This window comes from Artemia sp. Qi Xiang Cuo, chromosome 15, assembly GCF_049724085.1.
Source record: "Artemia sp. Qi Xiang Cuo chromosome 15, ASM4972408v1, whole genome shotgun sequence".
NCBI lineage: Eukaryota > Metazoa > Arthropoda > Branchiopoda > Anostraca > Artemiidae > Artemia > Artemia sp. Qi Xiang Cuo.
The window spans coordinates 4,407,605-4,551,783 of record NC_142808.1 but is presented as its reverse complement, the minus strand read 5'-3'; the positions used below and the strand labels follow the sequence as shown (position 1 = coordinate 4,551,783).

At 35.9% G+C, this 144,179-nt stretch overlaps 1 protein-coding gene across 5 annotated transcripts; it reads left to right on the top strand.

Annotated features, from left to right (window-relative positions):
• Window positions 1-47,935: 47,935 nt before the first annotated feature.
• Window positions 47,936-118,477, top strand: LOC148943250 (histone-lysine N-methyltransferase SUV39H2-like). 5 transcript variants are annotated; one of them, XM_089101037.1, is made up of 8 exons: window positions 47,936-47,960; window positions 51,460-51,572; window positions 70,018-70,121; window positions 73,550-73,889; window positions 77,246-77,470; window positions 92,555-92,693; window positions 106,671-106,780; window positions 116,793-118,477. In XM_089101037.1, exons 2-8 carry the CDS (start codon window positions 51,486-51,488, stop codon window positions 117,099-117,101), a joined length of 1,314 nt encoding a protein of 437 aa, XP_088957163.1. In that variant the 5' UTR covers window positions 47,936-47,960; window positions 51,460-51,485; the 3' UTR covers window positions 117,102-118,477. The 5 variants fall into 5 exon arrangements, with proteins under 5 accessions (XP_088957163.1, XP_088957160.1, XP_088957159.1 ...); XM_089101034.1 differs by lacking the exon at window positions 47,936-47,960 and adding an exon at window positions 48,681-48,738; XM_089101033.1 differs by lacking the exon at window positions 47,936-47,960 and adding an exon at window positions 48,682-48,766.
• The last annotated feature ends 25,702 nt before the right edge of the window (window positions 118,478-144,179 follow it).

The window sequence follows — 144,179 nt, the reverse complement described above, 5'->3', positions numbered from 1 at the left end:
ATGAAGGGGAGGGAGTACCTTTACAAACTTTTAAAAAAAATTTAAGCTTTCTTACCTTTTGAAGCATGTAAATTCACCCTTCTGTTCCAAACGACATACTGCCCAAAGTCCTAAACCTTTCCATAAGTTCTGGATTTGACCAGTGATCTCAAGAAAAAGAATAAATCATTATAAATTGAGCTAAAAAATGCTTCGAAAGCTAAAATTGAAATTGGATTTTAATTAAATTGGGTATTATTGAAAGAAACTTGGTCGAATTTTGAAGAATAGCTGTCTTGTTATTGAAATTTGTGTAGCCTAAACTTATTTTCAAGTTAATAAGAGATCTAAAGCCGGACTGGCCAGCCATGAGTTACTTTAGTGGTTTCATGAAAGTAGCTGCCAACTGTGTATGTAAGTAAATGTATTTTATTTATTAGTCTATTTTAGTTTTAAACATATTTTAAGTTATATTTTCTAGTTTTAGTTTCTAGTTTTTGTGTTTTTTGTCTATCTTTGTTCTCATTTATTGGCCACAGATCCGTATGTCGTCTATATATTCATTTCTTTTCTTCTTCTTTTTCAAGTTTAAAAGTACAATGAGTAATCCTTCTTCTTAAAGTTCATAGGCGTTCAAGAACCTGTGGTAAGTTCAACTGCTGGTATATGCTATTCGGGCTCATTCGAAAGCGTGCTATGTGCTTTATCACAACTGTAAACATAGTGCTCCCGATCTGTTTCAACTAAAATTCTAAATAGGACCCTCGTCATAAAAGTTTCGTAAATCAAATTACGGTAAATGCAAACCTCTCTTATGGTTTGGCCACGTTCTCAGAGGCCTTGACAACACGATATCAATGCATTGCATTCAACTTCACTCGCCACTGTTCTTGGGAAAGCAAACCAGCATTCAAAGAAAAGCCCGGTTATCTATCAACAAGTCTGACATGGAACCGTTTGGCGAATTCAGTACGTAATGCAGACGCTAAGATTGAAACTGATTGTCGATCGTCAAGTTATCAACAGTGGGAAGATCCTCTTGGAGTCAAACAAAATGCCAGATCTCGAACACCATGTTGGACCAATGGCGTATCGCGAAACAAGTATAATGAAGAAGAAAGAATATTACACTATTTAATGAAAACTGTTAATTCGTCAGTAGTAAAGCATCTAGTACCACTGAATACACATGCACTTTCACAAGCCTGAGGCATGGATATGTGAGTAGTTTAACCGGTATATTGACATACCAGGGTCTTTCACCTATTATTAGGAACGGTACGTTGGCTTAGCAGATGGGTTTTTTATGAGGTAACACGCATTTTTTTGGGGGTCAGACTGTAAGAGAGAGTGGAGGTCACACTAACTTGATTAGTAGAATATATCTAAAAAAAATCTAAATTTGTAACAATGAGTATTTTATTTTGATAATAAAGGTAAATATAAATATTTATTTGATTGAATAAATAAAAAAATTCTCCAGCTCCCCTTCTTTCCCCTATTTAACACCTGTTTTTTAATGTAGAAATAGTCGCATATTGCACCCTGTTTAAATCAGAAAAATCCGTGGATTTTTAATCTTTATGACCTAAGGACCAAAATGGACCCATTGTCCCTCCCCCTCCCAGCTTTTTAGCAGAAAGATAAGCATGTTGCAACTTTTTCGAAGCAGAATAAGGCAATCTTCAGTCTATATGATTGCAAGATCAACGTGGGTCAGCCATTGTGTCTTTCTGAACTTTCTGAGGGAGGAGGGACATAAGACAAAATTTTGGGGGACATAAGACACATATCTAATGTTAATATCATTTGATATGTGTCTTATGTCCCCCAAAATTTTTAAGATAGTACATTTTTATAAATAAAAAAAAGTTTAGTAAAATTCTACGGTACTGTTCTATTAGCTGTAAACCATTCAAGAAGTAAAGTTCTGTTAATGCAAATAAAATAAAACAAAATGGTATAAAAATATAATAGTTTAGAAACAAAATTCAGATTTTGCAAAAAAAAAAATATTCACTTGTATTTTTCAGTAAAGTGCAAATTTTGTTATTTTTGTCTGCTTTTCAAAATTTTCGTATTTAGAAGTCTGTCAGTTAACACTGAGCTGTAAATCGGGTAACTCTATCACAGTAACAATAGTCTTAGCAGTGATTAAATCTCATTGTCGACGATAATTCAATCAGATCAGAGTTGTGCAAAATGGAATACCTTTTTGCAAATTGAGTTAGCTTCTATTTCATAGACAAAATATTTGAATTCCTTTTATTCAAATCACCTATCAAGTTATCAAAAAAAATATATGAAGTAGAAATCTGGTCTGTAAATGAACATTATAGCCATATCTGTAGTGAAGCGTTTTTCTATTCATAAACAAATTTTTAAAACTAAAAAGTTACCCCCTCCTCGCTCAGAAAGTCCACAAAAACACAATAGTCTTATCTGTAGTGAAGCGTTTTTCTATTCATAAACAAATTTTTTAAACTAAAAAGTTAACCCCTCCTCCCTCAGAAAGTTCAGAAAGACACAATGGCAGACCCACGTTGATCTTGAAATCATATAGACTGAAGATTGCCTTATTCTGCTTAGAAAAAGTTGCAACATGCTAATATTTCTGCTAAAAAGCTGGCAGGGGGGAGGGACAATGGGTCCGTTTTGGTCCTTGGATCAAAAAGATTAAAAATGCACGGATTATTCTGATTTAAACAGGTTGAAATATGCGCCTCTTTTTGCATTAAAAAACTGGTGTTAAATAGGGGAAAGTAGGGGGAGCTGGAGAATTTTTTTATTTATTCAATCAAATAAATATTTATATTTTCCTTTATTATCAAAATAAAATACTCACTGTTACAAATTTAGATTTTTTTTAGATAGATTTTCAGCTCTTAAACTAAGGTAAGCTTTATCACAAACAATTTTCACTTAGCTACATGATGTAGAAATTTAATTCAAGAAATTATTAAAAAATTCTCATTAAGTAACAATTTCTTGTAAGTAACTTTTTTTTGTCTTTATCACAAACAATTTTCACTTAGCTACACTATGCAGAAATTTTATTTAAGAAATTATTTAAAAATTCCCATTAAGTAACAATTTTTTTCTTGTGGTAAACCCTTGAATACACAATACGGAAATTTCATTCAAGAAATTATGGAAAAATTTGAACTAAGTAGCAAATTCTTTCTTGAATTTACCTGTTGGATAAACAAAAAGACATTTCGTTCAAGAAATTATGACGAAATTCTAAGTAAGTTACAAACTCTTTATTGTTTTCACGAGTTAGGTCTACGGTCTAGAAATTAAACTCAAGAAATTAGGAATACTATACTCGGTAAGTGGCAATTTCCTTCTTGAAGTCAACTCTTGAATAAACAATTGGTATCTAAACAGTTCATGATAAAAAAGATAGTTTCATTTTTTTTTAAGGTTAATTTGATATCCTTAAAGAGGACCTTGCTATTTGCGTACGGGCATAGGACCAAGTTATTCTGAGACCGCCATAGAATATGACAAGATTTGAAAAAAGGTTAAACATCAAATTAAAGTATATGAAAATTAAAATAATACAAACAAATTTATTGTATGATTATAATATAAACCTCATTATACATATTATTAATTAGATTTAACGTTAAATCATATATGAGAACTCTTCCACCATGGTTTCCGTTGTTTAAAATCCTTTTCGTAGAATGACCTCTTATGTTGTCTCTTAAAGGGCCACTTTTTCTCTTCTCTTAGAACATAATCATCATAATAATCCGAGTTATATCTTGCTTTATATACATTTTTCATTGGGTTTTCACTGCTGTATTTCACACTATAGAGAAAGCCCTCTTTTTCCATTCTCTTCTTTCGATCTTTCTTTTCCATCATATCAATCTTTCTATTATATGAGCGTACTTGCAACAGATATAAATTTCTCTCTATGTCAAATATGATTCTTCTTCTCGTTTCCTCCAGATTCTTCTCATCTGTCTCTGCCTCCATGCTGTCTAAACATGCAGTAGGCTCATGAGAATGTTCAAAATCATGAAAATGTCCTTTACAAATAGAACAGTTGCAATAAAAGGATATTTCTAACTCAACTTGTTCACTCATGTTATTACACTGCTAACTAAAAACTTAGTGAATTCTATTCACAGACTAATAAAAATATAGCAAAAATCCATTCCTCGTATTCCCTCCACTGCTAATATGTAAACAAGCCCTCTGATTGGCTGAGAAGGAAACATGTGATCTAACTGTTTCCTATTTCTGGATCATAACACGAGTTCCATAGACAATAATTGCTTGCCTTTCCTTGGCACCTTTCCAAACGAGCGGGGATTCCCCACTGGTTCCTACACATTGAAAAAAGTGAGCAGTACGAAAACTCCATGTTTTCAACCAGACTGGTTTTTTAGGGACCAATCAGGAGAGACATGCAAAGTCGACATAGCTTTATTTCATTTTTTTAAGGTTAATTTAGACGAGGTTACGTGCGCGCACTTAACCTCGTCTAAATAATTTAAGTCCAGTTTCAGAATTCCTATCAAGTCGAACTGTTAAGTAGAAAAAAGAATACCAGTGGGAAAGCCACATTGTGTCTCTGACCAATCACAGAGTACAATTGTTAGATCCGTAAGCATATTTTGTCATTTTAAGATACGTACAAAAAAAAATAAAGTTGAAAAGGCTTAAATTATTAACAGATACACGTTAGCACTCTAAAGAGAAATTTGAGTCACATAAGCTTGGGTTATTAAGCGTTTGAATCTGATAAAAAGAAGTTTAGTTTCTTTTAATCCCCAAGATGTAGATTCCTCTCCCGTATGATTTTCGTAGTAATTAACCATTATCGCATATGCTTAGGGATATTAATCGTTTGAATCTGATAAGAATGGTATTTAATTTCTTTAAACAAAATTTTAGTAACACATTCCACACTGTGATCAGTGTAAAAACAAATCCTCATGATATTATTTGAAGAAATCATTACATAAAAATTCTTGTTTTAGATGTTAATATATTCAGTTTCTTTAGTATATGATGTAGTTTCAATTTGGAGCTTTAAACAGTTTTTTTTTTAACTTAGCTACGTATGATGTACTCGAGCAAAAACCCTATAAGATGTTCACACACTACATTCCATTCTTCATTATGTTTTAAGACATTGATTATAGTACATTACATTTTATTAACTTTGAAAACAATGGATTCGCCAATTTTCAATGTGAGCACAATTTCACTCTATATCTTATATTTTGGTTAGGTTATGTATTTAATATAGTGCGCTCATGGCGGCCAATTTAAGAATTCTGAATTTAAGAAAATAAGAATTTAAGAATTCTTATACTGTATTTAGATTTTCGTGGGTCCGTATTATTACTCAAGGTGGAGGGAAAAAACCCCATAGCCCCCTCCCCCATCAACTGTGGTTAAAATAATTTTGGAATAAATAATTTTGAAAATTAGAATTTTGACTTTTTCTGCTCTATTTACGAGATTTCAGACATTTCAATTCTTCTTCCAGCAGCATTGGATATCACAGAATTGTCAATACTTAGCAACATCACCCTCTTTGAGGTAAAATCGTGGTTTGGTACGACAAAATAGCCGCAAACGTGAATCTTTTTGAATGGTTAAAAAAGGGTGCTAAGACTTTTTGTTTCTTTTCGAATAATTCCTTTCTTAATTTTCTAGCATTATTGGTCCGATACGATCACCCATAAAAAAAAAAAAAAAAAAAAAAAACAAAAGAACAACAAACAGATAAACACACATCCGTGATTTTTTCTTGAGGAAAAAAAATGCAAAATTCTATATTTTTGTGGCTTAAAAATTCTTTGGGGAAAAATCGTAGTTTGGTAACCTACCACAAAATGGCAGAAACAACCACTTTGCAACTGGTTAATCTTTTTGACTACTTAAGACAGGCACTAGAACTAAGGGTACTTATGCACTTAGAAGCCTATTGTTTAGGAGCTGAAACCTCTACATAGTTCTCTTATAGGCTGAAATTTACGGTGCAATTTTTATCAAGTTCAGTGGCCTTTTTAGGGATGTTTTTGAAAATCAGGAAAATTTTTAAAAAGTGCTTCGCTTTCGATCGGTAATTTGGGATTAAAATAAAATGTTTATTCTTTTAATGTATTAATTGTTAAAAAAGCTTTTTTTGTAGAGTTTTGTTTAATATGTGCCTAATTTCCTCCAAACGTATAGTTCATCAGCGCTTATTGATATAAAATGTGTTTCAGTGATATTTTATATCTCAGTAGCCTAATGGCGCTTTTTGTATTTAGAAGAAGAACTAAAACAATTTAGAATCTCTTGTGCTTACCTTAGTTTAAGAGCTGAAAATATATCTAAAAAAAATCTAAATTGGTAACTATGAGTATTTTATTTTGATAATAAAGGAAAAATAAATATTTATTTGATTGAATAAATAAAAAAATTCTCCAGCTCCCCCTTCTTTCCCCTATTTAACACCAGTTTTTTAATGCAAAAATAGGCACATATTGCACCCTGTTGAAATCAGAATAATCCGTGGACTTTTAATCTTTATGACCCAAGGACCAAAATGGACCCATTGTCCCTCCCCCCTCCCAGCTTTTTAGCAGAAAGAGAAGAATGTTGCAACTTTTTCGAAGCAGAATAAGGCAATCTTCAGTCTATGTGATTGCAAGATCAACGTGGGTCAGCCATTGTGTCTTTCTGAACTTTCTGAGGGAGGAGGGGGTAACTTTTTAGTTAAAAAATTTTTTTATGAATAGAAAAACGCGTCCCTATATATAAGACTAGTGTGCGTTTGTGAACTCTCTGAGGAATGTGGGTTTAACTTTATATTTTTAAAAATTTGTTTATGAAGAGAAAAACGCTTCACTATAGATATTGCTGTAATGTTCATTTCCAGACCAGATCTCTACTTCATACATTTTTTTTATAAATTGATAGGTAATTTGAATAAAAGTAATTCAAAGATTTCGTCTATGAAATAAAACCTAACTCAATTTGTAAAAAGGTATTCCATTTTGCACAACTCTGATCTGATTGAATTGTCGCCGACAATGAGATTTAATCATTGCTAAGCCTATTGTTACTGTGAGAGGGTAACCCGATTTACAGCTTAGTGTTAACCGACATACCTCTAAATACGAAAATTTTGAAAATCAGACAAAAAATAACAAAATTTGAACTAAACTTAAAAATACAATCTAATATTTTTTTTTTTTGCAAAAAATGGATTTTTTTTCTATACTATTACATTTTTATCATATTTTGTTTTATCTAATTGTCATTAAATGAACTTTAATTCTGGAATTGTTTAAAGCTAATTGAACAGTACCGTAGAATTTTACTAAATTTTTTTTTATTTATAAAAATGTACTATCTTAAAAATTTTGGGGGACATAAGACACATATCAAATGATATTAACATTTTAGATAAAAAAAAGTTTAGTAAAATTCTACGTTACTGTTCTATTAGCTGTAAACCATACAAGAAGTAAAGTTCGGTTAATGCAAATGAAATAAAACAAAATGGGATAAAAATGTAATAGTTTAGAAACAAAATTCAGTTTTTGCAAAAAAAAAAAATATTCACTTGTATTTTTCAGTTAAGTGCAAATTTTGTTATTTTGTGGATGCTTTTCAAAATGTTCGTATTTGGAAGTCTGTCAGTTAACACTAAGCTGTAAATCGGGTAACTCTCTCACAGTAACAATAGGCTTAGCAGTGATTAGATCTCATTGTCAGCGACAATTCAATCAGATCAGAGTTGTGCAAAATGGCATACCTTTTTGCAAATTGAGTTAGCTTCTATTTCATAGACAAAATATTTGAATTCCTATTATTCAAATCACGTATCAAGTTATCAAAAAAATATATGAAGTAGAAATCTGGTCTGTAAATGAACATTATAGCCATATCTGTAGTGAAGCGTTTTTCTATTCATAAACAAATTTTTAAAACTAAAAAGTTTCCCCCTCCTTCCTCAGAGAGTTCAAAAAAACACACTAGCCTTATATATAGTGAAGCGTTTTTCTATTCATAAACAAATTTTTTAAACTAAAAAGTTACACCCTCCTCCCTCATAAAGTTCAGAAAAACACAATGGCAGACCCACGTTGATCTTGCAATCATATAGACTGAAGATTGCCTTATTCTGCTTCTAAAAAGTTGCAACATGCTAATCTTTCTGCTAAAAAGCTGGGACGGGGGAGGGACAATGGGTCCATTTTGGTCCTTGGGTCAAAAAGATTAAGAATCCACGGATTATTCTGATTTAAACAGGGTGCAATATGCGCCTATTTTTGCATTAACAAACTGGTGTTAAATAGGGGAAAGAAGGGGGAGCTGGAGAATTTTTTTATTTATTCAATCAAATAAATATTTATATTTTCCTTTATTATCAAAATAAAATACTCATTGTTACAAATTTAGATTTTTTTTAGATATATTCTACTAATCAAGTTAGTGTGACCGCCGCTCTCTCTTACCGTCTGACCCCAAATAAATGCGTGTTATCTCATAAAAAAACCCGTCTGCTAAGCCAATGTACCGTTCCTAGTAATAGATGAATGATCCTGGTAAGCCAATGTACCGGTTAAACTACACACATATCCATGCCTCAGGCTTGTGAAAGTGCATGTGTATTCAGTGGTACTAGATGCCTTACTACTTTCGTCCTAAAATAGAAACTTTCTCGACTTTGAATATTTGCTTAAAATATAATATAGTCGGCAGGTTTTTGATCGTATTACCACATTTTTGAAATAATCTATGAAGAGTGGTAGTGGATAATCAGTGGCGTAGCACCAGCATTTTTAGTGAGGAGGAGGGAGCAACAGGGTTCTATACGGATAGTCAAGGGGCATGGGCTATATAATAACTTTTCTTCCAATTATTGGGGGGAAACTACCCCTTCTTGCCCCTTCCAACGAAACGACGTCCCTTTGGATACCTATAGCCATAAGAGCTTAAGATAAGACTGTAATTTTATTTTATAGACAAGCCACTTATCCCTCCTCCTTCTCATAATCCTGGATCTATAACTGTATCTAAGTAATAAATATCTCTGGACCTAGGTTGTAAAACTTTGCATATTTTTTGTCAATAGGTAGGAAAAAATTGAAAATTGGTAAACCCCCCTTCCTTCACCCCCGAGTTTTCCAAAATATAAGCCACTGATTCAATCCATAAAAACATAAAACTAAAACCAAATGAATTTAGAATAGAAAAAATATACGAATGAAAAATTTAAGGGGTACGCTACCAACCAAGCCAAGCCATTTTTTCACATACTGTCACTTCAAATATATAACATAAAAAATGTTGAAACAAAAGTTCATTTTAAAAGTAAAAATTTCACTACAAAATCTTGACATTATGTTACAGTAAATGAAAAAGACCACTCAAGAAAATTCAGGCCTAGGACAATAGAGCTAAATTACAAGTCAGGCATGATGACTATTAAAATTGCAGACTTACAAGATCCTAATAAAATATCATAATTACAAAGACGTACATATAGTAAACTGAATAAATTATCCACTTTTAAATATAAAGCACTTTTTCAGAAATTTTAAAGGTTTAAGCAGGTTATACACAAGAGAAACATGAACAATCAGTTTGGAAGGTTTGACTGCCAGTGCTACAGAAAAAAACTTCAAAAATATATTTTCCCGCAAGAAAAAAAGGAGGGAAGGAAGGGGTTGAATCGAAAAGTACAATAGGGGCGTATTACTAGCTACCAAACTTCGATTATCGGACTTTCCAAAATAAACTGTTCCTTGGAGAAAAGGGTAGGGGAATCTCTCAATACTTGAAGTTTTATTCAGAAGAAACTTACAGTAGGCGGTTTTTTTTTTCTACCAAACTCTTATTATCAAATTTAAAACATCCAGAGTGTATTTTTCCTTGCAGGGGGAGAGCAAATACAACTTACAACAGGCCTGTTTTTTTCATTAGAATAGGTTTACTATAGAACTATTCAAAGTAAACCTTTTTGTGTACAACTTAGAGAAGACACGTTATTTGGTTACAAGATCGTTACAAAAGAAAATATACGAGACATAAATCTTCGTGAAGGCAGAGGAGGGGGAATCAAAACACACAATGGGTCTATTTTCGGTAACCAGACTACCAAGGTCTTAATTCGCTGAAAAGTACCCAAGCCTTTTGATTTTCGCTCTTAGACTTAAGTTTTTTTTGCATGTCTATCGATTGATTTAGAACAGAAATCAGTTCTGTCAATCTTCCCCCCAAAACTAAAAATATTGAAATTCGTTTCAGTTAAATTCCAGGAGTACTCCTGGAATATTTTTGGCAAAAATTTTTAGGAAAATTGACTGTTTCGAGCTAAATTGAAATACACTATGCGCATTCTATACCATATAATACACTATGCGCATTAAAACCAACTATGAGTATGTAAATTGTCAAAAGGGAAACACAATAATATCTCTAGAACAGCTTACATTTTTAAATTAGACATTACAGAATAAATTGTGGCAGAGTTTGATTTGACCAGCAGGTGCTATATATATATATATATATATATATATATATATATATATATATATATATATATATATATATATATATATATATATATATATATATATATATATATATATATATATATATATATATATATATATATATGACTTGACTTACTTGACTTGACTTAAGTCCCATCCGTCCTTGAAGGTCGTCTTGGGGCCTCTTTCCTCGTAACGGCGTGGATGTGCCTTCTGTATGCTTCACGGTCTTTTGCTAGGCGAAGAAGGTCCGAGAGGCGGTGAGGTGCAAAGTTTTCCTTCCTTTTTGGGGGACGACTTTTTGGGGGACGACCACGAGGACGAGAACCGTGAATTTGGCCTTCGAAGGTGATTTTTGGGAGGCGGAACCAACTCATTGGTTGTACGTGACCAAGCCATCGAAGTTGCTGGAGCTGGATTCTCGTGACAATTATTTGTTGTGCTCCAGAAGTTCAAAATTTGAGATTCTATCAAGGTAAGTGATCTCGGCGATGCGGCGGAGGCACTTAGTTTCAAATGCTGCGAATCGAAGGTTGTCATTTACCTTCAGTGTCCATGTTTCACATGAGTAGATTGCGATGGGGATGATCAGGGTATCAAAAAGTCGTGTCTTAAGCCGCAGAGACAAATCCTTGCTTCGCCATATGGGCATAAGGGCCTTGAAACTGGAACTCGCGAGGGCGAGACGTCTTTTGATGGACTGTTGTCGCTGGTGATCAGACTACCGAGGTAAGGGAACTCCTCAACCCACTGGATACTCTCTCCATTAATTTTCAGGTCTGGCTTAACTGTATCCTGTGGCTTTCGTGAGCAGCTCATAGCCTTTGTTTTTGATACATTTATGATCATTCCAAAAGAACTAGTGGCTTCGAAGACGTCGTTAAGAACGGCTTGTAGATCCTCGGGTGTTTCAGCCATTTCGTTGATATCGTCGGCGTAGGCTAGCGTATCTATCTGAACACCCCCTATATGTGCGCCACAAGTTGTCTCCACCAGGGATAAGACTGCTGTGAGGAAAAGATTGAACAGCTCTGGAGACAAAAGGCATCCTTGAAGGACACCTGCGGAAGTCTGGAAACTGTCAGTGAGACCTTCACTAGTCATGACGCGACTCCCAAATTTTGAGTACATATCCTTGATAAGATCTACTAGGTTTCGTGGGATTCCGTAATGGAGAAGGATATGCCATAGGCCATTTCTCCAAATAAGGTCAACTGCTTGCCTAAAGTCGATGAAGAGCTGATACAGGCCGCGACCGAATTCCAGATATTCCTCTAAAATTTCGCGAACAGTGAAAATTTGATCAACGGTCGATCTCCCAGGGCGAAAACCGGCTTGGTATTCTTGGATGACTAAGGATGACGCGGCTCTGATCCGTTGGAGTATAATTCGGGTGAAGATCTTGGCAGTTTGACTTGTTAGGCTAATAGGACGGTAATTATCACATATTGCCTTTGACCCCTTCTTGTGTAGTGGAACAATTGTGGCTTCGCACCAAGAAGTTGGGAAATGACTCTTTTGCCAGGCACTGGATACAATCTTGTGGAAAAGATCTATAAGTGGTTCACACCGGACTTTCAGCAGTTCTGCCTGTATCCCGTCCGGGCCAGGGGCCTTGTTAGTCTTCAGCGCTTGGATGGCATCTTCGACCTCAGAACGGAGAGGAGGTGGGCTGGGATCTGAGACAGTAACGGGCAAGAGGTCCAGGACAGCAGAGTTTGGAAAGATATCAGGATTAAGCTTTACTTTGAAATGCTCCATCCATCTCGATCGGATACCTTCTGTGCTTTGTATCTGAGAGCCATTTTTATCTAGCAGTGTACAAGAACTGAGGTTTTTCTTGCTTGTTAGCTCACGAACTCTCTTATACATGAAGTATGAATCGCCTCTCTTAAAATCAGCCTCACACTGTTCACATTTGTCTTTAATGTAGGTGCGATGGGCTCTACGGGTGGCTTTTTCTACAGCATGCTTCAAGTGCTTATATCTGTCCCTGCCCTCTCTGTCTGACCTGTTATTGTGTTTTCGTTTCTCAGTACATTATAAAATAATTTCATTTGTTATCCAAGGCTTTTTATCACCCTTTTTGGTTCCTAGGGCGGACATCGCTACTTTGCTGATGATCTTAGAGGAGTCTGTGACCAGTTTATCGACATCCTCTTTAGATAGAGTTATAGGAATATTAGAAAGAAGGTCCAATATTTGAGTAGACAGTTCATCGATGTAGGGTTGGCGAGTTTGAGGGTCTTTGAGAAGAGGTGTGTTGAAACGAGCGGGTCTATTATTCAGCTTTGCGGAAGATTTCAGGCGTATCTTTAGTGCAGACATGACCAGGGAATGGTCGCTGTCGAAATCGCCACCTGCGAGGGTGACAGTATCTAGCACAGATGATTTCCACCGCCTAGAGACGAGCACGTAATCAATAAGATTACGGATTTTTCCATCCGGCGAAGTCCATGTCGCCTTACGACGTTTTCTATGTTTGAAGAGAGTATTGGTAATGGCTAGATCACTGTCTCTGCAACATTCAATGAGGCGTTCGCCCCTCTTGTTAAGTCGTCCAAGGCCAAATTTACCCATAACATCTTCATTTCTAGCAGAATCGTTACCAACAATAGCATTGAAGTCGCCAATGACAACAATAAGGTCTTTTTTAGGAACTGCGTCAATTAAGCTTTGCAGTTGAAGGTAGAAATTGTCAGACTCTTCATCTGGTTTGCTGCAGTCAGGAGCGTAGACTTGTATGATCGTGATGTTGATCGGTGATCCTTTCATTCGTATCAGAATCAACCGTTCTGAGACAGGCGTTACGGAAATCAGGGATCTTCGTGCCTTAGTCGACATCAAAAAGCCAACACCTTGGCGATGGACGCCATCGGTTCTCCCAGACACTATCAGACTAGTGTTGCAGATCCTTTCTTCGCCAGTGCTAGGGAGGTGTGTTTCTGAAAGTCCCACAATATCCCATTTATATCGGTTTAGTTCATTAAGGACAAGATCTATTTTGCCTTGTTTAGCAAGCGTCCTAACGTTCAGGGTTCCAATAGATAAAATAAATTTAGGAGAAAGCATAGCCTCCGGGTTTGGAGTTGTCAACACCGTTAAAGGGAGAGTCTGGGTCGTCAGTTCGTCGGTTATCCCGGACGCGGTAACTTCGTCGGTTGCCCCGGACGCGGTAACTTCGTCGGTTGCCCCGGACGCGGTAACTTCGTCGGTTGCCCCGGACGCGGTAGTATTGGTTCTCGTTCTTGATCGTTTGTACTTCATATTTTATAGGATATTTTATAAATATTTTATATATATATATATATATATATATATATATATATATATATATATATATATATATATATATATATATATATATATATATATACAATTAATACTACTTCGATGGTTACTGTAACTAATATGCAAGGGTGCTAAGGAGAAGCTTTTAAGAAACGTGTAAGGAAGACTATATACATACAGGTTTTCCAAGGGGTAAATTAGCAGTATCAAAGGAAGCGCCCCTCTACGATGGATAGCAATATCACTGAAACTTTAAAAGGAGCTTATTTGATTGGAAATTAAAAATTCTATTGCACTTTTTAGGAGTAAAAAGTGAGTGGAGGGAAAGCAACCTCCTTCACAAGAATATGCAGTCAAAATTTTGAGATAGCAATTTTGTCAAGCTTAGTTGAAAGGTCTGCGAACTATGTCTCTAGGAATTTTGGGTATTTCAAAGTTTTGTAATTTCACCGGTGCTTAAAAAAAATGTTGATCACCTTCAGACTTTACCTTCAGACCATCATGGGACTGATAATTATGCATTATAGTATTTAGAAGTTTTTTTTGTAATTTACCTACGTCCCGTCAGGCGTAGCTGATTCGTTTACTTCGCTTTTTGACGAAGTTATTTCTTCTCCTACATGTGAGGCTAAGTCTGTATTTATGGACGAACCATCAGATCATTTTATATTTATGTCGGATTATAAGATCCAAAAGACTCTGTCTAGAGAAGTCCTTACAAGAAAAAGAAATTTTATTCTTGAGAATATAAATAATTTAAAAGTAGCACTTCGTAACTTAAATTGGGTTGAAGTCTTAGAAGAAAGGGATCCTAATAGATCACTGGAAATTTTTTACGAAATTTTAAATGAATAGACTCCAGGTTGAGAATTTGAGAAAAACTTTCCAGGAACAGTTGAATACTAAACTTGATTGTTTAAAATTTGATAATGTGGAAGATGATTGAAATAATTTTAGAAAAATAATTTGTGAACTTGCTAAAGGTGCATTAGGGAGGAAAGCTAGAACTGCAGCTAAGAATATTAGTTAAAAATCTTTGTTTTTAATAGAAAGGAGAAAGGACTTGTACAATAATTATCCGAGTGATAGATTGTATGAAAACAAAAGAAATGTAAAGAAAATGGAGAAAGCATTAAAATATGAACTAGGGAGGTGTGAAGTGGAGGCCATGGATAAAATTGCCGAGGATCTGGAAGATGCAGCTAGACGGCATAATAGTAAAATTGTGTACTGGCACGTTAACAAATTGAGAGGGAGTAGTCAATCCGGACTTGTCCCACTTAAAGATAGGAATGGGGTCGCAATTAGCGATAAGGAAAAAACTAAAGAGAGATAAGCGGAACATTTTGAGAACTTACTTAACCGAGATAGAGTTACAGGAAAAAATATAGAGGAAAAAGAAAAAGTTTGTGATACCTTGGATGTGAAGGAAGATTTGTTTTGTGAGGAGGAATTAGCAACAGTGCTAAAAGGATTAAAAAATAATAAGGCTCCAGGTGCTGATAGGGTAGTAAATGAATTTCTTTAATATGGTGGCTCTGATGTTAGAAATAAGTTATTGAAGATTATTAATATGATTTTTGAAAAAGGGGAAGTACCTAACTATTTTAGGAAAACCTTAATTAAGCCACTTTATAAGAAAGGTGATAAAAGTGAGTGCGGTAATTATCGAGGCATTAGTCTGATCTCTGTAAGTAGCAAATTACTTAGTAATATGATACTTTTTAGACTGAGAGATGCCGTAGACAAAGTTTTAAGAGAAGAACAGTGCGGTTTTAGAAAAGGTAAAGGATATGTCGAACAAATCTTCACTCCTAGGACAACAATTAAGAAGTGTCTGAATTGTAAAACGCATTTGGTCTACAGTTTTGTAAATTATGACCAAGTCTTAAATTCTGTTGGTAGAAGGGCTTCATCAAAGGTCTTATTATTGTATGGCAATCGAGACAAACAGGTTGAAAAGATGATGTAAGTATATGAGAATAACACTACTTTGGCTAAGGTGGGAAAGGAGACTAGTATATGGTTTTATATTAAATAAGGGGTTAATTAGGGTGTTTCTCTATCCCCCTTTATATGGATTATTTTGATGAACTTTGTTTTAAGGAGGACAGGAAAGGGAATGGGAGACCACGGAATCAAATTGGGAGGAAAAAGTCTCCTGGACTTGGATTATGCTGATGATTTAAGCATCCTAGATGAAACTCTGAGCAAAATAAATGAAGTTTTAGAGGTTTTGCGAGTTCAGGGTGCTAGACTTGGTTTAAAAATTAATGTTAGGAAGACTAAGCCACTAAGACTAGGAATAAGTGAAGATGAAAAGTTGATGTTGGGTAATGAAAAGATTGATCAGGTGGACAGCTTCACTTACCTAGGTAGTATTATTAGTAAAGATGGTGGGAGCAGTGAAGATGTTAAAAATAGAATAGCCAAGGCTCAGAGTGTTTTTTCACAGTTAAAAAAAGTCTGGAAGAATAGGAAGATAAGTCTGCAAACCAAGATTAGAATATTAGAAGCTCCAGTGATGACAGTGATCAAATATGGCTCCGAAGCATGGACGCTCCGAAAAGCGGATGAAGATTTGCTAGATGTTTTCCAGAGAAATTGCTTAAGGATTGTTCTGGGTACCCGACTGACTGACCGTGTTTCAAACAATAGAATATACGAAACAATTGGTTCAATACCGCTATCTAGGGCAATAATGAAAGAAAGGTTGAGGTGGTTAGGGCACGTTGTGCGGATGAAGGATGGCAAATTGCCGAAGATTGTTCTTTTCGGCCAGCCATCTAGGGCTAAACGGAAAGCAGGTTGTCCCCGTCTGGAGTGGGAGGACGTCATAAAGAAATATTTAAAGGAAATGGGAACTTCGTGGGCGGGTGTAAAAAGGGAGGCTTTGAATATATTGGGGTGGAGGAGGAGCGAGCGTAGCTGTGTTGGCCTCAGGTGGCTTGGTGCTATGGTCAGTTGATAGTAGTAGTAGTAGTAGTATTTTCCTTATTATTATTATTATTTATTTATTACCCGTCAAAAAAAAGGTACAAAAGACGGAGTATCACTAAAAAAGGAAAAACACAAAAAAACACATCGAAAAAATTACAAAGACGAGAAATAAAAATTCAATTATACACTGCACTGCAGGTACGCAACATGTTTTATTTTTTAAACTCCCAAGTACTGAACAAACATAAGCAATATGAGCATCGTTGCATAAGCGGCAATTGGTAAAAAATTAAACCAAATAATCGTCAGTGAACTAAAAATATACTGTAGATCATATCAACTAGTCTAAATACGACAAGAGACGGTAAAACAGTTAAACGCCACTTTCGTCTGCTGGTCTTGAATTCTGATCACACTCAACAAATGGTTCATTTACTCCGATATGCTTAAATATCAAAAACAAGGAAATTATTCAATCACGGATTTTTTTTTTACTTCATTACATAAAACAAAACGCATAAAATAATGAATAATTAATAAACAGTTAAATTATCAGTAATATACGCAATATATTATCAGAGAAAATTTGACACCAAGATTGAAAATAAACAGCGTTACATAAATTGGACTCTCACGAAAAGAGACTAAATCATCATTCAATTTAAAATTACAACAATTACACTGTTAACGTTATTTCAGCTGACTTAAATAAATAAGCAACCGACGATAAAATCATGAACTCCCACGTCCTTGATATGAGGCACGAAAGGCTTTTCCCATTTTTAATAAAGTCTTTATTTATTTGTAACCCATCTACAAAAAAATGAAAACACAGACGGAGTATAAAAGAAAGAAAAAGAAAGGACGATGCACTAGGGCGAACAAAATTAAATGGACAGCGATTCACTGCCGTAGCAAACGGTACCAAGGGCGGGAAGAAACTCTCCCGTTGCACGCTTTAATTCGTTCAATTATAGCTGCCGTCAGGTCCACAATTTTAAAATTTTTAACAAGGTGCGAATTTTCTGTCCACGGCGGGAGCCGCAACAAGAACTTCGCATACTTCAAAAACGCGGATCTGATTTTTTTTTTCTCTGGCTCGGGAAAAATTCACCAAAACGGGCTTAGATACAGGAAAAGGGGAAGGGATACTACGTTATAAAGTAGAGCAAGAATTAAACGGTTGAAATGGATTTTAGATGAAACTACTCTACTGTAAGCAAAAGCCATGCGTTTACGGAGATGATCAATAAGAAGGGAGCGAGTAGTTTTGAGATCCTTTCCAATTGGTAAACCAAGGTAAATAGTTTTCAGAACAGGTGCTACAGACAGTTCTCAAAGGCTCACAGACTAGACCTTTTCTTGGCGCCAGTTGAACAGAAGAATCTCCTACTTCTGCGGGTTAAATTCAAAGTCAATACGACTGTAATTTGATTGTAGTGTGGAGAAGGTGGTCTCTGTACCTGCGACTGTGTGGCTGGGGTTCAGAATGCCATCGGTGTAGGCTATCATTGTAACGTCTATGCCACGAGCTATGCATGTTGTCTTGATAGTAGACTGTGGCTCAATAATAAAGTTACTAAAGGTACAAGGAGATGTGACTGATCCTTGTCGAGCACCCTTTTTTACTGGGACTACAGGATTCTCTCGGTAGGACAGCATCACGTCTGGTGTATATTCAGTAAGGGCTTGATCACGGCCAGGAAATAGGAGTTTAACCTGTAGATGGTTGTCCATGTCTTTAATGGGTAGTAGGATGTCCTTCTGTACACCTCTCTTTCCCAGATCGAGAATGAGCTGGTCATGGATAAGTGAGTCGTAGGCACGGCAGACGTCATGTAGACCTATAACAATGGACTCCTTCAATTCATCAGCGTCTATCAAGATTGAATCCAAAGCAGAAATGACGTGGCCGCAACCAAGACCCGTCTGGAACCAAAACTGGGACGGGGGAGTCCAGCATTTTCGCGTGGATTTCATCAATGACCAAAAGTTCAAAGGCTTTGCAAAGCGTTGATGCCACTGTGATCGGTCTGAACGAAGCACATCCCAAAGTACTTTTTCGTTTTTTCGGGACTGGCATAAGCGACCCAGTACTGAATGCCAATGGTACGAGTCCAGTGGTGAAGATAGCTTGAAAGAGAAGAGTTAGGTGTCCCATGAAAGTCGGGCTGCAATGGTTAAGGTGAAGGATACACGGTCAATACCAGCCGACTTTTTCTTTTTCAACCGTCGGATCACGGACGCCACCTGTGATTGGGTAACTAGGAAATCTGTATCTGGAATTGATGAGAGGAGGGATGAAACCTTTTCTTAAACAGAAATTTTAAGATCCTGTTTTGGGGCTGAAAACTCACCAAGGTAAATAGTTTATCCATGCTAAAGATGGGATATCTGACTCACTACCCGCTGACTCCTTCTTATCAAACATTTTTCATTACATATTAGGATTTTTAATTACTTTTTCAGAAAGCTCATATTTCAACTGCGCGCGGTGACGAGCAAGTTCCTTCCCAAACCTACGCTTGGATGCAAATCTGATCTCTTTGACTACTCCTGAGCGTGGTCTATCAAATTCTTTCCATATCCCGTGCCAGAAGGTAGCCTGGTCGCATGCTAATTGTAACACAGGGTTAGAAAACTATTCCTTTTCTTGAGTTCCTTGTTTGACAAGAGACTTGGTCACTACCTGAGATTCGGCAAACAGAAGAGCATGGGTCAGTTCGGCGTAATAAATATTAAGACGTAGCCGCCCATCTCTTTCATCAGAATGAGAGAATTTCATAAGCAGGTCAAACCGTACGTGAATTTTCGACAGAGTTATATTTAAATGGATCAATGAGTCACTCCTGATATCAGTTAAGGAAAAGAATCGTCTGTATAAGATAAGAATGAAATATCCATCACCTGATAATATTATACGATTTAAATATACTTGTAATACGATTTGTTCATATTCCAAATTTGTATTCATCTTCTAGGGTATTTCCTACTAAATGAAAAAATACCCAAGCTATCCCACTGTATGAAAAAGTAAAAAAACCAATGTTAATAATTACCAACCTATTGCAATACTTTCTCCTTTGTTAAAAATTTTAGAAAAGTTATTTCAAAAAAGAATTTTAACTTATTTGGATAAAAAAAATTGTTTTGTGTTTCTGTTTATGAATAATGCTTCAACCAAACTCAAATGCAAAATAGTTTCTTATCTGATATTGAATTTTTATTAGTTTTTATTTCTACAATATATAACTTCTATTGAGGTGCTTAATTGACTAGAAAATTCTTTAAATTTTAATTTTGTTTTTCATTAAAACATCAGTGAAAACACCCCGCACTTCGTACGAAGTGCAGAGAATTTTCAGGACCAACCTGGCAATTCACGGGCATATTGCTGTTCTAAGCTGGTAACGCTCCTGGCACTGTTCTGTCAGTTTTTTCTGTGACCCATAGTTATAGGTTTATAGTTATTAGTAGTCATTTAGGTTGTGAGTGTGATACGTCAAGTATATCATGCAGTTTCATTCAATTCTTTTTCATAAGTGCAATAGTATAGTATGCTATTTATCAATGAAGCTTATATTAAGCACCTACCACATTTTAAATCTTTATATTATACCAAAGATATTTAAGCAATTTCAATTTTGAAGTTTTTTTTTAATCGAAACCAGAAGACCATCAACAGCAGTAGTTTTGACAAAACCTAGTAAATGCCAGATGACTGAATTGTGATGATGCTGAAGTAGTCTCTACAATCTCAATCTTTTCTCAAAAAATGAATCTTTTTTACGCTGATATGAACCAGATAGTCAGATATAAGTTACAAATCTAACAATAATTTGGTCAGTATCTGACAGGCCTACCCAGCCTTGTAATGTTGCCTTTAAAAAGACATTGCTTGACACTTTTCCTAGATCATTTAGTATGATTTGGTATCACAAATTTAATTGTATTGAATACCACAAAAAAATGACTCAGTGTTGTCGTACTTTTGTCGTCCATAAGTGTTGCAACCTTGCCGTACTTTTTGCCGTTCGTCATGCTGAAGTCTTGCTGTCCTTTTTTTAGTCCATCTGGAGATGGCAAACCTACGTTTATCAAAACACGCTATAGCAATAGGAAAAATGTCGTTGAAAATGTAAAAAACACAAACTTTCTTAAGCTTGTAATGATCAGATTATAATATATAATAGTTAAAACTCAAGGAGTGGTTTCAGCCAAGGTAGGCCAGCAAGCTGATGAAAATTTTTGACAATTACAGAAAGCAGTAAGCACTGTCAGTAAAGTAGCACGCTTTTGTTCACATCAGGAAATCAGCTTTCAAGGGCACAGAGAAAATGGAAATGATCACTTTTAAAGCAAAAATATAGCAAGTTTTATAGAACTTGTGGAGTTACTGAAAGGGGAGTTTAACTACGTCAAGCTAGTTTTTGACACTCTTTCAAAAAATCTCACTTCAAACGGTTTCAAAATAAATTTTGCTCATTTCTGCAGGAATAGCTCTGAAAAAAGTTTTAATGAGGTCAATAATGATAATTAGGGGCTTTTCACTTTAGGTTTTGATGAAGTGAGAGACATTAGTACAATGGAACAAACGTCTACTTGCATCAGATAAACAAACAAAACAAAAGCGTTTTAACGGTTTTTGGGATTTATTAAGGATTCTGAGTTAACTGGAAAAGCTCTCTGTTCAAGAATTTTAAGCTTTTTGGAAGAGAATGGTGGGAATATAAAGTAATGTATTGACCATGATGGCATCTGCAGTGAGAGGACACTTGAATGGAGTAAATTTTCTGATTTGAGAAGTGGCAGAAAATCCATGTGTTTATGTACTATGTTACGCACATCGCCTGAATTTTTGATTTTAGCAGTTACAGCTTAAAAATATAAAAAAAAACTGAAGACACTTTGTGATTGCTTGATGTTATTTATTCTTTCCAGTCGGGAACTATTCTCATGTATCAAAAATTTAAAGATGATCAAAAAAGGTCACCAAAATGATTAAATGAAATGCCATCGCAGAGTGATACTCGGTGGGTCCGAAAATACAAAAGTATCATGTATTTCAAATCTAACGTTCTGTTTGCGCTTTCGGTGTAAGAGGCACTCAGGAATTCTGCAAATAAAACGGAAGCTCCTACTGCTAAAGAATTTCTGCTACAGCTCAAGCAGCTCGATGTTATACTCACCCTTCAGTTTTAGGAGAGTTTTTATAATAGTTACCCACAACCTTAATAACTTTGCAAAAGGCAGACATATTTAGAGGTTCAGCAATCAAAGTAATCGAAGGTTTTGAAACAAGGCAACAAAATAAAAGATCAGAGCTTTTCTTCAGTGAATGCTGGACAATAGCTTGTTGTTTGACTTACAAAATTGAAAAACCACTATCATGTAATAACGAAGCTTCCGTCGTCAATTTTAAGTGTATGGAACAAATATCCTCCAAGTAATGTGAATCAGTTCTTACGTCGACAACAAGCAAATGTCCCACGGAATCCTTTACAACAAATTTTGTTTGAAGTTATATTGCTGATCACTACAACATGTTTATAGACTAAACCCATTTAAAGGACGAAGTAGAAACTAGCAAAAGAATTTCTTACAAATTTCAAGAAAATATAGTATTTTATTTTGCTTCGCTTGAACACACACTTTTATATATAGATAGATAGATAAATAGATACATTTATTCACACGAAAGCCCTATTGGGCTATGGTGACATACACAAAACAAGCGCAAAAATACAGCAACAAAATTTAGACTGAAAAGACACTAAAACTGATTACTTAAGAAAATTATCACGATACCTCATACCTACCCTGACGAGCTTTCCAATATTATTGATATTTAAGTAACACCTACTTCTCATGGAAATTTCCCGAATCCAATCCCTCCCACCGACCTTCCTACCAAATATTTCCAAGCGCAGTTTCCTCAACTCCCTACATTCCCCTCAAAAATGATACAAAGACTCATCCAACTCTCCATACAGAGGGAAACTGTAAGGACCATCCCTCCATCTATCGTTCCTTAAATATTTCCTACGTTCTCCAAGAGGCATAAAATTCCTCTTACATACATTACCCATTTTAAATCTTCCGGAGCCAATCCCACTCTTAGGTAAATTTATTCGCCCCAATTCTAAAAATATTTGGACAAATTATATCCTAATCTTTCAAAGATTGCACAAATTCCGTACACTCTCTCTGTACCTAGCGTTGTGGCTGAAAGAAGCTTTAGACTATGAAGAGAGTGAAAACTTACCTTAAATACAACGCTTAACAAATCTTTTGATTTTTCCAATAGAAACAGGAGAAAGTGAAAAGTTCTTAAAGAAGACTAAAAGAAATCAAAGAAATATTTAGCAACTTCGAATAGAGAAGGATATTCGTATAAATATGAAACATGCAACAACAATGTTAACCTTAACTAATTAGTTAATCATGTAAATGTACTTAATTACACATGTTTCCTTATGAGAGTTGATATGCGTTATCGTTTCCTTATCACAAAAAAACTGATGTAAAAAAGTAATTCTATGTTAATATTTCATGTTGATTTTACAACAACAAGCCTGTATTTAAATATTGCTTCAAACAACTTTTCAAAACCTTGATTTGTACAATCATATTTTAAAATACTTGGGAATCCAGACCCTAAAGTAAGTCTTGCCCCCCCCCCACCAGATTATGTGGCCGAAAACAGCCACTGATCAAGACCCCTGACTTGTCTGAGGCTATGTATCCTTTAAAAAAAGCCTCCATCTAGATTCAATTGATAGCAGATGTGGTATGGAAGTCGCTATCAATGATTACTACCGTTATGACACCAGAGAGCTCCTTATCTCACCCAGATGATTATTGTTGCCAATTGAGCTATACTGGCACCACGCCGGGTCTTATCAAAAACATTTACAAACTTGACAAGGTCTCCAAATAAAGATATAAGCCGAGAGAAGGACCTGTACAGGAACTTATTTGGCATGCAGCCCACCATACATTAACCCCCCTCCCCCAAAGTGCAAATATAAAGCCTAAATTATATATTTCCAGTGAACTCCGACAAACGTTACTTATTTTTTGGGTTTTTGTTTCTTCAGAGTTGATTCAATTTACAGGTACACGGGTTGAAACAAGAGTTACGCATTGGGAGAATAGATGGTAAATATATAAATCTGGATATATATTGGCACATTAGGGGAGTTTGGGGTAGAGTATAGTGGGGCTGCATGCAGTATATGTTAGATACAATTATTCTGCACTTTATGAAGTATGAATCGTTTTCTTAACATGTTTACTTCTCTACAAGTCCTTTTCTAGGCTTACACCTAAATGTCAGTTGCTTTGATAAACTTCCAATGATATTTTTATTTTCTACTCCTCAGTTAACACACTGTTCTGTGCAAATAATCGAAAAACATTTTTATAAAGCTTTCTGTGTTATCATTTTTTAATGAATAATTTAAAAAACTTCTTCCACAAAACAAGTTTTTCAAAGAAAAGTTAAGAGCTCCACTAAGCAAAAAAAAAAAGAAAATACATTCAAATAGCCTTCCAAGCCTAAAACTACCGCAAATCACCATCAATAAACAAATGAAAATCAAAAGGAAAATAAATTACAATAAATAACCGATTAAAAGTCAAAACGAGCAAAAACTAACATGAGTAGGGCTGACAACCCCTATGGCTTTTTAAGACCAGAAAAAAAAATTTCATTTTACTGAAAAAAAATTACCGTGGATTTTCAGCTTAATATACTTATTCTAATATTTATTAATTAAGGTTTTAATAATTTTTCATTTATGAAAGAAAAAAAGTAAAATCATTTTAAATGTATTTTGTTTTAGTAAAGTGCAAATTATGTTCTGGTCTTAAGAAGACATGGGGGTTTTCAGCCCTGCTCATGTTAATTTTTACTCGTTTTGAGTCTGACTAGGTTATTTACTGTAGTTTCTGTGCGTTTTCAGTTTCATTTATTCTTGGTGGTGATCTGTGGTAGACCTACGCTTGAAAGGCCATTTGACGGTTCTGAGGGGTTATTTCAACCCCGAAAGCCTTTTTATGTGATATTTATATTATTTTGAACGAAATGGCTATCTCAAAATATTACCGGATGCATTTGGGGAAAAGAACGCGTGGGGTGGGGCTAGTTGCCATCCTATCTTCTTTTGACTCATAAAAACGACGCTTGGACTTTTGATTTCCAATTTAATGAGCCACATATGAAGTTTATGCATCCACTTTTTCAATAAAAAAAACCTTAAATGTTAACAATGGACAACTAATATAACTTACAGCCCTTGCCCTGAGGGCCATGGGGGGGGGATTTTTCATCACCTAAGAGATAATTACTGGACCTTCCTAATATGTTACATAAAATGGCTGTCTCAAAATTTTGATTGGATGTGTTTGAGGAAATTTTGGGCTAGGAGGGAGGGGGGCTGGTTGCTCACCAGTCACTTTCGACTATTAAAACAAGCAATAGATCTTGTAATTCCTGATTGAATTAGCCCCTTCCGAAGTCTTTATGACAACTCCTTCTATACGAAGTGCCCTAGTCTTAAAAAAAAAAAAAAAAATCACACACACAAAAAAAAAAATAATTCATTGTGCCCACATCACTCTTTACTTAGGAAGTGCATTTGCGTTGCCTATGATCTTTGAACTATTTTTTTAACAAATGGATATCTCACAATTTCTATCCCACGGTTTTCTAAATACGACGTGTGGGGGGATAGCTGCCCTTCGATCACTTCGACATTTAAAAGGGGCACTAGAACTTCTGATTTCCGATCAAATAAGCCCTCTTCAAAGTTTATGCAACCACCCTTTCCATAAAAACTTTATATGGCCTTAGGTGCAACTTGCATTCCTTGTTCTGACAGCTCGAGGGGGGGGGAGGTCATAATCAAAGACATAACATACGGAACTTTCAACTACCCTGAGCAAGATGACTATCTCAAAATTTTGATTGGATGTGTTTGGGTAAATGATGGGCACAAAGGGGGGCTTGCTGCCCTCCAATCACTTTTAAATATTAGAAAGGGCAGTAGCCCTTTCAGTTCGAATCCAATGAGCCCCTTTCGAAGTTTCTAAGACAACTTTTTCTATACGAAGTGCCCTGCTCTAAAAAAAATTATAAATAAATAAACATTACATTGTATCCACATCGCTCTTAACTTTGGCCGCACTATTGCGCTGCCTATAATAAATAAAAAAAAACAATTTTTTTCAACTGAAAGTAAAGAGCAACATTAAAACTCAAAACGAACAGAAAGTATTTCATAGGTGAAGGGGCTGTCAGTAGTTATCTAAGTACCATTTTGCGTAGATTATGTTCCCTGGCACCTTTCCATGGCAGATTACCAGACTGATTATTGCTATTGTTGTCAATTGAATATGGAATTATACAAAACCTACCAGACAAGTTTCCGGGCCAACCAGACATGTTTCTGGGCCAAGCAGACAAGTTTCTGGGTCAACTATAAGTTTCTTGGCCTTTACATTCCATGGCACCTTTCCAGAGCATGTACCTATGGATTTGGGGCCTTTACGTTCCTTCCTGCTATAGCAAGGCTGGTTTGGTGGGTATAATCTGGTTTGGTGGGTATAGTCTGGTTTGGTGGGTATAGTCTGATTTAGTTTTTCAAAGAGAGTGAGTATTTGACATTTTTGCAAAAAGGGATAAGGAATTCGCCAATTGGACACTATGAACGATATTAATTAATGTTTTGAATAATAGGAGTGTGAATGATTCTAATTAGTGATTGTATGAAGGTGGGGAAAAAAAAGGATTAAACTGATTAAGAGTTAAGGTAACCCCGAAGGGGTTGTTAACTCAGGTAATTTGTTATAAATTTGAAACAACATCAGTCTATTAAAATGACTAACGACGATAGAATGACATTGTGAGTTGACCTAGCGTTACCTCTCCGATGTGTAAATTTTGGAGGGAAAATCAAAAATACTCAGAATCAAAAATAAATGGGATCTGCCTCAAGGGGAAGGCCCAGAGGCCCTTCATTCCCCCATTTCTGAGGGCAGGGGAGGGGGGAGGGGGAGGGTCAATTTTGGAGGGAAAACCAAAAATACTCAGAATTGAAAATAAACGGGATCCGCCTCAAGGGCAAGGATCAGAGGCCCTTCCTTCCCCCATTTCTGAGGGCAGGGGAGGGAGGGGGGAGGGTCAATTTTGGAGGGAAAACCAAAAATGCTCACAATAGAAAATAAATGGGATCTGCCTCAAGGCCAAGGCTCAGAGGCCCTTCGTTCCCCAATTTCTGAGGGCAGGGGAGGGGGGAGGGTCAATTATGGAGAGAAAACCAAAAATGCTCAGAATCGAAAATAAAGGGGATCTACCTCAAGGGAAAGGATCAGAGACCCTTCTTCCTCCATTTCTGAGGGCAGGGGGAGGGGGAGTCAATTTTAGAGGGAAAACCAAAAATACTCAGAATCGAAAATAAACGGGATCTGCCTCGAGGGGAAGGCTCAGTGGCCCTTCCTTCACCCATTTCTGAGGGCAGGGGAGGGGGAGGGTCAATTTTGGAAGGGAAAACCAAAAATACTCAGAAAGTTCATTTTGAATTTCCTTCATTGAAATGCAAGAGTTGGAATATTTCAGTAGTGTTTTGTTGGGCTTTACCTTGTCATAGTTACATTCTCTTAATTTTTCAAAGTTTATTTTGAATTTCTTTCGTTGAAATGCAAGAGTTGGAATATTTCAGTAGTGACTTGTTGTGCTTTACCTTGTCACAGTTACATTCTCTTGATTTTTCAAAGTTCATTTTGAATTTCTGTCGTAAAATGCAAGAGTTGGAATATTTCAGTAGTGACTTGTTGTGCTTTACCTTGTCACATTTACATTCTCTTGATTTTTCGAAGTTCATTTTGAATTTCTCTCGTAATATGCAAGAGTTGGAATATTTCAGTAGTGTTTTGTTGTGCTTTACCTTGTCACAGTTACATTCTGTCGATTTTCATAGTTCATTTTGAATTTTTTTCATTGAAATGCAAGAGTTGGGATATTTCAGTAGTGTTTTGTTGTGCTTTACCTTGTCACAGTTACATTCTCTTAATTTTTCAAAGTTCATTTTGAATTTCTTTCGCGAAGTGCAAGAGTTGGAATATTTCAGTAGTGTCTTGTCGTGGTTTACCTTGTCACAGCTACATTCTCATGATTTTTAAAGTTCATTTTGAATTTCTGTCGTGAAATGCAAGACTTGGAATATTTCAGTAGTGACTTGTTGTGCTTTACCTTGTCACAGGTACATTGTCTTGATTTTTCGAAGTTCATTTTGAATTTCTGTCGTGAAATGCAAGAGTTGGAATATTTCAGTAGTGTTTTGTATTGGTTTACCTTGTCACAGTTACATTCTATTGATTTTCATAGTTCATTTTGAGTTTCTTTCATTGAAATGCATGAGTTCGAATATTTCACTAGTGTTTTGTTGTGCTTTACCTTGTAACAGTTACATTATCTTAATTTTTCAAAGTTCATTTTGAATTTCTTTTGTGAAATGCAAGAATGGGAATATTTCAGTAGTGTCTTGTCGTGGTTTACCTTGTCACAGCTACATTCTCATGATTTTTCAAAGTTCATTTTGAATTTCTGTCGTGAAATGCAAGAGTTGGAATATTTCAGTAGTGACTGGTTGTGCTTTACCTTGTCACAGTTACATTCTCTTGATTTTTCAAAGTTCATTTTGAATTTCTGTCGTAAAGTGCAAGAGTTGGAATATTTCAGTAGTGACTTGTTGTGCTTTACCTTGTCACAGTTACATTCTCTTGATTTTTCGAAGTTCATTTTGAATTTCTGTCGTGAAATGCAAGAGTTGGAATATTTCAGTAGTGTTTTGTTGTGCTTTACCTTGTCACAGTTACATTCTGTTGATTTTCATAGTTCATTTTGAATTTCTTTCATTGAAATGCAAGAGTTGGAATATTTCACTAGTGTTTTGTTGTGCTTTACCTTGTCACAGTTACATTCTCTTAATTTTTCAAAGTTCATTTTGAATTTTTTTCGCGAAGTGCAAGAATTGGAATATTTCAGTAGTGTCTTGTCGTGGTTTACCTTGTCACAGCTACATTCTCATGATTTTTCAAAGTTCATATCGGATTTCTTTCATTGAAATGCAAGAGTTGGAATATTTCAGTAGTGACTTGTATAGTTCATTTTTGATTTCTTTCATTTAAATGCAAGAGTTGTAATATTTCAGTAGTGACTTGTTGTGCTTTACCTTGTCACAATTACATTCTCATGAATTTTTTAAGTTCATTTTGAATTTCTGTCGTGAAATGCAAGAGTTGGAATATTTCAGTTGTGTTTTGTTGTGCTTTACCTTGTCACAGTTACATTCTGTTGATTTTCATAGTTCATTTTGGATTTCTTTCATTGAAATGCAAGAGTTGGAATATTTCAGTAGTGACTTGTTGTGCTTTACCTTGTCACAATTACATTCTCATGATTTTTCAAAGTTCATTTTGAATTTCTGTCGTGAAATGCAAGAGTTGGAATATTTCAGTAGTGTTTTGTTGTGCTTTACCTTGTCACAGTTACATTCTGTTGATTTTCATAGTTCATTTTGAATTTCTTTCATTGAAATGCAAGAGTTGGAATAATTCAGTAGTGTTTTGTTGTGCTTTACCTTATCACAGTTACATTCTCTTAATTTTTCAATTTTCATTTTGATTTTCTGTCGTGAAATGCAAGAGTTGGAATATTTCAGTAGTGACTTGTTGTGCTTTACCTTGTCACAATTACATTCTCATGATTTTTCAAAGTTCATTTTGAATTTCTGTCATGAAATGCAAGAGTCTGATTCTGGTTCAAATCTGAAACTTTAGTCGTTTTTGGATCGAAAAATAAAACTATTTCTATAAAATCTGAGATAAAAAAGGGTTTTTGACCGTAAACTCTAGTTTTTTTTTGTAAAAAAATTATGGAAAATACAATTCGTTGGCTCAGAGGTGAAAATTAAGTCCAGTTATGGATCGAAAAATAAACAATCTCTATAAAATCTGAGCTAATAGGGTTTTTTGCAGTAAACTCTAGTTTATTGTTCGAAAATTATGGAAAATATAATTCTCTGGTGCAAATCTGAAACTTTAGTCTATTTTTGGATCGAAAAATAAACTATTTCTGTAAAATCTGAGCTAATAGGGGTTTTTGACCGTAAACTCTAGTTTTTTTTGTAAGAAAATTATGGAAAATACAATTTCGTTGGCTCATAGGTGAAAATTAAATCCAGTTATGGATCGAAAAATAAACTATTTCTGTAAAATCTGAGCTAATAAGGGTTTTTGCCCGTAAACTATAGTTTTTTGTGAGTAAATTATGGAAAATACAATTCTCTGGCTCAAATCTGAAACTTAATTCTATTTTTGGATCGAAAAATAAACTGTTTCTGTAAAATCTGAGCTAATAATGGTTTTTGACCGTAAACTCTAGTTTCTTGTAAGAAAATTATGGAAAATACAATTGTCTGGTTGAAATCTGAAACTCTGGTCTATTTTTGGATCGAAAAATAAAACTATTTCTATAAAATCCGAGCTAAAAAGGGTTTTTTGACCGTAAACTCTAGTTTTTTGTAAGAAAATTATGGAAAATACAATTCTCTGGTTCAAATCTGAAACTTAAGTCTATTTTTGGATCGAAAAATAAAACCATTTCTATAAAATCTGAGTTAAAAGGGTTTTAGACCGTAAACTCTAATTTTTTGTAAGAAAATTATGGAAAATACAATTCATTGGCTCATAGTCGAAAATCAAGTCCAGTTATGGATCGAAAAACAAAGTATTTCTGTAAAATCTAAGCTAATAAGGGTTTTTGGCCGTAAACTCTAGTTTTTTATAAGAAAATTATGGAAAATACAATTCCCTGGTTCAAATATGAAACTTAAGTCTATTTTTGGATCGAAAAATAAAACTATTATTGTAAAATCTGAGCTAATAAGGGTTTTTGACCGTAAAATCTAGTTTCTTGTAAGAAAAGTATGGAAAATACAATTCTCTAGTTCAAATGTGAAACTTATGTCCAGTTTTGGATACTCATAATAATGAGGACTGATGATTCTAATTCAAAATTTTTTCTCATAAAAACAGACTTTTTTTTTTTAAACTTCGAAATTATTCAACTTTTTTTATTTTTTATCTTTTTTTTGTATGTATCTTAAAATGACAAAATATGCCTACGGCTCTAACAATTGTACTCTATTATTGGTCAGAGATACGATGTGGCGTTTCCATTGGTATTCTATGATCCGGTTATCGATACTTGCTAGTCTATTGCATGCATTAAATCAGTATTTTTTACGCAGTAGAAGGTTAAAAACAAAATGCGTATCAATAAAAAAAAAAGTGAACATGGAGCAATATAGCAAATTGTGTTCAAATGGATGTAAGATTTTCGTAGTGAATACCGAAAAGGAAAGATTTTTAAACTACTAAAGATGAAAAAGTATTACTACTCTTGAACAGATTTACATGCCGTGTAATGACAGTAAGGAATTAAATTTCTTTGGAATATCGAAAAAAATTCAACTCTTATGTTGGTGGATATGCGAGATTGAGATCTCCAGAGATGATTGCACTCAAAGAGAATGCCAACATAAAAATAATCGTTGATGATAGAGGACAACTCCTTGCTACTGTTGCAGGTAACACATTACCTACTGATACATCCAATCGTCAGCTTTCGAGTATTAGCATTCAACGGAAGGTCAAAAAAAGAAAGGCCTACTCTTCTACTAATATCGTAAACCTTATCTTTTCTACGTTCCGAAACTGTTACCTATGTAAAAATAATGTGATAATAGACAGTGAAATTGCCAGAAAAATAAAAAGGGCATTGTCAGAAAATATCATTTTGGAATATAAAGATGAATCGATCAAAAACAAAGCACCAGCAAACGTTACTGCCATTGATCAAACAGTCAATGAACCAAATAATACCAAAGACGAAAAGTATATTGAGCCTGTTGATGAGACACCAGTAAAAATTGTGTATGACTCTAAATGGAATAGTGATTATTCTACTGATTACGAACTAAGAGAAGACAATAGCTACAACATCAAGAGAGAACATGGTGAACTATTTTATGGAACGGATTCAAAATGTTCAAAGTTAATCATTGATATTAATAATGTATCATAATATATTTTTGTATTAATATTCTACATAGCATTATCTCATTAAAAATATTTTATGCATTACCTTGTAATGTGTTCATTATTTTTAGAGTATGCTAGCATATCAAACGTTTAGGATGTCTATTAAAACATCGGAGATGTAAGAAAAGCAATTTGCATACATCTATTGTCAGACTCATGGGATAACATTGACAAAATCTGGCTATCAGAATGAATAAATTCTTTATCAACATCCGTTGTTGGATATGTTATTATGTCATTATGAAAAAATTTTAAGTAAGTAGGTAAGTAAGTAATTAAGTAGGTAAGTAAGTAACAAAGTCTTTCTTGAATTCACCTCTTGGATACACAACACAGAAATTTAATTCAGGAAATTATGAAAAAAAATGAACAAATTCTTTATTAACATTCTTTATCCATTGAAGTCGCTTCTTAGACATTCAATACAGCAATTTCACAAAATCTAAGTATCAGATTGATTAAGTTCTATATCAACATCCATTTGTTGGATACATGGGGAATGAATTTGACAAAATCTAAGTGTTGGAGTAAATAAATTTTATTTATCAACATCTTTTGTCAGACACATCTAATAAAATTGACAGAATCTAAGTGTCAGAGTGAATAATTTATTTTTTATCAACATCTTTTATCAGTTACAACAATTATAAATAACAAAATCTAAATATCAGAGTGAATAAATGCTTTTTTAGCATCCTTTGCTGGATTTGTTGAATAAAATATGCAAAGTCGACATAGCTTTATTTCATTTTTTAAGGTTAATTTAGGCGAGCTTACGTGCGCGCATGTAAGCTCGCCTAAATTAACCTTAAAAAATGAAATAAAGCTAATAATAAATGAAATAAAATAGGCAAAGTCGACATAGCTTTATTTCATTTTTTAAGTTTAATTTAGGCAAGCTTACGTGCGCGCACGTAAGCTTGCCAAAATTAACCTTAAAAATGAAATAAAGCTATGTCGACTTTGCATATTTTATTCAACATATCCAACAAAGGATACTGAAAAATCATTTATTCACTCTGATATTTAGATTTTGTTATTTATAATTGTTGTAACTGATTAAAGATGTTGATAAAAAATGAATTATTCACTCTGACACTTAGATTATGTCAATTTTATTCGATGTATCAGACAAAAGATGTTGATAAATAAAATCTATTCACTCTAACACTTAGATTTTGTCAATTTCATTCCCAATGTATCCAAGAAATGGATGTTGATATAGAATTTAATGAATCTGATGCTTAGATTTTGTAAAATTGCTGTATTGAATGTCTAAGAAGCGACTTCCATAGATAAATAATGTTAATAAATATTTTTTTCAATTTTTTTTCATAATTTACTGAATCAAATTTCTGTATTGTGCATCCAAAAGGTAAAATCAATAAAGAGTTTGTTAATTACTTACCTACTTAATTAATTACTTACCTACTTACTTACAAAATTTTCATAATGACATAATAACATATCCAACAACGGATGTTGATAAAGAATTTATTCATTCTGATAGCTAGATTTTGTCAATGTTATTCCATGTGTCTGACAATAGATGTATGCAAATTCCTTTTCTTACATCTCCGATGTTTGAATAGACATTCTAAACGTTTGATATGCTAGTTTACTCTAAAAATAATGAACACATAACAAGGTAATGCATAATATATTTTTAATCAGATAATGCTATGTAGAATATTAATACAAAAATATATTATGATACATTATTAATATCAATGATTAACTTTGGACATTTTGAATCTGTTCCATAAAATAGTTCACCATGTTCTCTTTTGATATTGTAGCTATTGTCTTTTCTTAGTTCGTAATCAGTAGAATAATCACTATTCCATTTAGAGTCATACACAATTTTTACTGGTGTCTCATCAACAGGCTCAATATGATTTTCGTCTTTGGTATTATTTGGTTCATTGACTGTTTGATCAATGGCAGTAAAGTTTGCTGGTGCTTTGTTTTTCATCGAGTCATCTTTATATTCCATAGTGATATTTTCTGACAATGCCCTTTTTATTTTTCTGGCAATTTCACAGTCTATTATCACATTATTTTTACATAGGTAACAGTTTAGGCACGTAGACAAAATATGGTTTACGATATTACTAGAAGAGTAGGCCTTTCTTTTATTGACCTTCCGTTGAATGCTAATACTTGAAAGCTGACGATTGGTTGTATCAGTAGGTAATGTGTTACCTGCAACAGTAGCAAGGAGTTGTCCTCTATCGTCAACGATTATTTTTATGTTGGCATTCTCTTCGAGTGGAATCATTTCTGTAGATCTCAATCTCGCGTAACCACCAGTATGAGAGTTGAATTTTTTCGGTATTCCAATGAAATTTAATTCCTTATTGTTATGAAAATGCATGCATACACTTCCAATAGTGCTACCACTTGTACTTGTTTCATAGTTTAAATACTTCTCCTTGTCGGCATTCAATGCTACCATAACCTTATTATGTGAACACACTTTAATAAAATGCTCCATCTTCACTTTTTTTAAAGGTATGACTTATGTGTTTATCATTCCACTGCGTAAAAAATACTGATTTAATACATGCAATAGACTAGGTAGTGTCAATAACCGGATCATAGAATACCAATGGGAAAGCCACATCGTATCTCTGACCAATAATAGAGTACAATTGCTAGAGCCGTAGGCATATTTTATCATTTTAAGATACGTACAAAAAAAAGATAAAAAATACATAAAGTTGAATAATTTCGAAGTTTAAAAAAAAATAGTCTGTTTTTATGGAAAAAAATTGAATTAGAATCATCAGTCCTCATCATTATGAGTATCCAAAACTGGACTTAAGTTTCTCATTTGAACTAGAGAATTGTATTTTCCATAATTTTCTTACAAGAAACTAGAGTTTACGGTCAAAAACCCTTATTAGCTCAGATTTTACAGAAATAGTTTTATTTTTCCATCCAAAAATAGACTTAAGTTTCATATTTGAACCAGGGAATTGTATTTTCCATAATTTTCTTATAAAAAACTAGAGTTTACGGCCAAAAACCCTTATTAGCTCAGATTTTACAGAAATAGTTTATTTTTCGATCCATAACTGGACTTGATTTTCACCTTAGAGCCAATGAATTGTATTTTCCATAATTTTCTTACAAGAAACTATAGTTTACGGTCTAAAACCCTTTTAGCTCAGATTTTATAGAAATGGTTTTATTTTTCGATCCAAAAATAGACTTAAGTTTCAGATTTGAACCAGAAAATTGTATTTTCCACAATTTTCTTACCAAAAACTAGAGTTTAATTAAAAATAGACTTAAGTTTCAGATTTGAACCAGAGATTTGTATTTTCCATAATTTTCTTACAAAAAACTAGAGTTTACGGTCAAAAAACCCTTTTTAGCTCGGATTTTATAGAAATAGTTTTATTTTTCGATCCAAAAATAGACTAGAGTTTCAGATTTCAACCAGACAATTGTATTTTCCATAATTTTCTTACAAAAAACTAGAGTTTACGGTCAAAAGCCATTATTAGCTCAGATTTTACAGAAATAGTTTATTTTTCGATCCAAAAATAGAATTAAGTTTCAGATTTGAGCCAGAGAATTGTATTTTCCATAATTTGCTCACAAAAAACTAGAGTTTACGGGCAAAAACCCTTATTAGCTCAGATTTTACAGAAATAGTTTATTTTTCGATCCATAACTGGACTTAATTTTCACCTATGAGCCAACGAATTGTATTTTCCATAATTTTCTTAAACAAACTAGAGTTTACGGTCAAAAACCCCTATTAGCTCAGATTTTACAGAAATAGTTTATTTTTCGATCCAAAAATAGACTAAAGTTTCATATTTGCACCAGAGAACTGTATTTTCCATAATTTTCGTACAAAAACTAGAGTTTACTGCAAAAAACCCCTATTAGCTCAGATTTTAAAGAGATTGTTTATTTTTCGATCCATAACTGGACTTAATTTTCACCTATGAGCCAACGAATTGTATTTTCCATAATTTTCTTACCAAAAAAACTAGAGTTTACGGTCAAAAACCCTTTTTAGCTCAGATTTTATAGAAATAGTTTTATTTTTCGATCCAAAAAACAACTAAAGTTTCAGATTTGAACCAGAATCCAACTCTTGCATTTCATGACAGAAATTCAAAATGAACTTCGAAAAATCATGAGAATGTAACTGTGACAAGGTAAAGCACAACAGGTCACTACTGAAATATTCCAACTCTTGCATTTCAAAACACTCTTGCACAACAAAACACTACTGAAATATTCCAACTTTTGCATTTCACGACAGAAATTCAAAATGAACTTCGAAAAATCATGAGAATGTAACTGTGACAAGGTAAAGCACAACTGGTCACTACTGAAATATTCCAACTCTTGCATTTCAATGAAAGAAATCCAAAATGAACTATGAAAATCAACAGAATGTAACTGTGACACGGTAAAGCACAACATAACAATACTGAAATATCCCAACTCTTGCATGTCACGACAGAAATTCAAAATGAACTTCGAAAAATCAACAGAATGTAACTGTGACAAGGTAAAGCGCAACAAGTCACTACTGAAACATTCCAACTCTTGCATTTCAACGAAAGAAATCCAAAATGAACTTTGAAAAATCATGAGAATGTAGCTGTGACAAGGAAAACCACGACAAGACACTACTGAAATATTCCAATTCTTGCACTTAGCGAAAGAAATTCAAAATGAACTTTGAAAAATTAAGAGAATTTAACTGTGACAAGGTAAAGCACAACAAAACACTACTGAAATATTCCAACTCTTGCATTTCAATGAAATAAATTCAAAATGAACTCCGAAAATCAACAGAATGTAACTGTGACACGGTAAAGCACAACAAAACACTACTGAAATATTCCAACTCTTGCATTTTACGAGAGAAATTCAAAATGAACTTCGAAAAATCAAGAGAATGTAACTGTGACAAGGTAAAGCACAACAAGTCACAACTGAAATATTCCAACTCTTGCATTTTACGACAGAAATTTAAAATGAACTTCGAAAAATCAAGATAATGTAACTGTAACAAGGTAAAGCACAACAAGTCACTACTGAAATATTCCAACTCTTGCATTTCACGACAAAAATTCAAAATGAACTTTTGAAAAATCATGAGAATGTAGCTGTGACAAGGTAAACCACGACAAGACACTACTGAAATATTCCAATTCTTGCATTTCACGAAAGAAATTCAAAATGAACTTTGAAAAATTAAGACAATGTAACTGTGACAAGGTAAAGCACAACAAAACACTAGTGAAATATTCCAACTCTTGCATTTCAATGAAAGAAATTCAAAATGAACTATGAAAATCAATAGAAAGTAACTGTGACAAGGTAAAGCACAACAAAACACTACTGAAATATTCCAACTCTTGCATTTCACGACAGAAATTGAAAATGAACTCCGAAAAATCAAGAGAATGTAACTGTGACAAGGTAAAGCACAACAAGTCACTACTGAAACATTCCAACTCTTGCATTTCACGACAGAAATTCAAAATGAACTTTGAAAAATCATGAGAACGTAGCTGTGACAAGGTAAACCACGACAAGACACTACTGAAATATTCCAACTCTTGCATTTCTCGACAGAAATTCAAAATTAACTTAGAAAAACAAAGAGAATGTAATTGTGACAAGGTAAAGCAAAACCCTTCACTACTGAAATATTCCAACTCTTGCATTTTACGACAGAAATTCAAAATGAACATCGAAAAATCAAGAGAATGTAACTGTGACAAGGTAAAGCACAACAAGTCACTACTGAAATATTCCAACTCTTGCATATCACGACAGAAATTCAAAATGAACTTCGAAAAATCATGAGAATGTAGCTGTGACAAGGTAAAGCGCAACAAGTCACTACTGAAATATTCCAACTCTTGCATTTCAACGAAAGAAATTCAAAATGAACTTTGAAAAGTTAAGAGAATATAACTATGACAAGGTAAAGCACAACAAAACACTACTGAAATATTCCAACTCTTGCATGACAATGAAGGAAATTCAAAATGAACTTTCTGAGTCTTTTTGGTTTTCCCTTCAAAAATTGACCCTCCTCCCCTCCCCTGCCCTCAGAAATGGGTGAACGAAGGGCCTCTGAGCCTTCGCCTTGAGGCAGATCCCATTTATTTTCGATTCTGAGCATTTTTGGTTTTCCCTTCCAAAATTGACTCCCCCTCTCCCCTGCCCTCAGAAATGGAGGAGGGAGGGGCCTCTGAGCCTTGCCCTTGAGGCAGATCCCCTTTATTTTTGATTCTGAGCATTTTTGGTTTTCCTTCCAAAATTGACCCTCCCCCCTCCCCTGCCCTCAGAAATGGGGGAACGAAGGGCCTCTGAGCCTTGGCCTTGAGGCAGATCCCATTTTTTCCGATTCTGAGCATTTTTGGTTTTCCCTCCAAAATTGACCCTCCCCTGCCCTCAGAAATGGGGGAAGGAAGGGCCTGTGAGCCTTGCCCTTGAGGCAGATCCTGTTTATTTTCGATTCTGAGTATTTTTGATTTTCCCTCCAAAATTGACATATCGGAGAGGTAAAGCTAGGTCAACTCACAATGTCATTCTATCGTCGTTAGCCATTTTCATAGACTGATGTTGTTTCAAATTTATAACAAATTAACTGAGTTAACAACCCCTTCGGGGTTACCTTAGCTGTTAATCAGTTTAATCCCCTTTTTCCCCACCTTCATACAATCACTAATTAGAATCATTCACAATCCTATTATTCAAAACATTAATTAATATCGTTCATAATGTCCAATTTGCGAATTCCTTATCCCTTTTTGCAAAAATGTCAAATACTCACTTTCTTTGAAAAACTAAACCAGACTATACCCACCAAACCAGACTATACCCACCAAACCAGATTATACCCACCAGACCAGCCTTGCTATAGCAGGAAGGAACGTAAAGGCCCCAAATCCATAGGTACATGCTCTGGAAAGGTGCCATGGAACGTAAAGGCCCTGAAACTTATAGTTGACCCAGAAACTTGTCTGCTTGATCCAGAAACATGTCTGGTTGGCCCGGAAACTTGTCTGGTAGGTTTTGTATAATTCCATATTCAATTGACAACAATAGCAATAGTCAGTCTGGTAATCTGCCATGGAAAGGTGCCAGGGAACATAAGCCAAGCAAAATGGTACTTAGATAACTACTTCTGTCTCCCTCCTCAATACCTTACTCTTCACTCTAAAGTATTTATCACTTTTAAAAAAGCTACCTACTCTAATTAAACCACCCTTTGCGTTTCAGCAGTTGTTCTTAAAAGAAATAGGACAAAAAAAAAACACACCCTTAAAATTCCTTCCGGACAATTCCTTCCTCGCTGGAAGCTCCCCCTCTTAACTCCATAAATTTCTTGCAAACGATTCAGCCTGAAATATTATCCTTAGCATACTTTCATTTGAAAAAAGACTTTGAGCTTTAATTGTTTTCCGATCTCTCTGGAAATCCCTCCTTGCGTAGAAATTTTTTCCCGGAAATCAAAACACGCAAAAAATTTTCCCTGGACAATCCCCATGAGCATCTCCAGATGCAAAGTATAGTTGGAAAAGAGAAACTAAGACAAATAAAAAGAATTTTGTATAGGAATTCTGTCATATATCCCCAGTGTAAGATTCCCGTCGAAATTTCACCCCCCTGGAAATTTCCCTCCCTACGGAAAACTATCTCCATGGATATCCAACCCACGCACAAAATCCCCCCTCTCCAGCTCAAAAAATGTCTGTATACTTTTCAATAACAAATACTAAATGTAAACAATTGGCAGATTTTACAACTTCAAGACCTATCTCAAGAGGCTGTGATGGGTCATGTTATCTTAAAAGGCATACTTTTGGGACCTTTCAACTATGAACAAAATGGCAATCTCAAAATTTGATCCAACGATTTTGGGGTAAAAAGAGATGTGGGAAGAGGACTAGTTGCCCTCCAATCTTTTTGGTCACTTAAAAAGGGACTAGAACTTTTGATTTCCATTCAAATAAGCTGTCTCCAGATGTTTTAGGACCATTGTTTTTATACGATCACCCCTGAATAAAAAAACACATGTGTGATCTATCTTCTGGCAAAATAAAAAATATGGATTTCCATATTTTTGCAGATAGGAGCTTGAGACCTCTACAGTAAGGTTTTCTGATGCGTTAAATCTGATGGTGTGATTTTCAGAAAAATTCTTTGACTTTAAGGGGGTGTTTTCCCCTTTTCTAAAATCAGACAAAATTTCTCAGGCTCTTAGCCTTTTATGGGTAACGCAAAGCTTATTGAATCTTATATATTGGGAATCAGCATAATAAGCCGATCCCTTTCATAAATCTATTGATGTCAAAATTCCATTTTTTTTTTTTTAGAGTTTCGTTTGCTACTGAGCCGTGTCGTTACCACGAATTGTTTGATCATTGTCAGTGGCCTTTCACACGGGGCTTAGTTGTAGTCTTAGTCGCAACTACGACTACGACTGAACAAAAACTCTCCGTTCACACGGGTGTCAGAGTCTCAGTCCTAGGGGTAATAATAGTTCGATTCAGATCAACTCACCAGCAACTAAGCCTAGGTTTCAACCTATCACACCAAAGATTAATGGTAAAAAATTTGACAGGAATGAAGGGTTAGCAAGTGTTACAGACATAGAATGGCACATAAGTTTGTTTTCTTAAAGAACTTATTGCACATGTTGAGAAAAGAAGGTTTCTGTATGATAATACAGAGAAAAATTACAAGAATACTTCGATGAAGCAAAATGCATGAGAGGTGACTGGGAGGTCACTTGCCTAAAGGTAATATCCATGCCTTTATTAGATACAAACACAGCTTGGGATGCTTGCTTAGTAAAGACAGGACAGATAGTCTCAGTGAAAGGCAAAACTGGCATAACTCTTTTTCAGAATTAATTAAAAAAGCTTTTTCCACAAAATAAGTTTTTCAAAGAAAAGTAAAGAACTCCATTAAACAAAAAATTAGCAAAACTAAAATCAAATAATCTACCAAGCGTGAAACTACCACAAATCAGCATTGATATATAAATGAAACCCAAAACGAACAGAAATTACAATAATTAAGCGTGTCAAACTCAAAACGAGCAGAAATTAACATAAGTTGGGCGCAAAACCCCTATGCCTTCCCAAGGCTAGAACAAAATTTGCAATTTACTGAAAAAATACAAATGAATGTGCATTGTCAGTTTAATATACATATACTGATATTTAGTAATCAAAATGTTAATATAATTTGATTTATTAAAGTTATAAAAGTAAAAACATTTATATTTTTTCAGTAAAGTGCAAATTTTGTTTTGGCCTTGGGAAGGCATAAGGGTTTTGCGCCCAACTTGTGTTAATTTCTGCTCGTTTTGAGTTTTACTTTCCTTTGAAAAACCCATTTTGTAGAAAATTTTTTTTAAATTGATTTTTTTCGTTTTATATTGACATAGTCTTTTCAGGTAAAAATAAAATAATTCTTTAAATCTTTATGTTTTTTATGACTTTATAGTTTGGCCTGCTATTTGTATGCTGAAGAAATATTTTTTGCAATTTTTAACAGCAAACACCCTTTCAAAAATCTGGACACAAATAGTACTGTTTAATTTAGTTTCATAGCTCCTCTAGTTGACCTGTAATGGAAAACTTGATACCATTCGCAAAAAGTCTATTTACTTTCTTTCATAGCTTGGATACACTTACGCTATTTGGATTTGGTTAAATTTTAAGAGCAGAAGTAACCCTAAACGTTTGAACATAATACCCTCAGTCGTTCTTGGGATACTGCTGAGATGCCTTATTGGGAATTAGTATTATCACAGTGTATTTAGATTTAATCTTAAGTCAATATTTACTTTTCAAACATAAAAAAATTGGATTTAAGGAAGACTAAAATCTATTCTATAAATCATATACAACAACTTTCTATATAAACCTTATATGCCTCCAGGACATAACTTACAACCCGTGCACTGAGGGCTCTGAGGGGGTTATCATCCCAAAAGACCTAATTTCCAAAATTTCCAACTACGTTGAACAAATTAGATATCTCAAAATTTTGATTGGATGTGTTTCTGAAAATGGTGAGCGTGAGAGGGGTGTTAGTCGCTATCCAATCACTTTCAACTATTAAAAGAGGCACTATCCCTTTCAATTTCCAATTGAATGAGCCCTTTTGAAGTTTCTACGACAACGATTTCAATAAAACTTTATATGACCCCAGGACATAACTTACAACCCCTGCCCTGAGGACTGTGGGGGGAGGGGTTGTCATCCTTAAAGACCTAATTTCCAACACTTTTAACGACGTTGAATAAAATGGCTATCTAAAAATTTTGATTGGATGTGTTTTGGGAAAAGGTGGGCAAGAGAGGGGGGTTAGTTGCCCTCACATCACTTTTCTTTCTTGAAGTTTCTGCGACAACGCCTTCTTTAAAAACCTTATATACCCCCAGGGCATAACTTAAAACCCTTGCCCCGAGAGTTGTAGGGAAGTGTCCTCCTCAAAAACATATTTTCTATCTGGAAATCAACTACGCTGGATAAAATGGCCATGTCAAAATTTTGATTGGATGTGTTTGGGGGAATGATGGGCAAGGGGGGGCTAGTTGCCCTCCAATCACTTTTGACTATTAAAACGGACACTAGGCCTTTGAATTTCCAATCGAATGAGCATTTTTTCAAGTTTCTATGACTACGCCTTCTATAAAAACCTTAGATGCTCCCAGGGTACAACTTACAGCCCTTTCCCCGAGGGTTATGGAGGAATGTCCTCCTCAAAAATATATTTTCTATCTGGAAATCAACTACGCTGAACAAAATGGCTATATCAAAATTTTGATTGGATGTATTTGGGGGAATGATGGGCGTGGGGGGGGGGGGCTAGTTGCCCTCCAATCACTTTCGACTATTGAAAAGTGCACTAGCCCTTTTAATTTCCAATCGAATGAGCCTTTTTTGAAGCTTCTACGACAACACCTTTTATAAAAACCTTATATGCCCCCAGGGCTTAACTTAAAACCCTTGCCCCGAGGGTTGTGGGGGAGTGTCCTCCTCAGAAAGATATTTTCTATCTGGAAATCAACTACGCTGAACAAAGTAGCTATCTCAAAATTTTGATTGGATGTATTTGGGGGAATGATGGGCGGGGGGTGGGGGCTAGTTGCCCTCCAATCACTTTTGACTATTAAAAAGGACACTAGGCCTTTGAATTTCGAATCGAATGAGTATTTTTTGAAGTTTTTATGTCAACGTCTTCTATAAAAACCTTATATGCCCCCAGGGCATAACTTGCAACCCTTGCCCCAAGGGTTGTGGGGGAGTATCCTCCTCAAAAATATATTTTCTATCTGAAAATCAACTACGCTGAACAAAATGGCTATTTCAAAATTTTGATTGGATATGTTCACAGTTTATATAATTCTCCAGTAAGTTTATCGCAGATCATTTCTGGTCTTCATTCTCGGTACGAACAAAAATCTCCTCCCACTTCTTTCTGCATTAGCGGGTTAGTCTGTTTCAGATTGTTTCCAACAAAGTGCATTATTCGTAATAGCGTGTTTCCACTTGTTTCCGATTAGATCACAGTCTGACTTGTCTACCCGTGAAAAGATCTGATTCCGTTTATGTTTCTATCTGCAAACTCTGGAGCACTCGCACCTTGGTCCGGGTTTTTATAATGGGTGAGATAGGGAAAGATCATACTGGATAATTATATAAACTGTGGATGTTTTTGGGGAATGATGGGGGTGGGGGGGGGCTAATTGCCCTCCAATCACTTTTGACTATTAAAAAGTGCACTAGCCCTTTGAATTTCCAATCGAATGAGCCATTTTTGAAGTTTCTACGACAACGCCTTCTATAAAAAGCTTATATGCCCTCAGGGCATAACTTAAAACCCTTGCCCCGTGGGTTGTGGGGGAGTGTCCTCCTCAAAAAGATATTTTCTATCTGGAAATCAACTACGCTGAACAAAATAACTGTCTCAAAATTTCGATTGGACGTGTTTGGGGGAATGATGGGTGTGGGAGGAGGGCTAGTTGCCCTCCATTTACTTTTGACTATTAAAAAGGGCACTAGCCACTCCAATTTCCAATCGAATGAGCCTTTTCGAAGTTTCTACGACAATTCCTTCGATACGAAGTACCCAGGTGGAGAAAAAACACATTGTGCCCAAATCGTTCTTTACTTAGGCAGCGCTAGGGCGCTGCCTATGATTGTTTAAATAATGTCATTTCACTTGTTGATAGATTCCAGTAGAATTTCTTCCCACTAATCTTCGATGTAATTGGTTAAAACCAGGTCTTAGTTCCTGGTGATTTGATCCAAATTGAACTGTTATCACACCAGGGACTAAGCCTCTGAGACCCATGTGAATGGGAAGTTTTTGCCAAGTCGTAGTCGCAATCACAACTACGAAAACAAATGAGCCCAGTGTGAATGGCCACTTATTACGTCTAGGACTGAGACTCTGAGGCCCGTGTGAACGGAAGTTTCTGCCAAGTTGTAATCGTAGTCGCGAGTACGACTGCAACTAAGCCCCGTGTGAATGGCCACTCAGAAAAACTTAGTAATTATCAACAAGGTGGCAATCTTATCACCAAGCAGACACCGTTAGCTTCGTAGAAGCTTATCAAAATATTCATTGTTAATATTAAAAAAAGGGTAATATTCTGCTTCTACTACGAGCCTTATGCAAACACCAGCAAATACCTAATATCCATTTTATTCTCCAGCAGATTTTCTAAGAAATCAGATTGAGTTTGTTTTGCCCTAGGAATAAGCATTGTGAAGAGGCTTAAGAAGCTCTATTATATCAAATAAAGAAACCTCATTTTCATGTTTGAAAGAGGGAATTAGCAAAAAATTAGTCTGAACAGAGCTTGATTAATTCAAAAAAGGGTACTAAAAAAATCTGTTATTAAAGAAAATCTTGGGCGAAGCAGCGGGTACCGTATTTCTCTCCTGCGAATGCTTCCTTTGTTTCTATCCTTAAACGCCTGGTTATTTTCTTTTATTCTGTCTTGTTCATCACTACTGATAAAAATATTGCCCCCATTGAGATATTTTTCGCTTCATCTTCAGGATTGACAAATACTCACAGTTATCACTCAGCTCTCTAAAAAGGCTCTGTAAAAAAGAAATTACAAAGATTAGCATATAAAATTCTAAATAATATTGGATTTGTATTAAACTGCATGCTAGCAAAAGAAAGTTAGGAAACTTATAAATGATATAAGGCATATTATTAAACTATATACGGCTTAATAGTATTCTCACGTTTTTAAACACAATCAGTTACAATAATTTTTTGAAACATAAACTTCAAAGACCTCTTCTTCTTCAGCGATAAGTCCATGAACACCAAAAGCTTGTTGTTTCACGTCTTTATTGCACTGGCTACAGCACTGAGACGTAGTTATGACCAATTAAACTTGGCAAATCAGCTGCAATACTTTTGAAGCCGAAATGGAATCACTATTATATTTGTCTCTTCTTTAATGTCTTAGTGGATGACATAAATATCATTTTGTCTTGAAGAAAAGAGAGATTAGAATTCAGGATGGCATTGTCAGTGCCTGGTAATTTATCCAAGGATAAGAAAGCCTTGAGGGCAACTGTTACCATAAAATGGGACTGATAATCGAACAAAATATCTCACAATGTTTCATCTGCTGAGTAGGAAGTGCAACATAGTGGAGATTGACGTAATCCTGATTTAAATAGAACACTATTGAGAAAGGAGAGTACCAGATTTCAGTCTAAAATTTATGCCCTTTATCTCCTTTTATCTGAAAATTCAGTACCTTCCTTCTAATGTTATATTGTTCCTTATTATCAGCAATCCTAAAGATATTTCGGATCAAGCGTAATTCAGATTGGGAGTCTGTTAGATATATGATATTTTCAGTCTCTATGCAATAATTTTTAAGCGTATCTGAAGCCAGGTGAATGGCGTACAATTTAGCAGATAAAAAAAAGTATCCAAATGGGAGGGGAGAACACACAATAAGGCTCAGACAGTGGTTTGCATGCAGCTGGTTTTGCCTTCTCAGCATTTAAGAATGTATCTGTCTAGACATTTCTACGATAATGCTAACGCTAAATGACATGTGCAGCAAATTTATTCTGCACCAATTGATTTGATACCAAATTTTTGTTTTGTAGGAAAAATGTCAGCTTGAAAATGTAGCGGGTAAATTCGCCAAGGAGGGTTTATGGTAAAGGGATATACAAAAGCAGTTTAACGTAAACAATTTGGGGTCTACAGTATAAATAGATTCCAAAATAATGCTGGTGTAGGGGCAAAATGACTTGAATTCAAAAGCGTATTCATATGCAACTTGTGTTCTTGCTGCCAATACGCCTATATTTTTGAGAAATATTTGTTCCCTTTATAGGAGGCTCTTCCTCTTAAGAAAGACAATCAAGAGATTACCATCAAATTTAACAATATGTCATATAAAAATAAACCAAGATAAAAATTCAGTTTGACGGAAGAAGATGGAAGAAAATTGACTTTGACGGAAGAAGAGACCCTTTTTCAAATGAAGTTTTTTTTCGCTAAAAGCATGATAGTGGACGGCTCCCACGATTTCAATAAAGGTCATAAAGCTGCCAAAAGTTAATAAATCGTTTTCTTGTCATGGACTTCTTGACTTTATTGCAGTCGGAAAAAAGTTGAACTTTCTTAAACTTTTTCAAGAAAATTAGCTTTTTTATAGTTTCATTTCTTATAGTTTTGAAACTAGTTTCGGATTCTTAATTGCTTCACATTAAATTGTATGCCATGGGACCAAGATTCACTCGGTTATTATTGTTGGTTTAATAAGGTTAATTCTAATAAGAAATTTTTTGTTTTCTGGCATGAAAACACGATCTAGACAGGTCAAGGACTTTAAGAAAATTTGCTTAAGGTCTTCATTAATTTTGGAAAAGCACTTTCAACATGAAACACGTCCAAAATACCTAGTTATCCAATATTTTAATGGTTTTATATTCTAAAGAAGATAAAACAAAATAAAATTCCAGCTGTTTTAGGAAAGGATAAAAAAAAATTTCTTTCATTTCGTCGAACGAAGCTCGGTTCCTGGTGCTATGTAACAAAATAGTAATTTATACACAAATAATATTTTCAGATTTTTAAAATATTTTGCTTGGTAACAAATGAAAGTTAAAACAAAAACTTTTGATAAAGTTTAACTTATCAAAAGAAAAGAATGCCCAGTGGGATGAATGTTTCTGCTTCGCGTCTGTTATCTTCTATAAAGATTTCCTATATAGTCAAACAGATTATATTCTTCTCTGAACTGGAGAAAGCTTGTTGGTAGGATACTCTAATGAAACCTTAGCTTTATCTTGGTTGCAGTGGTAGCTGCAAACCATCAAAGGACAATCCTCGGTCAATAGTGACCCAAAATTATTTATTCTGAAACTAAATTGGATCAAAATAAAAAACAAATCATCGGATTCGCCAATGCTGAAAACCCTTCAGTTGTTGATAACCCTCCAATACTGAAAATCCTTCAGTGATAACCTTTCCCCTGGCTTGAACAAAAAGGAAAATAACTTTTTGTGTAAGGGAAGCACTTACACTTCCCATGCAAGAAATGGGAAGCACTTTTTATTTCAAACTCATGGTATTACAGCCAAAGTCTGACGCCAAAAAATTAAATCATTGTATTGCTATAAACCAAATTCAAGTGGTTGACCCTTTTCACTTACATGGGCTCATATGTATCCTTGGATGGATGCATCGATCACAAAGTTGTTGCCCACTTGACCAAGGCATCTGCTATTTTCAGTTGGATAAGGTGTGTTTGGAAGGAGCCAATGATCGAACCAGCTACGAAAACTGACATCCTTGAATGCTCAGTTTCTTCGACCCTATTTTAAAGAGCTGAGACTTGGCCTACGTGTGCAGCTTTTCGGCACCGTCTCGACAGTCTTCCTTGCCAAGCTGTAATTCCACTGTCAGATGCAGAAGCCCTTGCTGTTGACCACCCTACGAGGAAGAGGCTAACGAAGCTCTTAAAAGCCACCCGGCATGTGGATTAAGTAAGTAAGTTAGCACTTGTGTGTTTTGTTGTTTCCTTTTTTTATTTTAATGACGCCGTGTCGTGAGAGCCCAAATAATCCCCGTTTTTTTTTTTGTTTAAGGGGGTTATGAATAAATAAGCATGAGAAAAATTTCAATTAGAGCACAGGGGGAAAGGAAAGTTATAACTGAAGAACTTAAAATAGTTCTCCTAAAAATACACTCGATGAATCTTATAATATCTAATTTGGCATGTATCCTTAGAAAAATCCTTTTTTCTATGAGCCGTATCACAAATCATAAGGGTCGCTATTTGTTTACTTTTTAAAAATTGCTTTTAAATTTTTCCATGACAATTTTGTTAACCTACAGGGCTCAAAATAAGTTTCATCTTCACCCACTTACTCTTTGGGTAAATTTTTGCTGAAGGTCAGGAATTCGACGGGAAGACGGGTTGTTGACGGCTCAGCGGGTTCGAACACGAGTTGTGGTCGTCTAGTGCATCAAGCGTTGTGGATCTAGTGCATCAAACACTAAATTGAAACTTCGAACCCGCTGAAACTAGACGAAAAACTAGAAACTTGATACTAGACGAGAACAACCCGTGTTCGAACCCGCTGAGCCGGAAAACGCGCCTTTGTAGTTCTCCCATTTTGATTATCTCAGTTGATAACTCCTGACATCTACAATTAATTGAAATTTCTTCTTTGAATAATTTGATTTTTTAGCGGGAAAATTTTTGTGCCGGAAGCTTAAAGTTGTAAAATCTTTAACAATTAGGTATTGACTGAACCCCAAGCTGGTAAAAGAATATTCCAATCGCGTTTTATGTAATTTTTCTCCATTCTGTTTTTTTTTACATGAGTTAATGCAAATGGATAACATATAGGCTAGGTTAAGAAGGCTTAAAGGGCTGCAATCGGATAGGCTAGCCTAGGCTCCAAGAAAAAGAAATAATTGTCTATCCAGTGCTCTTTAAAAATAGTAATCATTACTGCTACAATTATAGTCCACCCCTTTCCATGGTTAAATTATACTGCATGATCACCTTCAAAGCAAGATTTACCTAGATAACCCATAAATTGGTTTGTTTCACCCTTTGGTAAGTCAAAATCTTTCTAACAAGTATGTGACTAGCTTGAATATTTTAACCATAGGCTACACAACACTCAATTTCAAATAGGCCTATGCTAAAAGACAGCAGTGGAGCTTTATCTTGGTCAACATTTAAAGCTTGAGTCCAATCTTAGAAAATGCTGCATAGGCTACTGTTTGACACAGTATCCATGGATGTAGGGAGGGGGGCAGCTGCCGTCCCCTAGACCTTCAAATTTACATTAGATATGGCTGAAAAACCAGATGGTTTGGAAAAAGCAGTTGATAAAACTCCATCACACTATCAACTGCCCCCCCCCCCCTAGACAATATGCTGCCTACGCCCATGACAGGATCTTAAAGTTTGAACAACATATCCTAATGACACACACACTGTTAATCTTGGATAGACCTAATCTGAGACTAGTGCTGTGAAACAGTAAAATCATAATTATATAAACTGGAACATAGGCTAGAGCTAACTTTTCTTGAAATTCCAACTTTGAAAGACCAGATGTCAGCCAATTACAATTGGTCTAGTCCTCATCATTAGCCAATCACAACTACCTAACCCTATACACATAATGCCCAAGATTAGGAGCCTAACTATATTTAAATAGGCTAGGGTGTAGAGGCAACTTTTATATAGCCTAAATTCAAATATTTTAAAACCAGGTTTTCCAAGATTGTATTCTATCAATCCCAACTGGTCTGTTTCTAACCATCAGCTAGTCATAACTATGTAGCACTATATGCATAGGGTCCAAGATTAGAAGCATGTTGTGTATTTATAAGAAAGATACTGTTTAATCATAATATCTGGTTAAGATTAGGCACTGGCTGCATACGAGTACTAGGGGGGCTTACCCTTATGGATACAGTCAATCTAAGAGAAGTGTTGTGCTGCAGAATAATTGCATTTAATTAGGCAAGGGTGTAAGGATAATTTTCATTTAAGTTTAAATATAGAAAAGAATTTTTCCCAATTGTTGTCAGGCACTTGTCCAGTCCCAACAATTAGTATCTCACCTGTCTTAAAACATGTAGTTCATATCCAAGATTAAAACCTACAGCCCATTTTGACAAAAAAGTCATTTTAATCAAAATGTTCATCTAAGAGCACTGTCTGAGTTCTAGGGTCCTTCACCTCATCTTAACCCCTTAACACACAAGCTCAAGTCACATTCAGGCACTGAAAACTGACAACTTTGTGCAATCTAAAGTTTGACATGGGCAGCCAAAAAACAATACTATGAAATTATTCATGGCCTTGTCTGGCTCTGGATAACTTAGTAAGTACAAAACAACTTGTGGTGACATAGCAACTAATATGTTTAACTTCTTGACATATGATTTTGACAAGTTGTTGTTTTCAAACTCCTATTTTATATAAAAAGCTTAGCTTTGATGGCCAATATGGATTCTGAAAGGATACATGCCTATTACTTTCCTGAACAAACTGCATGAACAAAGCTCCTTCTGCTTCTGGGTGTTCAGCTTTCTTATGTGTCTGTCCCTTGCTAAGCCAACAGTCAGTAGTTGACACAAAGTTCTTAATCTTCTTGTTTTTTTTTGTGTTTTTTTTTATCTATGATTTGGCCTTAGGCTATATTTGAAAGAGTACAGTTCTTATGAAATAAATAATATCATGTATTTTTCAAAAGTAGTAGAAGTAAACTGAGTTGATGAAACTAGCACTTATGTAATGAATGAATATCATTATTTTACCAGGAAATATATTCAACTTTCACTCTAAAAAAACTTGTAATATTTACAAAATTGATGGTGTCATAGGGAGTGTGCATTTGACCCTTTCTCTTCCCCAAGAAAAAATCTAGATCCACCATTAGTAACAACCTACCTAATTTGACAAGAAAAAAGATTGTGTAACATATTATCAAGTATTCTGAAGTTGTATATTAATTTGTCTTGCTATATATCCCCCTTTAGAGAAAGACAGGGAAATAATACTCTAATTATAAGGTCTCACTCAACATAAAAGAACAAGCCATATATTGATTAATATATATCCTATTATTCTTGCCCTTTTCTTTGACTAATTAGTGTGATGATGATTGGCCAAAATAACATACTTTGCTTTGAATGGCTTGAAGATTCATTCAGGATTTTGTTCTGGGGGGGGGGGTACAATTTTTTTTAATGAATAAAAAATTTGTGAAATGCATTTTTATTATGTTTTAAAACTTAGAAGAACAATTTTCTTGAGGGGGGGGGGAGGTAATACCTTACACCCTTCTGGATATGGCCTTGCTGACAACATAGAAGGTAGTCCTCCTATTACATTTTTTTTAAGGGCAAATAAATGTATCAGCATATTGATTTGGGTAAGCTATGTTCTAACCCTTTCAGTATAGCTACAGTACTTCTTCTAATTCCATTTATAACCAATACATATCCTTTTTTGTAGCTCATCCACTCAAGCCTTTAATAAAGATGGCCCCTCCCTTAAAAAGAAGGAAGACTGAGACAAAAGAGTATGAAGTGGAGCTAATTTGTGCAGACAGATTTAGTGAAGAACTGGTAAATTATTTTTTTTTCTATATTTATTGTACATTATTATAACCTATATTTATTTTCTGATCCACTCTTTGATAGCAGGTTAGGAAATGTATTGTGTAGACAAAATATGTCCCAAATACTAGAAAATTAGGATAAATGCTATATTTATTTGTCTATTTTGAATTCTATAAATGTAGAAAAATCACCAGTTTTCTGCTTAAAACTGCATGTTTGAGTAATTAGTGGGACTTGAAGACTATATTTTCTCTTGGCAGATCTGGGACAATCAGTAAGCCTCTCTTCTTAGGAAATAGTAAAGTCCAAGATCTTGTTTTTAATTTCATTTGTACATCATTTGCCCAGTTTGCATTACATTCTAGCTTTACTCCACCCTTGTATTGCTGGTTATTGCTAAGTTAACAAAGAGATGCAGAGATATACCGAACAGCTAGAGACAACTAGTCCATGCAATCAAAGTGCACCTCTGTTCAGCTTCAATTTGGGTATTAGATTAGATTAGATGTTATGCTTCAAATTGGTTAATCTATGGGACAATGCAATATTAGGCCTACTTTACAGAATAGATATAAACTGTTTTTGAAGCTGAGGGAATGGGCCAAAAATTTTGTTCAATCTTTTTGTCCACATTGTTTTGAAAACAATGCTTGTTCCTATCAAAAATTTGAACTTCAAATTTACAATTATCATTGAACTCATAATTAGCTGGTTTTAACAAGTAAAAATTGAAATGCAACTTTTCTGAATATATATCCATAAAGCTGTCATTACATGAAGAATAAAACCCATGCAGATAAAAAAAAATGGACTGTTGAGTGCATCAATTCAAGCTAGAGAAAAAATCTAGCAATGAAGAAAATGCAGCGTCTTTTTTGTGCATGATTCATAGAGAATACAGCAAAGAGAGCTAGAGAGAATTTGAAAGGGAAGAAGAGGGATTTAGAACTTCTAGTGAAAGGAGGGGCTTTTTCTACCAACCAATGTCCATTTTCTTCTTGTTCCTTCAAATATCTTAGCTTGAAACCAAATCATCTTAACTAGGATTATGAGTATTATGCTGTAAAGTCACAAAACTTTTATAATTTGGTATTAAGAATTGTCACTTTTCAACTTACTACATAAAAAAAACAAGTTTTTTTTAACTGAAAGTAAGGAGCAACATTAAAACTTTAAACAAACAGAAATTATTCTGTATATGAAAGGGACTGTCCCCTCCTCAATGCATCACTCTTTATGTTAAAGTTTGACTCTTGGTCACAGCTCTACTTTTTAAAACAAGGAAAATTTATTTTTGCTTTAAGTTTTTATGTTGCTCCTTATTTCAGTTAAAAAAACTTGTTTCTCTTTATTTAATTTCTGAACGTTTTTCAACTAAATGAGATTTCAAGGTTTGAATTTGGCTCATTGTACATGAAAAATTAAAACAAAGTTTGCATATTAATGTTGGCAGATTTATTCTGTATTTGAAGGGTTCCCCTCCTCACTACCTTACTCTTTACGCGAAAGCTGTTAGTACTTTAAAAAAAAGCTTCCTGTTCTAATTAAATGGCCCCCTGTGTTTCAGTAGATGCTCTTAAAAAAATTGGGACAAACAGTCAAACTTAACATAAAGAGCAAGGTATTGAGGAGGGGGCAACACTTCATATACAGAATAATTTCTGTTCGTTTTTCAAATGATGTTGGTAAATCTGGCTCACAACCCAATATTAAATATACCCCTCCCCCTCACCGAAAACTCCTGTGGAAATTCCATCCAACATAAAGTACACCACCCTTTCCCCCTGTCAAATTCACATCAGACAGTTCCATCCTCGCTGAGAATCCCCCTCCCTGTAAAATTGCTTACAGACAATTCAGCCTGAAAAATTCTCCTTAGCATTCTTTCATTTGAATAAGACTTTAATCTCTAATTGGTTTCTTGATCACTCCAGAAATGCCCTCTTTTGTGGAAATTGTTTTATGGAAATCAAAACACGCGGGAAAAAGTCTCTTTGCCAAATAAAAATTTGGCAAAGAGAATGTAAGATAATTAAAAAGAGTTTTGTATAGTAATTCTGTCGAATCCTCCCAGTGTAACATTTCCACTGAAATATTCACCCCCACCCCATAAATTTCCCTCCCCAAGGAAGATTCTCCCTATAGAAGTCCACTCCAAACACCACCCCCCCCCCCCCCCAAAAAAAAATGTATGTATACAAGGCGTGTTCTTTTAGTTAAGGTCCGTTTGAATATAAGTACACAGCAAAAGATTATTTCAAAAACAGCAAATTTATTTTCAGAAAGTGCATACTTTACTCTTTTTTTTGACATAGATACAAAGTGTTTTGAAACTCTTATCCTATATCTCAACTAATTTTAAAGTAAAGTCTTTATAAGAACTTGCCACCAGCTCCAATAACCAAGATTTCACTGCTGTTTTTGCGTTGTTGTCATCTTTTTCATGGCTACCAGTGAGGTGGCAACTGTTTGAACCGGAGACAAAACATGGGTTTTTGCATATCACGCCCAAATCAAGGCAACAGAACACGGAATAGAAACACACACACCCCTGAAAATTTGAAGGCCAAACATCCTCTCTCCCAGCACAAAATCATGGCGTTGGTGTTTGGGAATAGGCATGGTGTTTTTTTTATTGACCTCATGCAACAGAGGAACCACTATCAATGCAAAAGTATACTGCCAAATCCTCAGAAAGCTCAAGCAATACCTCAGTGGCAAACGTTACAATGATGATGACGACGTAAAAACGGAAGTGAATTCCTGGTTAGCAGAACAGGTGGCAAGTTTTTATACAGAGGTTACTTTAAACTTTCAAATGGGGATACATATTTGACCATCTGACCTTCTTCAGTAGACATACTAAATAATCAAATTGAAACTAAATAATACTAAAATAATTAAAGTTGAACAACCCAGTAAACAACTATAACCTCAACTTTTGGTTTTGCAATTAGAAGACATGGAATGTTTTGCCACCTTCATTGGAAATTTGTTTTACATTTGGGAAAGATTAAAGAAGAAAATTTACATCAAGAACTTTGAATGAAATTTGACAATGAACTCTCACTGAAAATAATTTTGTGAATAATCTAGAAGTTAATTATTTAGTGAATGACCCATAAAATTATTTATTTTGTTGTATATAAATATGCTAGCTTCAGTTTTATTATTTTTACTGAAGATGATTGCTGTATATGTGATCAAAATATCTGGACTTTTGTACCTGTTTTTTCGCTGTCTAAATAAATAGATTTATCCCCATTTGAAAGTTTATTTGATCGTCATAGAACAGCAGTGTTGTCTAAGAAAACAACACCTAATTAAAGGTGTTATGTCGAAAAACAGAGGCTATTTTAAAATTGCTTGAGAGGTATGATCAGTATTACAACAAACTTGGCAACTATGCTTTTAAATAGAGTAAAGTAAATACTCTGTAAATAAATTACTTTTTTTTAAATAATCATTTGTTGTGTACTTATGATCAAACAGACCTTAATTAAAAAACACGCCTCATACTTCCCAATAACAAATTCTATACATGAACAATGGGCTAATTTCATAACTTACAAGCCCCTCCCCACGAACTGTGGGGGGCCATTCTACACGGGAAGACATAACTTTTGATGTTTCAACTATACTGAACAAAATGGCTGTCTAAACATTTTGATCAGATAATTTTGGAAAAAATGGACGTGGGAGGGGGCTGTTACACTCTAATCTTTTTTTGTCATTTAAAAAAGCGCACTAGAACTTTAATTCCTGTTCGAATGCACCCTCTGCCTATCTTCTAGGACTATTATTTGATACAGTCACCCCTAAAAAAAAAAACAAAAAAAACATGCATCCATGATCTGTCTTCTGGCATAAATACCAAAATTTCACATTTTTGCAGATAGGAGCTTGAAGCTTCTACAGTCGGGTTCTCTAATACGCTGAATTTGATGGTATGATTAAGATTCCTTTAATTTTAGGGGGTGTTTCCCTCCTATTTCAAAAATCAGGGAAATTTTCTCAGGGTTGTATTTTTTCATGGGTAACACTAAACTTGATGAATTTTATATATTTGGAATCAGCGTAATAAGCTGATTCTTTTGATGTATCTTTTGATATTAAAAAACTTTTAATATTACAACTTTTTGATATTAACACCGTTTAAAATACTGTTTTTTGAGTTTTGGGTACTATTGACCCAAGTTGCTCCTTACTTAAAGTTCATTGCCATGAACTGTTTGATAAGTGACTAAGACTGGTAATCCATGTGCCTTGAAGTGGCAAATTTTCAAATTTATCATGAAACGTTTTTTTCCTTGCATGAACCTTTCTCTCATGCTCTGGTTTGATGATTAAGATGGCTTCCAATCAGCATAGAGAAGGTATTCAGCTTTAAATTACCCTCTTACAACCTTGTAATCCAAAAAGTTTTGACATTTTTAGTTGTAAAAATATTGACACTAGTTAAAGTAGTAGATTACTGGATGTTTAAGCCTCTCTAAGAGAACACTTGCCCTCCATGAATACACCATTGCTGTACATTCAATGCAAAATATTTACTTTTTATTTCATGGGGGCATATTATTTACTTTTTATTTGATGGGTGATATTAACGAATGAAAATAAATATGATTTAAAAGTGACTTACGAGCACTAACTGTCCCATGAAAAAACTGTTTTCAGTTTTTTCAGAAAATTTCTCATTTTGGGGATAGTGTTAGGACTCTCATAACTATTGAATTTCATTGCATATTTTCCATCAGTATTGCACTGTAAGGGATATAAGGTGAATGTGAATGGTAGTATCACAACTTCCAAGTTTAGCCTGAGACCTGACTACACACTACTTTAGCCTCAAAGGAAAGATTTGAGATAAGTGGGAAGGATTAATATGTAGACAAAATCTCGATGCATCCTAACCTCGTAGTAAAATATACAAGATTACACAGATATAGAAAACCAAGAATTTATTGGAAAAGATAGAATTTTACTTGTTCAATTTCATTTATTTAATTAGAATTAAATGTTCAATCTCTTTGTAGCATATTAAATGCTGAACACATATTAAATACATTCAATACCTAGTAGCAATTAAATATTTCTCCTTTAGCATAAGATATTACATTCAGATGCCTACTGGTACAGAAATAGAAAAGGTTAGGCAGGCCATCATGAGCCTCGCCAGGAAATTTCTTAAGAGGGGGAAGGCTGCTAGGAATTTCGTTTGGGAATTTTAAATGATAATAATTCTCTTTCCATTTAAATAACACCCATGCTCTGAAATATGGGCGCTCAGAAAAGCGGATGAAGATTTGCTAGATGTTTTCCAGAGAAATCGCTTAAGGGTTGTTCTGGGTACCCGGCTGACTGGCCTTATTTCAAACAATACGTTATATGAAAAACATGGTTCTATACTGCTCTCTAGGGCTTTAATGAAAGAAAGGTTGAGGTGGCTAGGGCACGTTGTGTGGATGACAGATTTCCGAAGATTGTTCTTTTTGGCCAACCGTCTAGGGCTAAACGCAAAGCAGGTTGTACTCATCTGGGGCGGGAGGACGTCATAAAGAAAGATTTAAAGGAAATGGGAACTTCGTGGGTGGGTGTAAAAAGGGAGGCTTTGAGTAGATTGGGATGGAAGAGGAGCGTTCTTAGCTGTATTGGCCTCAGGCGGCTTGGTGCTGAGGTGAGTTGTTAGTAGTAGTAGAAGTTTCTATTTAAATAGGCTTCAGTATTCCAATGTATTTAAACAAATGTATATAATGTATTTAAACATCAGAGAACAATAACATAGTGGTCATGGTCCTGGGCTTAGGAAGCATCTTGTCTAGGGGGGCGGGAGGCGGCCGACTCTATGATGGAGGGTTGGAGGTTTATAAATGCTTCCCAATGTCCTTTGAATGTAGGTCTTTAGAAACTCGTCATTTTATATTTCGCTGAAACTCGGCCTTTAGCATTTTCTTTGTCTATTTTTCCAGCAATACTGTAATCTAATATACCCACTATCTTGCTTCCAATTTCCAGAAACTATAAGCACCATGAAGCGATTTTACACAAATAGCTTATGGTTTTCCAGAAACCATAAGCACCATAAAGTGATTTGACACTAATTACATTACGGTTAGATAAAAGCTTTTTGTTCGAAGAATTCAATTCAGGAGTTTAAAGTTGGGTAATATTAAATATCAAAATTGGTATAGGGGAGACCAGCCCACGATCACATGATAAATACATACAGAGGAACAAGAAAAAGGACTAAAAATTTGCTTGAAAACAATAGCTGATATGCAGTTCGACTGTACTTCCCTAGAAGCACATAAACTTGCAATCAATTATGCCATTGGAGTTAAATATATAATCTGATATAAGTACGTGAAATTTTAGCTACTAGCGTACCTAAGTCACTGCAGATGTGAGCGTACAATCTCAACATGAATAATCGAACAGGTTTCCTTTTGACAGACCATCAGAGTCCTAGCCTGTTGATAAAATGGGTTTTGACTTTGACTGATCTGTTTAATGTATTAGCAACTCTCGACTTAGTCATTGGGAAAATACAGTGTTATGATCCTTCCTAGATATCCAAAGCTCTTACACCCTAGAAAAATTTTCCGATTTTTCTCATCATGTGAAAAAAAAGTCACCATGTTTCCCACTTTTAAGACCAATGAATTCGAAGTAAATGTTGTACTGTTTTTCATCAAGTAAATACGGCTTTTATTATTCTAACTTATTTCCACCACTTATGTATTTTTAAGCTCTATTATCTTTAAGGTACTGCATATAGTCAGAGAAAGTCCTATGTTAGGTCTTCAAAATCTATAAAAATTAGGAAGAGGTTTGAATTTTTAAAAGCTAAAATTATTAAAATTGTTGTATTAGTCTTCTATATTTTCACTCTCTGTTTTTTATGAATATTCTCTTCTCTTTGTCTTCTCAAAAAATTGCTCTACACAGGCTTGCATAAATTGTTATGCTCATCACAAAATGCTTGAAAAAACTGACATGTTGATATGATTTGAAATAAGAGCCTTTGGTTATAGTTAGAAGTTTCTGACTTTAGACCTAAACAGCCAATAGGAATGAAGCTTTTTTATAATTTTGGTATTGGTTTTCCTGTCAGAACTAATAAATGGATAATCTTAATTAAATTTGAAAATAGACTATTCTCCACATCAAAGAAATGCATAGAAATATACAACAAGAACTGGGGACCCTGACTGTGCATTATTATAAAATTACTTTAAAAACTATTTCCACAAATTCAATTTTTCAAAGAGAAGTAAAGAGCTCCATTAAACTATAAATTAGCAGAAATAAAGCTAAATAATATTTCAAGTGTAAAACTATCACAAATAAATGAAACTCAAAACGTGCAGAAATTAACATGGGTAGGGCTGACAACCCTCATACCTTCTTAAGACCAGAACATAATTTGCACTTTACTGAAAACAAAATGCATATTAAATACAAAATTATTGAAACTTGAAGGAATAAATATCAGTTTATTTATATTAAACTGACAATCTACAGTCTTTTTTTCAGTAAAGTGCAGATTATGTTCTGGTCTTGAGAAGGTATGGCGTATGAAGGAATGAGAAGATGTGAAGTTGAAACTTTAAACAAAATTTATGTTTTGCAGTTTATGCAAACATATTTTTGAAAAACTGTTTCAATTAAACTGGTTTGTAATATTTCCCTATATTTGTAGAATTCTAGAAAAAACTAGCCCCTTACTGATCTAAGCTTTCTTGACTTTTTTAGAGATTTTTGAAATTGTATTGTAAACTTTGATGATTTTATGACTGATAGAAGACTATTGAGAAATTAACATTATTTTATTTTCTGCAAGCAATTGAAGGACTTTTGCTTCCAATCCTATTTGGTTGCATTGGTTTTGTGTATTTTCAGTGATATGCTAGTTTTTCAGAATCCTAAAAAAGTAGGGAAATAATACAAGCCAATTTATTTGAAACAGTTTTTCTAGTATCTGTTGTGTAAGCCATTAGGCAGTAATATTTATCTGTTATAACTTTGCTCTTTACTTTTATCTGAAAAACTTCATTGTTTTTAAACTACTTTTTGTGCACTTTTTTTTAGGTTTTTCAAACATAGAACATAAACCTTCCAAAAGATCTTTTTCGAACTTAAGCAAAGAAACTAATGAAGTCAAATGGGTTCATGTTTAAATAGGGCATTAAATTTATGTTTAAGAAAGCACCTCTCCCAAACTTTGCCTTAAAAATATCTGAAATTTGTCACATAAAGAGTCTATGGGGCATCTTGAGGAGCTTTAAATAAAAAATTCAGTTATCTATAATATATTATCTTATATTAAATACATTAACATTTTTGAGATTTTAAGGACATTAAAAGAATTTAAGTTGTGTAGGTAATATGTTTTAAGGAAATTCCTGTTAATATTGATGCAATTTTTCTGCTGCAAACCGCAGAGTTTAATCTACTCATCAGAAAGTATACTTTCATTATTCTTGCTTCTTTGACTTCAACATTTTAAGAGAACAGGTCATTAGAAATGGTTTTTACGCTTGAAAAAGAATACATATTTAAAACATTTTGTTATTCAATTTTTAAACCTAAGTTATCATGGCCAAAAGGTAGAGCTGTTACTACTAGAGTATAAAGACCTATTAAAGTACCAAGGACACCAAAATGAAAACACATTTAGCCCTCTTAATCTATTTTAGGTATATTCATACCTGAAAATCCGGGTTTCCTACGAGTTTTTGTTTAGCTGCTATTATCATTTTTAGTTTGAATAAATTCGCAAAACAGTGTTGTCAATAATAAAACAACGATAAACTTCGGAGCTGAATAATATTAGCGAAAACTATTTCCTACGAATCCGATACTGTTTTTCATTTGTGAAAATTCAAATTTACAAAATCTGTTGAGTGTTATATATATATTAGTGAAAATACATTTTGTGAAAAAATATGACCTCAAGTTCAGAAAGTGACTATTCTGATGTGTCAGAAAAATATCAAGCGCTAGATGGTATGCAAGATACCATTTCAGGATACTTGTTCCAGCTAGACCCCGACGCCGTGCCGGCGGATCGACCAAACGCCACCGACGAGAGGCTTGGCGCCACCGAAGTGTCGTAATGCCAACGGCGCGCTGCAGGCACCCCGCCGCCGACAGAGGCGGCGGCGTTCGGTCGATTTCAAATTAATTTTGCGGCAATTCTTTATTGCGTCAACCGCAAATTCGGAGCTTGTCCTTCTTGTATGATTTAGTATTTCGATTTTCCTGATTAGAAATCAAGCAGGGCTTGAAGTATCCCCGAATTTTCGGGTATTTCCCCGAAAATCTATGGCTCACCCCAAAAAAAAAGTTTGGTTCCCCGAATCCGCGAAAACCACCCAATCACGGTGCCACCCCTAGCGATTTATCACCAGTGACTGTCCCTGTCAAATATTACTTGGCATACCATAATTCTTCACTACTCTCTTGTTCATTAATTTTCGTCTCTTTTGTTGCTTTGCATAAAAAGAGACAGATGCAATTGCCAATATTGCAATATACACAGATCTTTGTGTGTTGACAAAAAACAGGATCGTCTTTATGAAATGAGTTAAGATCATTTCGAATGCAGTTTCCCAATCGTTATTTCTTACATCGTTTGTAGTCAAGAATTTTATTTTCAAGTTTGATCCCAAAAAAAACCTTCTATTGTGACAAATTTAGCTATAGACTAAGCTATGTAGGCTACAAGGTTTGGGAATTAAAGATTGAACTGGAAGTTACCTAAAACATATGATTCAAAAATAAATTTTAAATTATTGAATATAGGAGGGGGGATAGGGGGCTATCATTTTTAAATGATAATGCCTCATTTTTTATTGAAAGTGGGGATGCCAAAAGGTTAATTATTTTTTTCATTTAAAATGGAGACAGAAGAAAATGATATTAAATTCCCTAGGAAACCATTGAAATATTTTGATAGACTCAAGGCCCTCCATTAGGACTTGTTCATTGTCTTGGGTATTTTGCGACTTCTCATAGGCTACTGGCCTAAATCGGCTTTAGTGTGTGCCCCCTTTTAATTGTATTCTTTGGATCTTATTGAATGCCACAGCAAATCTATGACTCAGTTTGCCAATAATTTGGGTTATATCTGAGTAATTTTGATATTTTTGTTGTTGTCTTTGTACCCCCTTACTCATACCCTCAATTTTTTCAAGGAACACAAAGCTTTTTAACGTTATTTTGCATGTTTGTTTGAACCATATAGTGACCTAGTTAATTATTAAGTAACTTATTTTTCTAATGAAAGCTGAGACAGAATCCTATGAATGTGGTATCCAGAGGGGGAGGGAAGTAGGGAAGTATTACATTTAAATGATAATATCTCGAAATTTTTTTATTGAAAGCAGGGATCCCCAATTTTTTTTTTCTAATTTAAAGCAGAGATGTTATTTTAGCACGGGTGTATCCAGAGAGGGGGGGAGAGTAGTAAGAGACAATATTTAAATAATAAAAACTCGATTTTTGTAAAATAAGGGGTGCCAATAATTTAAATATTTTTTTTATTTCAAGCAAACACACTAACATATCAAGATAGTATAGAAGAGGGGGGGGGGGCATAGGGAGCTATTATATTTAAGTGATAGTACCTTGATAGTACCTTTTTTTAATACAAGATATCTTTTTAAGAATCCAAAAGAGCACAAAAAAAACAATCAATATCAAAGTCACCCATTTGAACTATTTTAAATGTGATAGGCAAAGGGCATTATAAAAAAAAAATAAGCTTCTAAGTTAAAAGCTATAATCAAATTTGTCTGATTAGCCTAATTTAATATTAAGATGGCCTGGCCTAAAAAATAAGACACAAGTAAAGTCATAACTCAATTTAAAATCCATATATCGCTCAATTTACAAGGACTCCCCCCTTCCCTCCCTCCATAATGGCGAAAAATATACCCTGAGTTATAAAGCAACACCGTATTTTTGGTATATAGCCTAGACTGCAGTTTTCAACAAAATTTAGCGTTTCATCACAATTCAAAATAATGAGTATTTTTCATGCTCTTTAATAATTAAATAATCACTTTACAGGGACAATTAATTTTGAGCCATGAAGGGGCTAGAAGACTCAGAACAGCCCATAGAAACCTAGTAACCCTATGCTCAAAAATTTGCTTCTTTAAATAACTGGCTAAGGAGAAAAATAGGTCATATGTAGCTGACTAATGTTTGAAGCTGACTTAGGCTATATATTTCCATATTAGGGGGGAGTAAAGCAGAGGCTCGTGGTATCAACTTCAAAGTCTAATAACCATAATAATTTATTTATTATGAAGTAACTAAGCAAGAGTCTTTTATTCAGGCTCATCACTAAACAAAATATAACCCAGTTGTGCAGATTATCTGTATCTAGTAATTATGTCAGTGATTCCAATCCTCAAAATGTAAATGGGGCAAAAATAACCAGTTAGCCATGATAAAATAAAAAGTAGCAAAATGGAAATAAGAAGGTATTTTTCAAAGTCTAACTGGGGCAACTACTCCTCCTCATATAAATGGCACCCCAAAATTATGTGGCCTAATGCTGAATTAGAATAAACAGTGTACAATGGCAAGTACAAACAATACAATAATATATTGTATATGATTCATACTACAATAATATATATTACATAATAACAATGACAGATAATGATCTAATAGTATTGATTTATTTAATCAACATTTGTCATTCAGAGAAGCCATGACTCTCTAATTTTGTTCTTAATATAATTCCCGTTTTGTTTCACAAAATTTTTTTTTGTACTGTTCTAATATATGGGCAACATGCAAGAATGCAGCTTGAGAAAAGCCAAGAACATATAACATTACCCAGTAATTTCCTATCTTATGCTTTATAAACAAGGGGTTTCTCACTCCAGGAACTATATTCAAGCTTTACTTTTTGGGGTTTAGGAGGAAAAAAGGTACCTAGGTTAGTTTAAGTTATGTATTTATTATATGCTATGCTTTACCCCCACCCTCCTAATGCGCAAATATACAGCCAAAATTTGTGTCTAAACTATTATACTTTTATCCTATTTTGTTTTATTTCACTAGCATTAACCAAACTTCACTTGTCGCATGTTCCCCAGGTATTAGAACAGTACCTTTTTTTCTTGCATTGCTTTAGTATAACACTGTGGCATCCTTTTCACTAATAAATACCCATAATTTTTGGAACGCCTATAGGATATATGTTCTGAAAATTCAATCAATTATTATTATTGTTGCTGGTCTGCCTGTGAGTATTTGATGTTCATATGTTAGTCCTAAAACTCAGCTGTCCTTGCCTGAGACTATAGGCAGGCAGACCTTATGTCACTTGTTCACATGCAAATCCAGGCAACTTGTTGGGTCAACTAATTTTGAATGAATTTTGTGTTAGTGTAACTGTCTGAGCTTATAAACTGGGTTGCCTGTCTAAGACTTTAGGCAGGTAGACCCTATGCCACTTGTTTGCACACAAGGCCAGTCAACTTTTCAGTAAACCAATTTTCAATTAACTCTGTTTTAGTGTAACTGTCTTGGCTTACAGATCGGGTTTTCTGACTGAGGACTGCAAGTCCATGTGAGTTAGTGGTCATATTAATCCTAGAACTTGGTCAAATTGCCTTAGACTCTAGGCGGTCATGCCTACTTGGAAAGTCTACTTGAATTAAAATAAAGATGACTAAGATTTTTGGGCTGACTCACAACAGACAATATCTATGGAACTTTCTAATGAAGAAGCATCCTAAGCCTAATGTTCCTGGCCACATAAATTCTCAAGGTTGGCTAAGTTTTAGGATTGATATGTGACCACCAAGGTGCCTGAACTGCAATTGGAACTATGAAAAGCCATCTGTATGACTTAGTTGTTTTCTCTATGTATCAGTGGGATAATATTATTTATTTTGTGTGACATTTTAGTGGATCATATATTAAATGAGAAAACTAAAAAGCTTTTAGTATAACTTTATTATTGTTTCTCTATAACAATTTGATGTTTAAAAAGTCATAGAGAAGACTTTATATCATTCCCCATGTTTAAAGGAAACACAATAGGCTTTTGCCTAGTGTTTTTATTTTATAGTGCTTTGTATATAATAGTAATTGACAATGTTTGTTGCTTAGAGCATAAAGAACATATGACTTTAATAGGCCTAGTCAAACAGTGCTTATCCAAGTAGGCTGATTTGTATTTCTAATATAAAAAAAGAATAAAAGGTATAGGCCTATGCTACTAGCCTATTATATAGTAACTATGAGTTAGATTTATATAAAAATTTTCAAGCAAATCACACAGCCTACTAGGTGTCTTACCTTAGCCTACATAAGGTAAACTATCGGTGGAAGTTATTAGGTCTGTAAAACCACCAGAAGGGTAGCCTATATATTGATGCTTTCTTTTAGAATCATTAATATTTACCTTTAAAATTCTTCATGGTTAAAAGATCCTGGAATGCCAAAAATCCTAGTAACATCAAGATAGGCCTAGTCTAGCCAATCTCTTTTCTAAAGGCATTCCTTTCAAGTATTTTTCAAAGAAAAGAGCTTTGCTGAACTAGGTTCCGATTTCTGTTTTACCAGAACATACAAGAAAACAACACTTTCTAAGGCTATATGCTTATTTTTTTTTTTTTTTGGTCATTTTATGCTGTTTAACAGCACACGTTCTTTATTTTTGAAATTGGCCACGAAATAGCGTATTGGAATACATTATGTGAACAGGCGATCTTTCTCCTTAAAAAATAAATTATCGGTTTTTCACACTAATTTAAGACGTATATGGCTGTGTAAGTTTGCAATTGATTAATTTAATGAATTAGTTTTCATTTTAGGTGTCCTTGGTACTTTAAAGAAAGTTTTGTTTAAAATTTTTGCTGCTCTAGATCACCCGCTTATTGCATGATAGAAATTTTTTGACAGTGAGATAACCTAAGTCTCCAATGTTTGTCACCACTCGATGTGACTTTTAAACGACCCTTTTTTTTTACTTTTTTCATCCTTTCAACTATTCAAACGATCGTTTTATGGACAGTAAGATATTATTTGATCTAAAACTTATCAAGCTCCTTCCATATGACATAATAAGGTTATGATGCCAAATGCCATCCTGGACCCAATCAGTAATTTTTCAACTATTACTTGCGAGTAGTAATCAAATTCCAATCTTTTGTGTTTCTTGGGAAACCACATTATGTGAAACTTATTTTCTTTGCAAATCTTCTGGGAGATAAACATAGGGGATTTGCTGCAAAGTGCGCTTTGAATATGGAAAACTCACAATGAAAACATGTGATGCAATTGTTTCACAAATTGTGGAGCCCTTGGTATATTACCCCTTTAGCACTCCTCTCATGCTTAGATTTGCTGTACCTCTTTTCACTCTTGTTTGTTCCAGGGGTGCAGCTCGGGTTACATTAATTGGGTGGTGATTGCAACCTTGGTAAGTATTTTCTGGGCTTCTGTGACGGGCACAACCAGGAATCCGATGTCGTCTGCGTAATCTAGATCGCCCAGGTTAAAATCAGGCTAACTGGCGTGCCATCAAAGCCCGACATTGCCCTGGATATTACCCAGTCAATTACGAAGTTCAAAGCACGGGTGAGAAAACGCATCCCTCTCTTACACTGTGCTGTATGAGGAACATTGTGGAGAGGTCTCCATTGGCCTGGACTTGGGCACGTGTGTTATCGTAATACCGCTTTCACCTGTCTCACCAGCTTGTCCGGAACTTCGTCTTCAGTTATAGCCACCCACATGCCGCCTCTTAGGATTGAGTCAAATGCTGATATGAAGTCTATCGATACCCCAATCGTGAACTGCTGGTGTTATGCTCTATGTTCAAGGATTTGCCTGAGCGTAAATATCTGGTCAACGCATCTCATTCCTGATCGAAAACCAGATTGGTTGGTCCCGGTTCTTGTGTTGCGGTTGGGACTAAACCGGCATAGTGAAAATTTTTTGCTGCAATGTATATCAGTGAAATTCCTCTATAACTTTTGTATTGGGTAGCATCTCCCTCCTTGAAGATAGAAGAATTATTGAGTCACGCCACTCTTGGGGGAATCGTTCTTCTTTCCAAATTTCAACGATTTTGCTGTGTAGCTTCTCTGCAAGTACAGAGCTTCAATAAAGAGCTCTGCAGGTATCGCATCAAGTCCCGGTGTTTTATGACTTTTGAACTCCGATATCCATCTCTTACGATATCCCCTCTGTAGACTTGGCAATTTGAGATGGTGGATCTCCAACGTTCGGTTATGAGGATATAGTCAAGTTGGGCGCTTGCTCTTCCGTCTCTGGACCTCCAAATAATCAGACGCGAAGGTTTGTGCCTAAACCGAGTGTTCGCTTTCGTTAGGTTGTTAAGCATTGCGAATTTTAGCAACCGGATACCTCGATGGCATCTTGCTCCGAAGTCAAAGGGGCCAATTGCAGTCTCTTCAGAGGTCATTCTCGGCCCTATTCTCGCGTTGAAACCCCCAGCGATGAGCAGGAGACCTCTCTTTGGAACTTTCCCTAGAGTTGCGTTAAGGGGGTTGTAGACGATATTATCGTGAGATTCAGGGGCATCGGGGGTTGGGGCATATACGACAATGACAGATTTATTAAAGAAGCGGCTTTTGAAACGGGTTCTATTCATCCTAGGGGAAACGGGTTCCCATTCGGGCAAGGCAGACGCTGCTTCTTGGCTGTTGAGGAGACCCACTCCGCTGAGTGAAGAGCCATTCGTAGAGCACTTCATTGAGTATACATTCCAGCACCCCTCTCAGAGGGATTGTCCTTTCTTCAGGACGGGGTCGGCTCACTTACCTTTTGAAGAGTAAGTGATCGTCGAGGTGGTGATCGTCAATATCGTCGAGGGGGTGTCGGCTTGATTATTTTTCGAATGAAGTGCCATATCCTCCGTCGCATCGCCTGCCGGTAGTGCCGTAGTTTGGATTGGTTTCTTCTTCTTGGACTTCTTCTTTGGATGTTGGGAATACATTCGATCCACAGTTTACCAGGCCATGTGTACTCTGCAAGGCTGTTTGCAGATGCGGATCTTGTTAGGCGATCACGCGAGAGGTCCACCCCTGCGCCACTTTGAGACCGCGCATGCAGGATTTTCTCTTGGAGGATACGGGTGGAGGTAAGGTCCTGTGGAGGTGCAGGGATCCATAACTATCCCAGGTCACTAGAAAGACCCCAGTCATTTATACCCAACCTAACATCCTAGGGGCAATCATAGGGTATCAACTGGTATCAAGAGATCTATTTACGTCAACTGGTTTCAAGTGATCTATTTACCCTTGCATGCGCAGTTTCCAGTATGTGGTAAATTTCACCCATCAAGACCTGTCAAACAAGTTGGGAACCGGGCCGCATTAATTTGGTGGTTGTCAACTCGCATAGATTAATTTGAAGAAAGAATGAGATTGGGAAAGCTGAAAATCACTCACGCTTATATTAAAATAACAGGTTGTCGACAGGAAGCTGACGTCTTGTCGTCTTTGGGTCAACGAGGCGTCAATTGATCCCTGTAGGAACCAACAAAAATATGTTCCTGTAGGTAAGTCAATAAACTAACAGTACTTCGAAGTATTTGATTTTAAGAATTTTAATAGAAAATATATTAGTTCACAGCTTAGATTTTTAGCTTTCCGGTAATATATAATTTTTTTTCCAATTCCGATTTGTTAACAAGATGCTAAGTTTATATTCTTGCTTTGATGAAAGGGAATGTAGATCATTGTAATTTAAGGGAACAAGTTATTTTTTTTTGTATTGCTCCTAAATCTTTTTTTATCAATCAGTCATTTTTTACCACTTGATTTTGATTACTCAATCACTATTTTTACTACGTTCTATGACAGTGACCAAGGCTGAAGGTACGCTGGCTTTTCTGAAGTCCATTGCTAGCCTGATTCCGATTCTAGACGGAGGCAAGCAAAAGATATAAATCATTCCTGAAATTTTCTTAGAATGTAAATCTGCATCAGTTCTCATGCCGTCATCATATGAATTCTATGAGCATCGCTATTCCTTCAACATACAGCATTGCAAACAAAGTAGCAGTTGTGACTCAATACGGTGCGAATATTCTTTATCCTAAACATTTGGGAAGGAATTTGACCCATGATTAAATCATTGAAGCAATGAAACCTCTTGACCAGCTTTCAGGGTATGTTTTGTCGTGTTGGGGAGACACTCAACATGCTGGTATATTTAATGTCCAGTTGGCGAAAGCCAGACTTCCTTGTAAGGCCTTATCTCTGAAAAATAGTGAAAACGAAGACAAGCAGGCCTATAATTGGGGGTTAGGTTTGTATACTACCCTGCAACTTGGCAGAAAGCATTGTAAGTTCTTGCGCTTCCAAGGACATCATCAACCGCCACTGAGAGAAATTTTAACTCCAATCCCAATATTCACTGAGTTGAATACAACATATTTGAAATAAGGAGTGCTGGAAAGCAAGTTTATTTTTTCCATTACTTCGAGCTGCTTGAACCAAAATAAAAGGATTAATTTATTTTAATTTTAGAAGCCAAACTTAGTTTAGAAACGATTACTTCTGGCGTAATCATAAATATCTATGTCTCTATAATTATTTTATCTATCCATAATTATGTATTTAAATACAGATCAAAAGGAGAAGAGCAACAAAAATTGATGAATGTGCTCCTAAAAACTTAGGAATGACTCAATATTCTGCTGATTTTGTTCATTGCTTGCTTCATCAAGACGTTACATTACCCTGTTTCTTATAGCCTACGTAAATAATAACAAAATCTTAAGATCATTTTCACATTTGAATTTGGCACCAATTTAAGTCGATTAATACAGTTTACACAAAAGTACTTGTGACTGAATATTTAATTCAGTTATTGCTAGTCTTTTTAGCACAGAAGGAAAGCCAAATGATACATATCCTATGTTTTTATATGTATTTAATGATATATTATATATATATATATATATATATATATATATATATATATATATATATATATATATATATATATATATATATATATATATATATATATATATATATATATATATATATATATATTTATATATTATATATATATATATATATATATATATATATATATATATATATATATATATATATATATATATATATATATATATATATATATATATATATATATATATATATATATATATATATATATATATATATATAGTGTGTGTGTGTGTGTATATATATTAAATACACATATACAAAGTCTATTAAATACTATATAAAAAATATTATTTAATATATAACAATATAACATGTTTCCTATATTTCCATCAAAAAGACTAATTTATTCAACTTTACTTGTCAACTGTTTATTTTAGGGTAGTTTTACGAAATTAAATATTGGTAATGTTTATTTTATGGTAGTTTTACGAAATTAAATATTGGTAATGTTTTCTATTTTCTTTTAGAACACTAAAGAATACCTTGTCAAATGGGTGGGCTACTCACGCAAGACTTGGGAGCCGAAGACAAACCTTGGCAACTGTGAATCGTTGCTTAAAGATTACATAGAGTAAGTTCCAGTTTAGTTTAGTAGTGTTATTGTTTACATAGTTTTTTTTTATTACTATGAATAGGGTTACTGGACAAAGGTTTGGGTGAAATGTTAAGTGACTGGGAGAGAGTATCCCCTAAGGACTCCAGATCAGAGAGGCAAAACCTCAGTAAAGGGATCACAACTGGTCCTCCAGTTGTGCATTGAAGAAAAGGGCTATCTTTCGCGACTTCCCGCAGGGGATCTTTCCCAAGGGATTCCTCCCCCTCATAAAGGATCGACATATCTTTTGAGTTGATCGTACTAATCTCAGATCCCTTCCCAAGTTTTTCCAATCCGACTCGACCTTCAATATCTCCCAACTTTCCCTCAACCCATTGTAGATCGTTCATATCTGTTTTGCAACTATTTTGTTTTATTCCCCATGGGTCTTGGGCCTCTTTATCCCCCCTATTATTTATGTTATCAAGGCACAGCCCATCCAACATTTTTTTATTTTTCGCCACTGCAGGCTGAATCTCAAAGTTTTGTCTCTCTTTTACACTTCTCTTTTCATCTCTACTCTTCTCAATTTTGTCATTCGCGCAAAATAATAAATCATCGTTAAATCTAATTTGGACTCCAGTGTCCACTATCTTTGACTGCATTTCTTTTTTGTAGCTCCGCCTTGCATCTTTTTTCTCTCTTAGTCATCATTTTTCTTGCTTTCTGACGCTCGTGCAAATTGGACACAGGTATTTCGATTACAGTGTGTTTACAATGCAAGAAAATAACGACAATATAAAGAAAAACATCAAAGTGAATAAATATTAATGGAACACCAAGTAAAAGACCCACAAGAACATAATCAACTGAATTAAAGTTCACCTTTGTTTTAGTTTAGTGTTACATTTTACATTTTTTTTTTTTAGTATGCTCTGATCTTCGTGTGAAATGAGACAAATGGTTTTTGGTTAACAGTGTGTTAGTTAGCCTATTTTAGATACCACCAGCAAAAAACGTAATGACGGTATAAAGAAAGGCATATCAAAGTGACAATCCACTTTCAACTAACACAATCCACTGTATCAAAAATTGTGAAGGAATTTGGTGTTGTATAACATAAGGCAAAGTGATTAAAATCAAAAAGTAGCTTTCAGTTGTAATTAAGTTTACAAATTGACAAACCTGTAAATCTCAACTTACTTACTGGCTTGCTAACTCCTTCACGAAAATTCTGACTAACTATTACACCCGACAAATGGCTCATTTGCTAGGTACATCTTAGTTTACCAACTAGCTTGAGCTTGTATTTTTATTTCTGTAAAATATTAATAACCGTCTTGTTGCCCTGAATAATTTGTTGTATTATTTTTATTAACAGATGCATAAAAAAAACAAAACATTTAATTCTTAATATAATACTTAAAAAACAAAATTAAAACATTTCCACTTTACATTCACAGTAAGTCCCGCCGCAAATAAGCGCCTTTGGGACGACCCAAAAAACACAAAACGACTAGTATTACACTTCCTCAGAAAAAAATCTTACTCCTCCCTCCCCCACCTCTACTAAACAATTAATCAACAATTCTATAATTACTATTATTACTAGAACTCGAGTGAGTCCCAAACTCATAATATACAACTCATCACAATTCCTGATACCGACTCTCACCCAATCTCAAAACATAAAATTTCTTCACAACTCAAGAACATAAGCTCACTCCAAAATCAATTCGTCTCTAAAATATTAATCGCTTCGCTAAAATATTAAGTTTTAGGAAAGTATGTTAAATATTTTCCAAAGAAATTATTCGAGGGTAGTTTTAGGTTTGTGTTAGCATTACCATGTATCAAACATCAAGTTGTACGTAAAATATGCATCGATCCCCTAGGGCTAGGGCTAAGATTGATAAGGTACGTTTTACTCATACACAATGATAGATTGCCAAAGTTTGTGGCGTTTTGGCTTCTTTCTTGGGCCAAAAGAAATGCTGGTCGCAAGGCCGTATCCAGGGGGGGTTTGGGGGGTTTGACCCCCCCCTCCCCCGAAATGTTTGTCTGACTCGTATAAACATAACAAAAATGGTCAGGCGTTTTTTTAGTTTTTTTTTGTATTCCCCCCCCCCTCCCCCCCCCCCAATAAAATGAGTAAAACTCCCTCCGAAAAAAAAATCTTGGGTACGGCCTTGGCTGGTCGATTCCAAATGGAGTAGGGAGATAACACAAGAAATAATTCGAAGAGGTTTGAACTCTTTGGGAGGGGGTAAATAGAGCTTCGAATAGGTCAGGATGGGAGAGAAGCCTCCCAGGCTAAGTTGATTTTAGACTGCTTGTTGCTGCAGTGAATTGCTAGTAGTAGCAGTGTTTTTTTGCTTTCTGGAAATGTGTAGCTAATAGCAACAACGTAACAACCATCTATTTTATTAAAAAGTTCAACTTAAACTTTTTTTTCATTCACATTAGTATTTAAACTTAAGAAATGATCAGTCAGTCCCCTACAATAAAGAAAATCACTGATCATAAACATAAAGTGAGGGAAAAATAAAAAAGAGTCAAAGGAAGAAGAAAAAAACGATTTACTACAAGAAAAAGTCTTATGCTGCAAAAATACAACTAAAAATTTCAATTTATCTTAGAGCTAAAATCGTGTCACAAACGAGGAAATATGTGTGGAATTACAAGGATGTTGAATTTTGACCAACGTTCCTGGATTAGAATACACTAAGTACAGGTATTTTGTCATGATGAAGGAACCAATTTATTCTTTCCCTAGAATAGGTCTTTTCCGTTGAATTTTTTTCCGCAAAAGCGCCGAAGGACACTAACCGTCTGCCCCCAAGTGGCAGACAGTTACAATGCACGGCACGCACGGCATTGCACGTATGACGTGCAATGCCTATAAAATTGGAAAAAAATCATCAATATTGTCTTTACAATTGACGGACTTGATCACGGTTTCTTCAGTTGTTGTAAATCTGGTCTCTTCCAGTGAGAAGATTTGGCCTAGGTTTATGGGCCATACCCAAACAATACTTGTTAATAATCTATTTAGGGATTTTGAGTCCATTGAAGTTCGACCGAATAATTCTTGGGATACTTCATGTCAAAGATCTTTCTTCTCATATATGATGAGATACTGTGCATCATATAAGATGCACAGTATATGAACTGCGTTGATTATTTAATACCGTTTTGGACTCCTCAGCGGGGGGGGGGGTATTGAAGCTAATATCTGAGTGAGGTGGCCAGAAGTCAGACTACGATGTTGTGACGGTTACTGTCAAGGGAATTTTTTGGGAAGGGGCAGCTGCTAGCCAGAATCCTGGGTTTTTGGCCCCTGGGGACGATTGCAATCAGTTAAAGGTATTTTTAAACTAATTTTTCGATTATTATCTCCCCTCCCCTCCTTCCCCCTCAAAAACACCTTTTGTACAAGTACGGTAATGAGCTTTTTTTTTCAGGTCAAAAAAGCTTATCGAAAATTTAAGTAGTTTTGATTCCGATAATCCAACGTATGCAAAGAAGTTTATCAACAATGGTTGCATTGAAGAATCAAACGAGGAGATTGCTAGAAATGCGTTGAGACTACTAAAATCTAAACAGTTGGTGGAACAGCTCCAAAAGAAAATACAGTTGAATATACTTTTTAAAAAATTCAAAAAGGAACGTAGTGAGCAGTTTGAAAAATTCGAAGAACTTTCGTCTATGCTTCGTGGGCTATATCCAACACAATTTGCTATCGAAAATTGTATTGATACTACAGTGCCGGACCCACAATTTGAATTTATAAAAGAAAATCGGGTAATTTTTTTTCTATTAAGTGCTTTGCTTTTTGTTTTATGTTTGTGTTCCTTTATTTTCTTTCCTTTGTTTTCCTTATTTTTGTTTGTCCTCCTTATGTTGTCTATTTCTTTATTTTTGTTTTCTTCCTTTTTTTCTTTTTATTTTATTTTTTCTTTTTATTTTGTTTTTTCTTTTCATTTTATTTTTTTCTTTATTTTGTTTCCTTTATTTTCCTTTATGTTTCTTTGTCTTACTTTATGTTTGTTTTTCTTTCTTTCTTTCTTTTTAGTTTCTTTCTTTATTTTGTTTCCTTTATTGTTCTTTATGTTTGTTTGTCTTCCTTATGTTTGTCTTTCTTCATTTTTGTTTTGCTTTCTTTCTTTCTGTTTATTTTCTTTCTTCCTTTATCTTTGTTTGTCTTCCTTATGTTTGTCCTTCTTTTTTAATTTTTGTTTTTCTTTCGTTCTTAATTTTGTTTTCTTTATTTTCTTTTATGTTTGTTGTCCTTTTTGCTAGTTTTTATGTATCTGATTTTTAATTGCTGCAAAAAATTGTCTTGGAAGTGATCGAGATTTTTTTTTTTTTTCTGCATCTCTTAAACTTTTCATTCTTTTGTTTTAATCCCTAGTTGAAAAGTTTACAAGTAATTTCTAAGACCAATCTGATATAATAAGGGGGAACATAAAGAGGTAATAAGGGGAAAATTTGCAATATTTTTCTCTTTTCTTATCTTTGTCACTGGTATTGGACTCGTTTCCATGAAAATGAATTAAAAGATAAAAGATACGAAGCCTAACCATAACAAAAACAAAATAAATCTTTCCTGAAATGTGTCTGAGATCAGCAAGTTAAGATCTAAAATGGAACAAATCAATTTTAAATTTGCTCCCAGCAAATTCAGGTAGTACCAAAACAAAATCGACCCTTTGTTTTATACTAAACTACATTTTTTCGAACCTGGACTTAGTAGGAGCTAAAATATGGTTTATTTTGTTAATATTTCTTATTTTTTCGTTTTCAAAATTACTCTAGTTTTACTTTCTCTTCTTGCTCTAATCCTTATATTCCACTTTGTTGGTTTCGTATTCTTTCTTTAGGTTTCTGTCTGCATCAACGATGCATTGTTACATACAGGGGGAACATTTGCAATAATTTTCTCTTTTCTTTTCTTTGTCACTGGCATTGGACTTGTTTCCATGAAACTAATTTCTAATCCAAATCGTGTTTATTATAGACTGTGAAACAAAAAACCGAGTCATCCGCCTTAAAATACCAAGGAAATCAAAATGAAACTTTTTGCCAGCTCGAGTCATCTGATATTGCGAATATCTATTGTGAAAACCTGTTGACTTTTATAAACGAAGTGTCTTTGGCCACATAACTTTAAAAGTGCTACACAAATATTTAAAAGAAACTTTATCAACCTTCCTGTTGATATTTTCCAATCCTACCCTGAACAAATTTTTCTTTCACTTTTATCGTTTTTGAGGTTAATGTTGTTGTAGGAAAGCAATTTTTAATTTAATGCATTTACAATGTGACTCTTTTCATAGACAATAGGTATATTTTTAGTCTGTATATTATATCCCTTTCGTATATAACATATGTAGGGTATAGAATAGAATGTATAAGCATAAATGTATAAGAATATACATTTATGGTATACTAGCTCTTTCAAATATATGTATATAGGTATACAGCTCCTTCAAAAATGAGACTGACAGCCATAAAACTGGAAGGAATGACGTAGCAACCTATTCTTTATTGGTTTTAGATAACTGGATTGAAAGTTTAAATTATAACGGTATATAGGTACTTACGTATTATAGCGACCACACATACAAGTAAAGTTAGGTTAATCCTAATGAAATATACCAAAATATGGTGAAAATGTAATACTTTTCAATATTAACAAAATAATGGAAACTGTAACAGAGAATTATGGAAAGCAGGCCGCCCAGAACACATTCTATTAAATACCTAACCAAAGCTATATATTGAATATTTAATTAAAATATACGTGTATAGTAATTTATCTCGCTAAGACTAAGCTAATTATCTCCACTTACAGACAGAGAAACTGGTTTTACTCAGATCAAGAACAAAAAAATGTGTTTGCTATATTACGTAAGTACCGTACAGGCTAGATTTTTGTTAACTTTGTAATTGGATTTCACAAATGACCCTGAGATACGCTATATATTTAGAATATAATATAATTAGGAAGATACAAGTATAAAGTAGAATGTTTTAAAATAAAATAGAATAAAATAGGAAAATAAGATTGAATAAAATAGGAAAATAAAATATAATAAAATAGGAAAATAAAATCGAATAAAATAGGAAAATAAAATAGAATAAACCCGTATGATTAACTGCAGAAATTGCGTTTTAATACTCTGACTCTATAAAGAAGTTGATTGGAACCAAAAAAGTGTAATTTTTTTCTATTCTTTTTCAGCTGTCTCAGTATTTTTTAACCCTAAAGATTGTGATGCAGAGACGATTTCTAGCCCCATATACAGTTAAAACGCTGTGCAATGTGAAGTGATCACTAAAACAGTTGTATTCTTCTAAGATAAATTCATTTTGTTGAGGGTCACATCACCTCATAAGACTTAAAATACCTTATACGAGGGTATTTTTAAGTTTTATTGCCTTTTCAAAATACTGACTGCTTTTGCTAAAGAACAGCTATTGTATTATTATTCTATAATAACACTTGATTATGGTATAGCGCCTAAACTAATTGTATTAACGATTATTAGATTAAGTTATTGGATTTAAATTTCTAGTTGTAATTATTCATTGGCGATTTTAGAACTGCTTTGGCCGCATCATCCGTAAGTATTTACATATTTATTTATTTGTGGTATTTATATATGGAAATATTTGTTGCTAATTTAAAGGACTTTATTTAAAGAAATATCTAAGTGTTAAAATTTATTCAATTATTTTACTAGTAAATAAAAGAATCATTCCATGAAATTCTTGTCTTCTTTTTGCTTTACAAGTTTGGAATGTTTTTTTTTTTTGCTGAGTTCTAGAAAAAATACGGCTCATTCCTAAATTAAAACAAACAAAAATCATTGAAACTAAAACTGAAAACTTTCTAAAAAAAAATATCTTAGACAAATATTTAATACAGAATATCAATAGTATATTCTTTTGATATATTGGTGTGTTGCAGCTCGATATCCCATCACCTTATAAGGAAAGTATGTTCATCAATGTTTTTTTTTTTTTTTGTAACTGCGTTTGAAAATCCGGTTTTCCTGTGTTTTTCCTTCTTTAAATTATTGCTGTTCGCCGGCAACAAGAACCCGAATTACGCATCCAAATAGGTATATATACAGCAATTCATTTCTTTTTAGGTTAGTGAAGAAGTGAAAAACAGAATTCGAAACCCTTTTTTGCCTGGGTGCGAGTGTACAGACTGTAGCACATCAAAAAATTGTTGCCCTCATCTTGCCAAAGCAGCTCCAGCTTACAAAAAAAATGGAAGATGTCGGAAAGGAGGCGAAGCCATTTATGAATGCAATTCAAACTGCTTGTGCCCTCCTACTTGTGTAAACCGGGTCGTACAGCGGGGACCAAAGGTATTTATAAGACAATTCTGGATTAAAATTGAAATAAAAGCACTATATCTTCTAATGTAATTTGCGAGTGCGTCATTCGCCTAGTTGATTATCTCCATGAAACAGTAAGTAAAAAAATTACTAACAATTTTGATTTAAAATTTGATTAAAAGTTTGGTTTAAAATCAGTGATAACTTTGATTTAAGCCAATTTTTATTTAACTTGAGTTAACTAATCTTATATTTTATTTGACTTTATTTTAAAATACCCTAATACCTAAGTGGACTTGGGAATAATGCCTTGCCTGGGCATTTAATGCTTGCTCATAGGGATATTCTTTGAACATGACCTATAGAAACTCAAATAATATTTCAAAATTTTATTGGCAATGTAATCAGTTTTTGGCTGACAATTCTAATATTGTGTTTCCCGCTTCAAACAAGCTTTAAGTTAACACGACCAGGGACCAGTTGAAATATTTTTTGAGTTTTGAAGAACACCCAATAATTTTATATGGTCAGGTTGGCCACAGAAATAATTGGACAGGCAGCCCTCCACTCCTTTTCTTTTGACTTTTGGCCTCCGTTCCTTTTGGCCCTTCTCTACTTAAATAAAAGCAATTTAAATCCTTCCCTTTGGACCTCTCCCCAGATGTCCGGGCATGTAGGTACAGATGGTAGTGAGAATAAAAAGGCAAATAAGCTTCTAGTTTTCTGAAGGGTCTTGATGATTCAAAGTTCGTCAATCGATTTATCGTATCAAAATGTAGGACAAATTTGTTTTGGTCTACTGATTCGACGGGAAAATTATTGCAGACAGCTTCATAAATAATTGTCATATTCCTGCAAATTTTTGGAAATATCGGATAACCCCTTTTGTGTTGGGTGCGATGCAAATCTATAGAAAAAGTTGGAGTGCGTGAGATCTTGAAAATAAATATAGAGTTAAACCATTCGGCTTCTAATTGTATTGAGAAGTCTAACCGTTAGCTTAAAATAATATTAAGACCGTACTGAAAACTTGAAAACTTAAGTGGGTTTGGATCTTTCCTAACCTGACTCCCTACAGGAATTCCGTTATGACTGCTACAGGGTTCGGACTCGCCTATAAATTCCTATATTTTAATGCACTCCTATAAAATGCCTATATTTTGGCTAAAATCCTATTATTCCTATATTTTCGGCTGAAGAGCACCAAGAACATTGTTCTTGATTTGCAATTTTCACTGCTCGTTAAGTAAGCCAAGATGTGTTTTCTTTGCTTTTGACTCTGCTTGTAGACTGTGCTGTCTTTCGGTGTGGATCGATAATTATTACAACTATTGAGCTGTTAGTACCTAACTAATGCTTTGTGTTGGGATTAGTAAGCTGCTTCTGCCTGGGCTATGTTGTTGTGTTGACTTAGTAGCCTATATTTTGTTTTTTGTCATGTTGGGCCTGTCCAAAATGAGCAAATATCAGTATATAGTCTAGAAGTCTCTTCTTAATGAGATTGTGAGTTCTTGCGACTTCTACGTTTCCTGGCTGAATGCCATAAACGACTGATGTGAATATGGCCCAGTTTCGGATATATCCACATTTTTCTTTTTATGGCCTTTTAATCGCGGGATGCTCTTTTGAAGGTGATGCTTGGTAATTAAGTATGGGGCCTACCAAGTTCAATAGTTCATGGCTTGCTAAGACGGTTTGAAGCGGTAAAAAGGTTGGCGAATGGTGTAAGACTGGGAATGACCAGTACTCGTTCTTTTGAAAACTCTGCTTGAAAAATCTTGGTTGCACAGCTGGGGTTGCTCAGCTAAACCAACATGTGCGATCTGCAGAACACAAAGCCGCAGTTACTGCTCAACTACATCCACTACAGCTTCACCTGACTGGACAATCTCAAGTTGATGAAACAACCAAGGATAAACCCTTAGTTGGTACAAACATGTTTTGTGAGCGTGATGCCGCTTATAAAGCTGAGTTAATATGGGCACTTCAGACGGTACAGAGTTCCATGTCTGCTAACTCTTCAGACCGTATTGTCGCAACCTTCCATGTGATGTTCCCCGGTAAGATCCCCGACGGAATGTCCCTATGTGCGAAGAAACACACGTATCTGATCACCGATGCGCTGCATCCTTACTGTAAGCAAATGCTTGTGAAGGACATTCTTTCATATTTTGTACTAGAATATGACGAGACAACCAACAACGCTGGTATGAAAGAGTTACAGACACGTGTTTGATATTGGTCCTCTTACGGAAGCGAAATATAGAGTAGACATTTATGCACAAGTTTTATGGACCACGCGACAAGTGATAACCTGTATAGGAAGATCATGTCAGCCATTGGGTAGAAACAGTTGCCACTTGAAAAATTGATCACGCTTGGAGGTGACAGACCAAACGTCATCAAAAGCGTTTGGAACAAGTTCAATGCTAAAAAAAAGAAAGTGACAGGAAAGGGAATGTTGAACATAGGTACTTGCAACATCCGTATAATTCATAACGCTTTCTTGAAAGGTCTTCCGGTGTTCAGAGAAGAAAGTTCCGACTTTGTTATTCTTGTGCATTCATTTTTTGACGGCTGGCCTGCACGTTGTGAAGACTATCAAAAGTGCCAAAGGAAGAAGTATGTCCCAAGCCGCTGGCTGACGATCGGACGTGCCCTCGCTAGAATCATGCAGCAATGGCCGGCAATCTTCTTGAACTAGTACTTCTTGAACTTCGTGCCGAGAGAGAAAAAACTGAAGAATCTTCTGTCTACTCCCAAATTTCTGAAGATTGTGGCTTATATCAAAAGTGTGACGATGAAGACCCAACTCGAGTTTGTTCTAGCCTCAGCAGAACTGTTTTTGAGTTTCACCCAACTGTTCCAGAAAGAAGAGCCTCTCATTCATGCTCTTTTTTCAGAGATCAAAAGACTAGTTGTGACGCTTTGCGGACGGGTCTTTACTCCAGATTTGTCACCAGAAATGTTGAACCTTGCTGAAAAATTTGCAGAAAAGTCCATAGTTTCAGAAAACGTGGAACGAGCTTTCGGTGAGAAAGCAACACTGAAAGACAAGGCCATTTTCTATGTCAATGTGCGAAAACATTTTATTGTGGGTATTCGCCGTATTTTGAACAAATGTCCTCTGGAAAAGGATGGTTTTCTAGAGGCTTTACGCTGTTTCAGTCCGACCAACATGAAGGATTCAAGAAGCATTGCAGACATAGTGGTTGTGGCACGCGAGATTGCAATTGGAGTAAGCTCAGACGTCGCCCAGGCTAAGTGGCTGGTTTTGTGAACGGAAACTGGACCCCGTAAGGACATAACTCTAATCGATCATTTTTGGAGCCATTATTTTGGACTGGTGAATGAGCGCGGGGACAGCAAGTACCCGGAACTTACCAAGCTTATCAAAACGGTGCTGACGTTGTCTCATGGCAGCGCAGATGTTGAGCGTGGGTTCTCGCGTTCTGGTAGGATTCTCGGTGAAGACCAGGCCTTGATGTCTGAACGCGTTCTGGATGCGAGACTCATGGTATATGTCACGTTGAGGCTTTATGAAGGAAAACCAGAACGTTTTGTTATTACAAAAAAAGCTGTTGAATCTTGCACGTTCCGCACGGTCTCGGTATCAACAATATCTGGATGAAAAAAAAGAGCTATCCGAGAAGGAGAAAGCAGCTTTCGAAGAGGACAGCAAGCGGAAGTTGCAGGAGGTCCGCGAGAAAAATAAAGAAATAGAAGACCTGGAAGGCAAAAGGAAAAAACATAGAGCATCAGAGCAAGAAAAGAGAACAGTAGCAGATACTCTACTTCAGGAAGCGACTGACAGAATGAAGAAGGCTGCCGAGTCCCAAGTGCTCCATGGACTTTGCCCTAGCTGTTTCTTTGCTTGAAGGAACTTTGAAGTCCAGAACAAGTGAAAGAGAGCAGATGGTGGAATCTGTGAGAATGGAGCAGTCTCTTGCAAAGAGATAAACTGACCTCATATCGAAATTGATGCCCAAGAAGTGGCAAGAGAGATTCCAAATATTTTACCTGTATCAGTCGATCGTTGGCACAGTCTGTGTATCTGATTTTTTACTGTTTTTTAATATTTGTACAGTTTGTATATGAAATAAAAAAAGTAAAAAAGTAAATGCAAAAACTCGGGAAATGACGAATTTATGTTACCAGTCATCCCACGCCATCTACCACAGATCTGACCCTAAGGACTTCCGAATCCTATATTTGAGCCCGGGAAATCCTATAAAAATAGGACAGAGCCTATAATTTGAAACGAACCGACCTGTCCGAACCCTGCTGCTAATGAATGCTTGTTTGAGGATGAATGTGTAATATATTGTATTGAAACATGAAGTGTATAACATGCTAGGGTGTCAATATTTAAAAAAAAAAACTTTCTGGGCAAAATAATTTGACTTTTGTGCGTTATATCGTGCTATCCTAAATAAATAATTGTTTGGAGGGCCTTTCATCTGGTCTTAGACAACTCTCCCATATCTTTCCATTGAAGGTGAAGGTTGCTTGTAGATTTAATTCCTTTATTTTCCTTTTGGGGTTTTTAAAAATAAAGCACTAGTCTTCTTTTTATGTTGCCATATTGATTTTCAGTAATGTACCAAGAAACGCGAAAATGTAATCTGCTTTTGAATTTGTTAAATGGCAACTTGAACAAACATATATGCATCAATGAATAAGGAAAAACAAAATGAATAATAGTATATACTGAATAATGTATGAGATGATGAAGAATATAATGAAAAAATAATGTATTAATGAGTAAGGAAAAATAATAATGAAAAAAATAATAACATATAATGAATAATGTATGATATGAGTAATATAAATGAAAAATAATAATGTATTAATGGATAAGGAAAAATAATAATGAAAAAAGAAATTTTGAATAATAATGTATTAATGAATAAGGAAAAATAATGAATAAGGTGTTCAATTTTTAATGAATATCCTTCCGTGTGCGTTTATGCAGCTGTTGGTAGAAGCATGTGCCAAACTAAAATAGAACCATTGATGAAAAATCAACGAAGAGAAGATAAAAACACCTGTTGCTAAACAACTTAGCAAGGAGTAGTTATAATTAAGGAGTCTATATTTAATAATTATGTCTATGTTTAATAATCTATATTTAAACCATATTTAATATATCTATATCTAGGAATCTGTATTTAATAATCTATAATTAAGGAAAATAATAAGAAAGTTTGAATTTATTGAAATCATAATTTCAAACAATCAGAAGGAATATATTTGAAAAGTGTGGTTTTCAGACATGGACCGACCTAAAATGGACATAAGGATAAACATTTTTTCGTTTGATGTTTTTGGCGCTTTAAAATTTAATTTGAATTCTCGGTTAGGTTTTTTGGTTTATTGGTAAAATTGACTGTTCAGTCTCATAATGCTTTACTATATTTGAAGCCGTTTCTAAAGTTGTCCTTAACCAAAAATATCCCCTATAGTTAATAGATAAGTTTGATTCTTGTTCTTTTAATCAAAACCTTCGGATATAAAGAAAATAAGCCTAATCATAATACTCACTTTTGTTTGAAGAGAATGCTATTTTTCTTCATAATGGTGATGTGACGCCAGTCCTTGTACACTTTTTGTCAAAAAACTTCTTACCCTAAGCCAAAAACAAACTTATTGTTATTATTTTTATTGCCATGGGAAGACTCACCAAACTGAGCTGTAGCTCAGGCTGGACGAGCCCAATGCTTCAGAAGCCCCCCCCCCCCAAAAAAAAAAACAACAACAACAAAACAACGAATGCTTCGGTGATTGTAGGGTAATTTCACCATTCTCACCATGTACCTTGACCATTTTCAGCACAAGCTGGAGATTCTTCTACTGGACGCCTTCTTAGTTCCACAGATGTTTAATAATTTTTTTTTGTAAATTGGGAAATAGAGACGATTCTGAAAATGTTAATTGCCGTTATGGCTTCAATAACCATTACTATTTCAGACGCTCTATTTCGTAGCAGAAGTTTGGAAAACCTGAGGTTAAACTTGGATATTAATGCCTTCTGTGGCAATTTGGCTCCGGCCTTTGCTTCCTTCGCTATCACATAAGGTACAAATGTCCCTATGCGTATTTGTTAGTTCCTCCAGCCTCTTAGCTATCTGCTCTTTTCCGAACATTTAAGCTTCGACTTCTGTTGCAAATAAACTAAGTGATAACGTTTTGTCTTTTAATTTAGTTTAGGGACATTATCGTACATTATCATATGGTTTTCTGTGGTTTTGCAGTGCATCTGTATGACAAGTTATTGCTTTATTTTGGTGGAGCTGTGCAATTTTATGATCTGTTCTATTTCTCACCTTTATGGCTGTCCTAAATTACCTTGCTGTTCTTTTGTCAGTGTGGTAATATTAATCCTTGGCATCAGTAGTTCCCCATATTAAGCAGTAGTAGATCATGTGCGCTCATAAGGTATTTTATTTTCCCACTCCGTATTTTTGGTCTTTAAAGGTTTTAGTCAGCAATGTTCAGTGCAACAGCACTTTTTTGCTATTTCCTCTAAAAAGTTATACTGGTTGAAGTACTACGCAATTTCATGCGCGGTTTGCAGTTCTACAGTACTCTGGTGTGATCGTTAGGTCGCCAAGCCTTCGCAACCTTGTTGAAAGGGTCACGTGTGCATAAATTTTAGTCGAGTCGACCCAGACCACATAACAGTATTGGTCGAACCACTGTTTAACTTAGATTCATGATGATTTTTTCCTTATTTGGTGGCAGTGGATTGGGGAAGCTGTAGCTTTCCGCGATTTCTCTGCATAGTGAGCTTTCTGGCACAACAAATAAATCAGTTAAGAGCCCAAGATATTTTGTCATGCCCGTTTAAGGAGGTGCCACGGTGAGCCCCTTAGTTAATACTACTGCTTCAGTTTTTTTCAGAAGCAAAATGCGGGACAAAATATTTTGCTTTTAGTCCTTTTTTTGCCTCGATGTTTATTTCTTAGGTCTCTTTGCTCTTCTTCTACCTTATTTAAGAAGTTTTAGACCCTCTGAATATGTGTCCCAGTCTCCTTAGTCTTGATTTGCAATTTCTCAATAGCCTTTATGTAATTTTTTTTCTCTAAGTTAATTCCCAAGTTCACCAACTGCTAATTTACTAACCTTTCTCCATGGCTATCAAGGGGGAGACTTCATTGTATTTCTTCCTGCTTTCTGCAAGGAAGGCTGCCACCAAAGAAGTTGGGAAAAGATCACTGTCTGAAAACTTTCACGGTCAGAAGATTTGACACAAAAACAAGGATAAAGTGTTATTTACCGTAGTACAAAGTACAGTCAATATGTCACAAGACATTAACCGAACGCATTTAGCTTAGATTCAAGCCAAATTCTAATAAAATTTGCTTGCTTCATTGTCGTCGTGGTGCCCGATCTCTTCACTATTATTTTTTCTATTTACCTGTAAAATAACAAAAAAAAAACACAAAGAGAAAAAATAACTTAAAGTAATATTAAGAAAAATGATAGTAAATTAGTCCAACATAATATATATGAGTTGGGACTTTCTTTTGTCGAAGCCTCGTTTCTTTGGGCCTTTGCTTGTTCTTCTTTAATTTTTTTAATGCAGCCTCTAGCATATTTTTACCTATTGCAATAAAGTCTTTATTCTTAATGGCCTTTTGGAGACTTCAATCTGCATCCTGAATTTGCTTCTAAATAATTTTGCTTTTATCATATCACCCTTCTTCTTTTTCCAGAAGATTCTGTTTGAGCTCTCGTAGATTAAATTTTTCATTGGCTAGTACCTTCTCCTACTCTCCCTTGTTAGGTCCCTCCTCTGCTAGTTGTTTCCCATCGTTTTATTTGGCTTTGTTCACTTTTTTCGCCACTAGATTTCGTCCTGTAGCTTGCACTGGTGTCCTGGGCTAGGTGAAGCAGCTCGTTTGTTATCAAGAGTAACTCAAGTTGGTTTTTGGACATTTTTATTCCGTTCCAAACAATCATTCTAGTGTTGAGGATCTTGGGTCCCATGGCTTTTTTTTATCTTCATTAAGTAATATTGCCGATTTAAGAAACGCTCATTCAACGTCTGTCTTGCCATGTGAAAGGCTGAGGCAACTGTTGTGATCTTGGCGACAGATGGATATTTTGCTTCATCAGACACCGCTTTCTTGGCAAAAAAGGGTTCATGAACTCTTCAATAGGGGAACTTCCATTGCCAAGAAAAGGATTATTATCTGACTGTAAAAGCCTTCACTCCTGGTGCAGACTGTCGACAGGCGATTCCAAAGGCATAAATCGGTCAATCTTCGCAATATCATTTACACTTATTTCTAGTTATTTGTTTTCTGGCAAAAAGTAACGAAAACACTTTAAAACCGATCCTGAATCCAAAGGTGATTTCTTCTGAATATGCTTTAACGCCGCAACACGAGAGTCCTTAGCTTGTGACATTGTGTCTGCTTTCCTCTAGTCTTTCAAAACGTCACCTACTACGTCAACACTTCTATACTTTCAGTAGACAGGTACTATTTGTTTCGGTAAAAAAGGCTCCTTTCAATCGTATTCTTTTTTTTTCACCTCGACTAGTGCTTCTGGCTTCATACATCCGCCCATCAAACGAAGTATAAGGCAAAAAATCTGGTGAAACATCTTACAGCTTAACGGATTTTTAGTCTGAAATATACTGAAAAACTTGTGAAGGCTTTTGCAATTGAGATGACGAACAACAGAAGAGGTTTTGTCTGCGGTTCTTTCAGTATGTCTGATATTTTCTTGTAGCCACTTAACTTCCTTGTGGATTTTGAACGGGAAGGTAAATGCTTTAACATAATATCTTTTAGTGCATTGTTATGTTAGAGAATACACATGACAGCATAAACCAAAGTCAACCATTGAAACCCAAGGTGCTTTAGAAATCTCTGTCTGAGCCAAGATAGTAAAGCACAACTAATGCATTTAGCACAAAATTTTCAGAAAGCAAGCATAATATTCAATCTTACTTCAGCACATTAAACAGAGGTTAGCTTGCCAGTTGCATTTTTTGCTGACAGCAAATAGTGGCAGAAAACACATATCCTCATAGCCAAAGTCTACACAAAAAAAAAAAAAAAAAAACTTAAAAGAGAAGGAAGTAATAGATTAGGTACAAAGAGCTAGTAAGTACACAGAATAAAATGGATCTAACCACACTATAAAACCTTCTGACGTTTTGTTAGAGATGTCTTGGTGTCAGCCCTGATAAGTCTTTCTGCTTTCATCTCCTTATCCTCATGGAAGCCACATGGGTAAGAAAATAGCTTGTTAAGCTTGTTTTTGTTTTAGGATAGTTTCCTTTGACCTTAGGACCGCTTGTGCCGGCTGAAGCATCCAGGAAATGTTACGTGGAGTCACCAATTATTATTCAGAATTGCTGCTTTGGCGATATTCTCCATTTTGGTTAAACGAAACGTGCGCCAAGGCTCCTTTTGTGTTGCTTTTGATGCACATCGACGATCTTTTTGTAACCGCTTAATTTTCAACGTTCTCCAGAGGTTCGATTTTTCAAAAGCCAAGGCTCTTTTTTGTTGCTTTTGATGCACATCGATAACCTTTTTGTAACCATTGGATTTTCAACGTTCTCTTGAGGTTCGAGTTCTCAAAAGCCAAGGCTCCTCTTTTGTTGCTTTTGATGCACATCGACAATCATTTTGTAACCGTTGAAATTTCAGCGTTCTCCATAGGTTCGAGTTTTCAAAAGCCAAGGCTCCTCTTTTGTTGCTTTTGCTGTAACCGTTGAATCTTCAACGTTCTCCAGGGATTCGGGTTTTCAAAAGCCAAGGATCATCTTTTGTGGCTTTTGATGCACATTGACAACCTTTTTGTAACTTCAACGTTTAGAGGTTCGAGTTTTTAAAAGCCAAGGCTCCTCTTTTGTTGCTTTGATGCACATCGACAATCTTTGTAACCGTTGAATTTTCAGCGTTTTCCAGAGGTTCGAGTTTTCAAAAGCCAAGGCTCCTCTTTTGTTGCTTTTGATGCACATCGACAACCTTTCTGTAACCGTTGAATTTTCAACGTTCTGCAGAGGTTTGGGTTTTCAAAGGTCAAGACTCCTCTTTTGTTGCTTTTGATGCACATCGACTATCTTTTTGTAACCGTTGAATTTTCAGCGTTCTCCTGAGGCTCGAGTTTTCAAAAGCCAAGGCTCCTCTTTTGTTGCTTGTGAATCACATATGATGCACAATAAATCTTGTAATCCAATGGTTTGAGAAGGATAGGATATGGCTCCCACACAATTTTCGAACTAATTTATTATATTGGGAAGAAATTGATGCAAAATCTATCACTTCTTTTTTTTGTCAAGAATATGGGCACCGAAAACCAGTATTCTTTCCTGCCAAGTAATCTAGAAGCTTGTATCCTGTCTCATTTGTATCTGAGTTTTCCCACTGCTTGTGATGCAAGTTTGTATCGCCTGATAATATTAAAGTACACAATCCACCAGTTCATTGACCTTCACTGCCTAGTAATAATGCACTTTGATCTGCCCGCATTTTTTTTTTTTTTTTTTTTTTGCCTAGCATACTAGTATTGAGCAATCTTAAGGTTGTGATGAAGATACAGTCTCATCCCCTACTATTGAGGGAAAAGTCGTACATTCATTTGTTCAAGATTGTTTTGTTTACTTCTTGTAAAGCCGTTTGAGAAGCATGCTTCCTCTCTTACCAATGGGGTATCAGGCATTATGGTTCTCAATTTCTTCATCCAGGTTCAAGTGAATCCAGGTCAGTGGATAAGTAGAGGTATCTTCAATGACACGAGGTCTGATTTTGTTTATATTCTACTGCCCATTTAATTTTTTTTGCAAGCCAACATAGGTCTAGCTAGCCTTTCTGGTAGCTCACAGAGGGGGATGTTCACGCCGAAATTTGCTTTTGAGGTGGTTGTTATTGTGCTACTCCCGGATACCTTGGCTCAGCACCAATTGTCTCTTATTTCACCAGTGCTGTTATTTTTATCTCACCGAACCCTGATTGAGTCGCCCTCCAGTCTCGGGGAGAAAATGTGTGGACAAAACAAACGATTCTTTTTTCTATTGAACTGTTCAATACACCTATAACACACAGTTAGCTAACTTCTTTCAAACTTTCGTCACGACTCCTTATCTTGTTGATATAAGTTTCGTAGAATCAGCGAAGCTTGTTTTTTTGTTTTTTTGTCCGGCAAACTAAGCCTTTTCTTTTTCTTTGTCATTGCCAGTACTAGCATAACCACTAGGGATATTCACCCATCCTCAGGACTAGTTCTCTTCCTCAGGACAGTTATGGCCCCGACATTCATGGTAATTGTAGATAGGGCTTGCTGATATCTTTTTTCCCTTTCTAAACGAGCCTTTCTCGGTGGTGTCCAGACGTCTACTAATATTTTCCTCACTCCTTTAATGACCTCACCCACAAGCTTTGGCAGGCATTCTTTGACCATCAACGAAGAGAGACGGGTTATCCACTTCTCTATGGCTGTCGATAACGAACATCCTTTCCTCAGAAGTAATTCTGGCCTGAGAACTTCCTTCTCCCGACTCATATTACTCCTTAACGTTTTTTTTTTGGAACCGTGGTCGGTGTTTGAATCGGTGTGCGTGTAACTGAACCCCTGTAACTGAACCCCCGTGTAACTGAACCCCCGTATAACTGAACCCTGGTGTAACTGAACGACCGGGTAACTAAACCCTCGTGTAACTAAACCCCCGTGCGACTCAACCCTTATGTAACTAAACCCCCATGTAACTGAACCCTCGTGTAACTGAACCATCGTTTAACTGAACCACTTCACCGAAGCAGGTAATTAACCTTTTTCAAACCAAACGATAAACAAATACGAGCGTAGAAAATACCACAAAATGAAAACAACAAAATAAGCTAAGTGGTAAAAAAAATTACAGTATGTACATGGTGAGAGCCGCCAATTATCCCCCCCCCCCCTGCTAAAAACATCCCTTAAGGAAAATACCCCGCGGAATATAACACCTTACGGAAAATACCCCCCTCCCAGAAAATACCTTCCCGTGGAAAATTTCCCTTCCTCCCCCCCCCCCCCAAAAAAATACCTCTTGCAGTTGGCTAGTCTCCAATCACTTTCGGCTTATAAAAAAGACTAGAAATGCCCGGGGATTATCAAACAATTTCTACCTCATCCTCCTGTCGTCTCTCCCTTAGAGCTAATTCTGTATTTATTTGAAGGCTCAATGAGAGCTGAGATGTTGTGGCATCGAAATGAACCCTTTGAGATATCTCCCTCTCTTCCTAACTACAAAACAATCAGATAACTCCATTCCAGAAATTTCAGTTCCTTTTTAAGTTCTTTTTATTTGTCTATTGCTTACAGATAGTATTTGTCATTGGGAAACATACGGAAAACTTTTGTGTGGGGGTTTTCTGGAGGATCTTTCATGAGAAGAAAGCATTTGCATGGAGGGGGGGACAAGATTTACACATAAATTCCTTTTCCACTTCCCTTGGAACTTCTCAATTAAACTAAAGAATTACGTGACTCAGAGAAGATTTTTAAATTTTGGAAACCATAATTTCCGCGAGGGGGGTATTTTCCAGGTGATGAGGTCTCCGTGGGCGAAGGAGGGGAAATATTTCGCGGGGGGAGGGAGGTAAACGCTTAGACTCGTAGAAAGTGACAGGGTGAAGGGAACCCCAATTAACAGACATAATAAAAGATAAATAAATCTGGATTTAAGAATTTATGACGTCCGATTTTCTTTGTTTTTGTGACAAAAAAACAGAGCATTTTTTATAAATCATCTTGACAGTAATTTATATAAAGACCCAAAAAAAGCAAACAATTCCAACAAGATTGAACATTTAAAGATTCTAACTTGTGTTTTACCCAATCTAAGTACGGTGGTTGAGTTGCACGGGGATTCAGTTGCACGGTGGTTCAGTTGCATGGTGGTTCAGTTGCATGGTGGTTCAGTTGCACAGTAGTTCAGTTGCAAAGTGGTTCAGTTGTACGGTGGTTCACTTGCATGGGGGTTCAGTTACATGGTGGTTCTGTTACATTGGGGTTTACTTAAATGGGGTTGAGTTGCACGAGGTTTTAGTTAAAAGGGGTTCAGTTGCATGAGGGTTCAGTAGCACGAGGGTTCAGTTGCATGGGGGTTCAGATACACGGTGGTTCAGTTACAATGGAACCGTTAGAAGCATCCAAGGATCCCACTCCCCGCCTCCAAGGATGGTCTTTGAAGTCAATGCTGACTCTGTTCGAGTCTCATTCAGTTTCTTTTTTTAAGGGCTGAGAGGCCTCAGGTTCAAAGAAAGTTGACTTAAATAAAAGCTAATCAAGTAAAACCTCTTAATCCACGATCATATCTTCCAGGGCTTGGGGATCCATAATTTTAAACACTTATCATTAGAACACACTTACTTGGGCCTGGTTTGTCAAGTATTGTTTTGGAAAAATGTCTGAATTCTCTGTCACCGGTTTGGCTGAAAAGGCTTTCTTACCTTTTCTATGGAAGTTTTTCTCAATAATATTATATTATCTTTTTGGAGATATGCCTCCGTTACTGCAGTGCTCTTATTAAAAGTTGTGTTATTTATTATTATTTTTTACCCTTTAGTTTGCTGCTAATGATACAAAATCTAAATCTGCCAAAAGTAAAAGAAGTAAGTTTTATACCGGTGGTTTGCTGCTGTCTTGTCTGTGTGCTGGATCTGGCTTCTTAATTCCCTTTAAAACTTAAAAGTACAATTTTTAGCTTTGGACTATCCCGTACCTCCTGAAGTACCCAGAACGTCCAAGAATAGTCTCGAGTCATATCTTTAGCTGTATAACGTGTTTTTCCCAGTTTGGTTGTGAAGAGGTATGAAAGTGTCAGGTCCCCCAAAAATTGACCCTCTTGTCCAGGGGAACAAGAGGGGTCTTTAGTTATGCTGCGCGGTCCCCCAAAAGTTGACCAGCTAGAACTACGACGGGGATGTGTATTTCTGGTTTGAAGTTTTCTTCACAAAAGGTGGAATAGAACGAAGGGGTCTTTAGTAGTTATACTGCGTGGTTTAATCCTCGTCACCAATACAAGGTTTGGGAATCTTTTTATTTTGACAAAATTGCGTGTTTAATACATTTTCCACGTTTCAAGAACATCTCAAGAACCAAATGTCAATCAGTTCAATATTCATGCTGAGTTCACACATGCACATTTTTTTTGTTAATTTTCGACGAAACAAAAATAGAAAATTGCTTTCGTATTTGTGGGGGAGCTGTTCTCATCAAAGCTCATATAAACAGGTAAATTTGAAAAAATACATACGGCATCCAAGATCTCGTTTAAATTGTTGGGAAATTCCGAAATTTTGGAAATTTTTGGAAGTTCAGGCAATCCACCATACTATTACTGCTAAACGACGCATATTTTTCAAACCTCGCGTTTTAGTATTTTATTTGTAATGAATTCTTCCAATACTCAATATTTTGAGTTAAATAAAACTCTTTTTATATCACTACGATCATGACGTTAGGCTGCTAAAAACTCAAGGAATGATATGACACTAGACAACCTCTTACCCAGGTTCTCTCCCTAGGATAGTGCCAACTGAACTCACTTTTAAAGGAATTAAAAGGCGGTTTTGCAGGGATAACCACTATCGAATAACTATTCCAGGGGATGATCCATGCTTTATAAAGCTATTCTGCAAGGGCTCTGTAGGAAGTACTTCCTCATGCAGTCAATCCAGCCGCACTCTGTTAAACTTGCTAAACACCTTGTTTTCGTATCATTAAGTTTGTAGTTGCTAAAATGTCAGACCTTAAGGATTACTCCATACCTAACTGTTTGTAAATACTTTTCTTATTTGTATTGTTACAGTGCTAAATTATCTGGATAAATTTTCTGTTTGCTTTAAGTTTCCCTCACATGTTCAAAACTGGATTATAATTTACCCTTGAAATTAGTAATAAATTTGTTACCCCTCCCGCAAAAAAAGCTTGTGTTGCTGATTTTGGGTGCACATAAATTGTTTGGTAGTTGCGGGTTCACTGGTAAAAGAACACGCAAATGTTCTTTGCGGTTCTGCGGACTCTTTAATTGCAATTACGACTTATCCCTCCTCTTCATTCTTGTTGGAAGTAATTCAGAATTAGTATATAGTCTTTCATTTTCAGGCAAAGTTGTCTTTATTTAAAACTGAAGCAAAAGGATGGGCCGTAAAAGCCCTGCAAGCCATACCCAAAGACACCTTTGTGGTGGAATATATGGGTGAAGTGATTACTTCAGCTGAAGCCGACATAAGGGGCCATACGCGTGAGTATAGATTTGAAAATATTTATAACCGTCTTTAGCATTCAGATGTCTAGTCAAACTGTTTCAGAGGGCGTTAATCTAGGATTACTCTCTTGACGGGTTTTGATGCTCTATTCTGATAATTGTGGATCAACATTGAAGAAGCAATGCATGTGCATAATTGAATATGAAAAGGACATTATAAAAATGGAACAGACTAGCAATTGTTGTATCTTCTCAGCATTCGTCTGCTGAAGAATTAAATGTTCATCACTATTCAAAAAATGTACAATAGTAATAGACTTCTTAAAGGAAAATACGCATAAAATTGAGCTCGTCATCATGACTGATCGTCAATACATACAGGTTTCAAATTTCAGTGAAAGGTTCAGACTATAGTGCAAATGACTGAACGTAGCTTATGATTTTAGTTGGATATATTCAATTCTAAAAAGTTACATTTCTGAATTCATTTGAAATCTTTTGTGGACTAAACAGAAATCAGGAGATTCGCTACATAAAACATCAAAATCCTTGCTAAACCCAAAATCTAAAATATCTAGTGCATTGGCTAAAGAATAGTTTCAATTTTTTGTAACGCCTTTGTGAAATTGCTTTTTTGTGTGACACCGACCTCTTTTAAGAAAAATAATGCAAAATCAGTAATTTTTTAGAAAATATTCAAGAAGTAATGCTTTGATCCAAAAGTAGTAAGTTGTAAAAGTAGCACTTAGGTGATATCTCTGGCAATCCTGTCTGTAACTGAACTTCACCAGTCCACTACTAATAAGATATATAAAAAAAACAATTAAACCTGTTTACGTGTGACATGTCCACGCAATATTTAGAATATTAATTCTTTATTATCTTTGTAACATTCAAATGATTGCTAGAACTTACGAAATAAAACCAAACACATTCGTGTTATATTTCTTTTGAAATTGATAAGACATCGTTAGTTACGGATTTGTCACTCGTTGTATTGCAGTGAAGTTTCCGTAGAGCACAACTAAGGGGGTTGTGCATCTTATAAACTTCCTACTGATAAAACTATAGTGATCGTTGGTGCTTCTTTTTTTAAAAGGTAAAATATTAGGATTTACCCATTTGCCATCTGTTGCATAGTAAAGTTTCCGTAGCGCAACCAGGAGGGGTTTAGCCTCTCTTCACCTCCTACTTGGGAAATTCAAGTTTTTGATTCCGTTTTATTGAAACCAACTGATTCTCCTTGTTTTTTTTAGAGCTTAAAATAATTTTTTTTTAACGAATGCTTTGATTCAAAAGTGTAAAAGTAATATTTTAATGAAGAAAACATTAGGATTAACCAGTTAGGTATCTGCTATGTAGCAGTAAGGTTTGGCTATCATCAAAATTGGTTTTGGAATGAAGCTGTAGTAGGTGCTATGAATTTTAATGGACTTTACCTAACCGAACTTGTGTTCATTCCGGAACGAGCCCTAAAGATTGGACCAAATCAGGCCGGTCAAAGTGATAAATTTTGAAAAATAATAATACATTCCGTTTTGTTAGGTTGTAAGAATCCATTTTAGTCCCTTCCTTGTTTTGGCACCCAATGGCTTTTGCATTTCATTTGACTAGACAAATCCCAAATATTCATTCTATGCTAGCACTCCTGGCCTATAATTGCTCGGTCATATATCGAGGTACAAAAACTCAATGCTCTGGTATTCCATGTTTCTAGGAATATGGCGACCAAGCCAGGGGAGCACACGCTCAGACTGTGCTAATCAACTCTAAAAAACTTCCCTACTCCGGGCTAAAGAAAAATAAATCGTACTGTCCAAGAAAACTCACATTTATAACTTTCAAGCCAAAATATTTCTGACCAAAACTCTAAAAATCAACACAAAGAAACACCACTATTTCTACGACAACAGGGAGAGTGCTGACTGGGGGCACTTGGAATGACCAGTTTAATTTCAAATCATTGAATTTTTGAAACACGCTCCCAAAGCATGGGCTTGTTTTTACCAAAAATAGCTTGCAATGTTTTAATCACAGTTTATATAATTATCCAGTAAGTTTACCGCAGATGATTACTGGCTCTTCATTCTCGGTGCGAACAAAAAGCTCCTCCCACTTATTTGTGCACTTATTGTCCACTTATTGGTGAGCCAGCCAAGTGGTTTGTCAGTACTTGTTCCGTTAGTGATTATTCTTTGTCTACCCGTGAAAAGATCTAATGCCGCTTATGTTTATAAGTTCTCTGGAGCACTCGCACCTCGGTCCGGGTTTTTATAATGGGTGAGATAGGGAAAGATCATACTGCTAATTATATAAACTGTGGTTTTAATTCACTTTTACTCAATATTAGACGAAAAAATCAAGCATTGATTTTTAAACTGAATTAGAGGACAACCATGCTGATCGAGGGACATGGAATGATAGATTTAATCTTGAATTATTCAACTTTGGTAACACACTCCCAGAGCATGGCTTAATTTCGTTTAAAATGACTTGTAATGGTATGACTCACTATTGCGAAATCTTTCATATATCATGAACTTCTTACGCAAATTTCACCGTCACTTGACCCCTTCCAGTACGGTTGCTTGAAGAGATGCAGCACGTCTGTTTATTTAGTACGGCTGTATCGCCTAGTAGTTGAATGGTTGGAGTTAGGAAGTTCTTTTTCCGATTTGCTTCTGGTAGACTACCGAAAGGTATTTGATTTGATTAAGCACCCTCTTGCCGCCCAGAATCTCAAGTCAATTGGTGCCCGTAAGCACATCCTCCTATTGGTAGTTGATTTCTTACGTCCTAGGTATCAAAAAGTGCACGCCCTTTTTCCCGGTGATATTGATTCGGAATGGCTTGAAATTACATGTGGTGCCCCACAAGGTACCAAATAAGCAGCTCTTCTTGTTTTCTGGCTGTTATCAACTACGTCCTTTCTGGCTTCGACGATCCCTTTACATTCGTTGATGATTTGTCTGCGCTTCATAAATACCACGTAAAGGATTTGCAAGCTGTAGCCCAATTTGACCCAAATTTTTTCGATCAGTCTAAATCACAGTGTACTGATAACAGTCTTCAAATTAACAAGAATAAATCAAAGGTCTTCAGGTTTAACCCACTTAAACGCGATTTTACCTGCCCCGTGACTTTGTTCCCTTCTGCTTGGAGTGCGAGTATCTTGGGCGTCATCTTTAGTAAGGACTGTTCGTTCTCTATTCACGTACAAGAGCTGGTAAAGAAGGGGCATTATGCTATACGGACACTAGTGGTGATACACCGCCTAGGTTTTCCAATATATCAACTGAAAACGGCGTAGCTCACTTTTATTCGACCCATCCTTGAATATGCGTGTCCCGTCTGGGGCCCGCAATTTCATCACAGATTATTTAAGTGATGATTTGGAGGGGATCCAGGAACGAGCTGTAAAGGTCATTTTTTGTGACAAATATGTAGATTACAGCTCCGCTCTGAAGTCACTTGAAATACGGAGCCTTCGTGATTGCCTTTTTCAGCTGATGATTCGTTTTGGCCAGTTGTTATTGTCTAGTACTGTACATCAGGCAATATTACCACCTGAAATGCCTGTCTGCGCAAATATCAAAAACAAGAGCAAGCTTATGCCTGTCCTGTGCCGCACAAACAAACTCAGTAACTCCTTTGTTCCTTTCTTTACAAGTGCTTTTAATAAAATGTAGTGAAGTGTTTTTCATGTAAGAAACAGTGCCTTTTAGTGCATTCTTTTAATGTGTCTATGACAGCTGTTTTCATTAAACTGATTCTGATTCTGAAACTAAAAAATAACTCATGTATTAAGTTTGAAACAAAATTAAAAGACAAGAATTTCAGTGCCATTAAGATATTTGAAGAACAACGGAAAAGGGAAAAAGCAATAAATGAAGGACGGACATATATTTGATGCTAAAATGTTTAGCGTTTATGACGCCCGACACGCCCTCACTAAGATAACTGATTACGGTCCTATTTCTCTTGGTTCAAATATTAGCAAAAGCACAAAAGTCGCCTACAAAATATCAAAATTTCTACTTTTTCTCTCCTCCTCCTTGTATAATGTCTAAATTTACGGTTTACCGACTCCGGTTAGCCCAACTTGGCTGATGATGAATCGTAAAATATTTTTTCTTTAGAAGCTTCAAAAGAAGATCACAAGATTTTGTGGGAGAGAGATGTGAATGTAAAAAGTGAATTGTTAGTGATATTAAACACCCAATGGCTTGTTAGGACTTCTATCAAAATTTTATAATTTTGTTCTTCTTGTTTCCCAAAAAAACTTTTACAACTTTCACAAATGATTTACAAGCCGCCAAAATTCCTTTTCCTTTGAATCGCCAATCACTTCTCACGTGAGGTCTATTAAAAATTCCTTCTTTAAGCCTAGTTTCACTTAATTGTGGAAAAAGTTTTTTTTTCTGTTCAGTGAAGCTTGAAGTTCTGCGTATTGTTTTGATAAGCCCAGATCATGCACCAAATCATTTAGTTCAAATTGAAGAATCAAACAGGGTTTCCTTGAAGTCCCAGGTCCAAAGTTAGGATCAAATTACCATCTTCGGATGCGTCCGAAGATGGTAATTTGAAACCGATAATTACCAATATCGGTTTCGGATGCGTCTTCAGTGTCAGTATCTCTTTAATGTCAATATCTTTCCAATTCACTAGTTAAGATTGTATCGACAAGGGTTTGCCATGAGGCAAAGATCGAAGTTCAGATTATATATTAGGGTGTTCAATTTTATGTATTTGCTTGTTTGGTTTGCGTGTTTGTTAGTCAATAGCAGTATTCAAAATGATTTGAAGGCTCCGGCTGCACCATTAGGACAGCAAGTGGCATAGAGCTTATGTTGCCTTTCATCCAGTGATCAAGAGCCATATTAGAACTTACACATACAACGTGCGGAATCCAGCTTTTATTTTGATCACTGACTACACCCGAAGTACAAAAGCAAGAATTTTTCTGTTCTGTGAAGCTTGAAATAGCTAGATCAGGTACGGCTGCAGAAGTTGGCGCGGGCATTTGGTTCGGAAATCATGAAAATTGGACGATTCCATTTGTTTTTATAAAAAGAATTGGGACCTTTTTGTGGTGGGACCTTTTTACATGCAGCTAATTAAATAAAAATCGGAATTGTTTCTAAATATAATAGTTTTTTATTTGTTAGTGAACCACTGTGGAACATCTCTTAACGCTTCGCGACAGTAGTGACTATTTGTAGCGTTGTCGTGTGTCGCTTTTGGACCATCGTCTCGTGATTTGTAGTTATTTTCATTATGATTGTGTAAATTAGGGCAGTCAATGGCACAATCATCTCGGATATTACGCATAGAAACAAGTAACCTCAAATATTCTCATAGTTTTAGTTATATCTTTTGAAGTATCTGTTGGAGTAATTAGTGGTGTAATATTCTGATGAACCCCAATGATGGTATGTAACTTCCATTTGTTGTATTGATAGATAGATAGATTTATTTTCCATATACAATGCAATGGTAACAGTACAATCTATAAATTCCCACAATAGCTCCATGACTTGTAGGAGGGGGATTATAAATCAGATCTCATAACATTAAACGCTTAACATGTAAAGCATTTGCTTCATGAAAATGGAGAAAAAAATAAATATGAGGAAAGATAATTAATGAAATTAGCTTTATCAAACTGTAATTAATCACAACGTCTATAACTTATAATGTCACTGACAATAATGATAAAAAAAAAGAAAAAAAATATTATATAACACTATATCTGTCAAGGAAAAATTAATCATATGGAAATTGAATGATTGTATTTGTTTCTATGTTTTGTCACTGAGTTTCTTCGTCTATTATTCCAGCTAAATCGTATCTCTACCTTTTTCCTAATTCAATGTGAGTATCCGCCAATTTCCTCATTTCTGGCACTATTTCTGTGTTGTTTTTCTTTTTTTCTCTCTTAAGTACATTTGAAAATTTTTTGGGGTGCTCACTAAAATTCTTTTTTTTTTATTGTTTTTTCTTCATTGAGTCTTTCCTTTAGTTTATCTGTATCGTCTATCATTGTATAATTTTCTCATTCTAATTATTTTAGCAATCATATAAAAATAGCTTCTTTTAATATTTGAAAGTCTTTAGCAATGGATCAGTAAGGCTGCATATTCAGTTTTGCTTTATTATTCATGTAGGATTGAAGTCTAGTCACTCAATAGCTTTCTGGCTGCCCATTTAATTCCGCTTATTTTCCGGAGTGGAAGATATACAGATGCACATCTTCATTTTCTTTCTTTGGCTGAAGGATGAAAGTATAAATTGAATATATTGCCGACAACTGTTGTAGTGTTTGGAAGATCCTTTGTATGAGTTTCATCAATTGATCATCTTTTTTTCCCATCTTTCCTGTCGACTTTCTCTTTTCTTTCCCTTTCTTTTTTGTCCGCTTCATCTTTCTGCGCAATATAATTTATGACTTGCATAAAATGTTACGAGTTTACATTTTTGTGACCTCCGATTCGAAAGCAACTCAATACTGCTGCTACTATTTAGGTGCCCTTAATTTATATTTAAATTAGTGATTCTTATCCCTCTTCTTGTGTATGTATTTTTTTAATCTTTGCTAAATTGGTATAAAAACTCTATGCTAGGTATCTTCATAAATATCTATTTCTGTGGGTCATCATGTTCACTGGTCTCAATATTTTCTATATGCATTAACCACTGCAATGTGTGCTATTCTTTGACTGTCCGATACAAAATGATCCTTATTTCGATTCTGATATTCTGTTTCATGAAATAACTTTCTGACTTAGGTCTTGTAAAATTCATCCCACCTTTCTTTTTTGGGATCTTTATACCCGTGGTTGTGGTGTGAATGGCTCCACTTGGTCTGAACTTTTTCTTCTTTGGGATCTCTATACCGGTGGTTGGGGTGCGAATGGCTCTACTGGGTGTGAACTTTTTTTCTTACCGGCTGATGAAAATGGTGTCTCATCTTCTTGGGATCTCATTAGAATGTTCCTTACTGGAGTTCCGAACAAATAAATATCGAATGAGTCTTCTCTGATTTACTGCATGAAATTTACTCAACTAATCCTAGTAATCCTTTATTCTAGTAATCCTTTCTTCTGAGAGATCTTAACCTTTCTACTCTAGTGTGGATCTCAGATACGGTTACCAATATTCAGTTAGTGCCGTAGATTCTCCAGAAACTGATGAAGCGAATATCAATACAATTCGCCTCAGAAAAAAATCTCCAAAATGCGTGATAAACTTCCGAATTTCCAATGCGTATAGTCTATAGGAAGAAAGCTCTCATAGATTTATTAGGACTCACGAAGATATTCTTATTGAATTAGTGAGACCATAAAATAAACATGGCACAACCACCCTTTTTGCAAAATTGAAGACTTTAACCACACATATTAAATTGCAACATCAAACAACAGTTTCTCACTAAAGTGCCAAAATTTATGACCTCCGAACTGGCAGGGTACAGGCTTCTCGTGCCTTTAGCCTCTCTCCCTAAGAATTGCAATTCTTTTCCAATTTCAGTAAAAAGCTTCCCGTTGCTAGATTTTGGACAACTAGGGCATACATATTAAGCTACTCTTTCTAGAGCTAGGTGGTTCCAGTGGATCCGAAATTAGACATTTCTTGTTCAAGTGTGATTATCTTCGTTAATTAAAACAATTGAAATCTCAATCAAATCTGAAAAAACCTATTCTTGGTCCTTAAAGCAGCTTCTTATTCAATTAACTCAAAGGAGTTACCGCAATAATTGTCTCACTACAGAATGGCGATATCCAATACACTTTTGAAGACTATCAGTGACGCGAAAACTAATACCGTGAATTATCGTGATACTTGACACTGATGAAGCGAATCTCAATATAATTCGCCTCAGAAAAAAATCTCCAAAATGCGAGATAAGCCTCTAAATCCCCAGTGCGTATATAGTCTTTATAGAGAGAAAGTTCACATAAATTTATTAGGACTCGCAAAAATATTCTTAATGCATTACTGATACCATTAGATAAACCCGCCTTAACCACCCTCTTTCGCAAAATCTAAGCTGCATTACGCGTATTAATTCTTCAATACCAGCAGGTTTTCACTAAGCTGCCAAAATAATAACCTCCAAACTGGCAGAGTACTTCTAAAAGACAGGATTTTTCACCTTCCTTTGCAACTCACATCAAGTTCCCTATGATTGGCTAGAAACAATCTTTAACTTCTATATCCATTTACTAAAAAGGAATCTTAAATTTCATTTAGTTCAGGATTATTTTTAATTAAGTGTCTTTTTAATATGATTAAGTTATTTGTTTGGATTGTTGTTCTAAGTGAATGTGGGCCTCTCGGCTATCTTTTAGTATAAATTCATATTTAATAGTATTGATCTCTCTTTTTTTTATGTATATTTATATTTATATTTGGATCCTGGACTAACTGCTACTTTCATATTATTGTTGTATTATTGTATCTTTGCCGTCGTAATTATCTTTGTATTGTAGCGTAAAATTTTTTATTGAATCTTTGTCTAGGCCTAGTTTTTCGAGCTTGTCTCCCCATGGGCCTATATCAATTATATACATGTATATGTTAATAATAAAATGATTGATTGATGAACTTCAAAAGTATCCTGAATAGTCTGCGCAATTTACGTAATTTAAATAAGTAAATTAAATAAGCACTATCCTCGAAAATATGTTGAATTTTACAAGTCTCTTCAATTCTGTACGATTTGAGACTATGTGTCAAAAGTTGTACTCTGTTTCTAATCTCATAAACCACGTAAATCTCCCACAAGAATTTCTTTCTGTAATCAAGGAACTAAATTTCTTGTGTTTATCCCAAGTTTATCGTGAACTGGAGGAAGAAGGAGGGTATACTTCATGTTGCTAGTTCAAACTAGGAGACGAATTCTTCTAAATAAAAAATCGTGGCGAAACTTCAATAAAAAAAACTGAATCTAGACTACGAAAAAAGAACCAGTAAACCATATGAAGCTTACTATTAGGTCCAATGTACAAAAATGGTCTGTTTATCACTGCACACCAACAAAAATATAACCCCTTAAACATTCTAACCAATCTTGACCATTCTGACGAAGTCCATAACTATCCCCCATAACGAACGACTGCTTCTTAAAACTGCTAGAATACCAGGAAACTCTGTCTTTTATTTTGTCAGGACTTGAAGATTACTTACGGTCTAACTGGTTTTTCTGTTGAACCAACTAACTGGTTTTACGGTTCAACCAATTTCTTAATTGTAGATAATTTCGGAGACCACACTGCCTTTCCATGACGATAAAATAAAAGTTCAAAATAGGGATAAAATCCTTTTTAATAGAAAGCTTTACTACTGATGACGGTCACTGTATATGTGACCGACATATCTGGTATTTTTTTGTGAATTTTCTATACACTGTCTATTAAAAATTATTTTATTCCTATTTTGAACTTTTATTTTATTTCTTAATTGGTTGGCTTATCCATACAAAATGTGAAATAATTTTCGAAGAAAAGAAAGGAATAAGCTCAGAGGGAACTGTAAACGAGCAAAAAGGACGTTTATCCGATAATTAATTGGCCTAGGGGTCTAGCACCAATCACAATAGATAACAATCCACTTTAATCAGTGTTTTGAACCAGTAAAGTTTAATCAGATCATCCAGTTTTGGTAACAAGGTCCCAAGGAATGAACTTACTACAATCAAAAATAAGCTTGTAAGGATATGACCCACTGTTACGAAATATTAGACGAAAAAGAAATTAAATTTCGTAGTGAAATCGAAGTACAGAAATTTTACTTCAGAGAAAACTCTTAAATAACAATGGAAAATGGCAAAAGCAAACGTATATAAAAGGAAAACGGATTTTCGTCGATACTACAGTGTGTGTCGTCCATGACGTCCAACAGTCTGTTTGACAAGCTAACCTATCCCTACAATTCTTGCTAGCCACATCTTGTAGATCGAGAGGAAATTTGTTGTGTCTTACTGATTATATTTTACATGTATGTAAGTATTACACATTTCTTAAATATCTAATAATATATTTTTCAAAATTAATTTCCTACATAATTTTTAAGTTTCATTTGTGGATTTCTGAAACTCACCGTCTTCTTTAAATAGATTTTTAATATAAAATAACTGTTTTAAACTGGATTTCAGTGCAGAATAATGCTGCTGGCTGGAGATGCACCGTCCTACAGACAGTTAAATGGAATCAGGAATACACTTATTCGCCAAGACAAGCAACAATTTGTGGATAAAAAAAAGCTGACGAGCCAGAAGATGCTACATGAAAACGTACAGTCATTTCACTTTGCAAATATGTCCTAGACCTCAGCTAGGATAAACCTCAAAAGATAGGCGCAGTTAAGTCCTTCTCTCGGTAATGCTTGAAGACGGAAACTTGCAGTTCCTTCAGTGGAAACTGCTCTTTGCAAAGCTTCTAAACGCCGAAAGAGTCGTCGTCAAATCTACCCTAATAGAGCCTGCTCAGCAAACGGCACGTGAAAATATACCAGACCCTGACCCCCTTCAGTAGAATCGATACAGAATCTTCTGTGGAGAATGAAATGCAACAAGGCACCTGAATCGGTGCGGGTCACCGTTGAGCTTCTAAAATTCAGAGAAACAACTATGCTGCTTTGGCTGCATAGGGTGCACTCCGTGCTGGAACACGAAGGGTTGCAGTTCGGTCAGTGGCTACTGCACTTCGCAAAGCTTCTAAACGCCGAAAGAGTCGTCGTCAAACCCACCCTAAAAGAGTCTGCTCAGCAAAAGGCACGTCAGCAAAATATACCAGAACCTGATCCCCTTCAGTGGAATAGATACAAAATGCTCTATGGAGAATGAAATGCAATGAGGCACCTAGAACGCTGCGGGCCACCTTCGAGTTCCTAAAATTCAGAGGAACAACGATGCTGCTTTGACTGCATATGTTGCTCTCCCTCATTTGATAGCCGAACTTACACCTCAAGAATGGGATAATCATCCCTCTATGGCAACACAAAGGTAATAATTGTTTGGATTATAGAGGAATCACCCTCTTGTTATTGACCGGTGAGCTACTTGCCTTCGCGTTGCTTGATAGAAGTGTTCAGTTCCTCCGTAAGTGTCCTTCGCGCCAGATTCACGACCTAGCAGATATTCATTGTTCGCCATGTCATTGAGAATGCCACTGAGTTTCTACCTACTACATACATCGTCTGTATTGACTTCAACGCAGCTTTAAACTTGTTCGATCGTCGTTCTCTTCGGCTAACGCTTTCAAATACTATCGGCTGTTCCAGGGACTCTTCATTAGTACTAAAAGCTCCGTCCAAGTCAGTGGTCGTTGACAGCCGCTGTGCAAAATAAATACGCGTACATGGCAAGGCTGTGCTACTGCTCCCGAAACTTTAAACTTGGTGATAGACAATGTTGCGGATTGAACGATGAACTGGCTCTTCTTTGTTCATATAGAATAGATTTTATCCGATCTTGGCCACGCAGATGCTATTGCCCCAATATGTTGTTCTGCAGCCGAACTTGAAGAATCCCTTAAAGTGGGACTAAATATTAGCTGGTGGAAAACAAAATAATGACCATCGACCTGGCAGATAGTACCGCCAAGTCATTAGCCTTCAACGTATGTGGGCGCGCTGCCGAAGTTGTCAAGTCATTCACCTACCTTGGATATATCATTATAGACAACGACTCAATGGAGACTGAATTTCAGCGGTGTATTGATAAAGCCGCGTCAATCGTGGCGCAATTATGTCGTTTTCTGTGGTGAAAGCGCAACATCAGCCGAAACCCAGAACTACGAATCTTCAACACCCCACTCAAAGTCGCTCTATTCTGCTGAGTTCTGGGAGGCTGTTGCTTCTGTTCGTGATTAAATAGATCTGGCCCAAGCATAGTTTTTGAGGCAAATAACAGGTATCACTTGGTACAACTTTGTCACGAACACTTGACTGATAGTATTAACAAATCAGACCCCAAAAATCTGGTCAGCTCGCCGCCTGAAGCTTGCCATTTATTCTGTTTGTCAGCAGGAACAACCAGTACAGTGGCCCAGTACTCAATTTTAATCGACTGCACATGGCAGGAAGTGCCCTTACGAAAAGCCCTGGTTAAGATGGAGGCACAGCATTACCTGACATCTCTCCACCATCGGTACTAACCTTTAAGAAGCAGTTTTCCTTGCACCGGACATTTCAGACTGGAAGCGAAGAGTCACATCTTTCTCTATGCTCGATCACCAACCGGAGCAGCACTTCAGGTAAATCGAGGATTTCTGAGTCTCCCACGTTATAAAGAATATCAACTAGACAAACATAACTTCCTCTGTAATAAATAAAATTGTTCGTTCATGGAATGAAGCGTCCTATCTAATCTTAAAAACAAAAACATGTTTATTCAAGATCCTTTCACACTATTTAAGGATTTCTGAAGGTATTTTGAGCGGTCATATTCTGTGGAAAATTAACCTGACACAACTCATTTTCGCCTAGTTGTTTCCTAGAAGTTGCGGCTGAAATATATTTCCAATAGTAACTAGCGGCTCAGTTACATCTGCTTTGTATATTTACTTACGTGTCATGGAGTTATTGAAGAATGAAAGCCTAATAAAAATTGGTTTACATTTGTTCATTCCTTTTTCGATATGAAGTAAAAAAAACTTTCCACAAAATAAGTTTTTCGAAAAAAAAAGGAAAGAACTCAATTAAATCAAAAATGAATAAAAATAGAATCAAATAATCTTCAAAGCATACAACTTCCACAAATCAGTATGAATAAATAAATGAAACCCAAAACTAACAGGAAATTAAAATAAATAACAGAGTTTAACTCAAAACAAGCAGAAATTAATATGAGTAGGGTTCTAAAACCCTATGCTTTCTAAAAGCCGAAATATAATTTGTACTTTACTGAAAAAGTTCAAATGAATTTACTGAAAAAAAAAATGTTAGTTGTCAGTTTAATATACATATGCAGATATTTATTCCTTAAAATCTTAATTAATGTTTGATTTCTTAAAGTTATAAAAGTGAAAACATTTAAAATAATTTTTTCAGTAAAATATAAATTATATTCTGGCTTTTAGAAAGTATTTAAACCCTACTCATATTAATTTCTGCTCGTTTTGAGTTTGACTCTGTTGGTTCTTTTAATTTCTGTTCGTTTTGGGTTTCATTTATGAGGGCTTTGGGGGGACTGTCCTCCTCAAAGGTATAATTTCCAAATATATCAACTACGTTTAACAAAATGGCTATCTCAAAATTTTGATTGGATGTGTCTGGGGAAACGGTGGGCGTGGAAGGGCTGTTAGATTCCTTCCAATCATTGTCGGCAATTAAAAATGACACAAGCCCTTCCAAATTACAATCGAATGAGCTCTTTTCGAAATGTCTACGACAACTCCTTCGATACGAAGTGCCCTGGTCTAAAACCAAGAAAAAAAAAATAATACATTGTGCCAACATCGTTCTTTACTTAGGCAGCGCTATTGCGCTGCCTATGATATCCAGTTTATATATTTTCAAATTTATTAATGTTTGAATCTGTTTGAAGGACGGCGATTACGTGTATTCTTTCCGTTTTGACGTATCATATTTTACTATATTTGAAAGTTTTAAATGGTTTAGCTCAGTGAAAAGGAATTGTTTTCCATAACTCGAATAACCTTGATATCTTTTTCATTTGCATAAGGCTTGGAGTATCCTGCATAAATATGGCATCAAATTAAGCGTAAATTGATAAGAACCGACATTTTTGAGAAAAATTAAAGCCAATATGTTGTAACTAACTACAAAAACGATTGTGATTCAAAACACTTTAAAATGTGCTTTCAGAGAAAAAAAAACTTTGGATTCTTGAGAGACAAGTAATGCATAAAAAATTAAAAATCAACGGTTTTCAAGAAACAATTAAATCATTCTTTTGTACTTTGAAGTTTTCGTTTTTTCCCTACGTTTTGACTGAATAAACCATAATTTTCTAACGAGTCGACCTTTTTAATTACTTTATTATTTCAGCGGACGATAGGTTTTATTACTACGACTTGGACTACAATGACACGGAGAATCCGCCGTATACAATAGATGCATCAAAAATGGGAAACATGGCTCGGTTCATAAACCATTCAGTAAGTTTTATTAACTATTAGACTGGCTATGTTTAATATAGACGACTAAACATTAATCAAAAGATTGTAGACAAAGACTTAATATATATATATAGGGTAAGACACCCAGTAGTCGGCCACCTGCCTATTCTCGGACAGAATGTTACTAACAGGGAACCTAGCTCTAGGCTAATGTGCTTAGAAAGTTTTTATACACTACTATATTACTATAAAGGAAGTTTTTATGCACTACTATGGATACTATTAGATATCCATATGGATATCTAAGTGACCTGGGAAACCAGCTTTGTCTTTGTATAAAAACTTTCTAAGCACATTAGCCTAGAGGTAGGTTCCCTGTTAGTTACATTCTGTCCGAGAATAGGCAGGTGGCCGACTACTGGGTGTCTTACCCTATATATATTCATACTTTTTGCTGAAAGTTGCACTTTTTGCTAAAAGTTGCACTTTTCAATATTTTTGTTTAAAGTAGTGCCTTTTAAAATCTAACATTCAAGAAATTAACTTGCTCATTAGCAATCAGTTTCCCTGTAAAAAAGCAACTTTTTCTCCGTTTTGTTGACAAGCATTTTCGCAACAGCATCTAACACATAACATACTAACATTTACATTCATCCATTCTTTTCTTGTGTTAAAACAACAAATAGACGTTACATTATAGATTGCAGACAGTATTTTGAGTTTTTGCTCAGTCATACTTTTGATAGCTATAAAGAAAGAAATATGGTTGAATAGGTATACAAAACATAGACAAACTTTATTTTGAAAAGGATTGGTGGTAAAAATTATAAGGAGTTATGTTAATATAAGATAAGCAATGCATTATTAAAATAATATGGGAGGGGAGCTTTAGGGTCCATCCTTTTCCTGAAGATGTAGACTAAAAAATACATTCTTAAAATTAAAGATCTTAAAACCCGTAGTTATCAAGAAAATAGATGCTTGATTTCTAAGATGGGCTTTACCGCTCCATGGTCGGCTATCTAACGATTCCAGGAGCACTGGTGGACAAAGGCGCACTATAGTGACTGCAAATAGTGCCATTGCAAATGGTAAATCAAGGTGGTGCAAGGTTACAGCTGGAGAAAATGGAGCCGCAGGTTGTTAAATTAGTAGCAGACCAGGCTCATCCTTTTGAATAAATGATTTTGAAAATTTAAGCTCTTATTGTATTACCTTTCTTCTACGAGTGATGAGAATTGAGACTATATGTAGATGTAGATAAAACTAATAGATATAAAGAGTAACTATAGGGGGCAACAAATATTATTTGAGCTATATAGATTGAGGGTGGATCAATATTTTCTTTGGAGAGCTAAATTGTATGTTTCCTTGATAATAGATGCATGCACCAGACAAACTTGAATTTCAAAGTACACCAAAATACGAAGCCTTTTTGAAACTTGCTGCCTAATAATTCTGTTTCCACCGTCTTACTGAAAATTGTTAGCTTACATTTGGATGTTGAAAATTAAGTTATATTTTTTTAATTGGTTAAGTTGAAACTCACACACTCGAGTATACCTTAAAAATTTGGCAGAGTCAGGGTGGGCCCAAATAATAATAATAAAAAAATCAGGTGAAAAATCTACTAAACATAAAAATCTGCGAAGCTAAAATCCATGGCACCAAATAGCTTAAGAATGTTTAGCTCTCATTTGAAGCTATAGTTGGTTTTGTAAGTCAACAGGCTGTTCATGTTAAATTTAAAAACATGTATTTTCCAGAATCTAGTTTTTGTGAAACATTTTTATTTATTATTAAAGTTCTTGAAGGGGAGATTCCCCCGCCCATCATTCAACCCCCCCACAATGGACGTTGCTGCTAAAACAGTATTTAGCACCATTCTTTTATCCAGTATTTAGTTGTCGGTTCTCCCAGTGTCGTCTACTATTTGGTATTAACAGTATTTAGTAACCCGTTTTTCATTCATATTCAAAAATTGATTTTTGAACAGCACTCATTGCTAATTCAACGTCTGCCTTGGTCCACTTCTAAATTTTATCATAATGCTTTTCAACATAAAACTAAACCCAATTTATTAGTAATTTTATTTCTACCAGAATTTTCTATCTCCTATAGCTCCGAAGATTTGCCCTGGTATCCACACGGGGGGAAACATTTCCTCGGTCTTTTGCACTAAAACGTATTACCAACATCTGGATATTACATACCAGGATTTCTAGCGTCATGTCCAGCAGAAAATACGAGGGGCAAAGATCACTGGTATATTTAGGATTTCCCTTTGTGGTAAGGGGGGGGGGCAACTAATAGCATCCGGAAGTCCAGAAACTTATCAGCAACTTAGTATATTACTTTCAAAGTCCCCTTTTAGAGTTTATTTATTATTATTCTACTAAAAACGAGATAAAATGATAGTTCAATTAACCAAATTGAAGAGCTCTAAACTTGCTAATCCTTGAATCAGACAAACACTAACTACATCTTATATTTTAGTCCGTTTTGACCTCCCGAAGTCGCTTAAAACATTGTCAATATGCACCTTGACATTGCATTTGATAGACATGTGCGCAACACCGTTCAATCTGCCCTCTCCTGTCTAGTTCTGGAGGTATGTTTTAAGCAGCTTTAGCTTGGTAAACTAACGCTCTGCAGATGTCGTGGAAACATAGAAAATACAATCAAGAGTGAATGCATAGTTGGAAAAAAGCGGTTGTCGCATGTACTAAGTGTTTTAGAAACTATTCGGACAAAGAGACTCGCCTATAGACCTCCATTTGGCTTGCCAGACAGTTAGCTCAGCAAGGAGGTTGGTCTCAGAGAAACAGAACTGCTTATATTTCTGCAGCTTCGTCACAGCTTCAGCTAATACATCATCAACAATTCAACAAGCGAACAGAGGTTAGTTTTGAAATGCCTTAGCACAGTGGTAAATAAATTTTTATCGAGTTCTTCGTATACCTGCTCGAGGTATGGGGAGTCTTTGTAAAAAAGAGCAGTGTCTGAAGGGAAGAACAACCGAACTTGGTGTCTTGGTATTAAGGTGGGTGTATCAACACTTTATGCTGTCTTGTCTGCTTTTCCGTGAAAAGAAGGACAATCGGCTTCCACTAGCCCTTTAGTACATACTTGCATAAATCGATATGTTTATATAAATCGATAGATCTAAATTTTCCCTGCAGGGAAACGGAAGTTGACACCAGAATCGAACTCACTTTTTTAACAGGAATCAGAAAGAAAATTAAGATTAATTCGGTAATGGCTGCTACCAAGGAGTTCGCTTTCGCCATTAGACCTGAATCGGATTGGTTGTCAACAAAGCTCTTCAGTACTCCAACAAAAGCATGAGTAAGATCCAGAAAAGTGAAATACTATCATGCCTTTCAACCTACCAAGTGTCACAAAAGTGAAGGAACTGTTGCTTTTTTGAATGCAGCAGAGCAGAAGCTAATGACTTAGTTCGTTTGAGGGAATAGGAAAAGAATAACAACTTCTTACAAGTATCTATATAGTATTTTAACTAAGTCCATTCTGGAGGCCTTCACCATGGCAAGGGTTAAACAGTACGTGTAAATGGCAAAAGGATACTGCTTTTGTATCTCTGTTGTCGGAACGCCAAAAAACTGTCTTCTTTTTTGATGATTGTAATAGAAACAGACAACAAGAACAAGTTGTTGTTTAGAAGTTACATCACTCATCTCATTAGCCAATATAGAAAAAAACATTTCGCAATTTCCGCTCTATTCAAAATAGCGTCCCGAATGACATTGCATATACTATCGATGATATCATTCTGCTCTAGAGGAGATTCATATTTTGCGCTTTTAGTGGAGGATTCGAAATGTTCTCGCAATTTTGTGTTTCCGCAATCCGTCATCAATCACAACAACCCTCTGAATACCCAATCATTTTCAACACTTTTTGTAAGCAAACACTTTTACATTAAGACCTCGTAGGGATAGTCCATGAAAAGTACAAAATAGAATAACCTAACAATTGGTCTTAACATTTCTTGGTTTTTACTCCTTTCCTTGTAATTTTGCAAATTCAATTGCTGGTCAATTGGAATGCCTTGTCATCTTGTATTTTGATAAACATCATAGATTTTTGTACTGCAGTAAAATGATACTGTCTTTCATCATGATGCTTGAAGTCAGCGAGAGCATCTTTAAGGTCTGTATATGACCTCGGAACTAAGCATCCAAGCGTCTAAGGTGACCTTTTACTGGTGTCAGGTTCTGGAAATAGGAACCAGTATTTATAGAACTGACTTTTTTGGGGGGTAGGGGGCTGAACGCCAACCATGAATACTTTTGGAGGCATGTACTTTGAAAACGATGACGTTTTGTCACTATCCCCTCAACATCCTGGTTAACTATTTCAAGAAATTGAAAGTTCTTTCCGGGTTGTCAGTGTCTACTCACTAAGTTCTACTTTCAAGCATCAGAAATCTGGTCACAGTTATCAAAGGACTCCAGATAAATGTCAAGCAAAGTGATTATGGGTGCAGTGACTGAGGGGTCTTCAAAATGTTGGTCTATTCCATGAAAAGGATTATTATTGTTTGGCTTGAAGTTATTCTAATATTTTATGCGAATTATTTTGAAAAGTGGGATTAAATTCAAAGAATTTTTGAACTAAAGTATTTAAATATTTTTCAGAGATTGAATCGTGAAATAGATTTTTGAATCCAATGAATAATAGGTGTTTTGTGTGGCTCTGTTAATCAACATCATTTGTATTTTTTCGCAAAAATGGCCAAAGGCCATCGTCTAAGTCCTCTTCCCTTTCTGCTAATTTGAGTGTTCTTTAGCACAGAGTTCTGACGCCTTCTTCCTCAGACCATGACCAAAAAAGCGACCTAATTCATATTCTTACGTTTTATTGAAATTTAACTGTATGAAATTTAACGCTACCGAGTCCGTTAATTTTGAGTTGAAAATCGAGTATTGTGCAGTAGGCATCCAAACATGGCTAATTGTAGAAAAAAGCGAAGACAGATAGTCCGAGTAATTGAGAGGCAAAAATGTTTTAATGGGACGGGTAAATGGCGGGAGTAAGTATGACTCTTATTGGACATGTACTTGTGTGTTACTTTTTGGAAAGGCACGCTGGTCTAGAGACTTAAATTCTAAAATAGGTTTTCAATTCTTGTAACCTTAAATGCTGCATAATTCTCGGCCATGTTTCGTTTTTTATCTCGAGAGGCCAATTTCAAGAGAAGATTGGAGAACTGATCCCAGAGTTGCCGCTCTCTATGCAGGGCTTAGGGCTTAGGAGAAAGGGTTTGGCTAAAAAAAAAAATGGGAAAATGAACCAACGGCCCCAGAAGATAGGGGACAAAAAAGCAACTAATGTTGTCCAGCAATCTGATCTTGCTTACCTTGACTTATCAACAATCCTCTTCTCTTATTCAACAAGGATTTTATGACACATATTGTTGGTTAAATCGAGCAACAATTGTGCAAGCAGTTTTTTTAATTTATTTACATTTTTTAGTTTGATTTATGAGATAAGAAAATTGGTAATTTTTAAGTAGCCACTGTAACTCTAGTTCTTGTATCCATCTTCATTTCACCCAATCTTTCCATAGAAATTAAAAGACCCGCCCCTTTCTGTGTGTTTTGAATTTGGGGGAAAATGACCAGTTAGACGATCAACATTTTCATTTCCTAAAAATACTAGGTAAATAAAAACTGTAAAAAAAAATACTGCGCTGTGCAGAGTAGCTTCTCCGATAGAGTTACGGACTTGTGGCGACTGCTTTATAACTACAAAAACTTATAAGATTTTCTTAATTCTCTGAGGTACTAAAGAAAGTTAGTGTATTACTACGGTTAGGATTTACTATTACACTATTCTATTAAAATTTCCAGTGAAATAAGGTATTTAAACCGTTTATGATTTCATGATGGCCTACATAGTTGAAAAAAGTTGTACGTCTACACTCAATAGAATATTAATCTTGACTACTAGTGTCAACCCAGTACTGTTATAGGGCGAATCTTCTTCAGTCTTAATTTTAATCTTTCTCTGGCATTTAAAAAATGTGAAAAAGGGAAAATATTGAATACAGCTACAAAAAAGGCCATTCATTAATAATCCCTTTGACTGGAATGGTTTTGCCAGGAATGGAATAAGCCGAGTACATTCTACCCTTACCTCAACAAGTTGAACATTAGGAGTCAAAGCAACATCTTCATCAATTGCACGCAATGTTTAAAAAAAATAATAATAAAGAGATTGTGGGTTGTTTCGTTTTGCCATTAAGATGCCTGTCAATATATACTGTGCTTTCTTTTTAAATATGACTGAGTCACGTCGAGTCAAATACTAGTAACGAAGCTTACGCTGCTTTCATTCTGATCAAACGCAATATAATTAACGCAGAATAAGTATGAATAAGACTTACTGGAGACCTCAGCAAAATATTATAGTTACTTACTTACTTACTTGTACTTGTTGCGGGACCAAACGTGGACGCCTCATCTGGTATCTAGAAAACTACGTATGATTGACTCCCATTTGTCATGATCTTGTGCCAGCTCTTTGGCAAAACGGAGCAAGCAGCTGTCCCACTTTTTGCCGAACTTTCAAAATCCGCCAATGGGGTCGAGGTCGTTTTTGGCAGTTGTCCACCAATTCTTCAATTGAACGCCAGGTCACCTATGCCTATCTGGCAACGGGGCAGTTAGAAGCACTTGCTTTATAATGCGGTCATTGGGTCTTCTAAGGACACGACCAAGCCAAAGCAGTCTTCTCTGTTTGACAATCATGGCGGCGGGTTCGATGTTATAGGCGCACATCAACGTTTGAGATTTTATCGGAGTATCGAATCCTCAGGATTTTTCGTAAAAAGCGGTGGTCAAAGACTTCCAAATGATGGAGATGTAGCGCCTTCATTGGCCAACTTTTGACTGCATACACGATAACAGATCTAACAGCCGCTTCATAAACATAAATTTTTGTCTTCATGCTGATCTCTCACCTGGTCCACAAATGGCGGCGGAGTTGTGAGAAGATGGCTTGGGCTTTGTTGATTCTGTTCTGTACGTCAAGGTCACAGCCTCCACGAGGGTCTATTATTGAGCCAAGATAGGTGAAGCTATCGACGTTTTCCAATTCTTGTCCGTAAAGCACAAGCTGATAATCCGACCGTATATTTAGGTCCATGACTTTAGTTTTGGGCGTGTTGATCTTCATACCCAGTAGCTGAGAGAAATGTGCTATTTCGTTTAACATTGCTTGGGCAGTTGCTGGATCAGCAGCAAGAGCGTCGATGTCATCCGCGAAGTCTAGATCTGACACGCTAATGCCCAATCCCATAAATGCACCATCAAAACTCGAGAGTTCTCTCTAGAATCCAGTCTATACAGTAGTTAAACAAAACAGGGGACAATATGCACCCCTGTTTTACACCACTTTCAATATTGAAGGGCTCAGTTTCTTCGCCCAGCACTCTTACAGTCGATTTACAATGGTCGTAGTAGGCCTTTAACAGCTCTATGAATTCAACCGGCATACCATCTTCCAACATGATTCGCCAAAGGTTTTCGCGGGTTACAGAGTCGAAAGCAGCCACAAAATCAAGGAACATGTTAATTATGGTCAGTGCACCCTCTCCCTCTTCGAAATCCGCACTGATTTTCACGTGCCCGCTTATCCCTTGCTTCCTCGAACCTTTTAAGCAAAATCATGGTAAATACTTTGGTAGCCATAAAAATGCGTGATATCCCTCGGTAGTTGCGGCTGTCGCATTTGTCCCCCCTTTTAAATACTGGGATTATTACTGACGCATTCCAATCAGACGGGAAGGCCTTCTTCTCCCATATCAAACTGAAGAGAGTTTCTAGTTGCTCCGTTACAACGTGTCGCGAAGCCTTGTAGACCTCGGGAGGGAGACCATCTTTTCCAGGATAGTTATTGTTTTTTAGCCGTTTGATCGGGTTTAGTATCTCTGAAGCTGAAGGTGTTCCCATGTTGATTTCATATGGTGGTCTTTCAGCTGTTGGTGGTAGCATCGGCGTTGGATCTTGCCCATCTGTACTTGGATTAAGCATGTCTTTAAAGTGATTCTTCCAGTGATCAAGTTTTCCTTTTACGTCAGGGATCACACTTCCTTGAGTGTCTTTAAAGGGACCAGCGATATGTGACTATTTTAGTTGTTTCTTTGAGGGTTCTATACAGCCTTCTCAAATTATTATTTCTGGCTGCTTTTTCCATCTCTAAAGCAACCACATCCCAAAATTATTGGCGGTCTTGACTTAAGATTGTTTTAACCTGTTTGCATAGCGACTTTTTTACTGCGATTGATGCGTTTGATGCCTGTCGCCTAGCTTCGATTAGCTTTACAGTTTTCTCTGAGACGTAGTTTTTCCTCTTTTTGCAGGGGCATAGCGGATAATTTCACCGACCATCTTTTCAGTAGTGTTCCGGAATTGTTTCCATAGGTTTGTAGGGTCTTCATCACAGTCTGTCAGGCTTGTGAACTGGTTCTATAACTTCAGGCAAAAGTGTTCTTTCACTGTTTGGATTTTCAGTGTCTCCACGTTTAGCTTCCTTTTTGGGGGTTGTCTCTTCCTCGCGCTCAACTTTAGGAGTATTTTCGCACCTATAAGCGTATGATCGTTTCCAGATTTTACCCTGTTCACGTCCCTCTGTAAGCTCGAGAATCGATGACTGAGGAGCGCCAACGCTGACGGATCAATGTATGGTCAATTTGGGTAGCTGTGGAGCCATCTTTTGAGCGCTAAGTTATCCTTTGATAGGGTTTGTGTTGGACCATAGTGATGGTGATGGTAAGTTTTTGAGATCTCGCGAACTGGAGTAGTCTATCCCCATTGCAGCACCGCTGGCCGTAAGTGGATGGACCAACAATATCGTGAACATTGGGGTCTGTCGGGCCAACACGGGAGTTCCAATCACCCGCTAAAGTTTGGAAGTCTCATTTGGGGCATTTTTGCATTGTAATCTCCAGGTCAGTGTAGAAGGAGTCCTTAACAGCATCCGTTGCCACTCTCGTTGGTGCATAGACAGCAATGATAGAGATGTTGGATAATCTTCCTTTAAGTCGTAGTCTGGCTATTCTCGGGTTCACTGGATCCCATGCAAGAAGAGCTTTTTGCGCACGGCGGCCTATCATAAAGCCGACTTCATGGTCATTGGATCCATCATACGCACCAGAGTTTAGGAATAAGTACTAGTTGTCGGAGTCACGGACTGGTATGGTTTCTTCAGACACTCCGTTCGATCTTGTCTCTGATAGACAAAAAACGTCTGTTCAGTCACTGTTCATTTCCATAGCCATAACTAGCTTTGTTGATTCTCGCTTCGCCGATCTCATATTCCAGCGATAAACTCGGAATTCACCCTTCTGTAGATTTATTTCAGTGGGAATATCTCGTACACTTGTCGATCTCGCCGCTATTACAGGGAGCGGGATCCCGTCGCTTACCGGGGACTCCGTAGTAGGCACAGCATATTTGGGAGTATTCATTTCTTCAAAGATGTTTTTTGTGAATTTAATTAACCGGCGGATCCCCTCCCCCTTCGGCCCCTCTACATTTGTAGGGGCTTGCTCCCCCCCCCCCTCTAAATACGCCACTGGTAAAGATGGCTTTGGAAGGGATTTTCTAATTTTGTTTTACATTGTCTTTGATATATGAATAAATTTTCATATTTGCAAAACAACTGACGTGTTATATGTAAAAAGTGTACGAACTTGTAAAAAAAAAACTAGTGATTTTGAGATTTTCGTTTTAGCGACTCAGCCCCCCCCCACCCCCAGCGTACCTTTATTTGCCTCGTTTATGTGACATTTTCATGTCCTTTTTCTTTTCTTTTATGATTATAATATTTTGGTCATGCCCTCTTTTTGCTTTTGTTGTTATTTCGTTAATTTTTCTTTTTTTAAAGTGTGACCTCGTTTTTGTTTACCTTTATTTATGGGACATTTTCTTGTCATTTTACTTTCTTTTGCGATTATAACATTTTGGTTCTGCCTTTTTTTTTTTTTCTGTTGTTATTTTGTTATTTATTTTTATTCTTTTAGTGTGACCCCAATTTGATTGTTCGCTCCGCGTGGATTGAGACCTTGGATCCTGATGTGCCAAGGTTAGTGCTCTTCTCCAAAAGACATATAAAAAAGGGTGAGGAGGTTACCTTTGACTACAGGGGGAACTATTATTCTGAAAGGAATAACAATCAAAGCAACGGGAGCCCAGAGCAAGAACCAGCAGAGATTGTTGAGCAAGAGGCGACAGAAGAAGGCAGTTCGACTAGCAGTGACGTAGTTTCAGTAGCTGGAAGCTTTAAGTGTGACTGTGGAGCTGAGAAATGTGGAAAAACTATAACATGTTGAAGTTAAAAGCTTTTTTTGTCACTGGGGAATGCACATACTTATTTATGCTCATAGCTCATTTCTTGGTAATACCTCGTAAAGGCTGTGAAGTTGTATATCACTTTGGTGACTTGAACACCTTCTAGAAATCTTTCCAGTGTATCTTTGAAAGAACATTGTTTTCCAAGGTGTATTTTAGAAGTTTCAATTTGTCTATTATAAAAAAAAAGAAAAAAAGTCAATATTTTTGGTGTTCCGCTGAAACACGATATTTTGAGGATAAAAGCTGGAATTCCAAAACCTGCACTATGGGGTAATTTCAGAGAAAAACAAACATTTGGTATTTTTTGTATAAAAAATTTAGAGAGACACCGAGGGACGGGGGGTGGGGGATTAAAGTTTCTGAAGACTCCTGTTGTGTGTACAACCCTTTGTGTAGTCGCCTATTAACTGCCCATACTTACCTAGGGCTATTCTTAATGTATATGTATGAATGGCTACTAGAAAGTGTAATATGTGAATGGCTTCCATGGCCTTTGTAAATATACTGAAAATAAAACATCTCTTTAAACTTTTGCAAAACTAGGGTACAATGTGTGAATTTAAACGGGTGTCTGTGCAGCTTTTGTGCTATTTTTAAATACAGAACACTGCAGAGACGGAAATAAATGACATATTAATTTCATAGGGGAAGTGGGAGGCCGGTTCATATGGTATAAGAAATGAAGTATAGAAAAGTTCAGCAATTTTGCGATAACATTTGCAACAGAATACCGATGTAAATAGTATTTTACGTGTTTGATTCTTCGTTGCAAATTAATTTATGATTTACGAAAACGAGGGGGAATCTGCTCTCCCGTAAAATCAGTTGATTTTGCAAATTTTCCCGTGCTTTCTCGTACTCCCCATATATTTTTCTCCTTTTTGTTCTTTTTGAAATTATGCTCCCCCCCCCCCCTTCTTCTTGAAACGTCTGCCTCCAGATCCAACATATTCTTCTAGTGTTGTTTAACTTAGTGCCGTAATCGATCGTGAGTTTTATTTGTAGTTTTGTTCTATAATGATTCTATTAACTATTTTCTTGTAGGCAACACAAGTTGCCTACAACTTACAAATGAAGAAAATTGAATCTCAATTTGTGTGCCTGGACAGAGAAGTTACAGTGGGAAATTACAAAAACTTTCCTTCATAATATTTTTGCATTGAGAGATAAGAATAATAAACGCGTGCTCTATTGAAGAAGCACTAACCCGAGCTGAACAAATTGCTGAAACTGCATTTCAAGTAAAAAAAATAAAATCAAAGCCCGAAACAGGTTTACAATCAGTCATAATAAGAACAACAGCTAGAAACGATTGATAACTAGAAAAATAAAGGTTTTGGTCAAAAAAAAAAAATAGATACCACAATTTGAAAATAAAAATAAGAGCTCAAGCTGTATACAAAAAAACCAAAAAGAAATTTAATAATTATTTTATCTAATCACAAACAACTTAAAAAGAGACGAAGAAGTGTTATTTAATTCTGAACAAACATCAAAATATTGAAGTGTTCCGTGATTTAGGGGCTGAAGCTCTTCAAAATCTCATGGTAACAGCAATATCAGCGATTAATTTACGACTGCTGGGAGGCTAAGCAGGAAAATTTTACATTAAACTCATACTTGAAGTCATTTAAGATAATTTTTGACCGAAGACGTCAAAGGTTGTTTGGTAAAAATGACCTCGATTGAAAGAAAAATACTTTAAAAAAGACAGAAAAAAATGCAGTGATGTCATAAAGTGAGGCCAGTTGTCACATACAGTGATGTCAGTTGTCACATGGTGACGTCAATTTCACATATAGTGACGTAAAGTGACGTCGCTTGAAAGAAAAAGACAGTAAAACTTAGGTTATACATTTTCACCAGTGCAAAAACTTCAATTTTATTGTTGTTTTGCTAGAGGCCAAAGCGAATTAGTTACTCCAACTTGAAACTGAAGTGAATCAATCAATTGGTCATTTCAAGTTTGTTTATTCTAAAACTGACCTTAAATCTGGCTTCCAAAGAAAAATTGGACTGCTGTTACAGCTTCAAAGTATTTGAATGTAGACATAGCATGCAGACATCAGAAACATGAAAGGTATTTCCGTTCAGTGTTTGTCCCTAAAACTTCAAGGAGAACACGGTTTAACTGTTCACTCCTAAATGTATTTTTACGCGAAAGATTTCAATTTGAAAGTTCGATGATCTTTATCAGAACTCGAATTTGATGGAGTATTTCTTAGTATTTTTCAATCCTGCTTTCTCCATTTTAATTGCACCCTGGTGAAATAAACCGGTATAAAATTTCTAATCTGTTATCACCCCGAAGGTGGAGGGTTCCCAGGTGTGTTCAAGATATATGTTTGTGTCTTTTTTTTAAGTGTACGCGTCTTTTTTAAGATGGACTTGTTTCAACATTATCAGCGTCAAGGTGGGGCATGTCCTTTCTTTTGTGACAACACCAATAAAGCGTTTTTCGGTGAAAATTCTCTGCCAAAAGGTACTTTTTAAAATACAGGGGGGGGGGGAGGCTACATACCCCTTCTCCAATTGACGCCACTGTTCAACGCTTTTTTATAGCATAATTTTAATACACATTGTGATGTAAACGAATATTGTAAGTTTTTTCTGAAGTTGTAGCAATTAGAAAAAAATGTATCTAATGATATAAATCCTTGAATTTTTTTATAATTTAGTAGAAGAAGTGTTTCTCGCCTTTTCATCTTGAAAAATCCCACTGTCTTAAGTTTGCATTGTGAAACGTAGTTTTATTTTGTGTAAATTTATTAACCCAGTCCAAAGAGTATGGGTAATTAAAAAGAGTGAGAGCTGGTGCTGGTGCTAGTGTTAACGGAAAAAAACTTAGTGCCATCTAGCATTTGGTGACAATTGGCATTTTCTCTGTATAATTATAAGAATAATTAATTAAATTTTCGTAGTGGGTAAAAATTAGTGTGATAATAAGTGTTATATCTCAGTTCCTGACAAAAAACGGTTACAAAGCTAGAAAAAATGCCAATTGTTGCCAAACGGTAGATATATGGTTTTCCCGATACTAGCGCCAGTTTCCACTGTTATGACCCCTACTTTTTGACCCAGTTTTTTAGTATCATCTGATTTAGTTCTAGAAGCGACATCTTAATTCTAGAGGTGTTGATTTAGTTCTGTTGTCGTCTAAATGTTACTTTCTTTATATAAAAATCTTGGGCATCTATTTCTTCTTTTTCGTTAGAATGAGTTAACCGACTTTCTTTACGTTGTTAATCAAGCGAATTTTATGATCCGCATTGCAAATTATTTTTACATTAAAATGCTGATAATTCAGCTCGTACCCTGGGGGATGAGAAAATTTCAACGAAAAATTTGCAAATATTTGCTCTAAAAATAAGAATAACTATCCGTATCATTCGGAATTTTTCTTGTTGATGTAACCCTGAAAATATGTTTTTCAAAAGCTACTGTCAAAATTTGTATTTTATAATCATTTTTTTTTTTAGAAATGAAAGGCATGTTTTCCAAAAATTGTAACAAATTGTCTCGCTCTCTTTTTGAACGATAAGTTTGATGCATTTCTCCAGATTCTTAGGATTTGTCTTATGACATTTTTACACCCCCCAAAAGGTTTTTTTCCCCAAAAACGCTAACAGATGTCAACTCACGAGGTGTGCTACTGTTGTGAAATTACATAAGCGCAGGGAGAGGAGTTTTGAGCTCTTTCCCACTTCCCCCCGAAACCATGATTTTAATTTTTTGTCGTCTGATACATCGTATTTTCCAAAATATGTTCTACACAGGGAATCCCTTCACCTTTGACATTGAAACCTACCAATGCTTGTTGTACAATTTACTGTTTTATGCAAATAATATAGGTAACTGATCAGAGTGTAAACTGGTGCTTACTGTTTATGCAAATAGTATAGGTAACTTATCAGAGTGTAAACTGGTGCTAGTAGACTGGTGTTTATTGTTTGATGCAATTAGTATAGGTAACTTATCAGAGTGTAAACTGGTGCTTACTGTTTGATGCAAATAGTATTAGGTAACTTATCAGTGTGTAAACTGGTGCTAGTAAACTGGTGCTTACTGTTTGATGCAATTAGTATAGGTAACTTATCAGAGTGTAAACTGGTGCTAGTGACGACAAAAAAATATCAAGGACATCTAGCGTCTGGCGTTTCATTGCATTTTTTTCAGTGTATTAGTAAGAAAAATTTATTAACTTGCTGTAACCATGGGCGCCCGTATGGGAGGGGCAGGGGGGGGGGGGCTTCCCCCCCCCCTGGCTGAATGATGCTGCCTTATTTTTATATTTTTGTTCTGAGATTTCTATTATATAGCATTAAAAGTAGTAATTAGACGAAGTTTGCCCCCCCCCCCCTGGAATTCAGTTTATGGGCGCCCATGGCTGTAACTGGAAAAATTAGTGTACTAATAAAATAATAAGTGTCTGATCTTAATTTCCAACAGAAAAACGATTGCAAAAGCTGAAAAAATTCCAAGTGATGCCAACGCTAGATGCTGTTGATATATTTTTTTTGTCGACACTACCGCCAGTTTCCACTCTTTAAGTCACCGATACTCTTTGTTTGAGGTACATTTACTTAAAAAGAATGCCTGTAACTGTCGTTTGGCAATTTCTACTGAAAACCTCGAGTATATCTGCCTTTTTTTTTCGAGGGGCTAAAATCTCAGAACCATTCTTGATAAATGTCGTTATGACGGCATTTACTATCGTTATCTCAGGTCTGACAATTACCTTCACATTTCTCTAAACATTCTTTGGAGCTTGTTCATGTGCTAGTCAGGCCGAATGTTAATACAGTCAGGCCACAGAATATTCTGACGAGGACACTCAATAAATTTGCTGTGGACGCAAGTTCTCCTTAAGCTCAATTAAGGGTTAATACCAACGGGACAATAGTTTATGGTGCTTAAATATTCGTAATAACTAGATATATGGGGAAACTATATCCGCAACTCTCACTTATTTGAATTAAACAAAACATTGATGCTTCTTTTTGTGCTATGTTAATGAACGCTTTGAATTGAACTGTCTTTTAAAGAATATCTCTAAAAGTGTCTTTTAAAAAATATCAATCTTCCTCTTGAGATTTTTTTATTGACATGTATATATCTTTATATTTCAAGATATTATTCATTGTTTGTATTGGATTCCAAGCTTCTGTCAATATTTAAAATGATTGTTAATCAGGCTCGTAGACTGGGGGGGGATGCAATCCCGAACTCCTTGTTGCGAACACATTTTTATGATTAGTTCCTTCTTAGAATAAATTTAAGGATACGTGCCTGATACTTCACCTCTGATCGTTTGTACTTTATTGATTTACTTCGATTAGTTTATTATCACTATTTATCTGTAACGAACTTTATACAAATTGACATGTTTCAAAACATGTGTTTATTTTGCTAATCCCTATTCTCCTTCTCCCTCGGTGGAATTGCTAATGCTGAGGCCCCTGTATGTGCTTTTTGTCAATCTATGGTTTACTCTGATTAATGCTTTATCTGGAACGGTTTGTGTTTAAATAAATAGGCTTTACAACTTGTAAGATGTTTTGGTTTTTCAGATTAGGCTTCCCTGAAAAGGTTTCGCTTTAAAGAGTTGATGCTTATTCAGAGACAATGTTTTAAAGGATCAGCCTATATATAGAGAAATGATCCTCTATTTGTTTTATTTTCGCTTTGAATAATTCGAAATTAGATCCATACTAATACATTTTCAGTACTTTGACAAATTTTTTTCTTTTTTTTATTGTTTCTCGGAGACGAAGGATATTTTCCTAGAGAAAGGTTTTATTAAAAAAAAAATAAAACACATTAACAACAAAACCCGAAGTTTATTAAACTTGTATGGGCAGACATCACCCTTTACAAAACGCTACATACACAATTACTACCAGCCATCCTTAGCCCCCCCCCCAAAAAAAAAGGGCCAAAAAAAATAATAAGAAAATAAATAAATAAAAATAAATTAATTTCTAAAAATTTCACGACCTAATTGGATACCGGACACAAAACTAAAAGTCATTCTTCTATTCTAACTCCTCGTCGCCCTCCCAAAAAAAAAGTTTCACAATCACTTGAGAGAAAATTCGCCCAGCAAGGATTAAAACTCATATGCAGACAAACACTGTCCTTTTAATTTACTGCGAAATTCATTTCGCTCATCAATTGTTAAAATTGCCGGCGTTAATGGTTCCCTCACCCGAGGGCCAAAATGTCTTATGGAAAAAACGGATCGCTTTGTAATAACCTGAGGTCGCCGAACTAGTGTTGATGCTGTAGTCGAGTAGTTATGGAAATTAACACCACTTGTAAACATTTCCCTAAAACACTCAGGTAATATATCGGTAATATATTTACTTGATTATATCTATATCTAACAGACATATTATGATTATCTCCAGTTAAAACACATAGGGCATTATTTTGTAAACTTCTAAGGGGACGAAGGTGAATTAAAAACATACTTGACCACACAAGACAACCATATAGAAGGTATGGGTGAACAAAAGAAAAATAAAGCAATCTCATAATATCTTTTGGAAAAAAGTGCTCCAGTTTCCTCATCATCCCAACATTTCTTGCAACCTTGCCACTAACACATGAAATGTGCTCTTTGAAGTTAAGGCACTCATCAACAATCACACCTACATACTTTGTCGAAATTTCCCGAGACAGAATAATTTCACCGAACTGTATTTTGTCAATCCAAGGATAGTAATTGCTACTTCTCCCACGTATTACAAAATGGGATTTCGGATGATTTAGCTGAAATCTATTGACCCTCATCCAGTTTTCAATGCTTAACTTGCCCGTCTGAAGATTCTGTTTGAGTATTTACCTGGTTTTCGCAGCAACAGTTAGATGCGCTTCATCAGCAAAATAAGGCAAAATAGATTTTGATGCTCAAATATCACTATATTTTAAATCAAAAGACAGTCCATTGATAGCATTTCGCAGGTCATCAATATATATAAGAAACAGTAGTGGCCCCAAAACAGACCCTTGAGGGACACCGAATTCAACACTTTTAACTTGCGATTTGATTTCACCAGCACTGACAAACTGCTTTCGATCTTGGAGAAAAGATTCCAATAGACGATAAAACATACCTCGAAAACCACGATTCCTCAGCTTCACCAGAAAAATTCCATGGTCCACTGCATCAAAGGCTTTCACAATGTCCAAAAAAAACACATGCAACTTTCCACCCTTTATCCAGAGCATCGTTCACAAAAGTCGTGAGAAAAAGAAGAGCTTGATCTGTCGACATTGCTTTACGGAATCCAAACTGAGTTTTACTAAAATACTTTTTATTCTCAAGAAAATCGACCATCCTGCCACTAATCAATTTTGCAAAAACTCTCGGTAAAACTGGCAGCAATGAAATAGGCCTATAATCATTCGGCAAATTTTTTTCTCCGCCTTAAAAGCGGAACCACTCTAGCAATTTTCATAAAATCGGGAAAAACACCAAACTTTTAGGCACATATTAAATAGAACACAAACCTGGTCTTATATTTCCGAGAAAACATACTTAAGTCCACGCAATGAAAGGAAGTCAGCACTCGAAGCATTATTTCTCATGTTCCACAATGCGGTACGTAATTCACTAGCAGTTACTGGTTTCAGATATGCAGATACGTCACTTTCCTCGGGTAAAAATTGGTGGTATGTTCCATCGTTAAAAAATTTTGTTGTGGAGTTCGCTATCCATTTACCAACAATAGAAAAATGGTCACACAGATTATCTACAATCGAAGCATCAGTGTTGAAATTTTCAGGTAAAATTGAACTTTTGGAAGGGCTCAAAACAGACTGAATTACTCTCCACGATTGCCAGGGATTACCTGCACTTTTTTTAAACTCATTTCGATAACAATTAATTCTCGCTGTTCGTAATAGGTTATTGAGTTCACAATTATTTTTCTTGTATCTCACTTTCGCCTCAGGAGACGCTACAGAATATTTATATAGCAGTCTTCGATTTGATATGGCCTTCATCAGTCCTCTATCTAGTAACCCAGAGTTTTCTAGGGGTAACATGAAAAGCCGGCTTTTTAATAACTGTACAACTTTCTTTTAGTAATTTAGTTATTTCTGAATACCACAATGAAAACTTTTCATTCACTTGCAGATCACTACTTTCTAAAAAGAATATAGAAAATAAATAACTAAGAAAATAAAGTTTGTAAAAGTCAGATGCTTAGACGGGGGAATTTAAATTCAAACTAAGTTGATTGAAAATTATACTTTTGTTTGCCTTTTTAACGAGAGGGAGGCTATCTTGTTTGTTATTCATGGCTGTTTCCCACTTAAAATGAGTGGGGTCTATTTCAAAACATAAATAAAAAAAAACTCCGAAAAGGGAATGGTTTAATGAAAAATAAAGAGCGATATTAAACTTATGATTAGCAGAAATAAGGTCCTACGATAATTTTAAGTATAAAATGGTCAGAAATCACTATTAAAGAATAAATGAAACCCAAAACGATCAGAACTAAAAATAGATAATCAAGTTAACAGATACTGATATAGATGAATAAATAAATCTTTAAACGAGTAAAAATTAAATTTAATGTCAGATTTCAACCCAAAAAAATTGTTACAAACAGGATTTTGGACTGCCTTCTTCCTCTCGATATGCTGCTCCGTCAGGTGCAGTTTTGATTTTTGGGTGATATGTTCCAATCAAAGTTGTCATTCCAGCTTTTTCAAGGTCTTCCTCGTGGTCGACTTCCTTCCACAGACCGTTCGAGCAAGATCGTGGGTTGTCGAACAGGGTCCATTCTCTTGACATGGCCAAACTAGCGTAGTTTTTGCCTTCTAACTTTGTTTGGGATCATGTCTTGTGATTTTAATCTTCTACGGACTTCTTCATTTGTGACACGGTTACTGTATTTAATCTTCGCTAGGCGTAGGCATCTCATTTCGAGTTTGAGAAGGGTGTGCTTGTTTTCGACTTTAATCGTCCATGTTTCACACCTATAAAGAGAAAAGGTATGACCAGGCTGTTAAAAAGGTGAGTTTTTAAATGGTTCGAAAGGTGACTTGACTTCCATAAATTTGAGTCTTCTGAAACGACAGAGTCTTCTGTGCTGACAAGGGCTAGGCAGCGTTTAATGTTGGCAGTATTCCAATTATCAGCCGTTAATAGGCTGCTAAGATAAAGAAATCGATATACTGTTTCCGCTTGCTAACCATCGATTATTATAGAGGGGTAGATTTGTGGTGTCCTGGTCCTGGCATGATATAACCATGACTTTAGTTTTATTTGCATTAATCTGCATCCCAAATGACTTTGTTGCTTGAGAGATGCTGTCTGCCTGTCTATGGAGGTTTTAGGGGATCATAGCTAGCTGGTGAATATCATCAGCATACGCTAGTTTGTCGAGTAGGATCCCACCTGTTTTCGCTCCACACCCAGTGGGTGTCAGGGTGAGTATGGCATACACGAATAGGTTGAATGGATGCAGGGATAGGATGCATCCCTGGAGGACTCCAGAAGTTGTCAAGAATTCATCAAAGAGCCCATCGGTAGTCAGAATTTGGATTATGAATTGGTTTTACATGTCTTCAACGATTTTGTATGGGACACCGTAGTGTTCTAGAATATGCCAAAGTCCTTTCCTCGATGATCTTCGGCCTATCGAAAATCAGTGAATAGTTGGAGCTCTCTTTTAAACCCAATGTAGGGTTCCATCAGTTAGCGCACAGTAAAGATTTGGTCGATACTTGATGGTCCTGGTCGAAACCCAGCTTGATACTCGTTGATAGCATGAGCGGTGATTTCTAATGTTCTATGGAGGAGGATCCTAGTCAGGATTCTGGTTTGGTAGCTTTTCGGGCTGATAGGCCAGTAGTTTTCACACTCTTTCTTTGAGCCTCTTTAGTGGATTGGGACTATTGCTGCCTTACAGCACCGTCGTAGGGCATATCCAGTAGACCAAGTGGTTGTTATAATACTTCGGTGTAGGTCAGCAACATCTTGTGAGTCGATATTTAGCCTAGTAGTTCCGTACTGATACTGTCTGGTCCCGGAGCTTTGCTCGCTTCAGGGATTCTATGGCCGATGTGGCCTCGGATCTTATTAGAGGTGGTGAGGTGTCAAGCTTTGTTATTGGGAAGTAGCTTAGGACGTTTGGTTCCGTTTCTACTTTTGGGCCTAATTTCTCCTAAAAATACTCCTTCTATCGGGCGAGCTTTATTTTCGTATCATTGATATCGTTCCTCTGTTTGTCCAGAATCAGAAGCGTTGTAGGATTTCTCCTGGGGGATAATTCTCTGACTATTTTGAAGAATTCAGAATAGTGGCTGTTTCCTTTCTTGAACTGGGTCTCACTGTCCTTACACTTCTCAGCGATGTGGTTTCAGAGTGCCTTTCGGATTTCTCGTTCGTTCCTTTTGAGATGTTTTTAGGTGTCACCGCTACTTTGGTCAGATTTGTTTCTGTAGAGGCGTTTCTGGTCACAGTCGTATTATGTCTTCAGTGATCCAAGGTTTTTCATCGTTGGTCTTTCTACCAAGGATGTCATTTTAAGTATCTACTATTGCGGAGGTAGTATGTTTGACTAATCAGTCAATCTCTTAAGGAGTTGTAAGAGGGGTAGATGGACTCAGGATGTCCCGTGGTTTTATAGAGAGGTTAGTGATAAGTGCCTTTTTTGTAGGTTTGCGGAGAAGTTCTGTTCGGAATTTGGGGGTCTTTGTCGTCAGGGCAAGTCGTTATAATTTTAGCTTGAGTTTAAACATCAGCAGCGTATGGTCCGATTCAAAATCTCCTCCAGGTGGTGAGACAGTTTCTATTACTGAAGACTTTCAACGTTTGTGTATTAGAATGTAGTCAATTATGTTTTCGGTCATTCCATCGGATGATCTACGGTACTAAACGGGCGATTGCAATTCTTTCCGATACAGGCGTGAAGTTGATCAGTGACCTTCCTGTGGCTGGAGAGAGAATGAAGCCGACTCGCTGCCGGTGAACATTGTCAGCGCATCCTGACAATAGGAAAGTGCTTCGAAGGATATTTTCTTCTCGGGGAGATGCGTCTCAGCCAGGAAACCTCTCATTTCTAACTATTAATTTCTCTCAATACAAGATCGATTTTCCCAGGTTTTGCTAAAGTTAGGGTATTAAATGTGCCAATACTGCCAATATATCGGTTTCCCCATACACGGTAGCGGGTTCGGCATTATTCCGGTAAGGGTCGTCGGCTAATCCGGACACGATTGCACTTTGATGTTTCGAGTTTCTTGTCATATTCATATTTAGAACGAGTAGGTTCTTGGCTGATTCATTGACGGTGGTGAGCCACTCCTATTCGTCAACTTGTAGAGGCTGTTGTCCATGTCTGGATCTTTCGACCTTTCGCAGTTGTCCTCCTATAGAGGATCCTCCCACGATGGTGGGAGAAGGTTGGTAACTCACGGGATGGGTCCACGCGTTGGTGAAACCTGCTGAGTGTATCCTCGAGGAGCCTTCTTCCTCCTCCGTATATACTTACAACCCCCAAGCGCAAGTGTCCTAGTTTCTATTGTGCTCTCCCCCTTGGTCTGCACCTCTGATGGGGGGTACCCTACATATCTGTAAGGCGTTCCCCTATCCACCACCTGGAGACGCACTGAGTGGCCGGGGGGAGACCCCTGCTGAGAAGAAGAATGTACAAGGTCCACATGGAGTGTACAAGGACTACGAAATAAATGGGGTAGAAGGAAATTTTACGAAGTGGGATATAATAGGATTAACGGAAACTTGGTTTTCGGAACACGATGATATCTAAGCGTTGGATTTCCAACTATTTAAGGTATTGAGGAAGACTTGGAAGAATAAAGTATTGTATGGAGGTGTGCTTGCGTGCGTAAAAAAAAATTTTTCCTTAAAGTAGTTAATATACAAAGTAAGTCGGAAAATTTAGCGTTGAATAGGGTGACTTTCCATGGTGGTAGAGAATAATTATATGCTCTACTTATTTTAGCTTCTATGCTATCGAAGATACGTGGAGCATTCTAGAGTACGAATTAGAAAATATAAAAAGTAAATACCGTTGTGATCAATTGGTAGTTATGGGTGATTTTAATGCTTACATGTCAGTTGTGCTTGAACTGAATATTAATTAATGTTCAGAATTTGCACATACGGAGCTACTGATATCAGAAGTGTATAAGATGTCATGAAGCAGTCAAGATGAGAAGAGATAAGTTAACTGTTGGAGGAGAAAGTTCTTGTCACTATGTGGAAAAAGGTTCAAGTTTTAGTATTATTGATTATATACTGCTAGACACTGGACTATCACCTGGATTCCTAGATGTTCGTGTTACGCATAAGCTAGGTTCAGATCATTTTCTGGTAAAATTAAATATTAGGAAAAAGATGCCGGGAACTCTTAAGAAGTTTATGGAAATATTATTTATTGAAAACCAGTCTTCAGACAAAAAAGAAAATGACAGCACTACAAAAAAAGTAAAAGAGCACTATTTAACTATGACAGTATAACTAGTGTAGAAGAAGTTGGCTTCTTAGGAACAATTTTAGTAGGATCCGGTATAGAATAGAATTTATTGACACAAAAGCCCAAAGGGTTGTGGTCACAAAATAACACAAGAAACACTTTCATACAAATTTAAATTGTCACAAAAGTATAATCTAGGCTAGTGAACTATCACCCTCATCCCTAATCTTCAAAAAGCCAAAAAAAAACTATATGAAGACTATTGATGAGCTTTGTACTGCGTGTTCAAATTGGATAATTCAGTATGTCTATTGTAAAACGGAAGAAAGTGGAGCGGATTTTCAATTTATTAGGGTGTGTAAGAATCTTCCAGAAGGGTGCAATATAGAGGATGTGGGATTTTATATGGTTTTTATCAGTTTTATTCTGCACTGAGGACGGTCAAGCGGAGATCTTGACCGAAATATTTGCATAATTTTTCAATTTTTTCACTGGCTGTTAATTGTCCTCGTTTTCTTCCTTTATTCGCGATTTTTTGTTTTATTAGTATGTGGGATAGAGTAATAGTGTTGTAAAGTGATGCCAGATAACAGAGATTTAGAGATATTTATTTCGAGAAATTACTATCCCAAATCCTGAAGGGCCGAATTTGAATTTCGAAGTCCACAAAAAAACAAACAAGCAAGAAAATCATAACAAAAGCACAACAACTAAAAAATTGGCAACCAATGCAAAAAATAAAAATAAATAAATAATTAAATATCGGAATGCTATATGATTCCTTTGTCACTTATATTAAAAACTGCAAAATGGCAACTAGTTAAAAAGATAAAAACTGATAAAACTGAAAAAATAAATAATATACACATTAACAAATGTTTAAAAAAAACAACATAAAAAGGGGATAGGGAACAAAAAAAAGAGTAAAAAGAAAAACGAGCTGTTTCTTTTATTATATAAGAGAAAAGACAAAATTTTTGTACAAATTAACCACTATTTATCATATCAGTAAAAAAAAGGGATAAAAGACTTCTTATACGGCAGGGTAGTACAAAGAATGGGAGATAATGTGGGGATAGGCTGGGACACAGTTCGTGGAGGACGATTTCTATCAGGTACATGGTATTCAGGGAAAAGAAAGGTTCGCAGTACAGGGGTTCAAAAGTGCCAACTTACCAAAACGGAGGCACAAATTATTTCTTCGTCTCTCGAGGGTCTCTAGTTTTGAAATATTTAACAAATGCAAATATGGTATCTTGCCCTGAAACGAACAGCGATTGAAACGAAGCTTAGCAGACTATGGAAGCATATGAAAGTGATGTACGGCATTTGATGCCTTCTGTTAGGAGATGACAAGTGTGAGAAATTGTATCTCCAATGGGAATACCAAGATAAACTATTTGGCCAGACGGGCTGATCTTTTAGTTTCCAAGTATAATTTAATCAGGAAATGGGCCTTTTCAGTTAAAAAGCACTACATCAGGCTTTTCAGCATTAAATTTAAGACTAGATTTTAAGTATTCTGTTTGCAGTTTTTGAAAAGTTCCACAAATTTTGTCCAAAGTTTTGCTGAGGTTAAAACTTAGTCAGCATAAGTGACTAAGAAGATATTGAGGCCAGAAAGAACTCAAGACATCTCACAGTGGTCCTCCGCTTCGCGGACACAATTCTTGAAATAACAAGTTTAGGCAATGTCATCTTGCCTGGCCCCTCTTTACTGGTACAATGCTATTCAGTGGCCGTGTAGTTTCATCTTACTTAAGAGGGATTTAAGTCGGTCTCGTAGCCTTGAACACATATGAGATCTGATGATAGCCGGATTTCCTCCTCTTAGCAGTCCCTAAAAGCATAAGGGGCCGGATCAGGGAGTCAAAGGCGCGGCGAACATCATGACTTGCCAGGGCGAGTGATTTACCTGTACAAGAAGCATCAAGCAGAGTATTAACAACAACCACGAGAGCGTCTGCACATCCAATGCCATGTTTAAAGCCCAATTGATGTGGAGGCGTTTACATTTTTCTTCATGCTGTTTTATGAACAGTAATTCATAAAGCTTGCATAAACTGGTTGATACAGTTCTGGGTCTGAAATATGTGCATTGATTGGAGATTTTTCGGAATAAGAGAAAGATCTGCCACACAGAATGTTGACGGAAACCCAACCTTGCGTAAAACCATCTGTAGTAGTACCGTGGGATGTTCTAAAATCGCAGGATCACCATTTTTGACATCTAGAGCGTGAATTCCATCTAAGCATAGTGACAGCTGTGGCTTAAGCGCATAATAGCATCAGCCACAGACGTTATAGATACTGTATAATCAGAATCAGGGAATGCATGCAAAAATTTGCCAAGCTTTTCAACATATTTGTATTTAAGTTGGAGATCTGCTGGAGGCAATTCGGCCTCATAAAAAGAATACCAATCAGATGAAGGAACATCGGTAGTGGAAAGGGAAGTTTTGGGGATCCTTGGCTGGAGCGTCGACCAAAGGAAATGAGGGTTGTCTTTCATTGTTTTGTGCTGTTGTTCTGTGATTTTTTTGCGGTGGTTCTGAAGTTCCTTGGCAAATTTCTTCTTTGTTGCAACGCGGATGGAATTAATAGGACTGGAACGTGGTTAGTCGCATTCAATCCATACATGTAGTCAAAACTTCGCTGAATCATGTGACTGGAAGAGACTTTGATTTTCATGCCACTTAGGAACAGTTCCTAGATGGTGACACTTCGATGTAACAGCACGGGATTCTGGATATTTTAAAGCCAGCATATCTATGCACAGTAAATATAGAGGAAAATAGGTTTTTCCATTACTTCCCAATATTTCCCAATGCAACACTTTTCCAATACAGTTCATTGTTGATATACTACGGATTTGGTGTTTTTAGGTGACTAGTTGGACAAGTTTTATTTGGTGAGAAAGAAAACAATACAGGAAAGTGATCACATCTTAAATAGTCAAAAATAACTTTCGGATGAGAGACATCTAAGGATGGAGAAGTGACAATATGGTCATTGGTGGATGTGGACGAGTAATTATGAATGTATGTGAAATCTTGGTCTTTATCAACAACATAAATGATTATCAAATATTTCACAAACCTAAGAGGAGGGGGCAGATGGAACAGCTAGGTTACAGTTAAAATCTCCTACTAGTACACATGCAGAATTACTGGAAATGATGTTCGAAATGCTTCTACCTAACTTTTCAGAGGCAAGAGCAAAAAGGTGCTCAGATGTATTATTATGTCAATCAGTTGGCAAATAAACATTATAGATAAATGCATTATCAACCTTAACAGCAAGAAAGTAATCACTGGAATCTACAAGCGTCGAACGTAAAGTGGAATACACGTAAGTCACAAGACCTCCCGACGGTCTACCACCAGCACTATTTTACTTAGCAGGAGTTGAATAGTAAATGAACTTATCTTTGATATCCAAAAGACCGAAGGTTAACTGACTTAAAAGGTGCTCTTGTAAGCAAATCAAATCCTGTTTTGACGTGAGCTCATCAAGAACTGAAGACTTGAACAAACCCACCGTTAATATTTAGAGTTAAGCACCTCATATTGGCATTATGGCCGACCATTGGCACTTTGATTACGTGGATTAGGCTAAATCTTGGCTGAACGATTATTTGATTATCTAGGACATTTATTTGGACAAAAGATTAAATAATGAGACATAAACTAGTCTAGGGAGGTAGAAAAGACAATGGACGGAGGAAGAATGGCAACACGTTAGAGAATACGTTAGATACGTTAGAAGTGATGCGAAAAATTGAAGAAATTAAGAAAGAAGATTGTCATGCAGAAACTGTGTCCCAGGATATGATACAGTTATTACGCAAATGGACTGGACCCCATAGTAAAAGAAATGAAACAGGTAAATAGTAGTTTTTTTTTATTAAGATTGCAAAAAGAGAAAGCAGAGACTAAGAAGCCTTCTTCAAAAGATGAAGTATGCAGACTCACAAGAAAGAAAATTGCAGCAATTACAGCACTCCAAGATTAAGAGCAAAACTACGAAGATTTAGTAACAGAAAAGAAACAAATATTCACTTTGAAAGAAAAATTACACTATAAAGGCTTTCTAGGAGTACAATTCGGAAGAATTTTAGAAGAAAGTGAGGACTACAGAGAAATCATGTGGTGGGGATTAGTCACAACCTAATTCCAAATCCGGAATCATGACTGGATTTGGATTTCTCTCAGGAAGAAATAGAATAAGTAATTAAAAGCGCTGAAAGTGGTTCTGCCCCTGGCTCTGATGGTATCTTGCAATAGTAAACAAAATGCTGTGTTCATTTATAATGCCCTTGATCCTGAGGTTATTTGAAAAAATTTGAATCGGAATAAGAGTTGCCGACATTTTGGGAAATATTCCTTGTGCTTCCTCTGTTTAAAAAGGGATATAAGGTTGTGTACGGTAATTAAAGACCTATGAACCTGATTTCACGAATAAGTGAAGTTTTAACGTAATATTTTACTTGATACTAAATTTTTAAACTTTATTTTAGTGTGTAAAGCATATATTAGACGTAAGGAGTACGGTTGGAGAAAAGACAACTGATTAAGGAAGAACAGGGAGCATTTAGAAAAGGATAGTCTACGATAGCTATAATGATGGTCTTAAACGCATTGAAGGAGAAATATTGTAAAGAAAACTGTTCTTGCTTTATTAGATCTGCGGAAGGCGTTTCACAATATTGATAGGTTACTTATGATTAAGGCCTATACTAGGGGTAGGTCCGCCTAACCCATTGGTAACATTAATAATTGGGATGTATACAGGGACAATGCACATAGTTAAGGCATTGGAAAAGGGGTTGTCAAGGGCGTTTGAGAACCGAATGGGAGTAAAACAGGACAGTACCCTGTCCCCTAAATTTTTTACAATTTTCATAAATGATCTAGTGGTATTTACAGGAAATAAGGGGTCCCCAACAGTGAAACGTGAATCATTTTCGCTTTTATTGTTCGTTGATACTATTTTCCTTATCGCAAAATCAACGTAAAATTTACATATATTGTTAAATTTGGTGGAAAAATAGCTAAAGAAGAAAAATTAAGAGTTATTGCAACAAAAACAGAAGTGTTAATATTCCAACGTCGTCGAAAGCCATGTCAATAAGATAAGAAATTTTACTTTAAAGAAGAAATGCTAATGGTGGTAGCAGAAGCAAAATTTCATTTGCAATCCAACGAAAGCTGGAAAAGGCACATCTGGGTTGCAGCAGCCATAAAGGGAGTGACATTTTTTCCCCCTTTACCGAAATCAGACTCTGATGAGAGCAGGAGCCTTCGTATTGCAGAAACAACTTTTTAATACTAAAAATATAACATTCATGAGTTACGGAGCGAGGGTATGGGGTTTCGAAGATGCCAAGCAATTAGATGTACTTTAATGCTTCAAGAGAGTAATCGGTCTCCATACGACAACACCAACGTATCCCAAATTAAGGTCAACTGGCTGAAGGGAAATTTTGATGAGTTACTTCTTACATCAACAACTCCACAAACAATTGTTATGGTGGTAAATTTACGATTTGTGTTTATGGCCTCCGGGTGTTCTATTAAAATTATACTACCTCATATAAATGCCCCTAGATTTGCCCTTTTGACAGCCTGGAAGCATCTACTGCATTTTGCTTTAATATAACATTCCCCGAAAATCTCGACTTAATAACCTAAGCCATTCGTGTGATATTGTAGATAAGCTCTTTTGACAACACGGATGCATAATACTAATTTGACAAGTAAGATTCACTTAAGCTCTTTTGAAACATTTCAATAGTTTTAGTTGTTGTAGTAGAAGTAGAAGCAGCATTTGCAGTCAGATACGCAGCCGTAATAATAGAAGAAGTACTAGCAGTAATAGTCGCCTTTGCAAGCGGTAGCAGTTGCAAGTTGTCGCAGTGACAGTCACAAGTATTCACAACTGCAAGTAGTCACAGTCGTAAGTATTCGAAGTCGCAGATGCAAGTAGTCACAGTTGTAATCTCACGTAGGTACAGTCGCAAGCAGTTACACACAGTTGCAACATCACAATTGCAACATCACTGATGCAAGCACTTGCAGTCCCAGTCGCAACTAGCCTAGTTGAAGTTGTAAAACGTCACAGCTGTAAGTAGTCATTGTTGCAGTCACAGTAGTAGTAATAACAGTAGAATTGAAACGTTCAAGTTAATGCCCCTAGCCCTTTCGGACACACCCAGATCAAACATTCCCCCTTGCCCAACGATAAATCCTGGATGTGAGGAATGGACAAACTGCATACTGTAAAACTCTTTCATTGTAGACCATGGGAGGCATGGCATTCACAGAGGCATAGTTATTAGAGTTTTGAATATTTTCAACAAAGTCGCTATTTCAGGATTTTGATCAGTGTTGAGGGGAGGGGGTATCTAAAAAGAACGAGGGGGAACCTTTACCGTCGAATTGCTGTTCGACATCCCCCTCGAAATACCCTGGAAGTTTTAACTTAACACCATTAGCCGTTCCTGGGACATTGGTGATGCGCTCCTTGGACAACCAATATGTAAACTGTGCGTTTTCATCACCCCTCCCTCAAAATTAACAGAAAATAATCATAATTAGAAGTGAACATGGTCGTAAGTAGTCGCAGTCACAGTCTCAAGTAGTCGTAGTCGCAAGTAGTCACAATTTCAAGAAGTGGCAAGTGGCCGTAGCCACATTCGCAAATAGTCACAGTAGCAATCGCATTGGTAGTAGTAGAATAGAATATATTTATTTACTACAATAGCTGGAGGTAGCCTAACCTGAAAGTTTCAAGTCAATACCCTTAGTCTTTCTTAAGATATTGCAGATGCAATTTTTTGACAACCTCGATGCACATAGTGTCTTTTGATTTAGTTCTGCATCCCCCTTAAAATACCCTGAAATTTGACGTTAATACCTTGAGCCTTTTTCGGACACACCCAGGATCAAACACATTCCCTTTCCCAATTATGAATCCTTTATGTAAATAATGGGCACATTGCATAATTTACAGCCCTTTCCCCCGGGGATGTGGGTCGCAAGGTATAGTTATTAGTCCTTTTGCCTATTTGAAACAAAATAACTTTCAAACTTTAGATCGGTGTTGGGATGGGAGCATCTAAAATAGGCAAGGGGGGAGGGTAAAGATAACTTCCCTCTCAACATACCCTCAAAATTTCATTGTATTACCCTCAGCCTTTCCTGAGGTATTTCTGGTACACCCTTTTGACGACCAGCATGAACACAGTGTGTTTGGTTTTTTCAATATATCCCTCAATATTTCCTGAAATTAGTCGCAAGTGGTTTCAATTACAGTCGCAGTCGTAAGAAGTCGAAATTGCAAGTAGTTACAGTTGGAAATGGTGGCAGTCACAAGTAATCGTCGTCGCAGTCGTAATAGTAGCATAAGTGGCTCTGAAAGTTTCAAGTTGATATCCTTAGCCACACCTAAGATATTGGAGATATGACTCTTTGATAACCATGATGTACATAGTGTCTTTTGATATGCTTTAACGTAGCTCTCAATGTTCACCAAGGTTTCACCTTAATACCCTTAGCCTTTTCGATCACGCCCATGATGAAAGATCACATTCCTAATGATAAATCCTACATAGAAATAATGGGCAAATCACATAATTTACATCCTTGTTCAGGGGCTGTGGGAGCATGGTATCCACGGAGGGCCTTTTAACTATTTTGAACAAACTGACTTTCAAAATTTCGATCAATGTTAAGGGGAGGGGGCATTTAAAAAGAGCAGGAGGCTTGTTGCTTTCCGATCACTCTTCAACGCACCCCTCACAATCCTCTGAAGTTTCAAATAATTACCGTTAGCCGTTCCTTTGACAATGCTGTCACGCCCTTTTGACAACCATCATGCACATACATAGTGGGTTTTAATCTTGTTCAATATGCTTCTCAACATTTCCCGAAAGTTTCGTCTTAATATCCTAAGACTTTTTGGAGACCCAGGATCAGACACACCCTCTTTTCCCAATAAAAAAAACCTTATATTTAAAGGACGCGCAACTTGCATAACTTACAGCCCTTGCCCCAGGGGCTGTTATTTAATCCCGGAATGCATATATATTTGACATCTAGACTGTTTAAAACAAAATGGCTATCTCAAAATTTAATCGGATTTCTGGCAGAAGGGCAGCAAAAAAGGACATGGGGGTGGGGGGTGGGGGGGCTGCTTCCCGTTCGACCACTTTTCAACATGCCCGAAAAGTTCCAGCTTCAAACCTTCGCCCCTTCCTAAGATATTGCAGATAAGTATTTTTAATAAACAGGATGCACACAGTGTCTTTGATTTAGTTCAACATACCCCGAAGTTTCACCTTAATAACCTTAGCCTTTTCAGACACTAGCCTTTCATAGGATCAAACAAGCCCCCTTTTCCCAATAGAAGACCTTATTTGTAAACAAAGGGGAACTTGTATAATTTACAGTCCTTGCTCCATGGACTGTGGGGGTTATGTCAACCCTGCAGGCATAATTATTTGTCCTTTGGACTATCTTGATTAAAATGGCTACCTCAAAAATTTTATTGGATGTCTATGGAATCGAACAAGCCCCCTTTCCCAATAAACGGACAACTTGCATAACTTACAGCCCTTGCCCCCGGGACTGTGTGTGTGTGGGGGGGGGGGGGTTGTATATCAACCCTGGAGGCATAATTATTTGTCCTTTGGACTATCTTTAATAAAATGACGATCTCAAAAACTTTATCAGATATTTTTTAGGGGAGGGAGGAAGTAGGGTCGGTTGCCCTCCAATCACTCTTGACTCTTAAAAGGGCCACTAGAACTTCCAGTTTCTAATCGAATGAGCCCCCTCCGAAGCTTATACAACCATCCCTTCCATATGAAGTGACCATGGGAAAAATAATAATAAAAATATATTGAAGCCTTATGCCTCTTCACTACAAGCAACGCAGAGTGTTGGCTCCGATCTGTATTTTTCCTAAATTGACTCTAATATACATTTAGACCAAACTAGCTGAAAATTATTTCACTATTCCCATTTTCATTTCTTGTTTCGATATATTCTACGGTAAGGGTATGTTTTTTTTTAGCATCCTTGCTTATATTAAAATGGGATTTTTTATGGTCCTCGCTTCGCAAGCAGCAGGCAGCTCAGACCTTCAAAAAACAGTGGTGTCAATTCGGAGGAGGGTGTTGCAGGAGAGGTCATCATTAGATGTTTTGCCCCCTCTCTATTATAGATATTGAATAATACCATCTGGAGTGAATTTTGGAAAGTGTTCAAAAAATTTGGATCGTTACCCCTTAAACGCTACTAATGGGTATTCCTAAACATGGGTGGCACTTGTGAATATTATTGTCGTACAAGATAGTTGTCAGAATTCTGGGAATTTCATTTGCAGATGTTTCTCACGAATAATTGTTCGGGAAAACAGTTAATTAGAAAATATAAAAGTACAATGGATATTTAAAATTATGAAGTTTTTAGGGCAATATCACATTTTCCTCAATGTTGCAACAAGCGTTGCCAATGCTTTGAGATAAATTGTACCATTTTTCCGACCAAAGTTGTACCACAGGAGATAAATTTGTACCATCTGAACAGTAGGTTAAAAATGCGAAGCTTGTGTTGCTTTGCGACGCTCGCCGGTAGTTATGTTTAATTGATTTCAGTGAAAACTGAGGATAGATTCTAGGGTAAGAACAGGAAAATTAAACCCAAAGCAATAGCAACTTCATAGGTTTAAATATGAAGAATCCTTCTATAGACTTTCTCAGATTAACAAAATAGCAGTCCCAAACCACTAAAAGCATTTTAGAATTTTTCAGTAAAATTTTCTGAAAGCGTACTCGAATCTGATTGCTGGGTTTGATCCTTGCTTTCAAAATTTTGGGCATTAAGGCGAATAATGGATAAAGTAAGAAGGCCAATAACGTAGTATCAACAACTTATAATCCACCTATAGGATTAGTAAAGAGCGCCAGAAGCTACAAACCAAACATATCAGCCATCACGCCATTCCCATGGGTCCACGGACTAGGCTACCCACCCTCGAGTTATGCGTTGACCACATAATTCACTGGTCATCCTACATAGGTTCTTGGTCGATAATACTAATCAGAACTAAATTAATTTAACTGAAGTCAACGGACTTTTTCATATCCCATTCCACAGTTTTTCCACTTTGGATGCAGAACCGTTTTCAAGGATGGTCTCCAATTCTTTGAGAGGATTCGTTTTGCACTGAGAAGCCCGTTCATGGTGGTGGAACCGAGACAATTTTAATGCTGGTTTTGTTCAGATTGACAGTTGAGAAAGTTTACTCAGCAGCAGCGGAAGCGTGTGGGAGAACAAGTAGGCTCGAAGTTGAACGCCCAAGCCGAAGAAAACGCTTAGACCCTTATATATTTTTCCCTGTAAACTCGAGTACAAAACACGGCTGCATATGAGTTAATCGAAGTACCAAGCTCAGAGCAAAAGGGTAATCTCCTCCACTCTAGGACGACATCTTCCAGGTCATTGTCACTCAGTAAATTCGGAAACTGAGCCAGAAGCCGTGCAAGGTTTGGCTGATTTTACTCTACTGCCATAGAAGAGCGTGAATGAAGCCTATCGAAGTTTCTTACCGATGAATACCTGAAGTTGAAAAAACGCTTTCTCATCTCATCACAGAGCACGATAAAAAATTTCGATAGAGACACCTTTTCTTTGGCAAACATCGGTTCCGCTCGGTCTCTAATGTCCATGTCCTCGACAACTACTTATTAGCTGGTGTAATATGAGCTTCAACTGCGGAATCACTTTCATCCGTATAGCCAGGCAACACAAAATGGGATGCTATTGTCTTGTACACTTCAGAAAAACTATTATACACAAGATGAATCTGGGTGTCCTGTGCCTGAAATTGCTTGTTTAGGTCTTCGACATACTGCAAAATATACACCAGGAAGGCAAAGTAAGCATTGAAAACTGCTGACAGCAGATTTTTTAGTATGGCAGTGACCTTCCCCAGCTTGTTGGCCTCACTGGCCCGTTTTAGGCTCTGACAAATATAGCTGTGTACATCCTGACAAAAATCTTCAATTTCTTTTGGCAATTGATTGCCGGCAGTTCTAGCAGTACGTTTAGTACGGCAGTACTAGGCAGTACGTCTGTGAATGGAATGGCATGAACAACCAAGTACATATAAACTGGAGCAGTATTCTGACAGTTTTGCCTAAACACCACCTTGCTCCCCCATCATAACCGACACATTGTCTCCAGCAAATCCTATTAGGTTTGCCTTTGGAGCTCCAATTTAAAAAAAAATTAGTTTAGTTATGACCTGGTAAATATTTTCAGCTGTACAATGCTGAACTTCTATAAGTCAGAAGAAGGAGTCGCTTACAGGAAAACTGTCTTCTCGATCAACACCATTCAGATCACGATGGAGAACAACTATAACGAGTCTCTTTTAGTTACTCAAGTCTGTGCCATCATCAACTATTATCCAGAACGTCTGCTTCTTGATGATTTTGCATAGATCTTCGAAACCAACATCACAAATAGCGTTGTTCTCGAGATGTGAACGACGCTAAAATTTGGATTGTACAAAAATTTCAAATGTACCGCATTGTACCAGGACCTCTAAATTGCACCAAAAAAGGTACAATTATACCGCGTTGGCAACGCTGGTTGCTACGTTGAACAGTGAAAATAAATTGACAACTTAAGAACTGTAACTAGAAGAATTATGTTGACTCTGAAGATTCCTTTTTACTTGACGGGTTAAGTTAAATGTACATAAGGACGGTTCAAACATGCAAGCACAACATACGTTAGACTTGAAACGTCAAGACATATTTATTAAGCATAAAAACAGATATATTTGATAGAACTTCTGTTTTATTTTCTAAAAGTATTTTGGGCGAAAAATATTTATCTTTTCAGGCCAGTTAAAAAAAAAAAAATACTAGTAACAACTTACTAAAATTCGTGTAGTCCCAAAGTTCACAGAAAATTCTTGCTAGTAAATTTTAGTGACATCCTCTCACAATTTAAAACAGCATTGGAAAAAATTTTCATTTTCATTAGATATCTCGAAAATTTATTTTTTGAATGAAGGGATCCCAAAAAGTATTTTTTTTTTTTAATTTAAAGCAGAGACGGCATTTTATGAAGGTGGTATCCAGAGGGGGGGGGGGGGGGGGGTAGTGAGCTATCATATTCAAATGGTAATACCTCGATTTTTTTTAAAAGTAGGGGTGCCAATAAGTTAATTATTTTTTTTTATTTAAAGCAGAGACGCTGTCCTATCTAGATAGTATAATACCTTGATTTTTTTTTATTGAAAGCAGGGATGCCAAAAAGTTGACAAAAATTAACAAGATTTTCGTGAGTTATACTTGATACAGCACTTGCATGGTTTTATCGTCCAAAGGGAAAGGGACATATGCGTCCAACCCGTTTTTTTTCTTATTGATGAAGCGGATTTAATTTAAAAACATTGATTCATAAGTACCAAGCAGATTCACACTAAAACGAATTGGTGTGACGAAAGCGATATCGGCATCCCCACCTAACGTTGCGCTCGAGTGACAATGGCGCCCTTGGTCCAGTGCCCAAGTTACATTTAAAGGCCAGGTCATAATAAAAGGTTTCACTTTGGGAGGTTCAAGGAAGAGTCTTTGACAGTCTTATGACCTAAGAGAACTAGATGTTGCAACGTTCTTACGTATCTACGGTGGTTTAAAAAATTCGATCACCCCACAAATGATTACCAAAATTATGCACAAATATGACAAATGTAACATTTTGAATATTATAACACTTTTTTTCAAAGCTTTGAAGAAAAGCAAAACAGGGCTAAATACCCCTAACTACGGTTGAAAGCTATTTTAAAAAGAAACTCTTCGGAGATTTCCATGGAAATGACCATAGCAGAAGCTTTGAGCCTGGGTGGGAATCTAAGAAGAGTCTTTGAGTATTTTGACAACAGGTGACTTATTGTTGCGACTTTCTTAAATTAGTGATTTTTGTGAGCATTTGGAAATCAAAACTTAAACTCAATAACTGATACTAAGTGTCCTAACATTTTGCTTGGATTAAAAGCGACGAACTAAGATGAAAATCTCAGCATCTTCCTGGAGCTACTTCAGTCTGCATATTATGTCATTTAATTACATTTAAAACGGATGAGCTTTTCATTTTTTACAAGAAAATAGCTGGCATTTAATTTTTCTTCATACCGAATAAACCATTAAGTGTTTTTGGTTTCATTGTAACTGAAGTGTTCTCATGTGAAGTGTTCATCATGTATTTTTCAATTTGATAAATTTACTCCTTTTAGATGCAGTTTATAATTTGACTGATATTATGTATTCATCAATTTATAATTTAGAATGAATCCCCAAAAGAAAAAAAACGAATAATATCCAAAAGAGCAGCCAAAAGCAATAAAAAAGCAGCAGTTCAGCCTTAGCCTACATGACATATATTCTATAAAGAAGCCAAAAAACTTTAAAATGCATTTTTTTTAAATTGTAATTAAAAACCAGTTTTTAATACAATAAGTCTTTTTATGAATCCAAGAGAGCAAAAAAAAAAAACAATCAATATCAAAGTCACCCATTTCAACTGTTTTAAAGGTGACAAAACAGATATAGGCAAAGGGCATTATGAAAAAACATAGTTATATTCAAAGTTTTTACCCAGATAACTGACAAATTTTGTGATACAGTATTTGAAGTTGTATATGCAGTAATCCTCGAAGAAAAAAATTACTAGTTTTGATAATTATTTATGTTAATAAAACATAACTAATAGATAATTCAACTACTCGTATTATGCAAGGGTTCTGAAACGCCACAGCCATTTCGTTTCTACCATATTTCTACTTCTCTTGATGAATAACGAAGAAGACCAGTTTCCAGCCAGCGACTTCTGAATTTTTGAACTCATGAATAGGCTCGAATCTGTTGTAAATTTAAGCTGTGATTTGAGAAAGACTGATGAAAACATTAATGTTTGCGGTCAACATTGATCACGCCGGCGGCGCGCCGGCAACATCTTACCGGCGGCGCGGCGTGCTGTTTTTGGCCCTGCCGCCACCGGTCTTCCCTCATCAGCGCGGCACCGGGGCCTAAATTACTACCGTATACGTTTAACGATTTTATAATATTTAACCCTTTCGGTAAGGAGTTAAGCAGATCGGGCGTATATATACATACACAACTTTAAAATATCTTACAATCGTAGCAATTGTGCTTACTAGAGTCTAGAAGCATCACTGTCTAAACCCCAGGTTCTAAATTATATCACCAAATGGTCTAAGTCCATACTTGAACAAAGAGACAACAAGTCAATATCACCTTTTATTTCATTCCACCAAACAGGGTAAAAAAATAATTAAACAAAGAAGCCAGTAAAAAATAACTAAAAACGACGACTGGATTTTGAATCATGGGACAAATACTTTGCTGGCTTTACACTTTAGTACATTTAAGCTTTAACTCAAATCTATTTTTCTGGCTTTAGCAGTACACAAAGAAACATGTTAAGAAAACAATTCTTACTTCATAGTATGCAGAATAATCCTAGTTAACATGTTTTGCAGGGGGAGAACCTTTATCTT

Excerpts from the sequence above, each read along its gene's own strand:
- LOC148943250 (XM_089101037.1), top strand. The coding sequence starts at position 51,486 with ATGGCCCCTCCCTTAAAAAGAAGGAAGACTGAGACAAAAGAGTATGAA. Across the intron at positions 73,890-77,245 it reads AATTTATAAAAGAAAATCGG|GTTAGTGAAGAAGTGAAAAA; the intron begins GTAATTTTTTTT and ends ATTTCTTTTTAG. Across the intron at positions 106,781-116,792 it reads CTCGGTTCATAAACCATTCA|TGTGACCCCAATTTGATTGT; the intron begins GTAAGTTTTATT and ends TTATTCTTTTAG.